Source organism: Coffea arabica, chromosome 6c, assembly GCF_036785885.1.
Source record: "Coffea arabica cultivar ET-39 chromosome 6c, Coffea Arabica ET-39 HiFi, whole genome shotgun sequence".
Taxonomy (NCBI): Eukaryota; Viridiplantae; Streptophyta; class Magnoliopsida; order Gentianales; family Rubiaceae; genus Coffea; species Coffea arabica.
In genome coordinates, this window is record NC_092320.1 from 963,656 (window position 1) to 1,090,439 (window position 126,784).

At 38.2% G+C, this 126,784-nt stretch overlaps 17 protein-coding genes and 2 long non-coding RNA genes across 49 annotated transcripts; 9 read left to right on the top strand and 10 right to left on the bottom strand.

The window, feature by feature from the left end:
• The first annotated feature begins 3,102 nt into the window (after positions 1 to 3,102).
• Positions 3,103 to 8,016, top strand: LOC113692801 (uncharacterized). The gene is made up of 5 exons (XM_027211370.2): positions 3,103 to 3,802; positions 4,191 to 4,302; positions 5,070 to 5,193; positions 5,766 to 6,677; positions 7,431 to 8,016. Exons 1-5 carry the CDS (start codon positions 3,619 to 3,621, stop codon positions 7,830 to 7,832), a joined length of 1,734 nt encoding a protein of 577 aa, XP_027067171.1. The 5' UTR covers positions 3,103 to 3,618; the 3' UTR covers positions 7,833 to 8,016.
• Positions 8,017 to 9,079: 1,063 nt separating this feature from the next.
• On the top strand, positions 9,080 to 11,923 carry LOC113693663 (probable inactive receptor kinase At3g08680). The gene is made up of 2 exons (XM_027212256.2): positions 9,080 to 10,883; positions 11,102 to 11,923. The coding sequence occupies exons 1-2, from the start codon at positions 9,395 to 9,397 to the stop codon at positions 11,704 to 11,706; spliced, it is 2,094 nt and encodes a 697-aa protein (XP_027068057.2). The 5' UTR covers positions 9,080 to 9,394; the 3' UTR covers positions 11,707 to 11,923.
• Positions 11,916 to 17,717, bottom strand: LOC113693664 (uncharacterized). Of its 3 annotated transcripts, none has more exons than XM_072051786.1 (13): positions 17,430 to 17,717; positions 17,199 to 17,287; positions 16,667 to 16,915; positions 16,199 to 16,261; positions 15,967 to 16,029; positions 15,772 to 15,834; positions 15,567 to 15,629; positions 15,361 to 15,423; positions 15,068 to 15,130; positions 14,843 to 14,905; positions 14,292 to 14,351; positions 13,106 to 13,246; positions 11,916 to 12,780 (listed from the first exon to the last, which is right to left on the bottom strand). In XM_072051786.1, the coding sequence occupies exons 3-13, from the start codon at positions 16,889 to 16,891 to the stop codon at positions 12,277 to 12,279; spliced, it is 1,371 nt and encodes a 456-aa protein (XP_071907887.1). In that variant the 5' UTR covers positions 16,892 to 16,915; positions 17,199 to 17,287; positions 17,430 to 17,717; the 3' UTR covers positions 11,916 to 12,276. The 3 variants fall into 3 exon arrangements, with proteins under 3 accessions (XP_071907887.1, XP_071907886.1, XP_027068058.2); XM_072051785.1 differs by having other exon boundaries at positions 17,199 to 17,295; XM_027212257.2 differs by lacking the exon at positions 17,199 to 17,287.
• A 1,082-nt stretch (positions 17,718 to 18,799) lies between these two features.
• On the top strand, positions 18,800 to 22,257 carry LOC113693788 (thioredoxin H9). 3 transcript variants are annotated; one of them, XM_072051794.1, is made up of 4 exons: positions 18,818 to 19,356; positions 19,867 to 19,989; positions 21,482 to 21,724; positions 21,846 to 22,257. In XM_072051794.1, the coding sequence occupies exons 1-4, from the start codon at positions 19,336 to 19,338 to the stop codon at positions 21,996 to 21,998; spliced, it is 540 nt and encodes a 179-aa protein (XP_071907895.1). In that variant the 5' UTR covers positions 18,818 to 19,335; the 3' UTR covers positions 21,999 to 22,257. The 3 variants fall into 3 exon arrangements, with proteins under 3 accessions (XP_071907896.1, XP_071907895.1, XP_027068279.1); XM_027212478.2 differs by having other exon boundaries at positions 18,832 to 19,356; positions 21,482 to 21,604; XM_072051795.1 differs by lacking the exon at positions 19,867 to 19,989 and having other exon boundaries at positions 18,800 to 19,356.
• A 2,592-nt stretch (positions 22,258 to 24,849) lies between these two features.
• Positions 24,850 to 29,087, bottom strand: LOC113691744 (receptor-like protein kinase FERONIA). Its single transcript, XM_072051784.1, has 2 exons — positions 28,801 to 29,087; positions 24,850 to 27,835 (listed from the first exon to the last, which is right to left on the bottom strand). Exon 2 carries the CDS (start codon positions 27,793 to 27,795, stop codon positions 25,120 to 25,122), a length of 2,676 nt encoding a protein of 891 aa, XP_071907885.1. The 5' UTR covers positions 27,796 to 27,835; positions 28,801 to 29,087; the 3' UTR covers positions 24,850 to 25,119.
• A 2,271-nt stretch (positions 29,088 to 31,358) lies between these two features.
• Positions 31,359 to 35,405, bottom strand: LOC113693834 (uncharacterized). Of its 9 annotated transcripts, XM_027212566.2 has the most exons (9): positions 35,247 to 35,405; positions 34,678 to 35,168; positions 34,172 to 34,252; positions 33,719 to 33,793; positions 32,919 to 32,963; positions 32,737 to 32,826; positions 32,472 to 32,573; positions 32,049 to 32,102; positions 31,359 to 31,965 (listed from the first exon to the last, which is right to left on the bottom strand). In XM_027212566.2, the coding sequence occupies exons 1-9, from the start codon at positions 35,362 to 35,364 to the stop codon at positions 31,786 to 31,788; spliced, it is 1,236 nt and encodes a 411-aa protein (XP_027068367.1). In that variant the 5' UTR covers positions 35,365 to 35,405; the 3' UTR covers positions 31,359 to 31,785. The 9 variants fall into 9 exon arrangements, 6 of the variants coding, with proteins under 6 accessions (XP_027068367.1, XP_071907889.1, XP_071907891.1 ...); XM_072051788.1 differs by having other exon boundaries at positions 34,678 to 35,395; XR_011815595.1 differs by lacking the exon at positions 32,049 to 32,102 and having other exon boundaries at positions 32,472 to 32,595; positions 34,678 to 35,395.
• Positions 35,252 to 39,086, top strand: LOC140008216 (uncharacterized). The gene is made up of 5 exons (XR_011815597.1): positions 35,252 to 35,381; positions 35,720 to 35,809; positions 36,613 to 37,775; positions 37,952 to 38,112; positions 38,508 to 39,086. It is a non-coding gene; the product is annotated as an uncharacterized lncRNA (long non-coding RNA).
• An 835-nt stretch (positions 39,087 to 39,921) lies between these two features.
• Positions 39,922 to 41,446, bottom strand: LOC140007940 (uncharacterized). The gene is made up of 2 exons (XR_011815371.1): positions 40,530 to 41,446; positions 39,922 to 40,353 (listed from the first exon to the last, which is right to left on the bottom strand). It is a non-coding gene; the product is annotated as an uncharacterized lncRNA (long non-coding RNA).
• A 2,994-nt stretch (positions 41,447 to 44,440) lies between these two features.
• LOC113693929 (serine/threonine-protein kinase STN8, chloroplastic) lies at positions 44,441 to 48,323 on the top strand. Of its 2 annotated transcripts, none has more exons than XM_027212719.2 (5): positions 44,441 to 45,225; positions 45,506 to 45,679; positions 46,277 to 46,681; positions 46,990 to 47,350; positions 47,936 to 48,323. In XM_027212719.2, the coding sequence occupies exons 1-4, from the start codon at positions 44,593 to 44,595 to the stop codon at positions 47,332 to 47,334; spliced, it is 1,557 nt and encodes a 518-aa protein (XP_027068520.1). In that variant the 5' UTR covers positions 44,441 to 44,592; the 3' UTR covers positions 47,335 to 47,350; positions 47,936 to 48,323. The 2 variants fall into 2 exon arrangements, with proteins under 2 accessions (XP_027068520.1, XP_027068521.1); XM_027212720.2 differs by having other exon boundaries at positions 47,627 to 48,023.
• An 84-nt stretch (positions 48,324 to 48,407) lies between these two features.
• LOC113691524 (mannan endo-1,4-beta-mannosidase 6-like) lies at positions 48,408 to 53,163 on the bottom strand. 4 transcript variants are annotated; one of them, XM_027209691.2, is made up of 7 exons: positions 52,810 to 53,163; positions 52,622 to 52,689; positions 50,865 to 51,144; positions 50,423 to 50,617; positions 50,105 to 50,227; positions 49,657 to 49,868; positions 48,408 to 49,398 (listed from the first exon to the last, which is right to left on the bottom strand). In XM_027209691.2, the coding sequence occupies exons 2-7, from the start codon at positions 52,639 to 52,641 to the stop codon at positions 48,951 to 48,953; spliced, it is 1,278 nt and encodes a 425-aa protein (XP_027065492.1). In that variant the 5' UTR covers positions 52,642 to 52,689; positions 52,810 to 53,163; the 3' UTR covers positions 48,408 to 48,950. The 4 variants fall into 4 exon arrangements, with proteins under 4 accessions (XP_027065492.1, XP_027065493.1, XP_071907897.1 ...); XM_027209692.2 differs by lacking the exon at positions 52,622 to 52,689 and having other exon boundaries at positions 52,810 to 53,162; XM_072051796.1 differs by lacking the exons at positions 52,622 to 52,689; positions 52,810 to 53,163 and adding an exon at positions 51,633 to 51,655.
• A 4,748-nt stretch (positions 53,164 to 57,911) lies between these two features.
• LOC113692030 (uncharacterized) lies at positions 57,912 to 58,472 on the bottom strand. Its single transcript, XM_027210366.1, has one exon. It carries the CDS (start codon positions 58,470 to 58,472, stop codon positions 57,912 to 57,914), a length of 561 nt encoding a protein of 186 aa, XP_027066167.1.
• A 6,260-nt stretch (positions 58,473 to 64,732) lies between these two features.
• LOC113691364 (phospholipid-transporting ATPase 1) lies at positions 64,733 to 76,225 on the top strand. 2 transcript variants are annotated; one of them, XR_003448689.2, is made up of 9 exons: positions 64,733 to 65,252; positions 65,379 to 67,903; positions 68,805 to 69,159; positions 70,939 to 71,725; positions 71,919 to 72,042; positions 72,370 to 72,589; positions 73,230 to 73,688; positions 73,787 to 74,082; positions 75,559 to 76,225. XR_003448689.2 is itself a non-coding variant. In XM_027209470.2 (8 exons), the coding sequence occupies exons 2-8, from the start codon at positions 66,061 to 66,063 to the stop codon at positions 73,986 to 73,988; spliced, it is 3,990 nt and encodes a 1,329-aa protein (XP_027065271.1). In that variant the 5' UTR covers positions 64,733 to 65,252; positions 65,379 to 66,060; the 3' UTR covers positions 73,989 to 74,605. The 2 variants fall into 2 exon arrangements, 1 of the variants encoding a protein (XP_027065271.1); XM_027209470.2 differs by lacking the exon at positions 75,559 to 76,225 and having other exon boundaries at positions 73,787 to 74,605.
• A 661-nt stretch (positions 76,226 to 76,886) lies between these two features.
• Positions 76,887 to 78,399, bottom strand: LOC113691374 (uncharacterized). 2 transcript variants are annotated; one of them, XM_072051806.1, is made up of 2 exons: positions 78,049 to 78,399; positions 76,887 to 77,778 (listed from the first exon to the last, which is right to left on the bottom strand). In XM_072051806.1, the coding sequence occupies exons 1-2, from the start codon at positions 78,367 to 78,369 to the stop codon at positions 77,185 to 77,187; spliced, it is 915 nt and encodes a 304-aa protein (XP_071907907.1). In that variant the 5' UTR covers positions 78,370 to 78,399; the 3' UTR covers positions 76,887 to 77,184. The 2 variants fall into 2 exon arrangements, with proteins under 2 accessions (XP_071907907.1, XP_027065290.1); XM_027209489.2 differs by having other exon boundaries at positions 76,887 to 77,772; positions 78,049 to 78,398.
• A 4,788-nt stretch (positions 78,400 to 83,187) lies between these two features.
• LOC113691367 (vacuolar-sorting receptor 1-like) lies at positions 83,188 to 89,612 on the top strand. Its single transcript, XM_027209475.2, has 12 exons — positions 83,188 to 84,077; positions 84,751 to 85,443; positions 86,219 to 86,307; positions 86,409 to 86,478; positions 86,581 to 86,664; positions 87,134 to 87,210; positions 87,300 to 87,381; positions 87,509 to 87,591; positions 87,774 to 87,840; positions 88,730 to 88,858; positions 89,059 to 89,165; positions 89,302 to 89,612. Exons 1-12 carry the CDS (start codon positions 83,768 to 83,770, stop codon positions 89,398 to 89,400), a joined length of 1,890 nt encoding a protein of 629 aa, XP_027065276.2. The 5' UTR covers positions 83,188 to 83,767; the 3' UTR covers positions 89,401 to 89,612.
• Positions 89,613 to 90,405: 793 nt separating this feature from the next.
• LOC113691372 (protein FATTY ACID EXPORT 3, chloroplastic) lies at positions 90,406 to 94,554 on the bottom strand. 4 transcript variants are annotated; one of them, XM_072051805.1, is made up of 7 exons: positions 94,286 to 94,554; positions 92,729 to 93,122; positions 92,375 to 92,542; positions 91,661 to 91,707; positions 91,512 to 91,549; positions 91,036 to 91,138; positions 90,406 to 90,814 (listed from the first exon to the last, which is right to left on the bottom strand). In XM_072051805.1, the coding sequence occupies exons 2-6, from the start codon at positions 93,006 to 93,008 to the stop codon at positions 91,048 to 91,050; spliced, it is 624 nt and encodes a 207-aa protein (XP_071907906.1). In that variant the 5' UTR covers positions 93,009 to 93,122; positions 94,286 to 94,554; the 3' UTR covers positions 90,406 to 90,814; positions 91,036 to 91,047. The 4 variants fall into 4 exon arrangements, with proteins under 4 accessions (XP_071907906.1, XP_027065289.1, XP_027065288.1 ...); XM_027209488.2 differs by lacking the exon at positions 94,286 to 94,554 and adding an exon at positions 93,859 to 94,271 and having other exon boundaries at positions 92,729 to 93,119; XM_027209487.2 differs by lacking the exon at positions 94,286 to 94,554 and adding an exon at positions 93,859 to 94,271.
• A 908-nt stretch (positions 94,555 to 95,462) lies between these two features.
• Positions 95,463 to 97,167, top strand: LOC113691376 (uncharacterized). Its single transcript, XM_027209493.2, has 2 exons — positions 95,463 to 95,967; positions 96,296 to 97,167. Exon 2 carries the CDS (start codon positions 96,382 to 96,384, stop codon positions 96,841 to 96,843), a length of 462 nt encoding a protein of 153 aa, XP_027065294.2. The 5' UTR covers positions 95,463 to 95,967; positions 96,296 to 96,381; the 3' UTR covers positions 96,844 to 97,167.
• Positions 97,168 to 97,633: 466 nt separating this feature from the next.
• On the bottom strand, positions 97,634 to 102,260 carry LOC113691377 (uncharacterized). Of its 2 annotated transcripts, none has more exons than XM_072051807.1 (7): positions 101,929 to 102,260; positions 101,729 to 101,806; positions 100,770 to 100,876; positions 99,728 to 99,805; positions 99,515 to 99,616; positions 99,331 to 99,412; positions 97,634 to 98,065 (listed from the first exon to the last, which is right to left on the bottom strand). In XM_072051807.1, exons 1-7 carry the CDS (start codon positions 102,068 to 102,070, stop codon positions 97,947 to 97,949), a joined length of 708 nt encoding a protein of 235 aa, XP_071907908.1. In that variant the 5' UTR covers positions 102,071 to 102,260; the 3' UTR covers positions 97,634 to 97,946. The 2 variants fall into 2 exon arrangements, with proteins under 2 accessions (XP_071907908.1, XP_027065295.2); XM_027209494.2 differs by having other exon boundaries at positions 101,938 to 102,258.
• A 1,463-nt stretch (positions 102,261 to 103,723) lies between these two features.
• LOC113691365 (B3 domain-containing transcription repressor VAL2-like) lies at positions 103,724 to 111,819 on the top strand. Of its 8 annotated transcripts, none has more exons than XM_027209472.2 (13): positions 103,724 to 103,873; positions 104,454 to 104,731; positions 105,624 to 105,705; positions 105,853 to 105,954; positions 106,643 to 107,304; positions 107,448 to 107,544; positions 107,713 to 107,887; positions 108,336 to 108,403; positions 108,527 to 108,973; positions 109,080 to 109,129; positions 110,238 to 110,351; positions 110,523 to 110,590; positions 110,680 to 111,819. In XM_027209472.2, the coding sequence occupies exons 2-13, from the start codon at positions 104,610 to 104,612 to the stop codon at positions 111,468 to 111,470; spliced, it is 2,778 nt and encodes a 925-aa protein (XP_027065273.1). In that variant the 5' UTR covers positions 103,724 to 103,873; positions 104,454 to 104,609; the 3' UTR covers positions 111,471 to 111,819. The 8 variants fall into 8 exon arrangements, with proteins under 8 accessions (XP_027065273.1, XP_027065272.1, XP_071907898.1 ...); XM_027209471.2 differs by having other exon boundaries at positions 103,745 to 104,302; XM_072051797.1 differs by having other exon boundaries at positions 103,747 to 104,731; positions 106,643 to 106,735; positions 107,114 to 107,304.
• Positions 111,820 to 112,212: 393 nt separating this feature from the next.
• Positions 112,213 to 116,515, bottom strand: LOC113691369 (probable serine/threonine-protein kinase PBL11). Of its 2 annotated transcripts, none has more exons than XM_072051803.1 (5): positions 116,246 to 116,515; positions 114,717 to 115,401; positions 114,099 to 114,356; positions 113,586 to 113,669; positions 112,213 to 113,025 (listed from the first exon to the last, which is right to left on the bottom strand). In XM_072051803.1, exons 2-5 carry the CDS (start codon positions 115,368 to 115,370, stop codon positions 112,396 to 112,398), a joined length of 1,626 nt encoding a protein of 541 aa, XP_071907904.1. In that variant the 5' UTR covers positions 115,371 to 115,401; positions 116,246 to 116,515; the 3' UTR covers positions 112,213 to 112,395. The 2 variants fall into 2 exon arrangements, with proteins under 2 accessions (XP_071907904.1, XP_027065279.1); XM_027209478.2 differs by having other exon boundaries at positions 113,586 to 113,705; positions 116,246 to 116,512.
• Positions 116,516 to 126,784: the final 10,269 nt, after the last annotated feature.

Below are 126,784 nucleotides of genomic sequence, written 5' to 3' on the forward strand. Positions count from 1 at the left end.
TTTTTAATTTTTAATTTTTAAAAAGCTGTTATACAAAGTTTTCAACTCTTTTCTTCTTTTAGGCATCGTTTGGATTGAAAGAAATTGAAAGGAAAAGAAAGGACTCCAATGAAAAAAGAAAAGAAAGGAAAGTGGGGGAAATCAGGTCCATCCATTTTGTGTGGATTATGGAAGGAAAAAAAAAACTATCACATTTTGATTTCGTTTTTGTCCATAATTTAAAGTATAATTGTAAATACATAATAGGGTTTTTAGAATTTTTTAAAATTTTCAACAATTTTGATATCATTTCTCTTCGTTTTTGTTTTCCACTACCCACTTTTGCATGGAAAGTATACTGATAAAAAATATATATAACTAAACCTTATATCTCCCTTTTTCTCCCATTCATTTTATTTCTCTCTTTAAAAACCAATTTAAATATCAAAAACCTTATCCATCCATTTTCTTTCCTTTCCCTCCTATTCCCTTAAAACAAGCAGCGCCTTAGCTTTTGACTTTTTTTTTAAGCATGAAAAAATGTCATATTGAAAATGTGTTTTTTGTTTTTAAGATTAATTCCTACGAGAGAATAAACTCTTACTAAAAAATCCTAGAAGATACTTTATTACAAACACACACTGCAAAAAAAAAAAAAAAAAAAAAGGAGGGAGGGAGACCACTGGAGAAGAAGATGTTTTTGTTTTCAAGAGATGGAAAAGGTTAGGAAGAAGGAGAAGAATTTAGCTAGTTTAGAAATTGATGGTTTAATTGTTTATAGAAATGTGGATTAATTGTTTATAGAAATGTGGATCAATTGTTTTTTGGAAGTATTTTTTAAAAATTTTACTTTAACAGAGTTTTTATAGTATCCTTTTCTTATACTATATAAGATTGAGTTTTGGTCAAAGAATAAGTTGAATTTCAACCGCATAGGTGGGGGCTTTCTAGAAATGTGAAATGTTGTGTATTAGTTTAAAATCTTTAGGCACAAGTTAAGGAAGCATGTATTTAGATATGTTTACTTAAATGACCCTATTTTAATACATTTAAAATTGTCATTGATGAACCATCTGGGTATTGATGGAATGTGTAATTAATGTGCAACCGTTTTTGTATTTTGTACAACCTATATATGCTTGTATGTTAGTGTAATTACCGGAATATCCCTTAATTACCAATAATTCCCTTTTTCAGCCGCAAATAACCGTTTGAGATGTCGCTTTGTCTGAAACATTTGAATGGCAATCGAATTTAGGATATGAGCCAACGATTTTTCTATCCATGGTACGAACCCATTTCTCTATCATTTATAACCTGCATGTATGAGCCACAAACGTTGGTCATTTTATCCAATTTCAGCTTCAGGAGTTAAGCTTTCCCTTTTTGCCTTTGTCTACAACGATTTGCCTCATCGTTTTCTCTTTCATCCGAGTTCAACTCTAAAATTACCTATTATTTCATCATTAATTACATCCATTTTAATTGCCGAACCGTTGGTATTTTAATGCCTAAATGGTTGATTACCAGTTTCTCCTTGTTTGTATTCTAGAATTGGGATAATTCTACTTGGTTTCATACTAATCAGCTCAGAATGCTCTTTAGTCCTAGCTACTCTTGGTGGTTCAGCGTGAGGTTAGATTTCACTCCCCTCAATTTTTCAGTTCCTCCCTTAATTTTGTCGGTGTATTCTTAGTATCTACAATTAGTGACTCTTATCACGTTGCCTAACTGCAAGATAGTATTTTTTGCGTTGCTTAACCCCAATTGGTCTGGATAGGTTATAATTTTATAGGTTCGAGGAAACAGCAAGAAAGAGCTCTCGGTGGGAATTATAGAATAATGTTAGCTTTCTGCGTTGCTCTGGCTTTCTGCATTATCAACGACCTTCAATTTGATACGGTTTTATTGTAACACTGTGTGAATTGATTAATTATATCGTTTATCTTTTCATACTAAATTTTATATTTTCTCACAATGTACTATTATTTGTTCAACAAAAAAACCTCTTTCCCCATAGATACCAAATACCCGCGCGATGCGCAGGCACTCCCCCCTAGTATTTTAGAAAATATTTTGGAATATTTAAGAGTTGAAGAGTTTTTAGAATATATTTTGGAATATTTTTTAAACATTTAAAAAAAATTTAAGCTACATTTTTAGAGTACTTTTTAAAAATTTTAATGGTATTTGAAAAACTAATTTTTGAAAATCTCTTGAATCCAAATAGAGATTGTGTTAACACGAAAAATTTGGTTATTGTTTTGAAAACCGTCAAATTAATTCAAATAGGGGTGTGTATCCGATATTTTTGAATTGGATTTATGAAGTAGCTAATCATCCAGGTAGCCAGATGGTGATGATTTGGAAATAATTTTGCCCTTTTCCTAATTATATATATAATTATATAATTCGATCCAAGTAGCTAATCTCTCTCTCTCTCTATATATATATATACACACACACACACACACATATATAGTCTTGTTTTCCTTTTTCGTCTGTCCCAAATTGTAGTCAACTTTCCCATTAAGAAATGTAGTAATCTTTCAAATTGTCTAAAATACCCTTATTAAATATCTTGTTATTAATACATTGTTATTAAATACTAACCCACTACATTGAATACATTGAGCTTTTTCAATACTAACCCATTAGTTGTAGCTGATATTAATTGGCACTCTTCGTGATTAGCATAAGGGTATTTTAGAAAATTATTAATCTAAATTTATGTTTCCAATTAAATTAATTACACTTTCTTAATCTGTGTGAAAAAAAATCAAAACTAACAAACGGGACGGAGGGAGTAATATAAATATATAGAAATAGGGATAGAAATAAGCAATCGCATTGAATTAGTAGTGCTACTTACAACTCAGCCAAAACCCCCATAGGGTCGATCCCACTTCCCACATGCGGCTGCCGCTGCTGAGTGGTACAGTAGCATATTAGTAGTGTTTGTAGTATAGCATATTAGTAGTACTTTTGTTGTTGTGTTGTGTACAATAACGGTCGCAGTCCAGTCTGTCGTGTGCATATTTATTACTCCTACTTATATGCAGAAGATATAGATATAGATACATAGATAGAGATGTAAAGCGAGCCATCACATCCACACCGGACTCGCAGGACCTTTTCATTTTTTTTTTTTTTTTTTTTTTTTTTTTTGGGGTTTGGTCGGGGGAGGGAGGTGGGAGCGGTGTCTCTCTCTGAAAAATAATACTAATCTGTTTCCAATGATCCAAATAGGTTGGGGAGCGGTAGTGTAGCGCTGAGTCGTTGAGTTAGGAGTTTGGGGAGTTGAATCATGAATGGAGATCGAGAGAGCGGGATTGCGATGATGGACGTACATTTCACAATAAAGAAATTTTTAATTTTTTAATTTTTTTTTTACAGGATCTCTCTCTCACACACACACACACACACACACTCTCTCTCTCTCTAGCGGAGCTCCAGATGGTAATGACATGCATCTTTCATTTGCTTCCATTCATTTAGTTATTTTGTTCTGTTTTTCTCTGTATTTCGTCCTCGGGGAGATGCCCGATACATTTGGCATTCCGCCACCACCATTGCCCCTCCATTCTTCTTCTTCTCCCATCACCCATTGCCACCACCGCTATTAGTATTAGTACTACCATGAATCGGAGCTTGAAGGACTCCCTCATCTGCGGCCGCCGCAGCCTCTCCTCTCACCACCACCGCCGTGGCCTCAGCCTCAGCCTCAACGCCAACGACTCCCCTGACGACCACAACCACCTCGATCTCTTCTCTAAATCTCGCCGCAGCATTTCCCTTGCCTCTTCCGATGACTCGTCCGACGGTACGGTACCCTACTACCACCTCATTCCGCTTTCTTCTTCTTCTTCTTCTTCTTAGTTTCTAGCTGTCTATGCTATCGAAGGACTCTTTTTTTTTCTTCATATATGTTATCATTATTGATGGCTGATGTATGATTGGTGCGCTTTATTTAACCCCTGTTTTAATTTATTAGTTCACGCTACTACTCACATTTCCCCAATCACGACGCCTCACTTTCCTCCCATCCGCCTCCCAGATCGATCAGATCTCCGCCCCTCCACTTTCCATCTTTCCTATTTAGTCTACTCTAAACCCCTTGCATGTTTCTCAATTTTGATTAAAGCTAATCTGAATGCCTTCTTTTATTCGCATATGAATTACCACACATATACATATATATACTTGTGCAGTTTCTGTTAGACTGGGAAGACTCTCCCTTGGATCCCCTGCCAAACCCACCCCGAAGCCTGGATTGGACGATCTACTCTCATCTACCGATGGAGGCAAGCACGATTACGATTGGTGATAAACCAAACCCCGCTTTTTCTTTCCTGTTTAGTGCTAATGCCAGTATTAATTAAATTCGTCTTATTGCTGTTGTTAACTCTGCGCTACTTGCTACTAAAAGCTACTCACTCAATCTGAGAAATTTTATTTTTGTTGGTTCGACCAATGTGGTATTGCCAATTGGACAAATAAGGAACCACAAGTTTATTTGGATTGTATTTAATGTGGAAGATGTTCTTATTTATATAGAAAAAAAAAAAAAAAAAACTAAGCTTGCCAAGCAGTTGGCCTTGACTGACATAAAATTTCTCTACTTAATCTTATCTAATTCAATTTTTATTAAATCCCCTCTCCAACATTTTATCCTCTGTTACTATTTGTTCCTTTTTTTTGCCTATTCATAGGTTTTGAAAATTGTATTGCATTACCCTAGGATTTTTCTTCTTCCCATTTCGCGCCCCCTTCACCTTTCAAATTCTTCTGTTTTTTTTTATTACATTTTACTCCATACATATTTGCCTGTACAATTGTTCTTTAGACCGCTTGTCTGCATTTTGGTGCCACCTATTTCTGGTTTACAACATGAACATTTCATGCTTAATGCATCAAGCTAGCCAGAGGTCCTTGTTACTTGGTAACATTATATCAACATCATAAACTGTCAAGGCATTTCCCTCCATTGTGGACTCGTCACTATAGGTGGCCTAATGCAGAGTGGATTTTACTGAAGAACCTGATTATACATTTTCTGACTGCATTGACCTTCCCTTCCTTCTTCATAGGCTTCTTACTCCTCCTGGAACTCCTCTCTTTCCTACATCAGATGGAAATGAATCTCAAACTGTCCCCATGGCTTCAAGAACCACCTTGTTATCCAGATCTAGCTCCACGACCAAGGCTTCAAGGGTAACCTCTCTTCGTTTCACATAGGTTTCATCTTTCCATTGCTCTCTAGTTGTTGAATGTAATATTTTGGTGTATGTGAATGCTTCATGACTGAACTTGCTCCATGGTGGTATGAACAGTCGGTCTCCATGGCTTACTGAAAGATTTTGTGCTACTGTCTGGAGAAATTAAGCTAGTTTACCTAGTGCATATTGTCCATACTGATCAACAGTTGCATGGTCTGCCATATCAATCAATTGGTAAAAATGCATTCTCACATGATATGTATTGTATCATTGGCTTAAAATGATAAAGCCTTTTTGTCCGTATGTCTGGTAAAAATATTAAACAGTTGAAATTGCTTGTGGGTGCGGTTCACTCTCCCTTGCACATTTGTTTCATTGTTTTGCGTTGCAAGAGTAGGCTTACTGCTTTAAGCCTCTTAAGAGGTTTAGGTCCTCTCTTATTAAACTTGTCACTCGTCTTGCCAATCTCCTTGTTACTCCCGGAAGTCCTTTTCCTCAGGGTGAAGGTTTCAATTTTAATAGTGCATCTTGTTGAATTTAAATGGATGAAAAATTCGTTGGTTTCAGCTTTCAGTTTCTCAATCATCAGAGAAAGACAATCGTTCAAGACCCGCAAGAAGTAGCTCTGTGACTCGTTCGTCCATTTGTACCTCCCAATACAGCACATACTCAAATAAATCGAGCTCTATTCTCAACACAAGCTCTGCGTCAGTCTCGTCCTATATTAGACCTTCAACTCCTAGTAGCCGATCATCATCTACAGCAAGACCCTCGACCCCATCTTCCCGCCCGACACTGTCAAGATCGTCAACTCCTTCTAAAGCCCATCCAGCACCCACTGTTGCTTCTGCAGACAAAGTGAGGCCATCCCAGAATTCTAGACCTTCGACTCCAACTTCTAGGCCACAAATACCTGTGAATTTGAGCTCTCCTGCTGCTCGTTCTACATCTCGGCCATCCACACCTACTCGCCGGAATCCTGCACCTTCTTTGTCAGCTGCATCTGGATCTTCAAATTTGGTTGGACGTTCTCTTCAGAGTGGCCGGACTGTATCTTCCACATCACGCCCTAGTTCCCCGAATCCCCGTGTTCGGCCCACGCAACAGCCAATAGTTATCCCAGATTTTCCACTTGAAACACCTCCAAACCTACGAACAACTTTGCCAGATAGGCCACTCTCTGCTGGTAGGTCTAGGCCAGGTTTTACCGTCACCTTGAAAGGAAATGTAGAGAATTCGGGTGCTGCAAATTTGCCTAGGAGACAGTCATCACCCGTTGTTACCAGGGGAAGAGTCCCAGAACCTTTGTCAAGGGGCAGAATGCTTGCCAATGGGCAAGCAAATCATACCACAGAGTCTCACAGAGCTCCACATGTATCTGAGTTGCCAACCCGGAAGCCTGCAAAGACATCCACAGAGAGCACTGGGTTTGGGCGGACAATCTCAAAAAAATCTCTGGATATGGCTATTAGACATATGGTAAGTATGGCATTTTCTCGTGTGAAAACAACATATAGTTCTTTATGTCTTCCTCAACTAAATGGACATGGACTTGCCTTATAAACAATCTTGTTTCGTGAGCAGCTTTTTTTTTTTTTGGATGATTATGGCGTCTGGAAACTCTGGCTTTCATCTAAATCATAAATACAGTTTATTATTATTAGGACTGCTTCTCGCTTCCTCTGTTATTCACTACAGTGTTGCTTTGATTAACGACTATCTTTCACTGAAGAATCCATCCCCATGTTTTCCTAGATGTGCCTGTTCATGTATCATCTTTATTGAGGAATACATAGGGGAACTTGCATGTAGACCTCGAATGCATATCTCCTTACATGTAGGTTTAAGTTCTCCTGCTATTTGCTGTTATTGAACGGTGAAAAAGCTAAAAGAGTGAATATTGTCCAACCCTCTAGACACCCATACCTACCAGGAAAATAACAAAGAAAGTGACACATCCATAGAAGTGTGGAGGGATAAAAATCATTATGGATAAAAAGAAAGTAACATCATAACAAAGAGGTTTCTAAAAATAATTTCCGTGAAGAGAAAACTAAGCATGCTAGAGTGACACTACTGGTTCATTGATGCGGAGGGATCCTTGTTCAGCCTTCTGGGTGGCGCTAAGAAAAGGTCGGTGGGACCTAGCATAAACAATTTATTTTTCAGAATGTGGTTAGAAAGAATAAATTTATGGTTTGTTAATGGTTATTTGTTTATACTCTCTTTCAGGACATACGAAACGGGACCAGTGGAAATCGTGCTCTCTCAGGTTCGACCCTCTTCCCACAAAGTATACGATCCAGCAGTACCAAAGGCCAACTCGGTCCGACTGTGATTAAACAAGCTTCAGGCAATGGAGATGCCCCGATCTTCCATAATGGGGATAGTACAGAACATGGGAATTATCATGCCGGTAGGTATTTAGAAAACGGAAATGAGGAAGACAAGTCTCAATATCCGGCAAAACTGACAGTTGTTGACATGTATGAGAGTTCCCGGTATGACACCCTCCTACTTAAAGAGGATTTAAAGAACACTAATTGGTTGCATAGTTTAGACGATAAATCCGAGCAAGGAGCCATTTTTGACAGTGGATTTGAACCTCTACCGGAGCCGTTTGACCCCTTGTAACCTTACCTGCATGAAGTGCATTTCCGTGTGGCAGTGATTTTTTTTTTTTCCCCCTTGCATTATTTGGTAATATAAAGGTTGAGAGAGAGAAGAAAATGTGTTGAATAAACTGCTGCTTAGAAGTGCCAATTTATCATTCTATTGGTTGGTTGTTTGCCAACAAATATATTCTCCTTCATGCGCATTTGGCTGGCTGGCTTGCTTCAGCGATTGACGCCACCTGCGGATTTCACGAGTTCCTTGCGACACTTAAAACCTAAAAGTGGTTGAGAATTTTATTCTTTTTTTGGTTTGTTTGTTTGGGAGGAGAGGAGAGGAGAAGTTTATTCTCGGAGCGCGTAGTGCAATATTTGCTTCAGTCGGTGGTTGTCAGAATGCAGGTCTGGTTGGCTACTTGTTTGTGGACTCATTCCAGGGTAGTCAACCTTGTAAGAAGCTGGCCGAGGAACGATAATAGATAGAGTAGTAGCGGTAACGTATGAATTGCAACTTGTCGGGAGGAGCCCAAATCGGCCTCAGCAGCACAATGTTGTGGTCAAAGCAATGCGTATCTTTCACAACTTGACAAAGAAAAAAAGGGCAATTTGTGTTTCGACCCATGCGCCGATGGAAGCTTCTTCTTTTTTTTTTTTTTTTTTAATGAATATATATGTGTGTGTAGGAGCAGGTGTACTTACCAATGGAATACCTTAGCGAATGCATGCGTAGGAAGGGAGTAAAAGGAGTAGGATTACTTGAACAGAAATCCAACTGCCAAATAAGATTACTTGTGTTGGGTGATAAACATTTATAATTCACGTAGCAGTAGACTAGTAGCAGTAGTAGTAGTGTACCAGAAAAAGCCGTAGTGATGCCATGGTGATAAGAGCGATCTCTCGTAAACAAACTCCTTGACCGAAAAAAAGACAGCTGCCGTTTGTTTGCTTGACGGAGAAGCTGAACAATTAATTACTCCTCCTCCTCCTCCTCTAAATAGTAGTAGACTTAGGTTACCAATAGCAGTTAAATGTGAGCGGGCCCAAGAAGAAGAAGAAGAAGAATGAAAGAGTAAAATAGAAAAAGACAAGCAGGAGGGAGGGTGTGTTAGAGAGGAAAACGATGGCAAAATGATTGGGAGAAGATAAGAGTAGTCAACTCAAGACAGAAAAGGGTACAAGGAAAGGTCACCAAAAGTGTTTTAAGTATTTTTTACATCCACATCCACTGTTCCACATCTATACATTCAAGATGGAGACAACGTACATATATACATTCGACTTCAACCCCCCCAGAAATGAAACCTTCTTGTCATTATTATTCCTTTCATGCATCAAACAAAAACAAAAACAAAAAAAAGGTGCTAGCAACCTATATGATATCAACCTCTGCATAAGAGACCTCCATGCACTCGTGCATGCATCTTTTCCCAAACCAAAGAAAAGGTACACACATATCCACTCACGTCACTTCTGCTGCTACTATTGATCAAATGAATCAAGAAATTAGCTACTGTCCTGCGCAGTGATGCATGGCCGAGTGGTGTTGTGGGGAGCTTCAATTCACTCACTGTAGTAGCTAGTAGCATGTTGAGGCCGCGATATCAATATGGGGGGATCATATTGGCGCAGCTGCTGCTTCATGTGCTATTCCCAAAACATACTACTGTCGTCGCTGCCGCTGATCTAAGTTCAGACAAACAAGCCCTTCTCGACTTCGCTTCTGCAGTTCCTCATCCCCGTGCCAGGAAACTCGACTGGAATGCTCAACCTTCATCATCATCAGCCTGCAGGTCTTGGGCTGGCGTCACCTGCACCGCCAACGCCACTCGTGTCCTTGAGCTTCGGCTTCCGGGCTTCGGGTTTGATGGTCCTATCCCCCGCAATACCTTAGGGAGGCTCGATGCCCTGGCCTCCCTCAGCCTTAGATCCAATCGCCTCTCCGGGGCTCTTCCCTATGATATCCTCTCTCTTCCTTCCCTCCGCTACCTCTACCTCCAACGCAACAACTTCTCTGGCTGGGATCTTCCAACCCCATCCTCCTCCATCTCTCTCTCTCCTCAACTCACCTTTCTCGATCTCTCCTTCAATTCCTTCCCCGGCAACATCCCCGATCAACTCTTCACCAATTTGACCTTTCTCGCTGGATTGAATCTCCAAAACAACTTGCTCACAGGACCTATACCTGATCAACTCGGCCAGCTACCGGCCCTCGTCCACTTAAACCTCAGCTTCAACAACTTGACCGGTTCCATCCCACCTTCTCTGCAGCGCTTCCCCGCTTCCTCATTCCTGGGAAACTCCTTACTCTGCGGAAGGCCCCTCAACCAGCAGTGTCGTGCTCCAGTTTCACCATCGATACCTCCTTCTTCCGCCGTACCATCACCTTCTCCTTCTCTTGCTCCTCCTCCTCCTCATTCTTCTTTCGCACAGTCTCCTTTGCCATCCTCACCGCCCCCACCACCACCAGCTTCTTCTCAAAAGCATAATAAGTCAAAGTTAAGTACTGGTGCAATTGTTCCCATTGCACTCGGAGCTTGTGCATTCCTGATTCTCCTGGTCCTAGTAATAGTGTTCCAATGCTGCATGAATAACAAGAAAAGAGATTCAGAAACAAGTGCTAGTGCAGTACTGGTGAGAGTTAATCCCTTCCGCGGAGGAGGAGGAGGAGGAGGAAAAATCCATGAGGCGAAGCAGCTTAAGGAGGAGGGGGAAGGCTACTTGTCTAGGAGCGGCGAGGCCGAAAAGAACAAATTGGTTTTCTTGCAAGGAGAAGGCAATTTTGATCTGGAAGACCTCTTGAGAGCGTCAGCTGAAGTACTGGGAAAGGGAGCTTCCGGGAAAACCTATAAGGCGACCTTGGAGGATGGAACTACCGTTGCCGTGAAGCGGCTCAAAGAAGTGGCGGCGGTGGTGGGAAGAAGGGAATTTGAACAACACATGGACAATGTTTGGAGGGTCAATCACCATCACCACCCCAATGTTGTCTCCCTTCGTGCTTATTACTATTCCAAAGATGAGAAACTCCTCGTCTACGATTTCGTCCCCTCGGGCAGCCTGTCCACATTATTGCATGGTAATCGTTCGTATATAGCCAATGATATATATATATACTGTAACCTCACCCCCCCCCCCTTTTTTTTTTGGCAGCTGTTATCATCATCTATTAGTGTCTATATAACAACTGATGGTATATAACGAGGCTTTTGTTTATGCTTTCGAGTCGAGAGTCCCATCTATTTGTGAAATAAATTCATTCTCGTTTTTTTAATGTGCGTGGACATATGTATGCAGGAAATAGGGAGCCCGATGGAAGGAGAAGGCTGGATTGGAAATCCAGAGTAAAGATTTCGCTTGGAGCCGCCAGGGGCATTGCCCACATCCATTGTGTTGCCGGTCGGAAATTGAGTCACGGAAATATCAAGTCCTCCAATGTCCTGCTCACCCAAGACCTGAGTGGGTGCGCCTCTGATTTCGGTGTTACCCCAATCGTGGGTTTACCTCGTAGAAGTTCCGGATACAGAGCACCTGAAGTGAGCGAGACGAGGAAATACACTCAGATGTCCGACGTTTACAGCTTCGGTGTGGTCCTGCTCGAATTGCTAACGGGGAAAGCACCCGTTGTCCAACCAGCAGGGCAGGGGCAGGGGCAGGATGGGGTAGTAGACCTACCGAGGTGGGTGCAATCTGTTGCTAGAGAAGAATGGACGGCGGAGGTGTTTGACGCTCAGCTTGTCAAGAATCCGGATATTGAAGACGAAATGGTGCAGATGCTGCAGATCGCAATGGCCTGTGTAGCCAGGACACCCGACATGAGACCCAATATGGAGCAAGTTGTGAGAATGATCCAGGAAATACGGCAACCCGATCCCGGGAACAGGCCTACATCCGCCGATTGACGAGGAGACCTGGAGAACCTGCTGTGGCACTTACTACTAATAAGAATGTTCCCATTCTAAGTAACTATTAAGTTGTCTGCGAAGACCCCCATTCTTCTTTCTGTTTGATCTCTGATGGGGGATTATTTTTCCTTCCGCTTCTTGAATTGGTTCGACAGCCGCGCAAGCAATCAGAAATGTGTACATCTTTCTCATGAAACATGTTACTATTGTCAAACTCTGATTTCAAAATGTTCTTCAATAACATCCCAACGGAAGGGAAGAACCCTGGTTACATCAAAGTATGTCCATCACTACTATCTATAACCAAACAAGGTGTTCTGAATTCGAGAATACAATCTAGAAAATTTCCCCTCAAGATATCTCTTCCTATCTTCTTTTCAGAGGTTGGAAAGGAAAAAAAAAAAACACAATCAATTTGCTCTCAAGAAATGATTGAGCACTTTTCCATCCCAACCAATGAGTGACCAATTTGTTACTCGCGACAACTACGGTTAGTCCCCCCCGCCCCCTCCGCCCTTAATAACTTCCCTCGTATTTCTACTTCCCATCAAGTGACGCTTACAAAATCTAATTTACAGAGTTCTTCTCCACCAGATCAGCACCACTAACATATCTAGCGACAAAAGAAATTAAACGGAATGGAGCACCGATCAGTGGAGCATCTGAGAGCGGTACTACAGTCTTTTCAGCATTACTGGTAGCCTCCACATCTGTCTTTTTGTTTTCATTCTCATCCAATGGAATTTGCACAATTTCATCTGAATTGGTCATTTCAGAGGATTCCGTAACTAGCATATCTTTTTTGTCATCCAAATACTCTCCTTCGCCCCTCGCATCATTGTTGACGTTATTTTCTGGCGACTGCACTTCATTATCAGGCACGAGCATCTTGGCATTGGCTTCGTCCATTGAATCGTTAGCAGGACAACTTTCTTGTGCTTCAATAGCTCCAACCATCAGATGCGGCCCAACAGCTGTACTATCAGCAAGATGAACTGTTGTTGGCATTTCAGCTGAAGGTACTTCTTGTTGCAGACCATTGCGATCAATTTCAACGTACAACTCATTCATCTGAGACAGTATATCAAAACCACAAACCCAAATGTTATGAACACCACAAAGATGGTTAAACACTGTTTAACTTTTACTGCCACACAACAGTTCCATTCATTAATCTGACCAAAATTTTAATAAAGAGACACGAGAAACAAGAATTACTCTGGCAATGGAAAATCATCATTAAAAGGAGTGAGGCAAGAAAATCTCACTAATCTGATCACATAAGACAATAGCTACATTCACTTGACCCATATCCCTGTAATTCTTTCTTGCACATTGTAATAACAAGTCATCCATGATAATAACCATCCATGTAACCAGATTATAGGAAACTAACCATTTTGCTATCACTAGATGACTGAGAAACAATGGCAGTTCGGTCTAAACTCAGAATCTGTGACTGCAGACCGGATATATTTTCCGTCAACAGATGGTTTTCTTGTAACAGACCATTCCTTAATTCTTCCAACTCCATCACCTGTCAAGCTTTGATTTTAATATCTATATCAGAATAAATACAAACATTCTCCCCTATACAGGATCATGCAACATGAAAATATGTGCACAACATTGTGTCATTCACATCTCAAGGGCAATAACAGGAAAGATAAACGAAAAAGGAAATCTCAGAATTATGCCTCTTTAAGTGAGAAAGTTGGATGGCGGGATAACTGACAACAGGGTATTTTAAGCGAGAGAGAGCAAGCCTTGAGAGAAGACTTCCATTGACGTTGTCACTCATAGCTCACCTACTCTAGCCATCTAAATGCAAGATCTTAATATCCGTGCTTTACAGCACCAAACACCTCCATGCTATTTCAACATTTGTTCAGCATTGAGGCACCAACCATCCACCGGAGAAAAATAAGTATATCATCTACAACTTGATTTGCTTTTACTTGGAAAAATATCCTCAAGCTCAAGTGAAATATGTAGTCAATATCAAAATAACAGTCATCTTAAGAAACGTGACTAACTATTATGGTGTAGTATTCAACGTAATAAATAATTTGGACAGTCCAAAAGAGGAAACTGACGAATCTAGGAACAGAATTATATTCTAATACATCATCTGCACAAATGGCATGCTACATATACTATCGTGCAGTTACACTACCATAAAGAACACAAGGAAATTTAATGTATTACTGAAAATTTTAGAAAGAGAAATAAACATGATCTGTCTCCTGCAACTGCCACTAAAGTTAAATATAAAAGGTCCAGGTTTTTTTCCCTTTTTTTTTTTTTGCTTCTCTAGATTGATTTTAATCTTAACAGAAACCATTCTCTAACTTATGAATAAACCATGCTACGGTCCATAAAAGAGGTCTAACAGGAAAAAGAAATTTTGCATGGGCAGACATTGGTTGGCAATTAGGGATAGGAAGTTAGGAAAAGGAGAGGAATAGAAATTAGTACACTCCCTCCATGCTTTCACCTGCACTCTTTCAGTATGATGAAGGAAAGAGGAACTGGAGAGGAAACAAAAACATCAACTAAAGCAATGTTATGGAACACTATACCTGAGATTTTAGTCGCGTGTTATCACCATTTAGCTTGGCAATTACTTCCTTGGATGAATTCTGTTAAGGGAAAAACAAAAATTAGATCCAAAGCTAAGCAAACTACCCACATCCCTCCCCACTCCGAGGCATTAGACAATCAGGAAAACGAATATGGAACAGGAAACAAAAATAAGAAAATCAATTGGATTAAAAAACAATGATTTCATTGTGACATTTGGAACCAACACTGCAGAAGTGAGAATAAAAATGAGTTCTCATGTTCTTATTTGACAACTATACCAAATAAAGAAATAACAAGTTGTATAATAAGAGTTTTTACCACCACTAGAGCCAAATGCAAGTCAAATACATGAATTTAGGATCTAAGAACATCAAAGCAAAGAGGAAAGGCTTAACTATTATAGCAAAAAACAAAAGAGAATGAAAAGAAAGGCAAATCAGAAATAGCAATGCAAAATTAAAGTGGAAAGGGAAGGAAGAGCAGAGAATTCTAAAAGTGTACCATTAATATATACAAGCCCACGCATGCAGATGCAAGTATCTATTACCTCCTGCAATATCCATGAATCTCGCTCTTCCTCCATTTGTTTTACAAATTCCTCTAGGCTTACCTGTCATTGATTACAAATTTATCTATTATAATAAACGACAGAAGTACTTTTGAAGTAACAAGAAGCAACATAAGCTTTTTAAAAAAATTCAAATACAGCCTAGCAAAAGACTATTTTGGACAAGCAATGAGGAGGGTAAGTGTGAATTGCAAAGCCAATTACCTTTTTTGAGCTCAATGTTGCAGCTTCAACCATAAGGTGGTTAATTTTCTCTTCAAAGTGAGCCTGAGAGAAACTAGGAATGACATCACAACCATAGTTTTAAGGTAAAACAGAGAAATCCTGATTCCCAAAAATAATTTTATTCTTGAGAATGCTATGACTAGTTATACTGTCAACCTGCCTGAATGCTGAGAACTAGACTCACCTAACCAATATGTAAAATACAGAGAACACAGAAGACAAGAAAAGTAGCATTGGAGTCCAAATGTTCAAAGATTATAACCCTTCTTTACCTCTTTGTGATACCAAGATTCCTTCTCACTTGTCAGGTGTCCTACTTCAGCCTCCAAAGCACTCTGAGGAACATCAAGTGGATACACTATTAGATAAGAGTATATCTCTTTAGCCATATGAAAAAACAAAATATGCTTATACAATGAGCACTGGCATATGAGAAAAACACGCATCCACAAAACTCAATCTTAAAGTCTTCAATTACCTCTTTCTGCATGTGAGCATCCTTTTCCATCTGCATTTGTTGAATTTTTTGTCCTAAAGCATCCTGTGATAGATTTGTCAACCAATAACCAGAGAGTCAGCAATTAGCTAGACGAAATGCGGTATACTAAAAAATATTCTTTAAAATAAATTAGCTCCAGTATTGCAATAACCATGAATCACCCAACTCTACCAGCTTTTCTTACCACTTTTAGCATGAAAGCATCTTTTTCTTTTTGTAACTGTAAAATTTGCTCTTCAAGACTAGCCTGCAAAGAATCAAATCGTTATCATACATTAATACATGTAAGAAAAGAAAAAAATCCAAAAAAAAAGGAACAATAAGAGACTTAAATACCAACACTAAGTTTCCATTCCTCAATAAGAATAGCTTGCATTACCTCTCTCTGCACGTGTACAGCCTTCTCGTTTTGCAATTCTTCAATTTTCTCCAGCAGGGTAGCCTGCATAACCCACAGACACCAGTAGATTACATTTGGAAAAGATAAATGAATATCCAATCTAACACCCAAGAAGAAACATAACTCCATCCGTTTAATTGTAGATTACACACATATAAACAGATTTGGCATTGAAATACCTCTCTGTGTCTAATGAATTATTTATGTTTACCTCTTTTTGTAAGATTGCATTTTTTTCTTGTAGTAATATTTGAATTTTCTCTTCAAAGATAACCTGTAAAAGACCAGATATTACTGAGTTATCAAATGTAGCAAAACACAACACTATCATCATAACATATTCAATTCGGAAAAGCTACACGAGTTTGCTCCACTGACAACGACCAGTTTGCAATGTCACACCCAAAGGACAAGCAAAATAAGTAATGAATTGCAAAATAATTTAAAAGCCGAATCCTAGATTAGAGTGAGTAGTAAAATTGCACAGTGCAATGAGATACAGCAGCCAGCATTCAGAAATGAAAAATAACAGAATCGAAAAAGGGCAAGTCAAAAGAAGAAGTTGACAGCATTAACAAGCAAATAAGACTTGATTATTATGAAAATACAACACATGAAAATGTAACTTCTACAGAGAAAGCAGCAAGCGGAGTACGAGGGTGATTGAAATGAGACATACACCATGTGGGTTCAAAGTCATTCCAGATGCAGTATCATCTTCTTGAGCATCTGGGTTGTCAACCAGAGCTGAACTAATCTTGGCAGATTCAGTAACAGGAATGTGTTGAGCAGAAGGAGAAACGGAAAATGCTCCAGGAGCATCACCTGGAGCGGAATCTGCCGTTGTTTTATTCTGCTTATTCTTTCTTTTCTTGTTCTTCTTTTTCTTCTTGTCGTCTTCCATCGAGGACAACAAGATCAAAGATGTCTAAAAATTCCAAAAAAAAAAAGGCAGCTTTTTAGTTGCTTCAAGCTGATCTGGAAAGCAGGCTACAGAGTCTAAACAGCTAAGTCTATATAAGCAGTAGTCTATAATTTTTTTCCCTGGAGAATGCAGAGAGGTGGCTATAAAATTATGAAGATAGAGAAAGAAGGTCCTCGTCCTTTAAGTTTCTGGATGCACTGCTTGGGTTAACTTGATTAAACAGTTAAAATCCAATTCAAGAAATTGAAGAGTCAAAATTCAAGGAAATGAATTTCTGAAAGGCGACCTCTTTCTTTGTTATTGTCGCTTTGATGCAGAGAAGTAGTAGAGTCTGTTGATTGTTTCAATCGTAGCATAACACGGATGATGGATCCCCTATACGCCTTATATTCATTGGAATAGGAAAAGCAAAGCCAAAAAAAAAAGAAAAAAGAAAAAAAGATCAAGGAGTTCGAAAAAGTTTCAAGGATTGATTTAAAGAAATAGAGAGGTAAAAAGCGGTGATGTAGATACGTACCGAAAAGGAAAGTGGTGGGGAATGCGGAGGAAAATGTGGTGGTGGTAGTGTTCCCGGAATTCTTGAAAATACGATACCAGCAATAGCCTTTTGCCCAAACAAGAGTAACAGCTGTCCTCCTTCCCTTGCAAGAATTCGAAAGAAGAACGGCCCCTTGGAAAATGGGAAAATGGGAAAAGCTTCGGAGATTTACCGGAAGAGAACAACCCCCTTTTAATGCCACCAGTGGTAGAAAGACGTAGATGCCGAGCGTGGCGGGTAAAAAGACGTAGATGCCCAGTTTAGTAGAATTATTTGCGTGGGAAAATCGCCAATTTAGTCCATAAACTTTTTTTTCCTATCAATTTAGTCCCTATACATTATTTATAGCCAATTTAATTCTTAAACTTATATTTCGGTTCCAATCAAGGAGTTTAGCGCGGCGGCACCACCACATAATTTCCATCGGCTTCCCAATCGAGCAACCCATAAGGGTATAATATGTAACTTATGATTTTTCTGTTTAATATCATATATTAAAATTGTCATACTTCAATTCTTATACTACAAAATACCAAATAATAATTATTAATCATCTTTAATTATAGGCACTAAACCCTCGCGCGTCGTGCGGGCTTTTCTCCCTAGTAAAGTGTTAATAAGCAGATTACAATAATCTATGTTCTTGAGCTCCCTTATGCCCAATCTTCTTCTGAACTCCAATCATGTGTTCACTTGAGTGGTGATGCCTATTTTCTCATAGCATATAATTCTTCAGACAAATTTCCTTTAATTTTCTCAGAATTCTCAATTGAATATCAGATTGAACTTAAAAACAGGAAAAACAAAAGAGATACGCTAAATCAAAACATCAGACATTTTCAGACAAAAACCAACCAAACCAGAACGAAACCAAACACGGTAGTCAAATCAAAGCCTTCAAGTCACACGGTAAGCACAACATAAAAGATGAGGGCAAAACTTTACAAGAAAACCACACATTCTCAAATCATAACCACAAGAAGAATGAAAAATATATTAATATTACTAATAATAATAAGAGTCAAAGCAAGCCTAACTTTTTTTTGACTTTCTTGAGTTGACGACTGCTAGGAATGTGCCACAAGTTGGAAGATGTTTTTGTTGCTTTGTTGTCATCATCATCAATCATCATCATGCATTTTAGTTTCAGCCCACTCCATTGGGGGGTAAGGATTGGCTTACCCACTACTACTACTACTACTTTACTAATAGTGGTGTAGTATTAAAAATAAATAATTTTTTTTTTAATTTTTAAATGTGGGAGTTTTTTTTGGGAATTCCGTAATCTGGCCGCATCTGATCTGATCTGAGCTACTACTATTTGCTAACAATAATGATGATGCATTTAATTGTATAGTATACGACGGACTAATAATCATCGGTAAATTTTGGGGATTGGTAGCTAATGCCTGATAATGGGACAACGTTGTAACAGTACTGGCTGGGATTTCAGTCGCAGAAAGATCATTTTGGTTTTCGCCAAAATGAGGGATTGGATTAAATAAACTCTCTCTCTCTCTCTCTCTCTCTGTATTTGAGTATTTCCAATTTCTGCAGTTATCCTAAAATCGCTTTACCAAATACTCCTTCACTCAACCCTTTCAGATCATCACTCTCTTCTGCTTCCTTCGTCGTCGCCTGCTGCTTTTACAATCCAACCGTAAAATCTTGTACACGCAGCAAACGGCGGAAACAAAAACAAAATTTTGGGGATCCGTCTAATAATTAATAACAACAACAACAACAATCCCTAATCCCAGCTCATTTCGATTCCCATTGCCGTAGCAGATTTGTTTCAGATTTCTGGGGTGGACTGGATTCTCTTCATTTCATTTGCTCCGCTCCCCTTCACGAGAATTATCCCCACTTGGCTGTCGAGTATCAAATGGGCTGTTGCTTGCCTAAGGTATATTTCCGTTTCTTCCTCAGCTCTCCTCTCTGCCCGGGTCCACAAGAAAAAAAAAAAAAAAAAAAAGAACGACACCCATCCTCTGGTGATCGGCCCGAGTCTTCCACTGGGATGTTGATAATTTTATTGATTATGGCATGCTTTGCTAGTCGCACCGATAAATAGTTCTCTGGTTTACAGCATATGGTTGGGCTATGGTCTGTGCCTAAAACACGTCTAATCTCCCCCTATTGACGAATCACTTTAGGATAATTGTCAACATACTCAAATATGTTGACTTGTTCTAGAGTAGGTAGAAATCAAGGATTTAAGCTCTCAAACTGATATAGACGTACCTGACCACAGTGTAGGATGTTAGTATACAGTTTTGATCTTGGAGCCACGCTAGGAAAAGGTAAGTGAGAGATAGAAGAGGAAGGTGAAATTACACAGTTTTTGGTCTTTGTTGTCTTCTGGATACCATTTGTTTGCTTTTGACAAATTGTTTCTCTGGTTTGACACTTAAAGCCAAAGAATGATGGAGATGAATCTGTCCACAATGCTGAATTCGTGGGTGGAAATGTGCACCTGATTACTACAAAAGAAAGCTGGGATCAGAAACTAACAGAAGCAAAGAGGGATGGCAAAATCGTGAGTTCTATTGACACTCACCACTTCCTTGTTTAGCCTTCATCCAAATTATGTAGTTATGTCCGCATGTTCTGCTTGTTTATCTTTTAGACGAATTTACCTTGGCATACACATGATTTTCATTTAGTCATCGTTTTATAAGTCTATATGGAGAGGTTCTGCAAAGTTTCTGGGCTTTACTTGTTCACTTTCTGAGAAGCAAGCAGCACAAGATGTGAGACACTTCATCAAAGGCAAAGGATGTTGCAAATTCTTATTGTTGCCTTTTAGATTTGGGAACCTTGGATAGCTAGTGATCAGCTTTGTGTCAAGGTACCGTCGAGTGCTGACTGTTCTTTGTGTTGGTAAAACTGTTGTAACCTAACCTCTGTCAATGGTATTCTGTGTTTGGAGAAAATGAGGGAGTACTGACCTCATTTAGCTAGTACTGGTCATAGATTTTGTGTAGTATTTGTATCTCGAGTTGGACAGTAACCTGGTATTTCTTTCCACATACGAGTCTATCAGATGGTGAGTATTATCGTTATTTTACCCAATTGGGTTCATGATCATAACTTCAGTGAGAGGTTTTCTAGCGTACTAAGTCTTATGGCTGCTTTGTTAGAGGGCATGTAATTGTGAATGGCAGTAGTTTAGAGGGCATGTAACTGCCTAGCATAACTAGATAATCCTTGGGGGGACGAATTTTGATTAGTGTCATGAACTTATAAACTACTGGAAGCGAGGCACAAAGCTAGAGTAGAGCAGCTTTCATCTTGCAGGTGGATATCTTGGGAAAATCGGTTGTCACAGGAGTAAGCATCATTTCACTGGGTAGAGTATTCGTCTTGCCTATGCTGGAAATTTGTAGTTCAAGTACTCAGTTTTTCGACTGCATTGCTATGGAAAAGAGGTACCTTTGTGGTCATAATCATGCGAGGCTTGCATTTAGATGTTTCTTTTTTCCCTGTGCACACGTTGTAGTGCTCAAAGATATGCAGAAGGGGCCCGATATTGAACTGCTAGGAGGAAAAAAGATTTGTCTGCGTCAGTAGGTTTGTGATGGAATTGGGATCTAGCAGCACTCCATACTCGGTTCTCCATGAGAATGTTACCGTGTTTCTCTGCACTTTTAATTAATTTCAGATTTCTTTATGGTTGGGAATTGGTTTCTTTAAATTGACAAGACTTTGTTTGTATCATAAGTGCCTGTCTTACTGTAGCTTTCAAGTGCATCAGTGACATGGACATCCCGGGGGATTAAGGTGGACAGTTTGGACTTGTTAAAAAAGCCATGTGGGTTACAAATGAAAGAGAAATATTGACAAGCAGCTTGCACACACTTTGAACTGGATGTAGAGACGTAGGAAATGAAGCTAATGCCCTTGTAGTGGAACTACTAGGTGCCATTCTTAAAGGGGCTCTGCAACTGCAGTCTAATTTGGTGTTTATTGATTTATTCTGCTTGCGCTTGCTTTACGTGCGTTCCTAATGTGGTTCAAATGCTGGGCAGGTTATTGCAAATTTTAGTGCTTCCTGGTGCGGCCCTTGTAGAATGGTTGCACCATTCTACTGTGAGCTATCGGAGAAACATCCAACTTTGATGTTCCTGACGATTGATGTTGACGAACTAACGGTAAGCGATGATGCAACTGTAATTTGGTCAGATGCGACGGGAAATCATGCTATGAGAATATTTGCCGCTGGCAGTTTTGGATGGATTACCTGCGATTATGCTGTTATGTCAATACAAGAAGTATTTTTTTAAATTTTGTTTGTAATTAATCTGATGAATGTAGGATTTATATTTTTACAGAATAGCAGCTTTTTCTTGGGGCTGCATAATTCATCTTATATAGTAGTGTACTTGGTTTCAGGAATTCAGCGCATCGTGGGATATCAAAGCAACACCAACCTTCTTCTTTCTAAAAGACGGACAGCAGATTGACAAACTTGTGGGTGCCAACAAGCCAGAGCTGCAGAAGAAGATAACCTCCATAGTAGATTCAGAGAGTACGCTGCAGAAGTAGTTATTGCACTGGCTGGCACACGTATAATATAACAAGACTTTGTCAATATGCAAGTACTAGTTGATATGGTTGTGAGTTGTGAAACTCGGGCCCTGTGATTTTGTCGATTCGATTATCTTTTTAATTTCTTTTTTTTTTTGTGTGTTTTGTTTCCCATCCATCTCATCTCGTTGAAAGTGTTACTGTATGTTTTTTATTTTTATTTTGAGATCTTTTAAAACATTTGTCATATTGAAATGGTATGATGAAATTATTATTATTCTTAAAAGTTAAAAATTTTTCAACCAAATAATTGGGCGAGAAAGAGAGAGTAGTAATAAAAAGAGTGACTACTAGTACTAGAATCAGGGAGTGGTAATAAGAACCAGAAGTGACTGACAACATGATTTAAGAGAGCCAGCTGTGTTGTGGGACCTTGTCAGTCAGTTTAATACTGTAGTAGCGTAAGTAGTACACTATTTACTACTACTCCGGACCCAGATACCCACAGCCCCTTTCCCTTCCCGGAGTTGAGACTTGAGAGAGAGAGCGGCAATCACGTTGGCCCAATTCTAATCTATATTAGCTGGTCAAACACATAGTATTAGCTTAGCTGCCAAATCAAACGATCAAACAATAATCTCTCTCTCTCTCTCTCTCTCTCTCTCGGCTGCCAATAAGTTCCACACGCATTCTCACAAAAACAAGAAGCATCTATTAAGTTCCACCCCCACCTCACCGCACTTTTTAAAAAACTAGGAGGGGATCACCGCGCATCTAGTTTCATGCTGCCCAAAAAATGCCCAGGTTTTCAAGTGGAAATAGCATAAAGCATATGAGTTGCGTCTGAGCAACTTAGCTATAAAATGATTAAGTTTTTAAATAAGTAATGGTATAAGAAAACGTGAGTATATAAAAGTTTGCATCCAACATGGTGTTGAGAAAAAAGGTTATAAAGGAAAAATCGAGGTGAGTAAAATTGTAATTAATTTGTATGGTTTTGTTTCGTGTAGAGATGGGACGAAGTGTTGGCAAGCTATTCATTATGCTATTTTACTGCAGAAGATTGATCATTTTTGTTGATTTTAAATTTACAATAAGAATTGATTTTGATGTTGTTCAATTGTCTTGTAATCGAAGTTTATTGTTTCTTCATAGCGAATGGAAATGTCTGCTAAAGGAAGTTTATTCTTGGGAGAATGGGTTAAGTAGGCGATGATTAGAAAGGTGGAATTGTTAGCGTACATGGTTTTCATGTTAGAGTAAATAAAATTGATCACTGATTATGCGAGAAGAAAATTAGTGGGAATAATAACTGTTAGGTATCTGTAATGTATTTGTTGCATGCATAATTTCATATGACTGCCAGTTAAATGTAATCAGGTGAAAGGGATAGCGTGCACTTTTGTTTTTCAGGTGCACGTGCATATGACTGCCATTATAAAGCTATTTTTGGGCAGACATAATCAGCACGAAGGAGGAAAACGTTCAAGAAAACCTTGTAACATTATAGAAGGGTGTAACAACATGGACCAAATGTTCATTGGCAAGGAACAAGGCAACAGGGAAAGCAAAAAAGGCAAGCTTATGCAGAAGGGAGAATAAGTGACGGCACCTTAGCCTTAGATAGGCAGAACAATCCTTTGGCAGCCAACAATAGAGCAGGAGGGAAAAGGGCAGAACCGCCTTCTGTATTAAACAAAACAACGAGAAAAAGAAAGATTAAGAGGATACAATGATAAAAGAGCTAATGAGCTATAGCATGCAAGAGAGAATGAAAGGGGAAAAGCATCAGGGAATCAAGGGGAAAGGGGTAAAAAGCATAAAACAGAACGCGTGAGAAGCTTACCCGCACGAGCTAAGAAGCGCAGAGCAGAAGCTAGAACAAAAAAAAAAAAAAAAAGGATTGTAAGCACAACTTACAAGAGAGAAATGGAAAACAAAGTTAAAAAGATGCGTACAGGAAATCAAAGCTAAATAAAGCAACAGAAGCAGCAAAAATGGAGCGTAATGCAAAGGAAATAGCCAAGGCAACAGTAAGAGTTCAACGGGGCATAAAAATTTAGGGGGGAAAATCAAATAAGCATGACAATTCCAGACAACAAACTCACCAGGAGGAAAAATGTAACAGTAACAGGGCAAGTAAATTCGAAACAAGAACGCAGGAAAACAGCAACTCCCACAGAGAGAATAAGGGAAAGGAAAGAAATGAGCTAACAAGACAGTGGATAGGAGCAAACAGATGGAAAGAAAGAAAAGACCACCGAAAAACAAGGCACAGTTACCGTGGAGCATAATGGCGGTAGCTGGAGGAGGCGGTCTCAGAAACACAGGAGCCTCTGCATACATGGGAGAAACAAAGTTTCTCAGTCCTTTCAATCAGAAGAAAGAGAAAAAGTCCGTTTCTGGTAGCTCTCCAAACCAGAGCTAAAACTTCTTCTCAACAAAGGACAGAGGCAAGCAGTAAGTTCAGCAACAAACAACGTTGCATTTGTTTTTTAAAATGAAGGGCAAAATGGTAAACCCACGCAAACCCACATTGAGCCCATCACCCAATACTTCGCATCAATCAAACCAGCACCAACCGCCATAAGCTTACTCAGCAGGTTAGCCGGTCCTCATTCTCGTCTATCGGACAAAGAGCAGGAATTGTAGTGCTCCTCCCAACGGACAAAAGCAGGAATCCGAAGCCCCTCCCAGTGAAAGCACGCGAGCACCACGTGATGGAGGACGACCCTCCAGCGAATAAAATGCAACCACATCAGCACAGCCACCACAACCCTTAACGAATCCTTTCGCGCTTTTACTATATAGGTAGATAAAAAAATAAAAAATTAAATTCCCATATACCCTTCGTGGAACGTCATGATCATTGATACAATAATATATTTTTTAAAATAAAACGATTTTCTCGGTAAACTTGACAGGAGCTCGAATAGTGAAAGAATTATACAACAGCAAAGACAATAATAATAACCCAAAATTCCCCCAAAAAACAAAAAAGAAAAAAGTAAACTCTCTTTGAGTTTGAGTTTACAGGTGAAACGAAACCCATCTGCACACTACAGCCCCCCCCCCCCCCTTTTTTTTTTCTTTCTTTTCTAAAAAAAAAAAGAAAAAAAAAATTCTGCAGTTGGAGATCTCAACGTCCTTTGGGGTTCATGATCTGTGAGAATACAGCACTGGGCGTTAACCCATCCGAGTCCTCGCTCGCAAGGCTCCTCCCCCCAATGCTCATTGTCATCCCAGAGCTTCTGGAGTCCTCAAAGCCACCACCACCACCACCATTCGGATCCTTCCTCCCTTTACCCGTCACCTCCTCCCCATCGAATGTCCCCTCTTGCAAATCCACTCCTCCAACAAGACCCACACCCTCCGTTCCGCTCTCCTCCGCGCTCTCCTGAAGTTGCAGCGCGAACTCCAGGTTCCAAAGCACGTCTCCCATGGATGGCCTGTCCGTTCCCACGTCCGCCACACACTTCACCGCTGTCTCCGCTATCTTCTTAAAGCATTCCGCTGCTATCTTCCCCTTCAGATAAGGATCCATAACCTGGTCCAGGATCCCCTTCTTGTAGCAGTGCAATGCCCACTCCGCTAAGCTCACCTGTTCCTTTGGAAGCGCTGGGTTCAGAGCTGGGCGAGCGCACAAGATCTCAAACAATACCACCCCGAAAGAGTACACATCCGATTTTTCTGTCAGTTGCTGCCGCCTGAAGTATTCCGGATCCAGATACCCGAAGCTCCCCTTCACCACTGTGCTCACGTGCGTGTGATCCAGCGTAGGACCCGTTTTCGACAGCCCAAAGTCCGAAACTTTTGCAACCCACTTCTCGTCCAACAGGATGTTGGTCGTCTTCACATCGCGGTGGATAATTGTGTGCTTGGCACCCGTGTGCAGGTAGTGCAGGCCGCGAGCAGCACCGATGCAGATCTCCAGCCTCTGCTTCCACGGCAGCGGAGGCTTCTGCGTCTTGTAAAGATGCTCCCGCAGGGTTCCGTATGCCATGTAGTCGTAAACAAGGATCATCTCGCAGTTCTCTTCGCAGTAGCCAATCAGCGAAACCAGGTGACGGTGCCGAAGCTTCGACAGCATTTCAATCTCAGTTTGGAACTCGTGCACGCCTTGCTCAGAAAGTGGATTCCCGCGCTTAATTGCGACTTTTGTGCCGCCATCAATTTCACCCCTGTATACTTTGCCGAAACCTCCCACGCCGAGAAGAGCAGCCTCGTCGAAGTTATTGGTCGCAGCCTTGATCTCGGCAAATGAAAAGTGGCGACAAAGGTTCGAAGGGAGGGAGGACGCATAGCTTCCAGTCGTGTTTGTCTTTGCAGAACCCGAGGAATGTGAATTTCCATATAATGAAAGAGGGAGCCAGCCATCACTTGCAGTAGAGTCCTTTTGGTGCCTGCGGCGGCGACGAGAAATAGCACAAACAAGCAACCCAATGAGGAGGACGGCAGCAATTCCACCTCCAACCCCTCCGCCAATGACTGCTTTCCCCTTTTTCGAGCGACCAGATGATGTTGTAGAAGAGACTGCCAGTTCATTTGGAAGTGGCGTTGGGTTGAGACCCCCAAGATTTCCATCAGTATTGTTTACTTTGAATATCTCCACGCCATTTAAGATCGCATCATAATAAGAGGGTTTAGTGCCAGGGTTGGGATGCAGGGCAAGCCAGATATCTTGCTGCGGGGTCCCGACATTAGGGACGAAAACCATATAATCTCTGTGCAGCGCAACTCCATTCGTGTTTCCCCAAGCAATAACATCTGCTGCTTTCTGGACAGTCTGATTATTAAGAAAGATGTCGAAAACCCTCTGATTAATTAAGCTAATATTCTCAAATCCCTCACAAAAATGGAGCCTAACTAGGTAGTAGAATCCTGTATCCACAGAGAAAAGCCAAGTCAAATTGTATTGGAGATTCACGTTTGCATTCGGGCCCATTGTTCTAAAAGTCCTGTAGACATCCAGCGGAGCAACATAAGATGGCGTCCCCGGGGGATAGTTGATGGTAACATTTGGATCAGCTACGTTTGTAACCCCAAAACCAGCGCCTAAGATGTAATTCGAATCGGCAATCCACGACCTGAAAAGGCCTGTGTCGTTGGAGGGCGAGATGTCATTTCCACCTACATTTAGCCGATAAACATTCTCGAGTGCAGTAGTATTGTCGATGGAGAAGGGTGCATTTTGGCCAGCAAGTAGGCTGGGACCTTCAGCACTGTAGATATCAGGATGGGAGACAACCTCAATGCCGTTAACAAACGCGTAGGAATTGCCTGGGTCTGAGGCTGGTGAGAAAGTTAAGTTCAACACGCCGGACGGCACGTTGACAGAAAATTCCTTGGTGATAAAATCGTAGTTTAGAGCCTCAGCCGTCTGTGCAGCACTGAAGTTCTTCATAAGCATGAAGCGTCCAGCGGTGACGGAGAAGATGGCATTAGAGGCATTGAGGCCACCGTAAGACGTGGGATAGAAGTACAAACGGATGAACTTCCTACCAGGGGCGACGGGGAAACGATAGGTGTAATTGGACTGGAAAATGCGAGCATTCATATAAGGGACCTGGGGGACAGAGGGCTTTTGAACAGCAGCAGGGAAAACCGAAGAATTGGAGGAGGCCAAAGCAAACTTGGAGCCGATATCAGAATACCATTTGCGACCATCAATATCAGTAGATTGGGAAGGACCTCCGCAGCTGAGCAGAATCTTGTCAGTCGGGACATAATTGTCGGCCAGAACTCGACGGGCCACAAACACGAGGAATAGACAATTGAGAAGGGAAAAGAGGAGAGGATGGCGTGGCTCGCTCATAATCTTGATGCGGACCAAGAAACTTACACCACAATAGTATCTGCAAATGAACAGGACACATATATGCATATATATGATCACCATCGAAGGAAAAAGCTTCGAAATTGAAGTCGGTTATAATTTGTACTGGCTAGATAGGTAGCATAGCACCATCAGATTCTAGAGAGAGAGAGGATAAACAAAAACAAAAACAAAAACAAAAAAAGAGGATGACATCGTCTTAATAAAAGTTATAATCTTTTTGGGGGCAAAGAACGGAGAAGGGATATGAACGAATGAGCGTCATGAGCCATGAGTGGATATTACAACTAATAATCAAACTCGCAGACCCAAACAAAGGAAAAAATTTATCGAAATCGACTCCGAAGTCCAAGTTGAAAAAGATGGACTGTTAAAAGACTCTCTATTTTCTGAAACTCGATTTCCAAAAAAAAAAAAAAAAAAAAGAGAGAGAGAGAGAGATAGAGAGGCTTTTTTCTGAATTTTTTTTTAAAAAAACCTCAACTCGACCGTAAAGTCGAAAAGCGATTAGCATTGAGTATGGACTATGTATAAAAATATATATTGTCAAAAAGAAGAAGGAAAAAAAAAAGCACAGTACTTGGAAATTCTTTAAATTTGATAATAAATATTATGGGCAAAAATAAACAGTGGGGTTTGGACGGACGGATCGAGGGCTTAAAATGGAGTGAATATTTGGTGAAAATCGAAGGGGAAAAAAAGTGAGATAAGAGAAGTGGAATTGAGTGAAAGCAGATGAAGATGAAAAAAAAAAAAAAAAAAAAGCTCCAGAAAAAGAAGACAAATAAGCAATGAAGCAGCAGTTGAAAAACAAATGTATGTGCTGGGACCAAAAAAAAAAAAAAAGAGAGAGAGAAGAAAAAAATCAGCAAAAAGGCTTCTGGATCGACAGATCGAAGCAGGTCATGAATACCCACCAAAAAAAAAAAAAGGATGGGAAAAAAAAGCAGGAAAAGTCAAATTGGCAAAGAGAAAGAAACATACCAGCAGGTGGATGGGTGATGATGAGGAAGAAGAAGAGATCCAAAACTTCTAAGACATTTTGTGGAACAAAAACTTCCGAGTGAGGAGTCTGTCTGCAAGTTGTTGGATTGCTTTGATGCGCTGCCCCTTCTTTCTCTTGCTCGTTCTCGTTCTCTCTCTCTTTCTTCTTCCTCTTGCCTCTTCTTCTTCTTCTTCTTCTTCTAATGCTAATGCTAGTGCTCGCGACAGAGGAGAGAGAGAGAGAAATAGTCCTACTGAAACGAAAGCAAGGCAAGTTGGCAGGCTTTCAATAGGTTTTTTTTTTTTTTTTTAAAAAAATATATATTTTTGTATTATTGTTTTCGGTGTTTCGGTCAGTCATTATTATTTATTCATTTCAAGTAAAAAACTACTACTCGGCTAGTACTAGTGGCAGTAGACAGTAGTAGTATATTATTATTATTCATTTATGGTAACAACTACCGCTACCAGTAGCGCGTGGAGGAGGATTGCCTATTTTTTCCTTTTGTTTACACATAGGACGCGCTTCGCGGGGCCCCACCACCCCACGCGGCACTAGTAGCTGGATTGGATTGGTTTGGTTCTTACTTTTAGGCTCTTCTTCTTTCTTTCCTTTCCGTTCATTATCGCGTCCCTTTTTCCTTTCTGTCATCTTTCTTCTTGCAGCCGGTGCGCAACTCGCGGTAGCAACAGCTTGCACAACATGGTGGGATCCACGGCACTATGATTCACGTTGTGGGTCCCAACTTTGTATTCGGTGGCCATGTTATACCGCAACACAAAATATTTTTTACTTTATTGAAATCAATTACTCCTTTCATCCCATTATAGTTTTAGTTTTTTTTTAAAAACATAAATTTTAAAAAATAATTAACTTTGTTAAAAAAATAAATTTATATTATTATTTTTCTAAACTATCTTATATTAAATAGAATATAAATTTATATTAATTATTCATGAAATTTTGAATTAATAGATTATGAAAACTTGAATCGATAGTTACGAAAGAATCAATCCTCATTCATACATCATATATTTTGAAAAATCTAAATATTTTAAATGAGATATGTTATATCCAATAACAATCTATATTAAATAAGTTAATTTATGCTAACATCAACCTATATTGAATGAAAATATTTTTAAATAATTAAAAAATAATTATATTTTTCAATTAGAACAATGGACTACAATAAAATGGCGAAGCCAAGCAAGAAGTTTCTTCAGCAAGAGCACTTTACATTTATTATCGTAAAAGCGATTCACATGGCATCATCAAATGATACAAGTCTTGGATAAGAATCTACAACGCACTAGAACGCTCTTGCTGACGATCCTTTACTCCGACAGCATCTAGGGTTCCTCGAACAATGTGATATCTCACACCGGGGAAATTCTGAACCCTTCCCCCTCTTACTAAGACTACAGAATGTTCTTGTAAATTATGGCCAATACCGGGTAAATTATGGCCCTGTTTGGAAGCTTGATTTTTTACCAAGTTTGTATAAAACTAGTTTTTTAACAACTTTTGCTACAGGAACCCAAAAAACTTATCAAAGTTTTTAACCTACACACTTTAAAAATATACAAAAAATTTTCCCTTCAACTTTTCTTCTTTTTCCTCCCCCACCCAACCCACCACATCCTCCGGCACCGGCGACCATCTCCACCACCACTTCCGGCGCCGGTCACTATTCCGGCAACCAGTTCCGGCGGTCCTCTTTTTTTTTTTTTTTTTTTTCTCACCCTCCTCCCTCCTCTCTTCGACTCTGCCTCCTCCGCCACCCTCCCCCTCCCCGTTTCCCTTTGCCCAAACTGGTCTCTGATGCTCTTTTCCTTTTTTTTTTTTCTGTCTCTCTCCCCCCTCCCCTCTTTCCCTCTGCCTCCCCCGCCACCATCCCCCTCCCCCTTTGACGGATCTGGTCGCGTGACCAGATCGCAAAGGAAGAGAGGGAGGGGGGCTGCGATCTGGTCGCAAGACCAGATCGCAGCTAAAGGAGGGGGAGGGTGGCGAGGGAGGGGAGGAGAGGGGGAGGAGAGGGTGGCGGGGGTGGCTGGGGAGGGAAGGGGAAGGGAAGGGATGGCGGGGGAAGGAAGGGATGGCAGGGAAGGGTGGTGGGGGAAGGAGAGGAGAGGAGAAAAAAAGCAAAAAAAAAAAAAAATTTGATTCTCACCTGTTGGTTGCTGCCATGGAGGTACCGGGAGAGGGATCAGGGGAGTGAGAAGGGGAAGAAAGGGAGGAAGGAAAAGAAAAAAAAAAGAAAGAAAAAAAAAAGAGGGGGAGGGGAGGGTGGCAGGGGTGGCTGGGGAGGGAAGGGGAAGGGAAGGGGTGGCGGGGGAAGGAAGGGATGGCAGGGAAGGGTGGTGGGGGAAGAAGAGGAGAGGAGAAAAAAAGCAAAAAAAAAAAAAAAAATTTGATTCTCACCTGTTGGTTGCTGCCATGGAGGTACCGGGAGAGGGATCAGGGGAGGGAAGGGGGAGGGAGAAGGGGAAGAAAGGGAGGAAGGAAAAGAAAAAAAAAAGAAAAAAAAAAGAAAAAGAAAGAAAGAAAATGAAAATGAAAAAAATTTTCATCTTACAAACACCCAAATTTTTACAAAAGTTTTTTCTACAACTTCTACAGTGATCTACAGTAAAGTTTTATACTAACTCCCAAAAAACTCACCTTCCAAACAGGCCCTATGTTCTTGTAAAATACTCTTTCCTAAAATGTTTACACACATACAGAACCAAGGCATAACTGCGGTGGTGGTCGGTGGTGGTTTGCTCCATTGCTAGTCTGGAGAAAATGGACGACATAACAATTAATCTCAGCCAATACTGAAAAGAAAAAAATGACCACCGGGAAACTGCAACAACCAGTGCAATCCTATCTATGGAGGCGTATGTGGGTGGGCAATACCCTGCCCTGCATATGACTGTAGCAGTAACTGGTAGGGTGACAGAAGGAGAAAGTCTCAGCATGAGTGTGTGATGGATGATCGATCACAAGTAATCCATGGGAAGCTCCCATTCATCAGCCCGCTCCACCGCTTCTCCAGGGAACTTCCCCCTGGCCCTGGACAACTTTCTCTTCCCGCTTCCCCCGTATCCACAACATTCTTCAAACTCATCATCATCATCATCAACTGACCCGCCCATCTTCTGACCGCCGCCCCAAAACCCCTGTGCCAGCAGCACCCGTCCATCAATCGTCAATCGTATAATTCCACATCTCAAATTTAGTAACCGCTACTAAATAGTAGTACCAAAACTTGAGCAAAAACGGGTGTACTCATTTTGAGCCGAATCCTCTTCTTCGGCTTCAGATAATAATGAAGGAGATGTGATATCAGCAGCTTGCCTCATCAATTTCTATGCTTTTGTTTCCTTTTGCATGCAAATGCATCATGCACAAGTGAAACGGAATATACTACACTACTTTTACCCCAAAGAAAGAGACAGAATATGTGGTGCTGTGCTCAACCCTGATTCGTTTCTCCATCGCAACAAGTGTATAGGTGCTTTGTTATGATCCTCTTTTGCTTCTATGCTTTAAAAGCCCATCCGAGATTTAACATTTGCTAAAACAAACTTTCACCACAAATGGATACCAAGGAACAAGCTTAAAGAAACCATCTTAGTCGCAACTGAAACCATCTGAGTATCAAGCAAAGACAACATTGATTTACCTTAGTAAGCCTGTGGATGCGTGATGCTGCAGCTTCATGTACTACAACTGTGTCTGGTAAAACTTCCAGCACATCCTCAACCAATAATGCATAGGTGCTCACCTGTAATACAGCAGCAAAGCATCTGAAATCACATCCAAAATCCTCAATTCAGCATGTACCATATCACGGAATCTTGCTTCAGTTAAACACAGTGAAAACACCAATAAAGGAAAGAATAATTTTCAGAATCTAGTAATAGTAGTGTAAAGCACGATTCACCGACCAAACTTGACGGGATGATGGATATCCCAAATGAATCAATCTCAAGAGACTCCACTACCCCAGAGTTAATGTCAAAATTGTATCCACGCACCTGAGAAGCAAATAATTGCCATATGATCCCAGAAGTACTCGAAATTAAAGGCCTCAAAAGCATGAGACGACGTTGGAAGAGTGGTGACTTACTTTTCCAATATTTCGCCGACCTGGAGTTGCAACAGTATATCCTACCTAACAGACAGCATCAGTTACCATACAGATTTGGCAAACAAAAGGGCACATTGGCATATTATTGACTGGAAAGGGCAAGAGTACTTTAGAGTTTCGACATGGAACATCATGAGAACTAATCAATGTTTGTATCAACAATTTCATTTTCTATACATTTCTTTGGAAATTTTGCCCAGTGGTCTGGGGTCAAAGAAATGAAGCACTTCACCATCAATTGTTATGTGAAGAGCAATTTAAGAATTTTGAGTAGCAAGAGCATAAAAGAGTAGATTTGTTAGATTTATCTTCACAAAGGATCACAAAACGATTACGCATATGTACTTGGCTTGGAGAGAAAATAACGGCTCTATGAGTACTGACAGCCACTAAACAGTGGATCCTTTTCCTACCCGTACAGTTCCTTGTTGGATGCCAGGTATTTTAATTACGTTTATTGAATTGCTTGAAACATTTCTAAAAGAGCATGAAATGGCTCCTCTCTTATCAGTCAATAATAGATGAAATGTAAAGCTTCAGGAGAAACAATTGTTCTTACAGGCATAAAAGGATGCACTTAGAGTGCAAATGACAGAGATTATTAGTATATATGATGAACAGGAGGGAAAACTAGACCTCCAGTGGTTGAGCTATCTCAGTGATCTAATTTGATGGAGTAAACACCCTCCGGAATCTTTGTGCAACATGTGAAGCCATATGCCTACCCCTTTCCACATATTAGCATAAACTGAAGCAAATAAAAAGCTAGTAGAAAGTACCAGCGTCTCGAGTCCAACTAATTTGAAGTCATTTTCCATCACACTCTCATCCTCAACGAGCACCACATCCCCAACCTGGGATTAATGTCATACAATTATGTTAATAGGGTATCAAAATCACTGTAATAGCCGCATTACCGTTGGAATAAATATAAATGCACAAGGTTAAGCTTTAAGTTGAAGAACGGCAAATATCCACAATTTCATAAATGTTGAGCACGCGGACTTAATGACATTTACTATTTGAAGAAACTCAGTAGGAGAACTGAAGAACATGATCGACATGATGGTGACAATAGACAGGGCATCAAGCCAATCTTGAAACTAAAAAATTATTCTGGGGTGTAATAGTAGCAAAATATCAAATTTACTGGCAAATAGAAAGGAAAAATAATCAATTCTGTAAAGAGCAGAGGAGGTAGCGCACGGCTCTGAGTGTAATGAAACAAAAACCTTCGCAAGGTCGTCCAAGGAAAACCTTTCTAGCTCACTGGAAAGTAAGTTTGGCTTCACTTCTACAAATAACACCGCCCACTGCCATGGTGAAAAGAACAAAAAAAAAAATCAGCTCCGTGTCATGCTACTACTACTGAATGCCAGAGGAATGACTATGTCCTGCTGGTTACTGTATGAGCTCTTAAACTATCCAGCAAGCTAGAAGATTAAAAAGGCTACCAGGCAGCTTTAGGAGGAAAGAATTCCCACAAATCGAAGTCTGCCAAGTAGTTGTATTATTGCGGCAGCGGCACAAAAGATAGTTCCATGTGCATATTGTAAGCATCAACCGGAGGCAAATTGCAGTGAGAATGAATGACGAAAATCAAAGAGGTAGAGACTCAACTTGTGGGATTCAGAAGAAAATTTGAGAGAAAATACTAGGCAGTATATATTGAAGGAGGAAAGAAAGAAATAAAGAAATTAGTTGGTTGTAGTGTACGGTAGAAAATATAACCACTCACAGCATTTGTATCGACGCAGAGCTGGGAAACAAAACCCAGGGAGAGGGCGGATTGAATGCTGATAACTTGCTTGGCGATCATAGTGGACCTCTTCATGATTTGCCTCCTACTAGTCCCTTTTGCTATCCCCTTGCAGACAACAGGACCACCGCTATCTTCTTCTTCTTCGTCTTCTGGCTTAGGCCTTCCCACATCCAATCCCTCCTCGTCCTCTCCTGTTGGTTTGCGCTCTCCCTCCTTTCCGCCCTTGTCGCCACTTCTTCTAGTACTAAAATGGGAGACGAAATCGAGGGACTGGGATTCGTCGCAAACTTTTCCATCTCGTACTTCTTCTCTTTTATATTGGGTATGCGTTGGAGCATTCTTGTACGGACGATGACTTTCCAGAATGCTATTGTGATTCTCCTTCTTCTTCTTCTTCTTCTGCTTCTTGAACCCTAATTCTTCATGTTCTTGGTACAAGTTGTTGAATTGGGAGTGGCGAGGAGAAGCTGAAATATGAGTCGGTTTTGATTCTTGAAATAATAGGAACCGTCTGCAATTGAAAAAAGCACTACAAGCAGTAATACCAGTGAAGCTTGAAAAATGCCATGTGGGAACACTGCTACTCTTTTGATGCAGTGGTGGCGGTGGTGGTGGTGGTGGTGGCAGCGGCGCGCAGGCGAAGAGGGCCTGGGCGAATCCCATAATATCCTCTTTAAGTGGTCCGTTATTATTACTAATCTATATCTATATGTATTCAGGAAGGGGTTTTTAGCAGAAACCTTCTCAATGATTTTTAAACTTCTCATTTTTTTTCTAAATTTTTATATTTATTTTAATACATAAAATGTAGTGGGTTATAACCCACCTTATCACCCATCAATATTCCCACTATTTCACTCCCACTATCCCATTATCTTAACTCATCCTACAACCGCTCCTACAAATTCTCTATTCCCACTATTCCACTATCTCACTCTTACTCTCTCTCAGATTCTTATTTGTGTTTGGTTTTCTATTCATTTTGTAAATGTATTGATTTTGTTTCTTTTATGAGCAGTAGTTGAAGATATTATGTGCAGAGACTTCAGCAGAAATCAACCTTCTTGCGGAGAATTGGAAGTATATTTTTGCCAGTTTAATTTTTCAGGTCGGTCCCCTCTGCCTTTTAAGTATGTTTTGCTTTTGCTTTGCTTTTTGTCATGAATGATATTGCATTGATTTTCTGATCATCTATTATTTCTGAAAATTTTTTACAAAATCCTATGAACGGTTGTTTGCTTATTGTTGCACTGTAAAGCAAAGATTCTCAATAGCGGGATAAAGTATAAACACAAAATCACAATCACATTTCTAACATAAGGTATTGCTTGCTTATATAATTGCGGATGGTATAGGTTCATTATTGAGGGTTTTACTATTTCTAACATAAATTGTATATTACAAAAATTTATTTGTTTGTATTATTGAAGTTTTTTTTAATTATTTTTTATTACACATTTATCACATAGAAAAGGTGTTACGATAGCAGAGGGAATGAAGCAGTTAGCGACATGTGAAAAAATCGAAAAAGACAAAAGCAATTAGAGGGATAATTTCGCACAAAATTCGTGGGTTAAAATGCAATTTGAGGTATAGATGGGAGGCATTTTAGTGCATTTATTGATTTGTTTTCAATAAGTGGTGGTTGGTTTTGCAGGGTTTGGGGGGTCTACATGTACCAAAATATATTTATATAGGGATTACTTCATTAACTATGGGTGCTAATAACAATTCTATTGGTGCGTAATTTTCATTTGATTACAACACAATTGTATTAAATTCTATTGATGCTACTTCTATATTAACTATTGTATTTTTTTGTTAACAATTCTCATACAATGTATCACTTACTACACATAAAATAAATACAAAAATTATTTATTTTTGATTTAATATATATTTTTTTTCTAGATCAAAGAAATGAAAATATTGTCTCTCTTCAAGTTCGACAGACATCCGCATCACCAATACTTTTGCGTGATCATGGTAAATATGCAGTTTTTTATATCGTCAAAGATCGTGCATTTTTATCTGTAGTACGCATTCCACAAAATTCAACATAGTTAATTAAATCATCAATTTTGACTTTCATACTAAAACTGGATTGGTGTGTAGAGTATTCGCACCTTCAAGAAAGATTATCAAATCGAATGCTTAGTATTTGTAAGTATTTCATTTTAACAACATTCAATTATATTCATTTGTAGAAATATATCATTTCCTTTTTTAATATAAATTTTAATTTTTTTTTTCAGAATCCATCTTCCGAAAAAAGACAGTTCTTGAATGATATACACATTCTATTATATTTTAAACTATTGTTAAATAGATATTACATTTAAATTTTGTTGGTTCAATTTTTTCACCTTTGTTTGTTCACCATTTTATTTTTTTTAATAATGTCAGCATCGTGCGTAGCACGGGTATTTACACTAGTAGTAGTAGTATTAGTGCTTCTAAATCCACGGAATGTGTGAGTTCCACAACAAAAAAGTTACAGACATCCCCAGCATTCGTCATCCACATCCTCGGACTGTGATTTGATTTGGGATCAGGACCGCATCTGATCATCATCGATTTATGGACTGTTCGGCTCAGCTCACGTTATCCCAATCCAAACTGTTGTGTTTCTTGCAAAATACTCCCTCCGTCCGCAACGGATCTTCTGTACCACACCCTGTCTCACATCCTGTCCCACTCCTTAAAATCTCGCCAAGTGTCCCTTAATAAACCAGTGTCCCTTAATAAACCAAACCCTCAAACAACCCAACTCGAATCATATTAAGTTAATTAATCGATTAACCAGGCAAAGAAACTTAATCTCTTTAACCAATACAACCAAAACCAAGAAAAATAAAAACTCTTTAACCAAAACCATAAAGCATCAACGGAAAAAACCCTAAAACCCAAACAACCTCTGTCCCCTTCGTCATCTTCACCATTCAACTTTGACGAAATATTCACGGATATGGTCCGAGATGCCGAAAAGGGTTTGCACGAAGATGCATTGGCATTGCACATAAGAGACAACTTTTTTACGAGGATGAGATAAAGCGTCGAAGCTCTTCCCAAAGGTGAGAAACAACTTATTTCTTAAAAACCTTGGTGGGTTTCTTCGAAACTCTTTCTTATGGTAGAAATATATTTAGTTTTAGTGTAAATTTGTACTGGGTAATGGGTACTTCCGCTTCCAAAAAAAGTTTTGTTTTTGGATGCAAAGTTAATTTAGCTTTTGTTGTTTGCATCAAAGGTTATCAGATTGTGTGCTCTCAATGGGCAATTGGACGAAACTCACCACCTGTTCGATCAAATGCCTAAGAGGAAGATGAATCAAACTGTAAGGTAAAAACAGCACATTTACCTTTCGTGGGATTTCATGACCACAAGACAAACATTGCTTGAGATATGGAGGTATAACTTGCAGGTTCTGTTTCTTCTAAGGCTTGCATATTCGGATGATATGTATAAATGGTTAAACACAAAAATTTGGTAAAATGATTAAAGAAGGTTCAGACTGGGATTGAGCTTTGTAGGAAATGAGTTCTGTTTTTTGATTGTTTTCTTAGTTATACTGGTCCATAATGCCAACTAAGTGTCTCCAGGCCTGAATTTGTAAAATCTCATGTCTAAGAATTTGTTTCTACAGGCTTTATTTTTGTTCTCAGCAACCGAATTTAAGAATGAGAAACTAGCATTGCTATCTTATCTAAATTTTTTGGTGTATATGCTTCAAATATTTTTGATCAATATAATCCTTGGTTCTTGTCCTTTTTGGCCTATTCTAACTCATCGTGACTTTGTAACAGGGATGGAGGGATAAAGGGACTTTTTACAGGAGTTGGTCCTCGAGTGGCCCGGGCAGGCCCTTCAGTGGGGATTGTTGTTTCATTTTATGAAGTTGTCAAATACGCTTTGCAGCAGAGACATTTGACACAGTGAAAGAGAAGTTTCAGCATCTTACTCGATTTCTGACTCTTACCATATCTTTTGAAGATCCTTTTCATCTAATGGGTTGGTGAACAAGTTGGCGGCATTGACTTAATTGGCAAGGATCCAGGGCATAGTCGGGCAACAAACAGTGTCCGGGAAGGTGCATCTTTGATGGAAAACAATTAAACTGCATGTTTTCCGCTCTGTTTTGGCATGGGAAGATTGTTGCTTCTCATTGTTTGAGGGACGTAGTGGTTATACTGCAACACTGGAATTTAGCAAACTGCACTTGCATCTCTAGCTTTGAGATCATTTCTAGTTATGCATTATTCTTTCCACTAGTGAAGAAAATAAAATTCTGCAGTATATCTCAGCAAGATGCCCACTTTCCATCTCTAGCTTTGAGATGATTTGAATCAAGCGACATGCTGGGAATAAATGACCATTTTCTGGTATACTATTTGTCGAGTGGCCAAGTTGAACACTTTCACGGTTCACATAGAAAAAAAAACACTAGAGAGCGAAAGGAATTAATTGAATTTATTGCATTAATTGAACTTATTTGATCTACTTGTAGCATAGGTTAGTAAATATTAATTCCGAATAGAGACCATTAATTGAATTTATTGTATTATTTTACAACGTGGTCAAAGACATACGTGTCCATCAGCCGAGGAATTTCAAGCAAATCAAGCAAAGTACAATGGTTTGCCAGAAGAGTTTGGCTCATCTTCCTCTTCTCCAATATTTGTTCTACAAAATCAACGAACCCAGAGCAACCAGAAGTTAACTTTGAGATTTCAGATATTTGCCAAACAAGAGAAACATATGACCTAATATAACTTTATCATCAACACAACTCAGAGACTATATTTGTGGTTTTTTATCAATCTTTATTGCCTCTTCAAAGAATACTCTGTTAGCAAATGAGCCATTTCTGCTTTGCATACTTTATTAACAAATGAACAATCCTGTCTTGTATAGAATGACTGTCAAAACCACCTGTAACAAAGAATGGAGTACAAAATAGTGCAACGGGCAAATGATGGAAATGTCCATTCACGTGCATAAGTTCTATTAGTTTTCATAGCATACCTTAGCATAAAGGGTAATATGAATCATTTTAAGAGTTCGATGGGCTATTTGATAAAAAAAAAATAGTTGAATGGGTGAACGAGGCTTTTGAAAAGTTTGATGATGACCTGCACTTTATCCAAAATACTATTGTCATATAGAAGTTGATAAAATGTAATAACAAGACTACCATAAAGCTTGCAATTATACCAACAAGAGAAGCAACCAGAAGTTAACTTTGGGATTTCAGATATCTGCCAAACAAGAGAAACATAAGAACTGATATAACTTCATTATCAACACAACTCAGCAAGGAGAATGTTCTCCAAATGCTGTCTACAACTGAGTTTTGGCATAACCTTCGTGCAAACCCTTTTCGGCATAGGGGGCTATCAGTGAATTCCACAGAAAAGCTGATTCATGACATTTAGGCATTTGATCGAACAGGTGGTGAGCTTCGTCCAATTGCCCATTGAGAGCACATAATCTGATGAGTTTTGAATCAAACAGCCCATATTTTCACCGTACAAATAGCCTGTTTTGGTTCATCTTTTACCTTACAGTTTGATTCATTTTCCTCTTAGGCATTTGATCGAACAGGTGGTGAGCTTCGTCCAATTGCCCATTGAGAGCACACAATCTGATAACCTTTGACGCAAACAACAAAAGCTAAATTAACTTTGCATCCAAAAACAAACCTTTTTTTGGAAGCGGAAGTATCCATTACCCAGTACAAATTTACACTAAAACTAAATATATTTCTACCATAAGAAAGAGTTTCGAAGAAACCCACCAAGGTTTTTAAGAAATAAGTTGTTTCTCACCTTTGGGAAGAGCTTCGACGCTTTATCTCATCCTCGTAAAAAAGTTGTCTTTTATATGCAATGCCAATGCATCTTCGTGCAAACCCTTTTCGGCATCTCGGACCATATCCGTGAATATTTTGTCAAAGCTGAATGGTGAAGATGATGAAGGGGACAGAGGTTGTTTGGGTTTTAGGGTTTTTTCCGTTGATAAATTGTGGTTTTGGTTAAAGAGTTTTTATTTTTCTTGGTTTTGGTTGTATTGGTTAAAGAGATTAAGTTTCTTTGCCTGGTTAATCGATTAATTAACTTAATATGGTTCGAGTTGGGTTGTTTGAGGGTTTGGTTTATTAAGGGACACTGGTTTATTAAGGGACACTTGGCGAGATTTTAAGGAGTGGGACAGGATGTGAGACAGGGTGTGGTACAGAAGATCCGTTGCGCCCTCCGTCCCACTTTGATAGTCTTGTTTTCCTTTTTTGTCTGTCCCAAATTGCAGTCCACTTTCCAATTGAAGAATGTAGTTGTATTTTCATTTTTCTAAAATACCCTTATTTAATACAAGTTGTTGTTGCTATAAACCTACCCCATTTAATGAGAGTTGATTCTTTTTTTACCATCAATTCAAGTTCCCATAAAGTTATACTCTATTTAATGTGAGGGTATTTTAGGAAAATAGCAATCTAAATTTATTTTTCCAACAAAATTAACTACTTTTTCTTAAACTGTGTGAAAAAAGAAACATGACTATCAAAGTGGGACGGAGGGAGTAGTTCATAACACCGAATTTTATCCTTCTTTAAACTTCCGTCCCTCTTCTCAATTCAAGTTGATAAAATTTGGCCTCAACCAAAACTTCTTTTTTTGTTCTTGTAAGAAAAAGATTGAAATTAACCTAAACTTCTAATCACTGTTTAGTTTAAAATTACCATGTGATTCATATACAGTCATTTAGAAAAAAAAAAAAAGACTATGAATATTGTTCAGGTCAAATTCCGTATTTTTAGGGACAAAAATGAATATGAATCACGTAATTTTTGTTTAACTACAAATGGTATCTAATCTTTTTATCTCTAGAAAAAATGACCATATGTAGTCATGCGATGGATTCAAAATAATAAATGGTTAAACATTGTTTCGATTCCCTCAAAAAAAAATTTCTTCTCCATGAATACATATTTTTTTTATTTTACATATATCAAATTGTTACAGTATATTTTTTTACAAAAATTTTTAAAAAAAATAGCAATTCAAATGGATTTAATGGAATCAAATTTTTCGGATTTTATTTTAGAAAAAATTGTTCAAAACGTCCCTCACATTTTGTAAAATAACTTTTTTCGTCGCCTACTTTTAAAAGTGTAATTTTATATCTCTTACATATTCATATCGATCAAATTTAGTCCCTAACTAGGTTTCCGATCATTTTTTGGCCGGAATCCATCATGTGCAAGGCACCGGATCATTTTTAAAGGTGAATTTGTCAAATTATATTTTATATAATCTGATTTATAGTCCTCCATATTTTATAAAATAAATTTTTTTCATTCCTCACATTTCACAAAATAAATTTCTCCATCCCTCACATTTCAAAAAATGAATTTTTCATTTCTCACTAAAACGTCGCCATGTGATAGCCATAACGATGGTAAGGTCTAGGTTTCTCGCTTAGTTTTAACAGATAATTAACCATTACCATTGCATTTTCAACTCTATTAATGTAACTTATACACCTTATTTCTATATTTACTGTTCATGATATAATGTTTATGAATTATTAAAATTATGCAAACTCATCTGAAGAATTTGTTCCTGCTAGGGCTGCAAACGAATCAAACTGCTCGCGAGCGAGTGCTCGAGCTCAAAATATTAAGCTCGTTAGCTCGCGAGCCGGCTCGCAAGCTTGAGTATATATATATTTTTTTATTTTTATTTTTATTTAATAATAAAATTACGTATATTATATTTTTTTTTTAAATTTTTTATTTTCATAGTGAAATTACGTATATATCCTTAATATTTTATTATTTATTCAGAAAAAATATTATTTTATTTATTTTTTAAAAAAATAAAATAATTTTTTTATTTTTTTCGAGCTCGAGCTCGAGCTTGGTAAAATTTAGTCGAGACTCGGCTCAATTAGCTCAAAGCTCGACTCGTTTGCAGCCCTAGTTCCTGCTACGCAAGACGTTGTGCCTGTTAACATAGTTTCACTTGTAGTATGTACTACACAAAATTCAAAAGAATTAATTAAATCACCAATTTTGACTTTCGTGCTAAAAGTTGATTTGTGTGAAGAGTGTTCACATCTTCATGCAAGATTATCAAATCAAATGCATAATATTTGTAAGTATTTTATTTTAACAACATTCAATTACATTCATTTTCTAATATAAATTTCTATTTTTTTAGAATCTATCTTCCGAAAAAATGCAGTTCTTGAATGATATATACATTCTATCATATTTCAAACTATTGTTAGACAGATATTATATATTAATTGTGTTGGTACAATTTTTTAACCTTTTATAATTCACCCTTTTATTTTCATTTTTTCAATAATGTCAGCACTGTGCGTAGTACGGGTATTCACACTAGTTCTATGTGTACACCAAAACAAGCACCAGATTATTCATTATTCAAAAGAAGGTGGTAATTTCAACTAGATGTGGCAATTTGGATTGAGATCCATTTATCCATCCATATAATCCATAATTAAATGGATTTAGATTATCCATTTATAATATTAGTTTTAAATGATTGATCAAAGCAAAACCATTAAATTAAATGAATTTATATGGATTATCCACAAAAACCACATATACCATTTACTTAAAAACCAAATAAAAGAATCGGAAAGGAAATGCCCCCTTGGCCTTGGTGGCCTCTCTCTCTCTATCTCTCTCTCTTTGTGCCGTGCATACATGTGCCTGCTAGACTGGACACCATAAAATATGCCAGTTTGAATTTTATTCTTTTCTTTAATTCCTTATAGTGTTCGTTATTATTAACTACGTCTTCCCTTGTGAACTGGGGATTGCAAGCACCTTCAGTCGCGTGATAAGTTTCTGCATCAGTTAATGTTTGATAGCTTAATTGTAGTTCTTTTGCTATCCAAAGTCCTTTTACGACCATGAGAGAATGGCGTATTTTGTCCTCTTTCTTATCCAAGTACACCTAAAATTTACAAGTACATAAAAAAGTATTTTCATATTACAAGAAATGATAATACAAAAATAAAGTAATCAAAATATTTAAATGAATTATAAATGGATAATTAATTTTTATTTAATTCATTTAGATCCATCCATTTAGATCCATTTATTATAAATGAATAATTAATTTTTATTTAATTCATTTAGATCCATCCATTTAGATCCATTTATTAAATGGATCCATTTATTAAATGAATCTAAATGGATTGGATAAAACTATTTATTCATATTGACACCTCTAATTTCAACCACCTCAAATGAATTTCAAGGGGAAAAAAAAACTCTTCATAGAATCGTAAATTCCACTACCTTAATACTAATGCTTTATATGACTTGTAGCAACCAAACATCTTATTTGTTATCAACTTCAACTGTCACTTATTGCTTCATTCCCTGCAATCCATTGTGCCATCAAACCTAAAAGCAATTATTTGGAATAATTTTTTTCAAAAACACTCTAGCATATATATATATATATATATATATATATATATATATATATATATGATATACATAAGATAAAAAAAATAATTTAAAAAAATAAGAAAAAATTAGTTGAAAAATGTGTCTATGATGCACTTGTGCAGATAAAAACATATCCAAACAAGGCATAGAGAAAATTGATTTTCAAATAGTAATTGTTATTAGCATTTCTTTTGTTTGCCTCCACTCCACTGAATCTGAAAGTCAGAAGCTAAACCACAACAAGAGGATAAACCTGGGAGGGCCACGTGGTCAAGGTGCTGCCTCTGCTGCCCTTCTTTCATTGCCGCAGGAGTGGGATTTGTATTACTGCAAAGCAAAGCTCTGTCTGTCCGCTGTGACCGACGGGGTAAGCAGTTTACATTTTACGGTAGTGCGGTGATGAGATGATGGCTTCTCTGCTCTCCCAGACTGCTCCAACAGCACTACTTTCCCAGCAGGATCCCAAATTCATTTGCTTTTCTCCATCAAATCCAACCTCCCAGACCGCCTCTCTCTGCAGCTCGTTAACGAGAAATACTAGTTTGAGGTGCAGTGCATTCTTGGATGGCATTTCCGATGCTACTTCTAGTTCTAGTTTGCCACTACCGCTACCGTTAGACTACCTTGACCTCGACCAGTCCTCGTCACTTCAATTCCCTGCTCTTCAACCTGTTCTGCCCCTGCTCCAGAGTTTGATCGCCGAGCTGCCCCAGGGCCACCAATCGGGAGTCTTGCTCTTCGCTGGCTTTGCTTGGCTATATTTGACGGCCAGGCCGGGCGTTCTCCTTGGTGCCTTCGATTCCTACCTTCTAGCTCCTCTGCAGTTGGGCTTTGATACCCTGACTGGGAGAAGGAGACTGAAGCGGACCGATTTCTTGATTGGGGAAAGGCTCGGAGAAGGTTCCTTCGGTGTTGTTTACTGTGGTCTCGTTGTTCCTAAGAACGTGTCAGTGGATGCTGACAGGGTTTTGACGAGAGCAACTCTGAGGGCTCTCGAGAACGATCAAAGGTTCAAAGACAAGGTCATTCTCAAAAAGGTGATTTAAAAAAAAAAAAAAAAAAATTTCCCCTGACTTTGGCATTGCTTTTCTCAGGTTCTGAATTGTGTATTTTATTGTATTGTCACGCACTAACTTGCCACACTACATTCTGTTCCTTCCATTTTTTTATTTTTTTTCCCATCACCATTTCTTTTTCTTCTTTTTTGTCAGTCTATTTTGGTTTCACGATGTGCTTGGACTTGGAGAAGAAGTCCAGCCTCCTCTATGGCTGGTTTTCTATTTGGCTTTCGCCTGTGAACTTTTTATGTCATAACAGGTAAAACTTGGAGTTCAAGGTGCTGCAGAATGTGGTGATTTTGAAGAGTGGTTTAATTACAGGTTGTCAAGAGCAGCTCCTGAGACGTGTGCAGAATTTCTCGGAAGTTTTATTTCTGACAAAACTAATTCTCAATTTACCAAGGGTGAGAAATGGCTCGTATGGAAGTTTGAGGTACCTGAGCTTTTTCCTCAAGTTATTTTTCAGGAGATCTAAGGATAATTCTCAGTTTTTGATGTTATTCGCCTATGCCTGAGATCAACATCGTTTCTCTTTTCTCGGTTTTTGTGGGGAGTCTTCTTTTGTTTTTCACAACCTCTTATTCTCTTTTCTGTTTTTTTCTTAATTGTTTTTCATTTTTTCCTTTTTTGTTTAGGCGAACAATCTTTCTTTTTTACATTTTTCCTTGCGATTTCTTGAATTTGAGTCTGCAAAAATAAATGTATAAATAAATAAAGGACGACTAATAAAGTAGTTGTACAGGCTATGATGACCAGCTTGGACATCATCATAATCTTATGACTTAAATAAGAAAGATAGGATGCATTGAATTTTTGAAACTCTTGCTAATCACAGTGAATTAACAAGACGAAGCTTGAAAATCGTCATTTTCCATGTATTATTCTTAATTATTTACAATATGCCATTGATGGTCTTATTGGAAGTCATATTAAACAGCTAGTTTGTATGCTGTGCCTTGCATTGTTAACTGAGCTGCATTCTGATATCTAATGATATACGTTGTGATCCTATGGGAATGTCATGCAATAGGGTGATCTTGACCTTGCTGATTACATGCAAGATCGTGGCTTCCCTTTGAACCTGGAATCTGTTATGTTTGGCCGTGCCTTGCAAGGATTAGAGCCTGTTGAACGCAATGCACTGATCATCAAACAGATAATGCGCCAAATCATTACTTCCCTCAAGAAGATCCATGACACTGGTATAGTACACCGGGATGTAAAGCCCTCCAACTTAGTAGTTACAAAAAAGGGGAAAATCAAACTCATAGACTTTGGAGCGGCAACAGACCTTCGAATTGGAAAAAATTACATGCCCGATCGCGGACTACTTGATCCTGATTATTGCCCTCCTGAGCTATATGTAATGCCAGAGGAAACTCCAAATCCACCACCGGAGCCAATTGCTGCCTTTCTTTCTCCAGTTCTGTGGCAGGTGTCTCTTCTATTCTTTCCTTCAAGTGGAAGATCAACCAATTTTTGTTGAAAAGAAAGTACTCATGCTATTATTAATAAATTTAAGCCATTCATTTCCAGTAATTAATCGCATTTGACGCATTGAGTTATAGATTGCATTTTAGTAGTTTTATTATGGTCAAGCATACTAAATTGGAATTTAGAGTTGGTATAACATCATTAACTGGAATGTGTGACCAAGTTATGCAGATCGTACACAATGAGCTAACTTCAGCTTGGTTCTTAATAAAGACACACTGAAGTGGTTTTTTACTACTCTTGCTGCAGTTAAACAGTCCTGATCTTTTTGACATGTACTCTGCTGGAATTGTATTCTTACAAATGGCAATACCGTCCTTAAGGTCCACATTAGGTTTAAAAAATTTTAATCTAGAATTGAAGACCGTGGGATATGACCTGAGAAAGTGGAGGGAGAGAACAAGGATGAGGCCTGACCTTAGTATTCTCGAGCTTGATTCTGGTAGAGGTTGGGACTTGGCCACAAAGCTTATTTCAGAGAGAGGTTTCCTGAGAAGGGGTCGATTATCTGCTGGAGCAGCCCTGAGGCATCCATATTTTTTGCTAGGCGGTGATCAAGCTGCCGCAGTTCTTTCGAAATTGGCTTTCAAGTAGGAAACCTTTGATCATGGTAAGCTTTGCATATTCTCAATCACCCACTTCTTGATTTCTTCTGTTTTATCTAAGTATTAATTAGAAGGGCTCTAATTTGGCTTTGTAGTGTTATTTTCTGTACCAGGTTTTGAACCTGTTTTTAAAGTTTACTGTCATTATTCATCTTCCTGTGTTAGGCTATTTTCTTAATACTAATTCATACGTTGATTTTGCTTAAGAGGAACTGGAATTTTGATATGCACTTAATTGGGATTTTACGAGTTATATATAGTTCTAATCTGTCTCTACGCAGTGGGAGGAAAGAAAAATTCACGAGGAGCTTCCATGCATGTAAGGTTTATTGTTCTCCAATTTGTTAGCATACCAGCAGTTCCTCCTTGCAGCTAAAAATGTCTTGCTCGCCAGAAAATTGCAGAAGTCAGCGTGTTAAATTCGAATGAGTAGTCTTGACTTTCTAACAGGGCAGAAAATTCGTCTGTCTGCTGCTAAATCCTTTTGTTTGTGCCTAAAACTAAAAGAAAGAGAGGAGCAAAAACTTGGAAAATATATTGCCGAAAGATATATCCTCTGGCAAATAACCATTCTTTATGTACTATTGCAGTGGATATATTTCCTGAATCCCGCATAGTTGCCTTTGTTGGCTGAAGACAATCCAGAGATCAATACAGAAACTTTACTTTTCACTTCAATGCGATCATCAGCAATTACCATTTTAGTATTTTACTATTTCATCAAGAAAATGTTGTAATAAAGAAACCGAAAGTCAACACTTGCCATGTCCATGATTCTGTATGTAGCGTGTAGCGAATCCATGCGGTCATTTGGTTGGAGGGAAGTGGAAGGTGAATATTAGAAGTTCACCACCGTAGATGAGAATCAAAGACGGTTTTGTTTTGAGCAAACAAACTGTCAAATTGTTTGGACATGGACATGGTCGTACGGTGTTATGGTACTCCATATAACAGCAGTTCAAGGGCTACTACGTACAATATTCTCATGCAAGAACAGTCATATGCTAGTATGGCTAGAACAATATTGATTATTAGTAGTAGTACTAATTTCTCAAACATAAATTTTCAGGGAATGGGATAAAATCAAAATGTGGTGGTTTACCATATACAGTACAAAATAGAGTAGTACCACCTTAATTTTTTATTTTTATTTTTTTTAATGTAGTACTCCCTCCCTTTTTTTATAACTGACGTTTAATGTTTTGCACATCAATTAAGAAAAGTTTTTCATTGTTTAAATCTATACACTACTTTCCTTTTGTACCCTCATTAATTGTCCAATTCACTCATGTTTTTTCTCACTAGAATATTAAATGGTGCTGTTTTACTAGGTCAAAAGCAAAGAGAGAAGTAATAATTACTAGGAGTAGTAATTAAGAGCCCTGTATTGGTAAAGAGAGATAAAAGGGTAAAATTGTGAAAAAATAATTAATGTTGCATGGGAATGATACAACGACAGATAAAAGTACTTAAGAGCAAATTTCTTACTTAAGAGCAAATTTCTTAAACGTCAGTTATAAAAAAAGGGAGGGGTAGTAATTTGGAAGAGAACAGAACACGAAGGCAGGAGTAGGTGGGTAGGTGGTACTAGTAGCTAAAGCTTAATTAAAGCTCATCATGATACAGGAGGGTAGTCCCCGTCCCCGGGTGGCGGTGGTGGTGCTTCTTGCAACCCCAGTGGCATCTCCAAGAACACAAGGAGTTGAAGGTCTTTAGCCTTCTTGACTGAAGAGATACGATATCCGACGTTGATGGAGACTTTGAAAGCACCACCGCGTATCCGTCATCCATGTAATCTGTCCCTTCGGGAAACAATTGCCAGAGTAGGCTCCCGCCGCCGCCTCCCCCCATTTTTGTCGAGTTCAAGAGGGTCTTGTACACAGTATTGAGGAAGGTGTCCCGGTATGTAGAATTGTAGCCGGGATCTTTTGCTGATACACCAAATTCCGCAAACACAACAGGCATACCAAGGAAGTTCTCAGCATCATCAATGTGAGATTGCATCCATGCTTTGGTGAAGTCTATGTGGGCATCAGAGATCGATTGCGAAATCCTTCATACAGTGTCGATATCATTTAGTACGTTCTTAATAGGAGCTCTCATGACAACCATAGAGCGGCAGAAAAACGAAAAGAACACCCTAGTGTGTAATCTATGCATCCACAACTTGAACATACATAAGCCAGATGTCTTTTAGACGTAATTGTGTCATAAAAAGCTTTCTCACCAAAAAGAAAAAAACCACTCGAATGAATATAAGAGGAGGAGTGACAAAATATTAAAGCAGTTTCCCATGAATGAATATACTAACCAAGAGTCTGGATATATGTGAACAGAAGCAAAATCAACCCCGAGAATTTGATGATTCCTTATAAAGTCAGTTCCAACTTGTTGAGCATAGGTATTTGGGTTGAACTGAACCCTGTTGAGCGTCGAGGGACCATAGAAACCTTCCACTCCAATCTCCAACAAGTGCTTTGGATCAATGCTCTTCACATAGACCGCCATTTCTTCTAACCAGGCCTACATGTACGTTGCCACCTGAATAACTCGGGATAACTTGTATAACAGATATCATTCATCACATTATGCTGCGTACAAGGTTCAGTAAGATGCTATGAAAAGATAAGAGGTAGAGCTAGCTACCCTTGTACGGTGAGATGTTTTAGGTTTACATACCATGCGCATTTAATTTAGTTTCAGGTATACATAGCATGGTGACAAGTTTCTCATGAATTTAGCTGTTCAGAGACACAAACCTGCAGCTTGTTGCCAGAGGGATCTGATTCACATCTCGGCTCATTCATGAGTTCCCAAGCAAATATCGTTGGATCATCCTTGTAGGTTACGTTGTTGACAGTGTTGACTCTATCAAGAACCATCTCCAGGCGCCCAAGTATCCAGAGAAAGATTTAGGAGTGAGGGAAAAGGGGAAAATGTTAGACTTGGTACAATAACAGCAATTGTTCGAAGACTGTGTTGCAGTGCATGTCAACGATGAATGAACGCGAAACTAGTCATTAAAATTCAAGCTTAGTGAACGAAATGCAAGAAAGCTATCAAAGCAAAGTACAAACCTTGACATGAGCCTTATAGTAGCCTTTGAGAGTTGGATGGGAGAAGAAGTCATCATCAGAAGTCAAGTTTAGGCCAGCAGCTTTACCCCATTTGACATACTGGGATTTGCCTCCGTAAGCTTCCCAATTGTTTACCAACGACAATATAAGCCTGATTTTGAACTTTTTTGCCTCACTTATGACGAAATCCAAAGCCTGTAAATCAAGGAATAGCTTAACGTATCTGTTGTATTGATCTTGGTTATCCATATCATCATGTTAGTCAACCGTTACAATCTTTAAATGTAATGTGGTTTACTTGCGCACCATGCACGTACAGAGACCGACGCAGCAATGCAGATAATTCTTTCAGATGGAAATCACGGTCAGGGGACTCTTTTCCTTTGTCAACTCAAAAAAGCTAACTCACGAGACACTGTGAAATTGAGATAGAGGGACGTACCTGGAACACTTGCTCGTCATAAACAGCCGGCGATTTCTGAAGAGCTCGCCACTGGCCGTCGTTGAAAGCCCAAGTCCTGCACACCGTAAGACCCACAGAGGATGCCTGTTGAAAAACCTCAGTAACCTTAGCTCTCGTAGATTGATCCGCAGCAAAGACCATTAGCCAGTAAGTGTTGAACCCATTGACATAAAATGGTTGGCCATTGACCATGAATTGGTTTCCATGTTTTTGCACCATTGTCCATCCTTCGTCTTCCATGACTCCAAAATTACGTAATCTGTAAACATGTCATTAGTAAGCAATATAGAAAAACAGCAGCGTAAGCTGCATTTGAGGAGTTGCTACTCAAGATGAAACCGAATTATGCTTACTGGACGCACCCATCGTCGTTGTCGGGATACTTACCCGAAATAAAAATCATTATTGTTGCTAGAATGTAGCCAAGGAATATTCATTTCGTCTTCCATTTTGGGTGAATCGGCATTTGAGGTATCAAGATACATAAAGAGGATAAAAAGCAATTGTAATAATAATGTTCCGCAAGTAATGTCAATCTGGCTGTAGTCCATGATATGAAGAGTCAAGACTGATAGGCGATAGCTTTATTAATCTTTATGGGAGATGCTTTAGCATTGACAGGAAAGACATCTATATATGTGTGTGTGTGTGTGTGTGTGTGGCACCGTATGTCTTAGGATACTTGTCCAGTAGGCCGCGAACTAATCTTGTAGTGAAAACAGAGAGAAGTATGAAAGAGGGAATCACCTGGGCTACCTTCAAAGCAAAGATACACCAGTGTTTCCTTACATGGTCAGTAAGTAAAGACAAATTAAATAAAAAAAAATTTCTAAAAAAAAAAAAAAAAATGGTAATGCTGGTAGTGATGGGCGTCATTTCATTTCATGCCAAAAAAAAATGGTAATGGTGGTAGTGATGGTATCAACTGGGACTTGGGGTACTTAGCTTTAAAGCTTTAACTTTTAAGGGGGATGCTTGTTTTTGGTGGGTGTAGAAAATGAACCTTTAGACTGAACTGAACATAATAGAGACACGTGGCATGCACCAACATATGACTCTCCAAAACAAAAATAAAATAAAATAAAATAAAATAAAATGGGCAATGCAAATGCCACCCACAATCAAACCAGAAGCCGTAACGACGCCACCTACCCCTAATTTGAAATCTAAATCAATTACTAAATTATTGAATTGTTAGGTACTAAATTTAATACATTTAGGTGTATATCATATCATGTGATAAGCGAATAAATTAAATCTTATTTTTTTAGAACAAGTTTTGTCTAAAAAATTCGATGCCACTGGATTAATTCAAGTGCCACTTGAGGAGGAGCATTTGAACATATTAAGATCTGAACCCAATAAATTTAAGTACTAAATTGAGTTATTAAACAGGATCCAAATCCAATTGTTTGTTTTACTTCCACCTAGTGTATTGTAATAAAAGGAAATTCTATCGCCTTTTTAAGAAATCATTTCCTCAATTTAATTTGCATCAATAAATGATGATATATATATATCCCCCTAAATAAAAGGATAATACGTTGAGCAATTGACAGTAATACTACTTACTAGTTTTTACCTAATTCAAAAAGGAAATTAAAAGATAGTAAATCTAACACATCAATTTTCAGTTTCACGCAAGAGGTCAGGAAAAAAAAAAAAGAAAAACCTTTGTTACACCAAAATTCTGACCGTTTAACATGATGACACTGCCGGAATGCAAGGACACAAACCTTTTGGGAAGTAGATACATTGCATGCTCTACTCGCAAGTACGTAGGAGTAACGGCTACGCCCCAGTGCTAGTAGTTTTTTTGAAGGAAGTGCCAAGTAGTTGGTCAGCCGAAAATAAAATAATAATAAAACACTAGGAGGAATAGAGTACTGGTAAAAGCTATCATGGCAGTTAATTGTTTCCTTACTTGGATTCCGATGGCGGTGCAATTTAGCGGTGTTGAAGATGCGTGAGTATCCAGTACTATTCAGTAGCTTTAAAACACCAGCACCCGAGAGTGTCAGTCACTCATTTTCCTCCTCCTCAGGATTCATTCAGGTGCTAGGCGGCGGCTAGACGACGGTGATTTCTTCTTCTCCTCCCTCCCTCCTCCTATTGGATTAGCCAGCCTCGTAGAGAGGGATGCCAGCCAGGGAAGGTGAGGCAAAGGGGTTATTTGATTTTTAGTCCCATCGGCAATTCGGCATCCGTCCATCATGCTACCAGACTAGTACGTAGTACCTACTGCAGCAAACAAAATCAACCGCCCGACCGCCTGCTCACTGCCCGAGTTTAGGGTTTTTTTTTTTTTTTTTTTGATAATAGGGTTTTTGTTTTAAAGGAAAAAAAGTTATATCGTAGCAATATGATATATGTTTGATAAAAAATTAATTGAGAAATGCGTCCAAAGAATTTTTCTTCAAAACTCGCAAGAATTACATTTATTTTTGTTCAAATAAAGCAATTTTGGGATGCTTGGGCCTAGATGAATCTATTCTATCAGGATAAAATTCGTTATATGTATTAAACTGCGGTTCATTTATTAGGTATCATTTATGTCGAATCTCTTAATAGTGTGTACATATATATAGATACCGGCCTTGTTCTCAACTAATCTTTATTACCTGGTTTTAAATTTTTAATTTTGAAAAAGTTATTTCGTTGTGCTGTCAATTGCTTTCTGCATGCTTTATTTTTGACTATGCACCTAAAAAAGTACTTTTTATATTCATTTTCTAAAATAAAAAAGTACTTTATACAATCAAAAATAGTTGTAGACAAGGCTATTTTATTTTGCCTTTTGTGCTATACAATCTTTATACGTTGAAAGCAAAAAAAAAATAAAAATTATTGATGTGGTGCGACTATGTTGTTAGAAAAAATGAAAATGCGAACAAATAAAATATTAAGCCAGCATTTGGATTGAGAGAGTGTGAGGGTAAGGAAAAAAAGGAGTTGGAGGGATTTGATTTTTTTTTTTTATTGATTTTTGAGGAGTAAAATGAAACGATATGAACAAAGAGAGAGGCAAAGAATCTAATCATTTTGTTGAATTGGCATTTCTATCTAAAAGTAGGCAAAATGAAGGAAAAGAAAACCGAATTCAATGGAATAATATAAATTTGTTTGAAAGATTGTTCTTTCGTATCTTTTCCAGTTAAATAACACTTCATCATTTCCTTCCGTTTTTTTTCCCCTTCCGTAGCCCAAACAAAATTTCAATATTTCTTTTCATTCTTCTTCCATATTTAATCCAAGTACAATGGATAAGAACTATTTTCCTCTACCACCTGTTCTTTTCCTTTTTTTTTTTGGTTTGGTAGGAGGGCTTTAGACCAATTACACGGCAACTAACCTAGGCGTTGCAATGCTTAGGATTGCAAACGAGTCGAGTTTTGGTCTAATCGAGCCGAACTTTGACATAATTTTAGTGAACTCGAACTCGACTTGATTCGAACGAGCTCGAGCTCGAGTTGGAAAAAAATAAAAAAATAATTATTTTTATTTTTTAAAAAATAAATAAAATAATACTTTTTCATAATAAATAATAAAATATTAAAAATATATATGTAATTTTACTATTAAAATAAAAAAAATAAAAAATATATATATACTTAAAATAAAAAATATATATACTCGAACTCGCGAGCCGGCTCACGAGCTAACGAGTTTAATATCTTGAGCTCAAGTTTGAACTCGATTTCGACTCGAGCCAACTCGAGTTCGACTCGAGTTAGATATTGATCGAGCTCTACTCGAACTTGATTCGAGCCGCTCGTGAGCAGTTTGCTTCGTTTGCAGCCCTAGTAACGTCTATTACATCATATGCCAACCACTTCCTCACCTCATCTGGTGGAGATGCCATATCTTGGACCCCCTCCTCCAGTTTCAAGCCACTCTTAGCTAACCAATCCTCACTCGCGTTGTCTTCCCTCCATTGATGTATTAACTCACATTGCCACTGCTTGTCCTTTAAACTTCGGATTTGGCTAATCTGCACCATAAGTGGGCTCTCCGTTGGGGCTTTATCAATGAGCTCTAAACTCACTTTAGAATCAGTTTCAATGATCACTTTCTTGTACCCCTTCTCCCATGCTATATGCATTCCAAACCAGATCGTCCAAAGTTCAGCTTCAGTAATAGTCCGCTGTCCTAAGTTCGCCCAAAATCTGCTGATCCACTCCTTATTTTCATCGCGTAATAGCCTTCCAGCCCCTGCAATACCACTCCTGGTGCTAAGCGCCCCATCTACATTAACCTTTATCCATCTAATGTTCATATTTTGCCTTTTCTTACTCCTCAGTTCCTTCTCTAGTACTCTTTGATTAGCTTCTAACACTGCAGCGATAGTCTTCGCTAGACTGTCGACTGTACTGCTGTCCTCATTGACGTAAAAACGATTCCTGCCTCCCCATATTGAGTATACCACCTGTTGGAACACTACCTGCCAGGCCAAATGATCCCACCTGCCAATATTCCTCTTCTTAAGATTCCAGTCTATCCAATCCTCTGCACTCTTGTTGTTAAACTTCTCCCAGTATCTTGAGTGAACTAGGCTGAACCATATCTTTCTAGCCCAAGGATAGTCTCGTAAAGCATGTAATTGCGTTTCCGGATCCTGCCCACATAATTTAGAATAACTAACCTCTGGAGGTGCCTTCGTTTCTTTTCTGTATTGGTTAAAAGTTGTTGGTGCCTGGCTAACCACAAATTAAACTGCCATCTGCCCGGTCCTCTTTGCCTCCAAATGCGAGCCCAACCATGTGGATCAGCAATTACTGCTCCATTGCATTCTAGCTGATATGCAGTCCTTGTTGAAAACACTCTCCTGGGATCCAGAGTCCACACTGGCATATCCGTGACAGAGTCTTCCTCTGCTAAATGGACTTGTAACAGTTTACTTAATATTTAGATAGGTAGTAAAGATTCCAAAGTATCCATATTCCATCCCTCCCCAAAACCCTAGTAGTCCCTAACTTTCTTATGCAGCTCTCCTTTCGGAACTTCCCTTCCACTCAAGTCTACCAGCGGCTTTTCTAATAACCAAACGTCCTTCCAAAAACTAACATCCACTCTATTACCCACTCTCCACCTCACTCCTTTCCTCACCACCTTCTGTCCTTCTTCTATACTCCTCCAGATGAAGGATTTTCTTCCAATGCCCCCTAATTCCTTATATTTGTTGCTAAGAATCCGTACCCACAGTGACTCCCTCTGGTGCAGAGCTCTCCAGCTCAACTTGGCAAGTATTGCTCTATTAGTCTCCCTCATTTTCCATATCCCAAGCCCTCCTTTCGTTATATTCCTTGTTACAGTGTCCCAGTTTACATGATGAATTTTCCTGCGCTCTGCTAAATGCCCCTATAAAAACGCCCTTGCACACCTCTCTATTTCATCTAGCACTGAGCAAGGTAACATAGCCATCTACATTGTATACAATGGAATTGCGGTAAGCACTGACTGTACTAGCGTTGCCCTTCCCGCAAATGATAGCATCTTCTTTTGCCAACCTACTAGTCTTTTCTTGACTTGTTCTACCACTGGTTGAAATATACTCTTTGTCACTCTCCCATGCAAAAGAGGTACACCCAGATATTTTCCTAAATCATCTGTGACCTCTATTCCAAATTTCCCTTTTATCAACATTCGCTTGCTCCAAGATACATTCCTTAAGTAAACCATCTTTGTTTTGCTTACATTTACTTTTTGCCCCGATAATTTGCAGAAATTTCCTAAAGTATTCCCCACCACCTTTGCTTGTTCCATACTTACCTCTGCAAATAACATTAAATCATCTACAAAATTTAAGTACGCTACACCTGGGCCATTCCGAGTGACTTTAATTGGTCTCCAGTCCTTCAATGCCACTGCCCCTTTAATCATATGACCCAACCTCTCTATACACAAAACAAACAAATACGGTGACAGCGGGTCCCCTTGCCGAATACCTCTAATTGGTTTAAAAGGTTCTAATTTTTCTCCATTCCATAGGACTTGCATGGCACTTGCCTGTACACAGTTCATGATGAGCTCATTGAGTTTTTCCGGAAAGCCTATTAACTTGAGAGTCTGATGTATAAACCTCCATCTGAATCTATCATAGGCCTTTTTCAAGTTTACTTTTATCACCATTCCTCCCTTCTTTCCCCTCCACTTATTCATAGTGTGCAAAATCTCCTGAGCTATAATTATATTATCTGCTGCTTGTTTACCTGGAATAAAGCTGCACTGATTCTACTCGACTAACTCAGAAATCAGCGGTCGAATCCTGTCCACTATAATCTTCATTATTACCTTATAAGGAACATTACACAACGAGATGGGTTTGAATTACGATACCATTTCCGGAAAATCCACATTTGGTATTAAGGCGATGAGCGTGGTGTTAACATGATCCGGCATTACCCTCTCCTCAAACACCCCCTTTACAAAGTTCACCATTTGGGTTTTCACTAACGCCCAGTGCTTTTGATAAAACCCCACATTCACTCCATCCGCTCCTGGTGCCTTATTAGGGTTCATGTTAAAAATCACTTGCTCGATCTCATACTCACACACCTATCTCCCCAGCGCTTCCAGTCTCCTATTCTCCAATTTTGAAAAATACCAATTGTGGGATAACCTCCAGTTTCTCCCACCCCCTCCTCACGATATAGATTGCCAAAAAAAATCTTGTACCATACCCCTTAGAACCTCTGGATCATCATACCATTGATCATTATCACCGCGTAAGCTCGTAATTTGGTTCTTTCTCCGTCGAACTATGGTCGACATATGGAAGAATTTTGTATTCCTGTCGCCCTCCTGCAGCCATTCTATCCTAGACCTTTGTCGCCAGTACATCTCCTCATGCTCTAGTATTTGATTATACTCATCCAACAGCTTCACCTATAGTTTTTCCAACTTACGCGAATACCGGTTGCCCAATATCCGTTAAACACCTTCCAACCTCACTTTATATCTCATTTTCCGTTGGAAAACATTCCCAAAGACTAATAAATTCCATTCTTTAAGCCTCATATTTAACGCCTACAGTTTCCCTTCTAACGTCTTCTCAGTGCCGTTCCAAGCCTCTGTAACTACCTTTTCACATTCCGGATGCGTGGACCAAGCTTGCTCCAATCTGAATGGTTTCTCCCCATTACTTTTTTGTGGAATCCCCTCCAGACAGACCTGTAACGGGTGATGATCTGAGTGAGTACGAACCATATGTTTGACTACTGCTCCTTGAAATTGTGCACGCCACAGACTATTAGATAACGTCCTGTCCAGTCGCTTCCTGATACTCCTAATCCTTTTCCTACGGTTCCTCCAAGTAAGCGGAGGACCACCACAATTCATATCCATTAACCCACCCTGCAAGAGTAACTTTGCAAGACTTGATTGGCTTGCTCTTCCTAGCAGTCGACCTCTCTTTTTCTCTTCTGAATTAATCACCTCATTCAGATCCCCCACTACCAGCCATGGAAAATTAATAGATTTATCTATAATGGAGAAATATTCCCATAAATATCTCCTTGTAGATGCATCTGGTGATGCATACACTGTTGATAACATCCACTGCTCTCCCCTCACTCCTTTGACTATCATATTAATAACTTGTCGATTTGTTGTTATTGGTTCCACTTTTCATTTGTGCTTGTTCCATAACACCCAAATACCTCCTGAAAATCCACAGGCCTCAACACAAATTTTATCTGTAAGTTGTGTGCTCTGGACAATTCAATATGCTTTCCCATTATCTGTTCTCTTTTTCACTAGTAGAAGAATCCCTGGGTCATATTCCCTTAGAATTTCCTTTAAATTCCTTCTAAAATTTGCATTCGTCGCACCGCGATAGTTCCAACTGATAATGTTCATAAAATTAGTGAAATTTGGGATTCAATCCCTCCTGCTCCTTATGCATATCCCGCTCCTGTATTTCCATGACATCTAATACTTCACTCGTATACCCAAGCCCCTTCCCTTCATTATGCTGGACCTGCGCAGGGTCCTCCGGGTCATCAATCATAACATCTCCCTTACCTTCCAACTCGTGTTCCTATCCCCATTTAGTAATCCGTACACCCTTGTCCTGTCCTTCCACTATTCTTCCCAAGAAGGTAACGTCTTTCTCATTTGTACTCTTAAAAGAGAAATCTCCTAACCTCCATTCCTTAAGATGCTCTTGGCTTGATGGCCACACACTGTCCTCCACCTTGTCCAAACTCTCCCCTTCCCGAATCCTCGAGCATTCACCCTGATTCCTTCCCCCAGTCATCTTCAAACCTCCTCTTTGCATTTTAACTACAGCCCCAGTCTTTTTCTTTGCGACGTCAATTCCATTCTTTGGTTGTCCATGCCTCTTTTTACCATTAAGCTCAACCCCAACCTGGGGGGGACCAGGAATCGAGCTAATATTCTCCTTTAGCACGGCACATGTATCTCTCTCCACTGGGGGTTGGTCGTCATCCTCCTCCCTGAGAATATCAAATCTTGAACCTGAAACTTCCTCCATCAGTCCCTTGCTTCCAAATCTGAAAATGTTTTCCTGAGACTTGGCGTTCTGACTCTCTCTCCTATCGCTGGCCTGATTCCATTGATGAGTTACCTGATCATCTTTCTGTCCAGTACCCGCCATATCTACCCCCTAGATCCCCCATGTTGTTCTACTCTATAACTCTTCCCTTTCCCCTTCGACGCTGCCTCCTAACCTCTTGATCTCTCCACTGGACCCGATAATTGCCTTCTAGCATTCCGTGAATCCGCAATCATCCATGGACCAAAGGGGTTAGTTTTTACTTCTTTAAACTCCTTCCCCTTGTTGACAGGTGGCGAACCTGTGCAATAATAATTACTAAAAAGTCCTAATTACCACCACAATTAATTATAGAACAAATCCAAGTACTGGAGTAGGGACCCTAGGTGTGAAATGGGTTACTTGATTCACCCTGTTTTCGAAAAGTTTGCTTGATCCGATATACCAGATTTGTCTATAAAAAATATTAATTTTGCGTACAATGGCAAGTAGGGTCGATTCCACAGGGAGCGGGTAAAAAATTATTTCTTTCCAAATTAGTAGAACGAAATTGTGGAATTTTCAATGGGAGACAAATAAAAATAAAAATAAAACAAACAAAATTCAAAACCAACTCACAAAGCACAAATTACTAAAAATAGCAATTACTAAAAGTTCTACCCAAAAGATCAACTGCTCAGACACGGTCAAATTAAATGATCATCAATGCAAAGATATTTCATCCATTCGTCACTAGATTGATTATAGTTATCAATAAGCTCTGATAACCAGTTCTTCCTTACTTTTTCGACAGTCAAGGTACGACCATTGACTGCTTCCCTAATCAGATAACAACTCTAGGTACGACTGTAAGAATTTAATTATCCAATTGCATTAAAGTTAGAAGAACCCAACCCTAACCAATAAACACGAATAACCAATTATGATGGTAACTATTAGGTATCAACTAAACGAACAATTACGGATTCAATTTAGTAAATATGATAGTAGGCTATTAAATTAAATCAAATACCCAACCGTTGATATTCAATTAATAAAATACCCATGAACAATTAATCCAGAAAACGCACGAATAGCAATAAATTGGAAAAAATAATGAAGATTCGATTAGATCTCATAGATATTATGGACCGCGCTCTCGTGTCAACCTTTGGGTAGAGGAGAAAATTAACCGCTCCTCATCGTGTCAATCCAGCGTGATTTAATTGAATTCATTCAATTAATTGCCGAAGAATTGGAAAGGGGAAACAACGAAGGAACAGTTTTTCTTATTTTGCGTCTACGCTGGAGTCGCGAGCACAAGAGAAATCTCACGAAATATTATCTGTAGCAAAAGTAGAAGCAAAAACATCTCAGTCGTACCAGGCCAAAAGCCAACAAGAAAAGTCTCCAATGTCTGACCGCTAGGAAAAAGGGAGACGAAAAGCTAATCTAATTGCGGCCGAAGAAAACAAAAGCAAAGAAAAAACATCTGACCAAAAAAATAGAAAGAGAAAACTAAAGCTAAGGTCTTGATGATGTTCTGAATCTCGCTTCCTTTCTTCTCTTTATAGCCGTCGCCCAAGAAAAGTAAAAGAGACGTCTGAGGCAAAGCTTTGTCTCAAGAGTTCTGATCCCATGCTTCGGGTTCACGTGGACCGGGGTCCGTCTTTCGGTAGCGTCTACCTTTTCTGGCATGGCCACGCCCTAAGATGAAGGGTCTTCTGAAAATTTACCTCGAGAGATCATCTTTAATGCCGACCACCTATAATTCACACAAATATCGAATATGAGTGAAATTCCAATTCTTAGCACCGTGAATAGCCAAAATTAGGACGAAATAACAGTGAAAAATGTGCTAAATAACTACTCTATCACTTGTCTGACTTTTATTCCCCCCTTCTGCATCACCCTGTTGATGAGTAGGGCAATCATTCACCCCATGCCTGTACCTTCCACAGTGAAAACAAATGAGATGGAGCCCTTCATACTATATTACTTGGAGTTCATCATTAATCCAGACAAATGGAACCAACGGTTTGCCCAAATCAGCCTCTATACAAACTCTTGCGTATTTTCCTCTTGTTGCCTTCGCAGTCTGCTGGTCAATTTTCACTGCTTACCCCAGTAAAATCCCCAGTTTCATAAGAAACTCCTCCGTGTAATACTCAACTGGCAGTCCTGGCACTCAAAACCATACCAATGTAGAAATTATGTTGTGCCTGGACGCCCGAAACTCTGGTCTCCATTTACTGATAGTCACATAATGACCCTAAATTATCCAAGGCCCCCCTTTGAGTACTTTGTTATAGTCCTCTTTATATCGAAATCTTGCGATAAAATATCCCTCCTCCAGATCTGTGAGTTCAAAGTCCTATTGCAGTTTCCAGAGATCTCCCACTTTTTGCTCTAGAGTCTTAAACTCCACCGTATTTCCTAACACTTTCAGTATCAGACTTCTTCTCCATGGCTTCCAGCTCTCCCTCCTCTCCGTTTCTCCTGAGTATAGCCTTGGGAAAACCGAATTTTCATTGCTTTCTCTAGGCTTCAGATTCATCTCCATGTCCGTCAGATCATCCAGCACATCCCTTTCTTCATCGAATCCCTCATAAAATTTCCCCTTACTTTCCCTAAATCGTAATGTATCCGCAAAGGATCGACAATTCCAAGCCCCCGCACTCAGATTATGCGCTTCCTCTTCCCCTGTGAGAGGGCCAGGGACTGGAATCTGCTCACCAGCTGATCTTTTTTTAAATTTCTTGACTGTCCGACGCCAGATCTCATCGTCCTCCTTCAGTGCGCCTTCTGGACTCGGCTCCCCATTCTCGCTCTCTACCTCCATCGTATCGAATTAGCTAAACTTTATAGTATTTGAGCAACGGCTCAATCATTTCTTTTCCTTTTCACTATCGTCATTTGTTTTCCTTTCCCTTCATTTCTTTTAATCTAAACAGTGCCTTATGATAATTTTATTCTTTAACATAAATTAGGAGATAAATTGAGAATAAGATATTTATACTTTAAACATGAATTAGGAGATAAACTGAGAATAAGATTTTTTTTTTTGTTCAGAATAAGATTATTTACCAATAGAGTTACAGGAAGTAAATTGAGTATAAAATTCTTTAGTGGTAGGATTGTAGGAAGTAAATTAAATATAAAATTCTACAATGGTATAGTTATAGGATGTGTTTGGATTGCAGATTTTCAAAAAAAAATTACTACATTTTCCATAGACACATTTTTCAATCACTTTTTTATCTTATATATAACAAATTATTACAGTAATTTTTCTACACAAAGTCAAAAAAAAAAATGCAATCCAAACAAAGCCATAGTTTTTATGATAATCTATAATTGCCAACTGATGATAATTATGTATTTTCACAAACTATTAATCCCTGAGAGATAGTGGTTAAAAATAATAATGTTAAGGATCAACGTACAAGTCGCTCCAAAATTTAAAAAGTGTTTAATCTGTTAACCCTTTAATTTATATTATATCTGGAAATTTTAAAAGAGTTTAGTGCTATTAATCCTTCGAAGTATAACTGGCCATAAAATTTAAAAGTGGGTGATGCAATGACCTATAGTTTAATTTAATTTATTGAACAAAACATTTGTTTTATCGTCCAATGATAACTTTGAATTTGTCCTTTTTTTGTCAATTTTTTAAAACTTGATCTTATAATATATACGTGAATGATGCTACTAGTTATTTGTAGCAACAATTATTCAAAATGTTTATCACATTTCATCAGATGAAATTTTTTATAATTTATTTTTAAAATATTAATTTTATATCTCTTACAAAATTAAATTAGCAAAATTTGGTTTCAGTACAAGTTCTCGATAACTTTTGAATTTGAAATCACCACGTAACCCATATGTAGTCATTTTTTAATGCAAAAATACTAGATCTCGTTGTTTTAGTGGAAAAAATGAGAATGAGTTGGATTCGATCCCAAATCAAGGTGATCTTGTATAATTTTTAGGGGTAAAGATGAATGTGGATCGAGTCATTTGTTTAATTACAAATATAATATAATCTTTTTACTCCTAACGAACTATAACTATGCGTGGGTGACATGATGAATTCAAGATGAAAAATGATTGAAAATTTAGGTTGGAATTAAATTTTACCAACTTAATTTTATAAGGGATCTAAAGTTATCATTTTAAAAAAATGAAGGACAAAAAAATTTATTTGACAAAATATAAGGCATATTTTGAACGATTTTCTCTTACTAGTACTACTACGCAATTGTTTGTAATTCTTACTGGAAACTTTTTTTTTTGAATTATTATTACATTACCCCTTTTGACTATATCACTACTATCAATTTATCCCATAACATTATCTTTTAGTCACTTTACTTTCATAGATAATTTAACTCAACATGTTAACAAATTTTAAATAACAATATACTTTTATTTTATAGCATTACTATCTTGATATTATCGTTTGATCCTTTTAAATTAGAGTGATACAACCACTTTACTCTATAACATTATTTTTAAGTGTTTTATCATCATTAAACTAACTAGTATGATCAAAATTTTTTAAGTGGATTTACCTTCTTTTTTTTTATATATAATTAAAAGTAAAAATGTTAGAATGGTTATTCTTCATTTTTCTTTCACTCTAAGAGTTCAAAAAATATAAAAAATAAAAGAATTTTCTCTAATTTCTTTTTTCACACTTATTAATATTATGAAAAGAAAATGAGATAGAAAGTTAGATTTTGCAAAGAAAAAAAATAACGAAAAATCAAGTATTAGTGTATTACTTTATTGTCATCGAAATCAGAATTGGAATTAGGAGGTAAACAAAAAAATAAAAATATTGAATTCTTTCTTATTTATATTTTTTTAAAAAGAATTGAGATCTCTTTCTCTCTCTTTATCTCTCTCCTATCTTTTTATTTTTTTAATATTAATAAGATTGTCAAGAAGAAAAAAATTAATATTTTAACTTTTTTCCTTAATAATAAAAATGCAAAAAATTGCTCTAAATTTTTATATTATTTTTATTATACAAAGAGGAGTGTACTTTATTTTAAAATTTGCTAAATTAGTTTAATGGTAGGATAAATTATCTAAAAAATAACTCTAAGGGGTAAACTGATAATACGTTTATGAGGATAAATTGATAATAATCTAAGAATTAAATATGTCTTTTCAATTGAATTGATAAATTTTATTAAGTTTGATCATTAGTCTTGAGTGATTAAAAATTGATATTCAAGGGAAAATTAGCACCAAATAATAAGGGAATAAAATGATAATAACTCTTTTCGGTTAAAATGAAAACTGAAAATGGGAAAATGGACTCGTGGGAGGCATCGGGGTGGGGGAGTCGGTGGCAGTGCACCATCAAAGTAACAAAACAAGCTCCAAGGTGGGACGGAGGGAGGGAGAGAAAATCATCCTGAGTCTTTGATACGGAGCGGTGGGTTGTCTTTCTAATTTTTTGGGATCGATCGGACGGCCAGATCTGACCTTTTTGTTTGCTTGGCCTTCCCCTTCTGCTTCTTCTTCTTCTTGTTGTTCCTCCTCCTCTGCTGCTGCACCAATTTATGGTTTACCCAACCCAAACACCCTCTTTCTCTCCATCTCTTATTCAATCTCCACCATTACACCTACATTAATTCCTATCATCCGACCTACGCCGTTAACGCTTCATCCAGATCCACAATTCCCAGATTCCGCCTTTCTCTGCTCTCTCCCAACCCAACAAAACCCTCCATCTTTTCACGTCCCAAAGTTTGCCCCCCCACCCTTCCCTCTCTCTTTGTTTTTCTCCTTTTTTTTGTCCGATTAGATGTTTTGGCAGGGCTCTCATGATTCGCATTCTCCATAATTCATATTTGGTATCATCATCTTCTTCTTCTCAATTCTCATTCATCTGTATTGTTGGGGTTATTCCTTATTTGTACAACGGTTATATACTCTCTTCTTTTTCATTTAATTTCTTCTGTCTCTTTCTTGTTTTGCAGTTTTGGTATTTGCAGTTTAGAAAAGCGCCAAGCAGGAGGAGGTTTGTTTTTCGCTTGTGGACTTTCAGCTTCTGTTTGATCTCCCATTTTTCTCGACTTTCGAGTTTTTTCTGTCTTTCCCTGCCTCTGCCTTTGCTGCTAAACACCCACCTCCCTTTTGCCAGAATACCAACCACCACACTCTAAGGAATACCACAACAGCCGAGAGGTCAGCTCATTGTATTTCTTCCCCTTGTAACCTACCTCCTTTTCCGGGGTGCTTCAGTATCTGCTGCTTGTCCACAACAAACCTCATTTCTTTTATTGAAATTTTAGGAATAAAACAAGATTTTTTTTTTCGATTTCCTTGACTTTTTGTGCGAGCAAGTTTATATATGTGATTTGAAAACCGGGGGAAAAATAAAAGCAATGGTTCATTGAGCATGAATATGTTGGTTTCTCCCTTGCGTACTTTTTGTCCTTGCTTCTTTAAGTCAAATGTGGACAGTATCTTGGACGGAAAGTCCATCCCCAATAATGGGTGTCCTCCGGGATTTTTGTACCAAATGGCGGGGTAGTGTGTAGAACACACGTATTGGGCAGTCAATTTTGTAGCTAATCTCTGCTCTAAATCTTCTGCTATATTAATGTGTTGTTTTAGTTTTATCATATCCGATGTGTCTCTGTTGGATGACTATTATTTATGACTTCGGGCAAACCATTGCTATCTTCATCTGAGCCACCTGACCTTTATTCTCATCCTCACCTCCTTAAACGTCATACTACCTCATCACCACCTTCCTCAGCAGCAGCAGCTTTTGACGACCCACCTCAACATACCAGTAGTATTACCACTCTGTACACTTTGAAGGAGGACGAGTTGGACTCCAATTTTTCCCCACTTAGACAGATAGGTTTTCCTGACGAATCTGTTCGACATCCTGCTGCCACAAAGGGGAAGGGGTTCCGTTCCGCTGAGCTTCGGTTCCACAGGGAATTTCAACTGGAATGTCCTTGGAGAGAGAGGAAACGCCTGGTTTCGTGGGGTGGAGCCATGGATGCTCACCATGATATCGCTTCCTTTGAAGTTTCTTCAGTGCAATCCCAGGTGGCTTCATCTCAGTCAACTTCTACCAGAGCCACCCAACTTGACTTGTCTAGGGCTTCATCTCGGGTTCAGGATAAGTTGAATAAATCTCAGAGGAGTAGACACAAGAGCATGCCGTTGGAAGATAACTTAATGCACCACGATAACCCTAGATTGATCCACATTAATGATCCAAAGAAGACTAACCATAAATTTGAGTTCTCTGGGAATGAGATTCGAACCAGCAAGTATACAATTTTAAACTTTCTGCCTAAGAATCTCTTTATTCAGTTTCACCGTGTTGCCTATTTATACTTCCTTGCCATTGCCGCACTGAACCAGCTTCCGCCTCTTGCTGTTTTTGGGAGAACAGTCTCTCTTTTTCCTCTGCTTTTTGTGCTTTCTGTAACAGCTATAAAAGATGGTTATGAGGATTGGCGAAGGCATAGGTCAGACAGGAATGAAAATAACCGGGAGGCTCTAGTGCTTCAAGCGAGTGAATTCCAACGTAAGAGATGGAAAAATATGCAGGCTGGTGAGGTTGTGAAGATCTGTGCTGATGAGAGCATTCCTTGTGATGTGGTGCTGCTTGGGACCAGTGATCCAAGTGGAATTGCTTATATACAGACAATGAACTTGGACGGGGAGTCAAACCTGAAGACCCGGTATGCTAGGCAAGAAACAAGTAAGTTAGTTCTTGAAGGGACTACCATTTCTGGGGTTATTAGATGCGAACAACCTAACAGGAATATATATGAGTTCACAGCCAACATGGAGATAAAGGGCCAAAGGTTCCCACTAACCCAATCAAACATCATTTTGCGTGGCTGTCAGCTGAAGAACACAGAATGGGCAATTGGCGTGGTGGTTTATGCCGGACAGGAGACTAAAGCTATGCTAAACAGTGCTTCATCTCCATCTAAAAGGAGTAGATTGGAGACCTACATGAATCGAGAAACTTTTTGGTTGTCTGTTTTCCTCTTAACCATGTGCCTGGTTGTTGGAATAGGGATGGGTCTGTGGCTTAAACGCCATAAGAATCAGCTTGATACATTACCTTATTACAGGAGGACTTACTTTCCAAATGGAAAATCTCCTGGCAGGCCATACAAATTTTATGGGATTCCGATGGAGGCCTTCTTCTCCTTTTTGAGTTCTATAATAGTTTTCCAGATAATGATACCCATATCTCTCTACATCACCATGGAGCTGGTTCGGTTAGGACAGTCATATTTCATGATTGGAGACAGGCATATGTATGATAATAGCTCCGGTTCAAGGTTCCAGTGCAGATCCTTAAATATTAATGAGGATTTAGGTCAAATCCGCTATGTATTTTCTGATAAGACAGGAACACTTACTGAAAACAGGATGGAATTCAGAAGAGCGAGTGTTTGCGGGAAAAGTTATGGCAGGTCCCTTTCGATGACTGGGACATTGGAGGACACCGATATAGGAGGTATAACTAATACATGTGATTTATGTTCTGAATACATACTCAAGTTTGTTGAACTTTTTCTAATTGTTATGTCATTCTCCTTTTTTTTTTGGCCAAGATAGTATGTGAATACATGTTTTGAATTCATAGAAATTTAATTATTCATAGTGCTTTATGATCAATATGTTAATTTTTCTGTGAAAAGGGTACTTTCAATATGAATTTGACCTGAACGATTGAGTCCTGGAGCAATCGGATTAGGAGGTAGCATGCCTGATAATGATAAGTGGCGTAATGAATACTAGACTTGCACTTATAGGAGCTATTGCCTTCGTTTGGACCTTTTTGAATATTCTTTAAACTTGATTTGTGAAATCTTCTGTGTATGACTTAATGAAATTTACACCTCTATGTTTTTTCCCTGATTGCTATAGTAATGCTTTGTGGAAATTTATGTGCTGTGTGGAGCTTCTCTTTTGCTTGGAGAAGCCATATATGCTTAGTTTTTGCTATTTGCTAAATGACAACTAATATTCAGTATTACGCAGGGGAATAAGGGTCTAGCTTACATGCCATGGTAAATGGATATCATAGTTTAACCTTATAATTTACCTTGTTCAGTTGTCTTCATTTAATTGCTTGTAATGGGGCTTGCTAAAATCTCTATGTCATATGGAACTTTGCAACCTTCTTGATGTATAACTTATAAAATTTGCTTGGGATCCTTTCTCTATCATCTTTGGGCTGACCAGTAGTTTTGCTGCTACGGAAAGGAGGCTCACCTGACTTGCAGCTTATTCTGTGGTTCTTTCGGGGATCAGAAAAATTTAATCATTATGTTTGAACAGAATTTTATTTCAGTAGTGTGTGCTTAATGCTGTCTCTAAATGATTGTATATTTTATTTCAATGAACTTGTGCAGGGGAACGAAAGTCAGCCCTCCTGGGCCGAAGAAGATGGAAGCTTAAATCAGAAATTACTGCTGATTTTGAACTACTGGAATTGTTGCATAAAGAACTGTCAAGTGAGGAAAGAGCATTTGCGCATGAGTTTTTTCTGACACTGTCAGCATGTAACACTGTGATTCCTATTCTTGCTCGTAGTCCATCTTCAAGTGAAGCAGAAAGTGACTGTTGTGACAATGTTGTGACCATTGATTATCAGGGTGAGTCACCTGATGAACAAGCCTTGGTTGCTGCTGCTTCTGCTTATGGTTATACTCTTTTCGAGAGGACATCTGGGCATATTGTGATTGATGTGAATGGTGAGAAACTAAGGTAGAGGACTTGCTCAAATCAGGTTTCTTCTTTTACCTGTTTTTATAATGGTGACCATTTCTGCCCCAGAAAATTATTTGTTAATATGTTTGGTCTTATGTTGCCTTTTAAAAGAATGTTGAAGATTAAAAGAACGAGGGTCTTTGCTCTGAACATGCCATACACTGTCTTAAAACTCTAATTTGATTGGTGTTTGTGGTGTTGCCAAATACTCTCACCCCCTTGCTACTTTGCGTATTCATTTATGCTGTATTTTCAGAGCTAATTAATTTTTTTGATCATTTGTAGTCTCTGCCATATTTTAGGTATTTGAATTACGCCTGTCTGATATAGTTTCATTTGTTAATGATGGTCTGCATTCTTCAAGGGTTCTAAATTCATAAGATGAAAAGTAGATGGTGAGATGTAAAATGGAGGAAATGGTTAATCTCTATGCATATTGAGGGTAAATTGGATTGGATGACTGGGAAAACATGAATGGTCTTAGGTTTTGTTGACAATATGAATTAAGATGCAATATTGAACCCTCCTAAATTGTGTGGCAGGCAAAAAAAAAAATTTGTTGTTTTCTCTCTGCCTTGCTTATTTTTCTAGTTGATTGTTCCCTTGCTCTGAGCTGCAGATTTAATTGCACTGAAGTGATGCTTCTTTCACTTAGCAAGGTGGAGAAAATTTGAACTTGTTACACTTTCAAACTTTCAAGTTAAGCTCAACATGGTGTGTTGTGAATTTGACTTTCGTAACATAGATTTGTGACTCCTGGTCAGAAGTTCATCATAATTGCCGTTTCTCTGGCTCGGTGTTGCTATCTTCAAACTGGACCTCTAATTCTATTAAGCCATCTTCAGCTGGGCATAAAATTTTTCCCATCTGAAGAAGGATTTCGTTGTGGTGACATGTCACTCATACCTAAGAAGAATGACCTCACACTCATCAATAGGGCCTATTATCAGTTGCTTTTAGCTTTTTTATGCTGATTATGAATTATTTGATTTCTGACATGTGTGTATTTGTCTTTGGTAACGTAGATGTGTGATTTGCAGTCAGAATTTTATCATAATTACCTTTCTCTGTCTAGGTGTTGCTACCTTCTAACTGGACCTCCAATGCTAATAAATCATTTTTGAGTTGGGTTTAAATTCATTTCCATGACCTCGCATTTGCAAATATGGCCTGTTGTTGGTTGCTTTCAGCATTTTACGCTGATTATGAATTATTGATTGCTGAAAATGTGTTGAAAAAAAATTGAAAGCATTTTTTTCCTTCTAGGTGTTTTTAAAAAGCTAAAAGCTGTGATTAAACCTCAAGGCCTGCTTTGCATAATCGGCTTATAATAAATGAGAAGTCAAAAGTAAAGAAGACCATCTCAAAAAGCTTCTAGCTTTAAAGAAAATTACAATGAGCTGATTATAAGCACCCCAGTATAGGCAGATGGCAAATTAGCCCTGCCAAGTACCAATCTCTTTCTGAAAAGTGGGGTTATTTGGGCTCTCTAGATGCCACCTTCGATGTTAAACTGTCATTGACTGTTGGTATTAAGAACATAAATAGATGGAATGCGCTATTGCACTTGGGTTACCAAGATTAAGTCTCTATTACCCAAACCTTGTCCAATTATAGATGTCAACTACCCCTGGCTTCTTTTCTATTTATGCGTATTGTGGTCTTTTTCTACAACTACTGTGTTTCTTTTTTGCCTTTTTATTTTTTGGCCTTTACATTTAGGTTAATCTTGTTTTTGTAGCTTAGCCTATCTTATAATGTCCATGGATAGTGCAGGTTGGATGTTCTGGGTTTGCATGAGTTTGACAGTGTGCGTAAAAGAATGTCTGTGGTTATCAGATTTCCAAATAATGATGTCAAGGTATTGGTGAAAGGGGCTGATACGTCGATGTTCAGCATCTTAAGGAAAGATGCTGCAACAGATGATCATAGAAGACATGCAACTCAGAGTCATTTGACTGAATATTCATCTGAAGGTTTACGTACCCTCGTAGTTGCTTCCAGGAATCTTACAAGCGAAGAGCTTAAGGAGTGGCAATGCATGTACCAAGATGCTAGCACATCGTTGACTGACAGAACTATAAAGCTGCGTCAGACAGCATCACTTATTGAATGCCACTTAACTCTTCTTGGTGCCACAGCTATTGAGGACAAGCTACAAGAAGGTGTTCCGGAAGCTATCGAGTCTCTGCGACAGGCTGGAATAAAAGTGTGGGTACTTACTGGAGATAAGCAAGAGACTGCAATTTCGATCGGTCTTTCTTGTAAGCTATTGACGGCAGAAATGCAACAGATTATAATAAATGGAAATTCTGAAAATGAATGCAGAAAACTCTTGTTTGATGCAAAGGCCAAATATGTTTTGAAGTATCGCAATAACCAGGATTTGAAATGGACAAGAGATGCAGAAAGAGACTACCTTGAGATTCCTGTTGATATAAAGTTTCCGAACTCTCCCCAGCAGCACGGTGGACTGGAAGAAGGATCTTTACACGCATCTTTAGCTCTCATAATTGATGGGAGTAGCCTGGTATACATATTGGAGAAGGATCTGGAATCTGAGGTATGAATTCTTCTTGATCTTTTTAAAGATTTAATGTGATATTTTCAGTTCTGTGCAAAGTTTTGACCATGTTGTATTTTTAGTGTTTATTTTCAGATTTCCTTGAGTTCTATGGACAGTTTCATGAGTCGGAGATTTGCTTACTACTCTCATAATGCTATCTTACTTGGTATTGTTGCTAATGTTTCTACAGTTATTCGACATTGCAACTGCATGTAGGGTTGTGCTATGCTGTCGTGTTGCACCTCTGCAAAAGGCTGGGATAGTTGACCTAATTAAGAGTCGGACTGATGATATGACTCTTGCAATAGGTGATGGTGAGTTGATTATTTAAGATAATTTCTTTTTTGGTTTTATTTTTGTGCCGTGGAACCGAATTATCAGTCACAGGAGATGGTGTGTTTAGTTTTTTGTTTCTACATGGGAACTGATAATTTTGCTTTGCAAGACTGAATTTAGCGATCAAGGTATTCTTAACTGCTTTTCCTGTGTGCTGTTTTAATTTAGGTTGGATAGGATAGGTTTTGTAGGAGGATAGAAAAAGGCAAGTAAAAGCTCCAAAGTCCTAGCAAGGCCTTCCAGAATAATTAAACCATTTAGGTTAATTTGCTTGTGCCTGGATCCAATTTTTCCCTTTTTGGCAGGGGCAAATGATGTTTCCATGATCCAAATGGCGGATGTTGGTGTTGGAATATGCGGTCAGGAAGGGCGTCAAGCAGTGATGGCATCAGATTTTGCTATGGGACAGTTTCGCTTTCTGCAGCGCTTGCTTTTGGTGCATGGGCATTGGAATTATCAACGGATTGGTTATTTGGTTCTCTACAACTTCTACCGAAATGCTGTTTTTGTACTCATGCTTTTCTGGTGTGTCAAGTTTCTCTTGGTTGTGTGTTGTGTTGTTCTTGTCCTTTCCATCAATATATTGAAGTCCCTGTTCAGCAATAATTTTTTTTCTTCAAAATTTTGACTATCTTAATAACTTCTGTGAAAATTGGTTACAAGCTTAAAGAGTATTTGACAGAACAAGCTTGTGAAAGCTGACCTGCTGCATATGCTTACTTTTTCCTAATTGTGGGAAAGTTTTAATTGATTTTCTGTGATGTTTTTTTACTTTTCCATTGCCAATTATTACTCACATCAATGGTGTGGATCAATCGGCTACTGTTTCTTTCCAAATAACTAATCTTTAGATTTGTTAAATGCTTTCTTATTCATTTGACTAATCTTTTCCATATGCTTTCTGATAAAAAAGGAGGAAAGGGGGCTGTGGTAGTTCGGACTAGGGTTTGGAAAATGCTAATGGAGTAGCATTATCATGATTTGTTAAATCGCTTGCTATCAGGTGTTCCCCGCACTGTGTTGACTATTTTACCGTGCGTTATGTTCTTGAGTTTCATGGTTGGAATGACTGCCATCATTTTGATTTTTCTTGATTCTTGTCTGGATGATTACTCTTGCTATACAGGACATCCTTTAGTTACCTTCATTTTACTACAATTTCCAGGTATATATTGTGCACAGCGTTTTCGACTACCTCTGCCTTGACAGACTGGAGTAGTGTGTTTTATTCTGTTATCTATACTTCTGTGCCTACAATTGTTGTTGGTATTCTTGACAAGGATCTAAGTTGTAAGACACTACTCCAGTATCCTAAACTCTACGCTGCAGGCCACAGACAGGAGAGTTACAATATGCGCCTCTTCTGGCTCACAATGATTGACACACTATGGCAGAGCCTTGTTCTTTTTTATGTGCCTTTGTTCACCTACAAGGACAGCAGTATTGACATTTGGAGTATGGGTAGCTTGTGGACTGTTGCTGTTGTTATCCTTGTTAATATTCACTTGGCAATGGATGTTCAGCGATGGGTAATATACACTCACCTTTCCGTATGGGGTTCAATACTCATCACTTATGGCTGTGTTTTGGTATTGGATTCTATACCTACATTTGCCAATTACGGGTTAGTTTATCTGCAATCTCATAGTTGCCAATTACACAACAGATAATTACATCTCTGGCATTCTATAGTCTCAGACCTTTTTGCTTGTATGTTTGCAGCACAATATACCATCTGGCAAAGTCGCCTATGTATTGGCTCTCCATTTTGCTTATAACAGTTCTCGGATTGCTTCCTCGCTTTGTTCTTAAAGTTATATATCAAACTTTCTGGCCTTCAGATATCCAGATTGCTAGAGAAGCAGAGATACTGGGAAAGAGACCTTGTTATCTTGGATCAAGGCCAGATCAAGGCTCAAGCTGACTTGTCATCTCTTGGGTCAATTAACCTTGTTTTGATAGAGCTTCTCTTCCATTTGTTGCATATGTGGCTTTACCCATGAAATTCCAGAGAAAAGGTGATGCAAGAGCAAATATCTAGTTTTGTTATAACCCTTTCTCATGGAGAACAGTATTTATGCAATTATGTCATCACTTACACGGCAAAACCTAACACTGATTAAACAACTAGTTAACTAACACAGCATTAAACATGGTGATTCCCATCTAAACTGGTCTATTATTTATGTTTTTTTAGAACTGCAGCTAGTTTGAAACCTATATATATTTATAGGATAACTTTTCTATATTGACATGAAACATGTTTCTTTTAGTTTATTATCCCTAAACCAGTGTTTAAGGTAGGCAGAGTGTGTTTGGCCATTCTTAGGCAAAGTGGTAGTACTGTTTGTAGGATTTTCCCCATTATGGGTCTGCATATGTATTTTGGGTACCCATGTATTTATTTTCATATGCTAAGACAAGCATATTTCTTTGTATTATATTATTTTCCACAACCTCAGTGATCTACTTCTTTTATTATTTAGTTTGATTTCATAGGTCCAAGATTGTATTGAATGAACAGGAATTTGGGTTTTCTCATTGCAAGTGTTTAATCAAGCATTTATATGATGGTTGGTCTATATTACTATTGCTTCCTCAGACGTTGGTGAGTGCACACCTAAGGGAGGCAGTCGTAGTCAATCATTGCCAATAAGTTCTTGGCGGATTGAAATGTTGTTATTAATTTCATTAGATTCCTCAGTTGTTTAAGATCTGAACTTTGGATGACTAGGAGTGATGCATGAAAGTATAGTTCGCTTGCATTTATTGAATCATCATGACTGGGGAAAAGGTTTCACAAAAGCAAATGTGCGCAGAATATATTTCCCTCTGGGTCCAAGTAATGGAAATGTGAACTGAAGTGGGAACTCTGCAGTCTCGTAGCAGTTGATATTGACCTTTCCCTGTTCTATCTGCATGATAAGGGTGACATTGCAAGTGATGGGAGCTCAAAAATTCCATCCACTGAGAAGGTTCCTTGGCCAAGCACAACTGAACCTATAGGACTCTTTTTGGTGATTCTGATACGCACCCCTTAGATCAATTGAATGGATTTGTTAGTGTCATTGTCGAGACAGTAGTTAGTACCTCTTTCGTCATGAATTTTTAGGAGACTCCTATTAGAAACAGCATTACTAAGCATGGAAATGTGGTGGACCAGGTCATTTAGACAAGTACTACCTTTTTATGCTAACCAACATGTGTTGTGTGTGTGTGTATATATATATATATATATATTTTTGTGTGTGTATGACTGTGCGCGTGTATGTACACGTCTGTCTTCCCTCTCTTCCCTCTTTTCAACGTTTGGAATTAGTTTACTATGTCTTATTTTTGGCACTTGTTCTGAACTTTGATGCCTGATATTAGGGATAAGTAGAGGAAATTGACCTATAGACTCTACAGAAATTGTTGCTTCCATTGCATAAGATTTGATGGGCTATCTTTTCCTACAGGAAAATCCTGATGATTTTGACTTTTGAATGTTTCAGATGAGTTGTTGGACCTGTTGCCACTTGCCAGCTCACGTAAAACCACTGCTCACATAATATGGTTATGAAAATTATAGGCTTGTTTCACACCAAAGGGATGTGCGATCGTCCAGATGAGGGCTGGGACTGGATTGGGGAGAACGCAGTTGAAAACCATGCTAATGCCTAGTTGGTGGGGCTGTTGGCTCAAGTGCGATGCAAAGCTGATTATGAGGGATCAAAATTTAGGTAATTTTCTTAAGTTGGGGCAAAGGGAAATTTACCCGGGAGGGGAGAGAGAGAGAGAGAGAGAGGTGTAGTGTACAGTAGTGTAATGTAAAATCAAAGGTTGTGTTAAATGAGCTTAGATAAACTGTTTGGGTACACTAAAGGCCGACGTTTCAATCTTAAAACAACCTAGTATAAAGAAAGAGTGCCTCTCCTAGTCAGGAGAGAATGAAGTGGGTATGTAATTGTTTGGGACTTGATGGTAAATGGTACTCTGTGGACGAGTAAGTCTAAAAGGAGATAATGAGGTGCTGACGGATCCCTTTTGCTCGAGGAGCTTACGGGTTCCAGCTCATTAAAAAAAAAATAAGCATTAGCCGATCCATTCTCCCAACAAAGCACACTGGTCAAGAAGGTTTTGGAGTTAATCTTTATCATTCGGCGATTGAAAAGGTTTTTATTGACTCTCTTTCCTTCTTCTTCTTCTTTGAAGAGGGTGCTTTTGTGTGTGTGGGGTATTTTTTTTTTTTTTTTTTTTTGGTGTGTTTTGTGGTGGGGGTGTCTTCCTATACGTTAGAAGTGGAATATTGTCGAGTTAGCAAGGGAAATGTAGCATTTGTAGGAGTAAAGCTCTACGGATACTTGTAGATGTGTAACCTGACGCTGTTATGTGTTTGTGAACTTTGTCCTCCTTTGCACATCACATGCAATCTTAAAAAGAGTCTCTGCCGAAGAAGAATCTGAAAAGGAATTTTCATAGTTTAGTTATCGTAAATGAATCTAGCGGGAAATGGGTTAAAAAAGTATGTAGTCAGGATGATTTGGGAAAAGAGGGAAAAAAAAAGCATGTGATTCCGCCAATGACTTCAATAGGAGGTGTATACCAGTGCTACATCCCCTGCCATATAATGCACATACATACGTATGGACGCACGCCCATATGGTCTCGAAAGGAAAGCGCTATTTCATTTTAGTTCAGCGAGACGTAAAAATCGGGTTCCGATCGTTTTACATCGATTTCGACGCAGCAGCGATCACAATTTCAGCGAAACGTAAATTTTGAAATATTTAATATTCTAAAAATTAAGAATAATATTCAAAAATATGTTAAACAAAAATAATAAAAAAATCAATCATATGCCTTTCCCATCCTTTCAACGATTCCGAAAATCATTCCTCGACTCTTGAATCCCTGCTTCGATGTATCTCATCTTTCAACGATCAACAGATGAGTAAATTTGAGTTTTTTGATACCTAGACTAGATAGATATTCTCCTTAATTTGGATTGACATGAAACTTTAAATCTGTATGGTTACTGCTAGTGATTATTGATACTGTAAAGAAGGCGGCTTCGCATGGATACAATACGAATACAGTCACTCAGCTGTCAGCACTAGTAGTGACTGAGTAGAGAAGTACTAGTTGTTGTTGAGTTTGGAGGATAACGATGTGGCGGGAAAGTCATGCTCGTAGAGTGCCCCAACAAGAGCCAGAGAGGAGAGCGCCAAAGGGATAGGGCCGAACATCACCCACAGGAGTAGGGGGAAGGTGATGCACAGGACCCGGTTCCCCACCACTGCCAACCTGAACCCTCTCTCCATGATGCTCCGGGTGTACTGCGGGTCCGGGGAGGAGGACAACTCCCTGTCCATCCCCAAGGCGTTCACCAAGAAGTTGGCATCGATCAAGCACCCAAGCCCCATCGCGCTGCACAAGAAGCTAGCCAACAGCAAGATGGACGCCGACCCACACTTGAGTGCAACGATCTTCCCCGATTGTAGCCCCCCCAAAAGTATACTACTACTGCTGGTGCTGGAATATTGCGGTGGCTGCGGTCCCTCGTGAAACCTCGGGCTCGGGAGGAGGTGATTTGCTCCGTCGAAGGAGTTATTGGCGAGAGCCGCCAGGCACAGGCTTATTGTAATGGTCACAATAGCCGTCAGTATAGTCGCCATTAATGTGTTTCTCAGACTTTGCACGGCCAGCATCCCCTTCTTCTCATCTCCCTGCACCTTGGAAAAGAACCCAACCCAAAAAAATAACAAAAATGAGTCCTGGCTATATATAGTACACAAGTACTACAACTTCACTCGCTAGCCAGCATTAGATAGAGCAGTAAAAAAAAAATTATGGTACTACCTCACGTAATGGTTAAATGAGCGAGTGACAAAAAAATAACTAGCAAGCACGGGATGATATGATAACTCTCTAATAATAATCCTGATGGTAGCAGTAGCAGTAGAAGTTGTTTTGGGACCATATACTAAATAGGTTTTGCTTGCCTGGTTGAGGTGTTGCAACCAAGATCTTCTTTTGATCGAGTTGAGGCCTATGGTGGCAAGACAGGGTTTACGCCTCAATCTGTGCCAGAGATAAGCGTGGTAGCCGATTGTAATGAAGAGGCTTGTGGGTACTAATATGACATCCAACAACAGTATCACTCCGGCGGCTCCCATGTGGATGTAGATGTAGATATAGATGTATTTATGTTTCTTGCAGAGGCTGACTGCAGAGGCAGCGGCCCGTCCGTGAAATGGAGAGAACGGACAGCAGAAACGTTGATTAGCCAGCCGCTTCCAGTTTCCACCACATAACACATTCATTCATTCATGGATTGATAGTTTAGTTGAATTGCTAATGCCACTTTATATGGACACCTCAAAGTCTCCAAGTGTTAGGTCACTTTCTCCTTATTATTATTATTCTTCTTTTTTAATTTCGAATCGTGGTGGTAGTTTCAAGTTTGGTTTGGTGGACATTGATTAATGGACACTCTCTACACATCGTGGAATCTGATTAAATCTGGAATTTGCTTTTTCTGATGATACGTACGTACGAGCGGACCCGCACTGCCCTCCCTGGTGCTGTGACCACTTTCCAACAGAAGAAGAAGAAGAAGGAAAAAAAACGTACCAACCCCGACCGAGTGCCAGTGTCGTGTCGTGTCATTATATATGCACTAGCCATCAGATCACACAGCACTATTGACTATTCTATGCTATCCCATGCACTGCTGCTGTTTATTTCTCAATGTGTACTGCTACTGTAACTTCACAAATTGTCCTATTACCATTTGCTACTGCTTCGTAGTATTAATTAATTACTAGTAATACTTATCACTAGCTCCTTGAGCACCACTTGGGATCCTCGGTGATATATTTTCGATGTCAATCCAATATCACTAATAGTATTGTGTCAAGTGTTATGTTATTATTTAAACTTGTGTTAAATCAAGCTAAGTTGAATTATTAGAAAATTAAAGTGTAAATAATAACAAAACACTTGGCGCAATACTATTGATGACATTGAATTGACATATAAAACATGTCATCGAGGCTTGAATACTGCAGTTGTCGTATTTCTACTGCCACCACCGCCAACCAAACGTTAGAATTGGGCAAATGGCGTGGATCCACCCTTGACTTGACTGGTATTATAAACACAAATTTTAATTATTTTTCTATATCTCACGTGCATCGCATCACAACAAACAAATATTGCGATATTATTCTAAATAATTCTCTTTCCAATAATCTCGTATCTAAACACACTCTAAGGGCAGGCACTAAAAAACCATCCTGTGACTGAATGTGGACTGTTGCTTATGTGTTATAACCCTTCAGTACGTGCCTCTGTCCAGTCAATTATTAGTCATTTGGCCCATTCAACATCAAGAATACAGATTTCTTCAAAGTTAAACGAGAACCACTAAAAAACCCCCCCAAAAAAAAAACCAAATCAAAGAAGAAAAGCACAAGTTGCGCTGGTGTGACGTTGACGTCGTTCCACGTGCACCCAAAATGGTTGCTGCACGTTTTTCATGGCTAAGTGATGCGCCGGGCCAAATATCTCGCTGGTAGCCTGCCATCATTTCATATGTTTTAATCATTAATCATTGATGATTAGGGTGGTCCTGAACACTACTGTGTTCCTTCCTTCTCTTCTGCGAGCGGTTAACCGTCAAGATTGGCCAAAATGAATGAAAAAATAAGGCTTAGATTATTACACGTGAACCAACTCCCGACAGAGGAGTTGGCCATCACTGTATATAATCACTATATATAGTGGAGTGGGAGGTTAAGGGTTCAAATTTTGTCTCCCATCAATGTGCCTCAATATAAGGAGTGTTCTAAATTCATGCAAGTGAGTGATGCACCCGTCTAGTCAGATGGTGATTAAGTCTCCGTCAGGTTCCACCAATTCAATTGACCCACTCCTTAGAGTCGTTTTCCTTAAAAAAGTAAGTCCTCCCCCCTTAGGAGTAGGAGTAGGCTAGGTTAGGTTAGATTAGAAGTTGCCGCTAGTATATCATAAGTAGTATACTGGACTGGCTAGGTCTCCGCTCAAGTATATATCATCGTGATATAGCATTAATACTTACATCGTACTAGTACACTAATTTTACAAATGGCAACTATTTAGAAATTATCAGCCTCACTTTCGATTTTCAACCTTGGCGCATGCTTTACCTGAAAAAAAAATGATGATGATAGAAGTCAATAACTTTTGTACTTGTATTTCTTAAAGTTTAATATACTCTCTGATCTATTGCTTGGATACTTAGTATAAAAATGAGATACTTTTTAGAAACCTCCCTTGAGATTTCTGAAAGTCTCACTCCCCTCCCCCTCAAGTTTCTGAAAATATCAAAAACCTCTCCTGATAGAATACTGGATTCCATTTCTTACATCATCATGGATGAAAAGATTTAAATACCTGCACAAGGTACCAGATATTTTGTAATTATCTTGACAAATTTAGTCAAGTTAGTTATAAATATGGTTATAATTTAGATTCCTTTAATTAATATCTAAAATGTCGTGAAGAGAATGGTACCAAATTCAGGAGCCACTTGGTGATTGATACATGGCTTAGAAAGCTCCAGGTACAACAAGTCACTTCAATTAGTCTCTGTAAGTAATTGTTGATATATGGCAAAGAAAACTTCATACATGGTATAAAAGGCCTTGGATTCTCACATTTGTTGAAGAGCTGATGAGCTCTTTCAACCTTAACCAATTTAGATCCCGTTTGGCAAGTGAGTTTTTTTGGTATTTATCTAAAACTTTATTGTTGTTTACTGTATAAATTTTAAAAATATTTTTTTGAAGTATGTAAATTTTTGAATATTTTGAAATATATAGTTTAAAAATTGTGAGAAATTTTTTGAAATTACTGTAATTAAAGTTTTTTAAAAACATGTAGCATACAAACTTAGCAAAAAACTCAAGTGCCAAATAAGGCCATAGTCTTTAAGAATTTTGGAATTTTTCAACATTCTTTGGCAGCCTATGTTGATATAGTTGTTGTTTGTGTATGGTAGATTATGTTTAGCTAATTTTCTGTTTCTCATATGACTTGGTTTGCTAAGTCTCTACCAAATTATGCTTAGTTGACTCTATGTTTCTTTGTGTAACTTGGGTTGCTTCATATGGTAAGATGCCAAGTCAATGTGCTTGGCTCATTCATGCGTGCTCTATAAACGTGTGAGAGGTTACAAATATGCTGATTTGTGATTGAAAATTATTACTTGTCTTTTACCTGTAACTTCACTAATGCAAGACAATGGAGGCATTTGTAGTATCAAATTGTTTTCTTTCTCTAGCTTCCAATTTTTTTTTATTTTTGAATCGGGCTGGATTTTAGACTGTTTATTTAGTTTTAGGGGAAGTTTTTGATATTTCGAAAACCTCAGGGGAGGGGAAAGAGATTGTTAGAAACCTTAGGGGAGGTTTCTGAAATTATCCCGAAAAAAATTTAGGGAAGTATAGTGCAAATGGGCAATCAGAATCTCCAGTGCCCGGCGGTAATTGATTCGATTTAGTTGGATTACAAAATCGATGGATTTTAACTCCATACCTTTCAACGAAAAAATCAGAATTAAATTACTAATCCTGAATCCCAAGTGTTTACCTCAAAAGCCGGCAACTCTTGAGGCCACCCAGGGAACTAATAACCTAACCCTTAACCCCACCGAGGATCGATGTGGGATTTAGTGTGGAAAGACCAGGGAGGGTCTCTGCTATCAAAGGTGTACTAACCTCAAAGATTCTCGGAAACCTCTCCGCTCATTTCTTTTTCTTTCAATGAAGAAATTAGAATTAAATTATTAACCCTGAATTCTAAGTGTTTATCTAAAAAGTCGACAACTCTTGAGGCCACATAGGGAACTAATAACCTAACCCTTAACCCCCTCGAGGATCGATGTGGGATTTGGTGTGGAAAGGCCAGGGAGAGCCTCTGCTACCAAAGTTGTACTAACCCCCAAATCTCTCGGAAACCTCTCCACTGATTTTTTTTTTTTTTATTTCAACAAAGAAATCAGAATTAAATCACTAATCCTGAATCCCAAGTGTTTACCAGAATTAAATTACTAACCCTGAATCCCAAGTGTTTACCTCAAAAGCCGGCAACTCTTGAGACCACCCAGGGAACTAATAACCTAACCCTTAACCCCACCGAGAATCGATGTGGGATTTGGTGTGAAAAGGCCAGGGAGGGCCTCTGCTACCAAAGGTGTACTAACCTCAAAGACTCTTGGAAACCTTTCCGCTCATTTCTTTTTCTTTCAATGAAGAAATTAGAATTAAATTTTAACCCTGAATCCTAAGTGTTTATCTAAAAAGTAGACAACTCTTGAGGCCACCTAAGGAACTAATAACCTAACCCTTAACCCCCTCGAGGATCGATGTGGGATTTGGTGTGGAAAGGCCAGGGAGAGCCTCTGCTACCAAAGGTGTACTAATCCCCAAACCTCTCGAAAACCTCTCCACTGATTTTTTTTTATTTCAACAAAGAAATCAGAATTAAATTACTAATCCTGAATCCCAGGTGTTTATCAGAATTAAATTACCAATCTTAAATCCTAGGTGTTTACCTCAAAAATCGACAACTCTTGAGGTCACCCAGGGATCTAATAACCTAACCCTTAACCCCCCGAGGATCGATGTGGGATTTGATGTGGAAAGGCCAGAGAGGACCTCTACTACAAAAAGTGTACTAACCCCAAGCCTCTCAGAAACCTCTTCACTCATTTCTTTTTCTTTCAACGAAGAAATTAGAATTAAATTACTAACTTTGAATCTCAAGTATTTATCTCAAAAGCCGACAATTCTTGAGGCCACCCATAAAATTAATAATCTAACCTTTAACCCCGCGAGGATCGATGTGGGATTTGGTTGTGAAAAGACCAAGGGAGCCGCTGCTACCAAAAGTGTCCTAACCCCCTTAGGAGGGCAGGGAGGCAAGGAGGCAAGTGATTTGGTGGGATTTTAACTCCATACCCAGTACCACTAGTAATGATTTGTTTTTATTTTATTTATTTATTTATTTTTTGGGTGTCCAGACAAGAAATAATTCCTTAGCAAAGAAGAAGCGAGACTAGACTTTTCATTTTAGTATATATATATTTTTTATTTTTGTTTTTGCCGTGCGAATGGCGACAAGTGGCCAAGTGATAGATTATCCTCTTCCTCATCATCGAAGGGGTTGCTCGTCTCCTGCGTAGTACTGACTTGTATCCATCGACTGTTCGGAATAAGCAACTTAAGGAGTAGTCCCAACTTCCTCTGCCCCTCTACAATTCAACTCCCCCCTGTCCCTTCTCTTTTCATTTTATTCCTTCCTCCCCTCGTTCGTTTGCTTTTCTGGTCGCAATCTCTTCAAAAGGACCGCTTAACCTTTTTTTTTTTTTTTTTTTCTTCTCTCTTTTTTATTTCCCCCACTTCTTCCCTTTTTTAAGCCTCAGAAAATTCAGCGCAAAATTATACTTCTCAACTGGGTTGAGTCATCAAGGATTTGATCCTTATACTGAATCGCCGACATTTCTGATCTGGGTTCGCATCAAATTGGCATAAAGTTCGATACTTTGGTTTGTAATTTATTAGGTTATCGACCTTCTTGATATTTTGGGTACTGCGAGAAATACTAACAAAGAAAGCATCGGATTTGATCCGGGGTTTTCGTGTTTTTAACTTTGGCGTCTTTTTTCTGGAATCGACGATGATGAGGGAAATGCTAGGACGGTCTCTTGTTGTGTACTTGTTATGGTTTCTATTTTTATTGGGGTCTTGTTCGGGGAGATTTGTCGTGGAGAAGAACAGCTTAAAAATCACCTCCCCCGACTCCCTGAAACGAGTTTACGAATGTGCAATTGGGAATTTTGGGGTCCCTCAGTATGGAGGAACCATGATTGGTACTGTGGTCTACCCTAAAGCTGATCAAAAGGCTTGCAAGAGTTTTGATGATGTGGATATCTCCTTCAAATCCAAGCCTGGAGGCAGGCCCACTTTCCTTCTCGCTGATCGAGGGGGTGAGCCTGCTCTTTTTTTTCTTGTTTCAGTTTTACCCTTTTTTTTTTGGAAGGGGGGGGGGGGGGTGGGGGTCGCCTGTCAACTTCAATTTTCTTCTTTTCGGATGAATAACTCCATTATGTCTGATATGTTTGTGGGAATTAAATTGTTTTGTTGGTGCGCTTTTGGTCATTGTTTTTGAATGATTTATTTCTATTTTACTTTTTGAGTAAACGGCCTCGCTTGCCGTGCTGCATAGAGCAATTGCAAAAATCAAACAAACTTAGTGAGTGCATGCGATGTTCAGAGAGTACTAAGAATGAAAGATTATGATTCAGCTTCCAGCCGGATAATTTAGTCATCAAATGCCACTAATTTCCTGTCACTTTGTAGCTTACTTATCTCATATGCACATGTTGATGAATGAATTGGGAACGGAGCGCTGATTGCACAAACGGATGTAAATAATGCGCGTCCCCTTATTTGTCTGTTTCATTTTCTGTTTTGTGTGTTTTGGTACAGATCTGTTATTACAGTGTAAATGTGCTTAGGTTGTTCTTAAATGGCCTATCTTTTGCCATGACAAATGCTTCAAACAAAAATTTACGATGTAAGAAATAATACTTATTATTTCTAGTATTTACCTTAGAATTCTCCTTATGTTTTCCCTTTTTTTGGTGTTGGGTTTCGAAGATTGTTATTTTACTCTGAAGGCTTGGAATGCTCAGAAGGCTGGAGCAGCAGCTATTCTGGTTGCAGACGACAGAGATGAGCCCCTAATTACTATGGACAACCCAGAGGAGGAGGATGCACAAGCGGATTATCTTCAGAGCATAACCATTCCGTCAGCTCTTATTAGCAAATCTCTTGGGGACAAAATCAAGAACGAACTGTCAAAAGGGGAGATGGTTAGCATAAATCTTGACTGGAGGGAGGCTCTTCCACATCCTGATGATCGAGTTGAGTATGAATTCTGGACAAACAGTAATGATGAGTGTGGGCCCAAGTGTGAAAGCCAGATTGATGTTGTTAAAAATTTCAAAGGAGCTGCCCAGATACTTGAGCAAAAAGGATACACTCAATTTACTCCGCATTACATAACTTGGTATTGCCCTGAGGCGTTTATTTTAAGCAAACAATGCAAGTCCCAATGCATCAACCATGGGAGGTATTGTGCACCAGATCCTGAGCAGGACTTTAGTCGGGGATATGATGGGAAGGATGTTGTTTTGCAGAATTTACGCCAAGTCTGCTTTTTTAAGGTCGCTAATGAAAGTAGAAAACCATGGCTTTGGTGGGACTACGTAACGGACTTTTCCATCCGCTGTCCAATGAAAGAGAAGAAGTACACCAAAGAGTGTGCTGATCAAGTTATCCAGTCACTTGGTAGGTTCCATCAGTGATCATTATTAAGCTACATGTGCTGCTTTTGGATGTGCTTTGATTGCAAAAATCACATATTTTCTGACTTTTGAAGTAGATTTCAAGTGATTCATGTTACGTCATTCAAGTTTCTCTACTGCTTGTGGATTATTGATTCCATTTGCAGTTCTTTTTCGACGACATTTCTGGATCTACTTGAGCCAGGACCATGTTACTTGAAATTGGACACTTGCTTTTACCTCTAGTAATCTCCGTGCATGCGATGATGGTGCTAAGCATCTTTTACAACTATATTTCATTTGTCTGTTTGTGATATGTATCTATGCATTTTTTAGTAGTAGATTTGTTCGGTTTCTCAGTTTTCTTATTTCATCAGTATCAATTACTTTTGGAAGCTGTTAATTCTTTTTAGGCACTATATTTTTATAGTCCAGTGCAATGAGGAATTAGTAAGCCTTTCAAATTCTAGCTGCTTATTGTGGCTTGGACATGTTTTTTTATCTTTTGTGCTTGCTTATATTCTGGACCTGTGTACAATTTTGATAAACTAGGTTCAAAGCCATCCATTGTTTTGTTTGCACTTACATAGAAGTTTGATTTAGCACATTGCTATGCTTTTCTGTTTATTCTAGGTTCCCAAAGAGAGTGTAATTAGAATTTTGGAGTTACAGAGACCTGAATTAAGTCATCAAATACTGACGACTTATAGTGGTCATTTAAGTCCATTTTTAATAAAGCTGATACTGATTTTTACTTGTGCGCTTGTTCTTGGCTGCAGGCATTGATGTTAAGCAGGTAGAGAAATGTGTTGGAGATCCTGATGCAGATATAGACAACCCTATCCTAAAGGGCGAACAAGAGTCACAGGTTCATACTTTTGAGATTTATTCTATCATTTTATCTCAGTTATGTCTGTGGAAAATAATGAATTACCTTGGATTTTTTTTTTTTCGAATTCCTGCTTCCAGATAGGCAAAGGCTCCCGTGGAGATGTGACTATCTTGCCTACCCTTGTCATAAACAACCGGCAGTATAGAGGTATGAATCCTAGAATGACGTCATTACTAAGTTAAGCAGCCGTTTCATAACCTGTTGAGGTATCCGTATAAAACAATCTAACCCTTTAACTTTAACCTGTAGGTAAGCTAGACAAAGGAGCTGTTCTTAAAGCCATATGTGCAGGATTCCAGGAGACCACAGAGCCAGCCATTTGTCTGACTGAAGGTGATCTCCTTTAGCATTTAACTTTTGGGTGCCATTCATTCTTGATTTTGCTTTTAAAGGCAATGGAGTTTTTCATTTTATTTGCATTTTTTCGGTCAAGTTTGATCCTCGTACTGATGATGATAATCACTGTTAAAATTTGGTTTGCACCTGTTTTGTTTAATATTGATGCTTATTGTAATTCATCTGTAAGAGGACCATTAGCATTTGAGGACACCTTCTCTGATGCTGCTTTGATGGGGAGTAGCTTCTTTTATTTGTTTTTTCTCCTCTTATATATTGTTGTAAGTCTTGTTCTTTTTGAAGTTACTGAGTTCAAATTTTGGTTTGATGTCTGATCAAAGGACTAAATGGTTGGACAATAATGGCGTAAAATATGAGATCACCCAATGATTGAGGATGTTTACAGGATCAGTGGTCTCCTTGACTGGAACTTACTCAAGTATCTTTTTTGCTTCTTACCTTGCAGAGATAGAGACAAATGAGTGCTTGGAGAATAATGGTGGATGCTGGCAGGATAAGGCAGCTAATATTACTGCTTGCAAGGTAAGATGCTGTTTGTGGATCCATTGATCGAAGGACTTGTCTTTGTGGACGTTGTAGGTCCTCTAATTTTTATGACCTATATTTTGTAGGATACTTTTCGTGGGAGGGTATGTGAGTGCCCAATTGTGCAAGGAGTAAAATTTGTTGGTGATGGTTACACTCATTGTGAGGGTAAGACCTATAAAAGTTTTGATATCGTTACATCTAAATACGCATCTTAAGGGACTCATGGCTTAAGCGTTGCATGATTTGTGGGTGCAATCACCATAGAATTGTGTTGTTTGTGTTAATTTAACAGCTTCTGGAGCACTGCGTTGCGAACTAAATAATGGGGGCTGTTGGAAGGGAACAAAGGATGGGAAAACATATTCCGCTTGCATTGTAAGTGGTTCTACCTTTGTTAGCACATGTTCATTACATGATCAGTCAATTGGACTTTGAATTTGTTGTTTTCCCCCTTGCTGTCAATTAAGAAGCAATTTCTAACTTCTATAAAGATATTGGTATTTCATAGAAGTAGAATGTCAAATTTACTATTGCATGTTGTTTTGTCTTTTGTTTAGGATGGACAGACTAAGGGTTGCACTTGTCCACCTGGATTCAGGGGTGACGGAGTTAAAAGTTGTGAAGGTAGGGCTTTATGTTCATTTTTTGTACATTGACAGGTTGGGGATGACTCCTGGAAAGGACATGTTGTAACCATTGTTTCGTTCTTGTCTGTGTTGTCATCAACGTAGTGCATTAAAGGCACTTGGAAGTAGTTTAACCCTTTTTGCTTGATGTTTTTAACTGCTCCGCATGCGGGGCAGTTGGGGGTAAATAGACCTGGAGCAGAATTATCCTTGTTGTAATGCTTGTGCAAAGCCTCCCTACAAGTCATGTGCAATCTGAATTCCCTTGCATTACTTTGTTGTGGTTTATGGATAGTCCTCCATCCCTCTCTTGGTAAGTTTGCTGCGCTAGTTCAGAATAACAAGAAAATACTTCAGTGTTGAATCTTCATCAATGGATTTGTAGGTTTGCATGCTAAGATAATAATTGAATTGGTGTCCTTATTTGGCAAAAGGTTGATTTTTATTTTTATTTTTAAATATTTTTTGCATCTAAAAGCTTAATCGTTATAAACGAGAAGCAATTTATGCCTTGTTGAATAACCAGAGTAAACCATTACAGTGGGGCCTGCCAAAGTATATTGGAAAACAAGGATGTTATGGCTATTTGATAATCTAGCTAATTAGCTGAGAGCAATTGGAAAACAATCTATCTTGTATTTTGAGGATTTGCAAGTTTTTTGATATTAAAAGATCAATGTTGCAGTGACAAATACTAATAAGAATGGATGTTTTTGTTAAACTAGTATTTGAAGTGAGGAGCTTATCCATGTGATCCTGTATGGTACTCCTCTTGAGTGTTGATATTTTATGCAACACATATGCCTTTAATCAGGATTTCAAGCTGATTGACTGACTTTGTGAAATGACATCAGCTTTATTGCCGTTAAATATTTCATGTGCTACAGATATTGATGAGTGCAAGGAAAGGGCGGCGTGCCAATGTCCAGAGTGCAGATGCAAAAACACCTGGGGTAGTTATGACTGCAGTTGTAGGGGCAACTTATTGTACATGCATGAACATGACACATGTATAAGTGAGTTCTATATATATATATATATCTTTCTTTCTTTTAGTTTGGGAAGCTTTTGGCTATCTCAGGTGGTTATGTTTGAAACTGTATGGAAAGGCTTTTAAAATATTTATACTGCTCTGTTGTTGACTCTTGATTGTTTTGTGTTTTGTGGAACCTGATCATCGCTGCATTGCCCGCTTTGATGGACAACTTACTTGCAGGTAAAGATGTGAAAACGGATTTCAGCTGGAGCTTTATTTGGGTTATTATCCTTGCCGTGGCTGCTGTAGGAGCAGGTGGATATGCTATGTACAAGTACAGGATCCGGGTATGTGCGAATAACAAATTGTGTTCTCTGACGGCGGATCAAATTTTTTTTTTTTTTTTTTTGTTCTCTCTTCTTGGGTCGCTACTTGTTCTTTTGACCGTGGTGAAAAGAAATATGTGATATGATGGTTTTGCAGAGATACATGGATTCTGAGATCCGGGCAATCATGGCACAGTACATGCCGTTGGATAACCAAGGAGAGGTGCCTCTTCATAATCCTCATGGAAATGTGTGATGATGAGGAGAAATCAGCATTTATTTCTTGAAGGGCCTACCTACCACTCTCGCTTCTTTCTCCAGTCCTACTTATTGCAAGTATGTATGGTCATATTTTATGTACATGTAAATCCTCACTTTGGGCATAAAATCCCAGTGAATCGGGAGATTTTCTTTAGTCTCTGTATGCTTATACATTACTTACATATATTAGATGTTGTGATGACTTAATCGAGATTTCAAACCCCCCCTTTTTCCCCAAACAAGTTTTCAGTACCTTCTGTGTCTGTTTTCTGTAATCCGATACAAAACTGGTGAAAAATAGAGAAGAAGAAGAAAGATGACGACTTGAGGACTGGGTCCGTCGTCTCTTCTAAGCTTCAATGGGCTAGAAAATTCTTTTAGGATTGGGGGGGATATTTGATTTGGTTTAATGAATCTGGTAAAATGAAAGCTGTAGATCATATCATCCCCCCACACGTTAGGAGCCTAATCGAATGGTACTAGTAATTTTGTTTGTACCTTAAAAGAGCAGTGGAATACTCCTGTGACGGACGGAGATTTATGGTGCATTTTAAAGGTTCTTTTCTTCTTCTGGGATGGGGATGATGAGGGCCATCCATCCCTTGCAAAAATAAAATAAAATAAAATGAACAAAACCACCGCAATTTGATAGATTTTTCTTCTCCGAGAAGAAGAAGAGTCCTCCGGTCGGTCTAAATTGTTTTGAAAAGACGCCCATTTCTTGCCTGCGGCTCGGCACACTGCTTCAGATGGTTCTGCTTCGATTTCTCACTCCCAACATTTTAGAAAGAATAAAACTACAGCACTATTATTATTTATAATTTGATGCATGTAAAATAGAAGCATGATTAAATTTTTCCAAATAACACGTGAAAAAACCATTCACCAAGGTTCTTATTTTTTTTTATTTTTTAAAAAAGCATGGTCAAATCCATCATTGTCACTCCGATTTATTCACTTTCTGAGAATCGCGGGAAAAAAAGGAAAAAATCTTTCTAGCTTCAGAAAACTTCTTTGTATTATAGCAATCCATAGCAAATAAACCAAGCTTGAAGTAGATTACAGCTCGAGGACATTAGTTTCTGGACATCCTGATTTACACGCAAAAAGGTTACAAGCCGCTTAGCCGTCAGTGTAAGAAAAGAGCATCCTCCATTTTATTTGGGGGGTCAGAGTCGTATTCTCAAGAGCTAAACAAGGCACATGATACGATCACTTCACCAAAGAACCACTCTGTTACTCTGCAAACTCTGTCCACCTTAAAATTATATTCAAGGACGCTGGAACAAGCCACAGTTTATACAGCAGCAATGTTTGGTGTACTATCAGAGCATTATCCAGCAACTTTTGACTGAGAACTCAGTTCCAATTTCCGCTTCGCTTCCTCAACCACATGAAACTGAAGCATCCTGAATGAAAAAGAAAACAAACGATAGCATGCATGTCATTACAATTCCCAAGAAAAGATGCAGCAATCATCAATAATCAACCTCCTTGCTCCATACCTTCAGCTATTTTTTTTTTTTTTTTTTTTTTTAAGGTTACTTTTTGGATAGGTCATCTACAACAACATCCAAATGAACCACCTCACATGTATCATATCAAAGTTTGAAATGCTATCTGCACTTACCTTGTGAGAAAATTAACTTTCTGTCCCTCTTTCCAAGTTTGATGCTTGTGCTTGCCCGCGATCCATTATAATCCTATAAGCATAGAATGCAACTGCCACACCACTGCATATATAAACTGGTTGGAAAATGTACCTTCTAAAGATAGCAAGACACTACTGACAGAAGTTATTTGTTAAAACTATTTGCAAAATTTGCGAAGATCCCATCAACTCAATTTTCTTCATTCCACCCACCTTGTTTTTTTACCTAAATATCATGTCTGTAAAACGGAATATTAATTTTTATAAAGTTGATTCAATCATGCGTATCAGTTCAATCATGTGTATCATCCTTCACCTTTCGTAAAACTTAAGGTTGAAGATGACATGAAAGAGCACTAATAAAACCACAATCAAGGAACAGGACACAAGACCTGCTTCACAGAAAATTAGAAGTTCCTCCATTATGCTTTAAGAAAAAAGAGAGGATACGAAACCTGACAAATGCTGTGATGAAGTTGGCAATAAATGGTCTCTGCAAGGAACATGAGCATCCATTCAGACATTATACGGGGAAATATGCATTCTCAGAACTTTTAGTCATTTAAGCAATAAGAAGATGCATCAGCAGTGAGTGAGATCTTACACAAAACAGCAAGCGTACTTCCCGTAGAAATAATATTGTACAAATTGCTGCAATCAAATTGAAAAAAAAAAAAAAAAAAACACAAGTCAATGCAGCAAATGACGTACTAATAAGTACACACAGTAGAACAACGATCTAAACATTTCTAATGATATTGCCAAAAATACATATCAAATACTTAAAATTTAGCCTAACTTCCCTAGATTCATACACATTGTATGTTTAGAAGAAACAAAAACAGTGCCAACTCCTGCTTAAAATTACATCAAGGAAGATTAGGGAAATGATTTTTCAAAGTGTCATAACCAGAAAATAAAACAGGATTTTTGGGATAGTTCAGCTAAAGAAGATAAAAACATAACAATAGGGAAAAAAGGAGGGAAAAAAAAAAAAAGAGAAGTCATTATGCAACACACGATCATCTTTATCAAGACTAAGATACATTTAACTGCCAATATTTAGGCAGATGGATGAATTATGTAGAGTCACATTGAAGATCCAAAAGTAGCTAATCTCAGCGAATATACTCTTCCGAATCATTGGGCAAAATTAATTTACTCAAGTCATCCCAGTCGCATGATTAAACTTGGCTCAAAGCAATGCAAAGAGACATCTGACAATATCTAAGCAGTAGTTAAACGTCTTTCAAGTCAAGCCCACAGCAATTGTCTGCTCGGTGACAGATAGATTGAGTTAAAGAAACAATAAACCAACCTGCCTGCCCTTTTAAGGCCAGAGAAGATGATTCTCCTTTCTTCCACGATCTTAAACTTGAGATACTTAGGGCCAAAAGAGCACCGCCAAGTATAACACCAAACCTTACAGCAGAGACACTTCCGGTGAACATGAAAGAAAGAAAGCCGCCAGCAGAAAGAAGCGCACCTGGAAAGAGGAAGCGATTTGATCAAGCAGTCAGACGGTTCTGCAATATATCAGCTTAATCCGAGTTTGAAGACCAAGAATAATTTATACTTGAGCATAGAAAATGAGGGGAAATGATACTGCAACTATGGGGACAGATGACATCTGCAGAATAAGCTTTCTGGCAATAGAGATGTAGACGCATACCATATGGTATTCCTAGGTAAAAGTCACGCATTTTAGAAACTTCCTTCAAATCATCAGTGGAGGCAGCAAACGTTTCGACGATGTCCTTTACGGGCTCGGGATAATTGTCAGCAGCATTAGACAGGTATTCCTTACCCTCCTGGCTGATTTCCGAGGCAATCACGCTCAACTCTTGTCTTGCCTTCTCGGCTTGAACTTTTAATTTCTCAGAAGTTTCTTTTAAAATGACCCTAGCTCTGTCAGAGTACACTTGATAAGCTTCTTGCGATACGGTCTGCATCTTGAGGGCTTGTTCTTTGAAAGAAGATAGAGTTTCTTTCCAGGCATCCTGTGGTTCGTCAGCTTCCTTTTCAAGATCATTGGTTTCCTTCTCCACCTCAATGCTTGTAGGCTTCTGGAAAGGAAGATGATCGAAATAAGAAGGACGAAGAGATATAACAGAGACTAGACCGAGTATAGAGAACGAGACAAATATACAAATATATCAAGAACAAAGACGGACGAGTAGTCAAAGCAGCTAGAGGAATGGAGCACAAGACAAAGCATTGAACATTTCTGGAACGGAAAGAATAAATGTGGTTTTTTTTTTTTTTTGGGATAAAGAGGAGAGAAGGGGGGGGGGGGGGGGTGTTGTCTAGATGCTATTGACTCCTGGGAAGGGGAAGACACCACCTCATCAAATGCGGTTTTCGTGAGAAAAAGTTTTTTCACAATTAAATGCTTCAGCGTCGAGACTCAAACTTTTAGTGAGTGTTTTGCGAGAACGCCGCCCACAAAACCCCCATCCCTACCACATCCCCACAACAACCCCCCCCCCCCCCCCCTGCCGCCCGGGGGCACAAAAAAAAAAACAAACACACAAACACCGCAAACCCAAAAAAAAAAAAAAAAATAGAGAGAAGTGTTTTGTGGGGGTGTTTTGGGGGGAGGGGGTGGGGGTGGGGGGTATGCAAAACAGTGATATGTTTCCTGGCGGTAGAATAGGATAAATTCAAGCATGAAACAGAAACCAGGGCAAAGATCGAATGATGGTGAGAAAAAAACTTGTGTGGATGGACAAGCTTTTTTTTTTTTTTTTTTGGTTTCGTTTCTGGGGGTGGGGAGAGGGAAAGGAGAGAGTATAGACTGACCGAGGAATCGTCGTGAGAGGCGGTGAAAGAGAAAAGCAAAGCGGGGGGGCGGCGCAACGGAGGAAGTCGGAGGCCGAGCGGAGGCGGCGTAAAGGAGAGGAGCCGCGGAGGATGACGGAAGGCAGGTGAAAGGGAGGGAGAGGGGTGAATAGTGAAGGAAGGCATTGGCGGAGTTGGAGCTGGAGTATAGAAAGGGTTAGGTGAAAGGTTAGATATAGGGTGAAGAATCCCTAATACTACTGATTTCATATGCTTTACTATTATTATTATTTTAAGTTTGGGGGAGGCCAAAAAAAAAATAAAAGAAAAAATCGTGCTGTTGGCTCCGTCTCTCAGAATAATCAATCTTAATCTTCTGTAGATGATGATAACGAGGGTGGGGGTGGGCAGGGAAGGCAGTGGAAGGGAGGGAGGGCACAGCGGTTACTGCAGAGCTGTCGGGGAGGAAGGATCCGTTCGCGGCGGCTAGTTGGCGGTGGTGGGCTCTCGTGTAGTACAACTCCTCCTCCTAGTAGGCTAGTACTAGTAGTAGCGGTAGTGGCAGCAATGGTACTGTAGTATTTTAATAGCGGTGGTGGAAATGGTACATGCTGCTGCATAGTCAGTCTACCAGTTCCCTAAAACTCATTCTTCTTTTTTTTTTCAAAAAAAAAAAAAAAAAAAAAGGTTGTTTGTTGGGGGCACCGGTCCGGCCCAATGCCAAAGGGCCGATTCTGATTCTGGAGTTCTCTGAACACAACGACGCTTCACTGTGTAGTAGTACTATACTTTTATATATAAATTAAATAAATAAAAAAATCAAATCAGAGCATATGTATCATCGCTTTGGTGACACGTAACGTAATGAAACCCTTTTTTTTTTTTGGTCTCGACTCTCTGGCCGCTTAAATTTTGCCCTTTTCGTCCTTTATTAGTGTATTATTACTACTGCTAACACAGAGTACTTTGCTTGCAGCAGATCTTTTATTAGCAGATTATTATGGTTTTCCCCTCGAGTGATGATTAATTGGAGTTGGTTACGTATACAATTACCAAGGCAGAGAGCAAAACACCAACATAAATAGAAAATGAAATTCAAAAAAAGAGGGCTAAATAGTTGTATGAATTTTTTGACCTGACGATAATTACATCATCGCCATGCATGCACATGCAGTAATTGATCTCAACCACCATAAAAAAATAAGGGCAGGCTTGCCCTCCTCTTTTTGCTACGCTGGTAAAAATTAATTAGTACTGTACTGCTAACCTCGGATCCTCCGACGTCTCGAGTCCATGCATAAAGATTTGCAAATTTTTGTAGTGTGTATGGGAATGAGATCATCCGGAGCATCAAATGTTTAAATGAATTTCAGATCAATGACTGAAATTTGCTTGGGCTCAACTCGACTGATCCCCACCGTTAATTGTTCCCCTGCAGCCGTAAACAAAAATCTATTTCCGTAGAAATGATGAGTACTACTGCTAGCCAGTAATACATTTGGAAAATAATTCATTTCATAACCACATCTATTTCTCAGATATACTACTATTTTGTATCCTTTTCCCTCCCAAAAATCAATCCCCCCCCCCCCCTCTGCAATCATCATCAGCCCTTTTCTTGAAGGGTGAAGCCGGGCCGGGTTAAAAGGGTCTTCTTTTCTGTAGATGGGGGGTGTTAATTTTTTTTTTTTATTATGGCCAGTCTCTTCTCTTTTGGTCCGTTTCTCCTTCACCTGTGTCGTCCTTTCTTTCCTTTCTTTTAGAGAGGAGAGGAAAAGGAAAGAAAGAAAAATCACGTGGAAGGAACTAGTATATATAATAGTTTCAGTCGAGCAAGAAAAGCATGAAGTGTCCCTCATAAAACTCAATGCACAAGCAAACAAAAAAGGAAAAAGGAGAAGAGGAAGAGGAGAGGAAAGCATAAGTGGTGGTTTGGGATCTGGGAACCTAGAATCTCTGTGTAAGGAGTAAACCGGCTGCAATTGGTGTATACAGCCGAATGGTGAACTTAGACACAACAATTAAAGAAGCCGTCGGAATTAATTAGCAGACAGCGGCGAGAAGAGAAGACCCGTATCAAGACTACAACAGGGTTTATGACTGACCAAGTGCTTTTCTTGACAAAGAAGGGTAAGAGTGTATATTATAGCGATTTCATCACGTGTATAAAATAAAAAAATATATATTTATAAAAAACTTTACAAATTTTTTTAAGGAAAGTTAAGTAATTTCATATAACTTAAATAACATGTAGTTCAACTTTTCGTAGTATTATCTAACCGATGTCACGTAGTGGATTACTACTGGATCATGTAAGTGACGGTCAGATGATATTTACTACTTGTATAGTAAGTAGACAACAATAAATGATATGCTTCTGCTTCTCGGGCGGGTTTCCACTTTCCACTTTGCACCAAAGAAAGATCATAAAAAGCTGAATAATGGGTTGTGTTTTCAGGGAGGGTGCTCTTTAAAGCTGTACTGTTATAGGTGAAAGAATGTACGAGTGGGTGGTGGTGCATAATAATTTGGGGAGACGGAGAGATGAGCGAGCGAAGCCGTACTAGGAGTAGAATGTTTGATGATCAAATGGCAGTGGTGCTCGGGAAGCTTGGAGACGACGATCCTTGTGATCAGGAGGAGGAGGAGGAGGGCCAAAGCACGTTGTTGGACCGGTACGAGAGGCTCTCCTTCGAGGTTCATTTGAAACAGGCCATGCTGGGGAGGAGTCTGTCTGAGCCATCATCATCTGCTGTGGCCAGGACAAGGGCAGCTGGCAGTGGCGCGGCCCAAAAGGGCAAACAAGGTGGTGCAGCGGCCGGACACCGTAAGTCTGCAATTCACAGAGTTGTCAGGATGCTGATCAAGCCATTAGTTGTGGGCACGAGCAGGGTGTTTGCGAGAAAGGATGGTGTTCGGTCGTCGTCAACTCCGGTCGTACAAGGGAAAGACCACCGCAGGTACCTGTGGAAGGCGGCATTCAGTAGATCTATGCGGGGGGTTTGATCTTGGATGAACCCATCATTCATTCATGCGTATCTGCTTCTCACCCATTCGCCTCCTTCACTCAACAATCTCTCTACTCTCTACTCTCTACCTACCTAAAAAGGGCAAAGCAGAGCCCAACAAAATATTTTTACTACCATACAAATGAACAAGTGATCTACTAAATGGACCGCTTTTTTGGTTATTTTCTTCTCTTTTTTTTCCAGTATGAAATTCATGTGAAAATCTATCTATTATGGGAAATTACTTTAGAACATGAGTATCGTCATTATAAATATGAAAACTATTAACAACAAAACCTGAGCTGATTACTCTGCCTTGTTAAAGTAGCAAAGGTAAAAATGACATATATAGTCTGAATCTCTCTTTTTCCGACAAAAAAGAAAATGAAATATATATACACAAAATAACACAAAATAACATGTGTATTCCCATTTTGTCTTCTACATACATGTTTTATTTGACACTCTGATTGATTGCTGAGTTGAAATGTTAGTTGGTGCTTGCAAATGTGTATGGATCAGCGCTTAAACAGAGGGGTGGTGCCACCGAGAAAGCTGCTTCTGTAATTCGAGTGGAACCGAGCCACAGGCCTGGCGCTTCTCATCCACATAAACAAATTTCCATAAAAATGTCAGCAGCCAGCGCTTGGTCGTCTTAACTCGTCGATTCAGAATGAAAATCAGAGGTCACCTCTTTTTGTTGGGGGGGGGGGGGGGGGGGGGGGTTGCCATGTTCTGTGATCAACCTTTTCTTTCTTTCTTTTTCTTTTTTTTTTTTCTTTTGAGGATTTTGTATCAAAGAAATTGCACTGAATATGGCCAAGTTCTGAGTTACAAACAGTTTTGCAGTAACACATCTCATGATTTAATGCCAGAAAGAAAAACTACTACCAGCGTCTTATCCTTTAGGAGGCTTCGCAACATCAAGCGCTTGTTGCATCAGAGACAGCTTACCAACCATAGAAAAATCACAGTACTGCTTTCACAGAGGAAGCCCAAGCGGGCATGTTCGCTCTCCTCAAATCCAAAAGGGCAAGTCAAAGCCGCAGAAGAAACATAAACCAAAATTCTAGCCTATTACGAGAATGATCTCATAACAACCTACGCACGACTCATGTACTGCCCGGTTCTCGTATCCACCAAAATTTCCTCGCCCCTCTCAATGAACAAGGGAACGCTGACGACAGCACCAGTGTCAAGAGTTGCTGGTTTTGACCCACCTGCCAGACCGCTCCAGATTACAATTGCACAAACAAGAACAAGAAATGAATGAAAAAAGTAATCCACCTCCGAATACAAACGCAAGTGAAACTAATCACTCCCACGGATTAAGCATGCATCTTCTAACTACAAAATCTTAACTTGTGCTTATTCATTAACTCTTGACATTTGACAATCTAACAAATTCACTAGAGACCATATAACCCGAGAACCAGGATATCTCTGTATTTACAATCTATTTTAGAAGCTTACAGTGCCTGAGTGGGGAAAGGTTTGTTCTCCCTATTGGATGGGAAGCTCTGTAACATCAAATGGCGACTGAAAATTAATTTTCCACCCTTTCATATGCCGTTTCTGAACCAACCAGGGGGAATTGGTTCTGAATCAGTAAATGGCAGGTTCTGCCTCAATCAAGCCAACCTCAAAGTTGAGTTCTGTTTTTATTATCTCTCACTGAGGATGTACAAAATTAGACAACCACTCCCTCAAATGCTGATTCAGCCTCACCACAAAATTTTACATTCAGAGGAGGCAATAAATTTTGTCTAGAGTTGTTTCGATCGAGCTCATCAGCACTTTGCACTTCAACATTAGGTTTTTGGATGGAGCATGTTATCTTAAAAGCCAGTATCCGGTGCATTAAGTCTTGGGATAGAATGCAATAAAAATAAGAAATAAAAAATAAATCCATGTATGTATAATGCAAAGCATTTCTACTCTTCATCCACTTGTTGCTTCCACTGCTGAAAACCACCCTCTCCCAGTCTCCTACAATGCCCATGAATACCAGAGCAGGTACTGTGTTGGATGTTAAAGGGGAGGAATGAAAGTAAAAACAAAAGGAAGAAGGGAGAGAATGGTCATGGATGAAGCAGGAAAGGGTTATGAATAAGTGGTTAAACCTTTACAAAGAACATTCCTTAAATGTCCCCAATAGTAAGACATGCAAATGACAAAATCATCCGCCCAAACACTTTGAGGCTGTGTGCAACATGATTAGCAATTCCAGAAATGTCAAATCTTTCATCTCTTGAGAAAAAAAAAATCTAAGGCCTGAAATTAGATTTAATCCAAATGTGAGGGATCGGCCAAGTAATTTCTTAAATCTAATTTTTCTATCCTTCTGCCCACCTGATCACCAAACACTAACAATATTTGTATGTTATCACCCTAGGGATCAATTATGCCTTTTCTACTATCATCAGCTTATTTATTACTTCGATAAAGGAACAAATTAACCAAGAAAAGAAGTAACTACCATTACCTTGAGCCGTGTCACCTCTCACACCAGGATCAACATCAACCACAGTCAACTTCACTGTGATGGGAAGTTCAAAATCAATGACCTAATTAAAAAGAGCAACATTAACCAGCTGGCTAGCAATGATGACAAGAATTTCCATTTCACAAATAAGATAGTAACTTGTGATATCAAGTGTCCAAATTACTTTTCCCTTCCAAAATAGCAGATTACAGTCCATGCCTTCTTTCAGCCATTTCATTTTATCTCCAACATCAGCCTCATTGAGACGAAATTCTTCATATGTGGTCTGCAATATAGTTGAACAAAACTTCATTCCTTAGTTGTAGTAGAGGAATATGAATCTTATGCTTATGACAACTATCTGTTGAACAAACTAGGAAAACAAGTAAAACAGTACCAGGTCCATGAACACAAATTGAGAACCATCCTTGTAAGTGAATTGCTTCGTTTCCTTAAATATGTCTGCCTCTTCTATCTGTCGTAACAGTTTTGTGTTAAGGAATACAAACAAATCAAGAAGAAATATGTTAGAAGAAACTTGTGAAATTTGTCAGTGTCAACATTAAAACCAAAACCAAAAAGTGTTCAGAATTGGCACTTTATGAATGAAGTAGCTAGTGCAGTCAATAACATGGGCAATCTATACTTGTTTAGATATTACTTGCCATTACTAAGTGAAGTAAGAACCCTACTTGCCTAAACAAACTTAAAGCTTTACCAAAGTTGACCTTCTCAAAGAAGACGCATTTGGTCATCATCTTGATATAACTTATGCTAATTTTCAAAAAATGTAATGCACACAGCCTTGTAACATCATAAGGAATCCTGTTCTAAATTTCCAAGAGGATAACAAAATCTTAGGGTCTGTTTGTTTGGAAGGAAAATATTTTCCTGATTTTCTATTGTTTGGTTGGGTTATCGCTTTGGAAAATTTTTTCCTACCGAAAATAGTTTACATCAGATGGTGTAAAATGACTTCCCATATAAATGAACTGAAGTTATTTTCCATGTCCGCCTCGTAAGTCGTAAGACTATCCATTCAAGCTCCCCCACCAGCCTTAAGATTCAGAACAAAACCCACCATTTGTGCAATAGCTCACTAAAGATTTGTAGTCTCCATCTCCTCCCAAACACCAGAAAAAAACATGGAGAAGGTAATTATTTTCCTCGATAAAATTTTTCATGGAAGACATTTTCCATTGAAAATATTTTACATTGAATCAAACGGACCATTAAAGTAAGATATTTTCTTCCAACTGTCTTACAAGGCCAAATCAACCCAGTTGTGGTAAACTAAGATGGAAATATCTACAGGAGAGAGTTAAATAACGTGGATCAGCAACCATGCCAGCGATGAACCAAAAGCTTCACTCCTTTATTGGTACAATGTAACACACCATATTAGAGGCACAAAAACAAGCCCGTTATCAAAATACTACCTTGCTACCAGCTCGAAAAGTTTTCTCTACCGTGTTTCCTGTTACATAATTCCGCAGTGTGGTCCTTACATATGCAGCTCCTTTTCCAGGTTTCACGTGGAGGAACTCTAAAGAAGGGAGAAAATTAAGAAAATGTTAAAATTAACATGGGAAAGTGAAATGGAAGGATGATGAGCTATGTATATGGAAATGATCATTTTTAAGAATTTCAAGTTGTTTACACTAAAACCACATGAGACCAAAGCTACGAGTCAAAATCCCAATGATGTCCCAGTCTTTAGCTAGTAAAACAATTTCCATCTGTAACTGAGGATGCCGTACAATTTGAAAGATATTCCAAGTGACAAAGGCGGATTTTAAAAAACTTGCATTGGAACTGAAAGTGAGAATTTCCCCTACAAGTACCATTGCATTAGCATTAGCAATTATGTCCTACATAACGCTCCACAAAATGAGTTGACCGATCCAATCTTCTGACAACCATGCACCCTAACATCACCATCTAATGCTTATAGGTCCATGGAAGTGCCATGAAGAAAAGTGCCACTTTCCTAGTCTTCTACTAAATGCTGGATGACTACTCCTTTTTTTTTTTTTTGCACTCCAGTAAACAAAAATGATAGATAAATTTGAATGTGTCGATTGTTCACGTATCTACTAAAAAAGAAAAAGTTGACAGAGTTTCCAGTGGCAAAATCAGTAAAATAAAATACGTTCGCATGAATAGCAAGCAACATGTTAGTCCTAAGCACAGCCTAAGTATCTGAAGCAGCATACACACAGATCACAGGTGCTGTAAGACATTAGCCCAGGCAAATAAAGAAAGCACTCAATTTTAGGTTTTACAATCACAACTACGCTCATTGGGAATGGCGACTGCAAGAACAAGCAGCGAAGAACAAGAAAAAATGAAAACAAAAAAAGACAAGGAGTAAGAGAAAGAAAGGCTACTGAGTTACCTATGACTCTCCAAGGCGAGCCATCTACCTCAATATTGGAGCCCACTTTGATATCATTGCTAGAAAATGCAAAGATTTCTGCGGAGAAGAAAGAAGGGGGGGAAAATAATTCTCTCCGGTTTTCTCTATAGAAAGGAAAACAAGCCTGGCATATGTAGCGAATAACGGAGAAAAAAGAATGGTAATGGAAAAAGAGTTACTAGTAGTACTTGGGAACCTTGGCCGACGGGAGGAGAGCAGAAAAGGCCGCATTGAGAAAAGGAATGGGTTTGATGGGGATGAGGACGGAGATGGACGGAGACAAGGGCACGAAGTGAGCTTGAAATTGGTGACTCCCGCCATGGGTTCAGCTTGAAATTGTGCTTTTCTTGATCTTCCCCCCGCCAAATTTATGAGTTAGGGGAGCAGACCAGACCAGACCAGTCTCAGCAGCGTCTCTCGCCAGAGATAAAAGGATTAAAGAGCAGCCAAATGTGCCGACAACCAACCCCCGCTACTAAGTACCCAATACTCCCTCTTCTTTTCTTCTTTTTGACTCAATTTGTGTGGGGGGGGGGGGGGGGGGGGGTTGGGGGGATACTATATCCAAACATAGGCACTCCGACCCGGACTCTTCTTTCCACCCCGTTTTGTGTGTTGTTTGCAAAAAGACGAAAAAGCCGCATTTAGCAAATACTACAACTCATTCCGGTGTTGATTGATTTGCGCTTTTGCCTCGTCAACATATTTTAAAATTTTTTATTTTTATTTTATATATATCATATAAAAAAGGTGTTGTGTTATTTTTTTTTAAAAAAAAATAATCCAAATAATCTCCTATCCGAATGCACAATGCATTTGCTGAGCATATATTTCACCTTTTGAGAAGAAGTTTGAAAACCATTCACCTTTTGGGAATCCTTTTTAAAAGATGGCACTTACTATTTGGGAATTTGCTTTTCTATTGTTGAACTTAGCACCATTTGGATGAAGATGTATTTTGTCAATTTATGGAATTTAACGGTAAACTTTAGATGCCGTTACTAACAATAGGGCCTAACCTCTAGTGTTGATTGATTGTTTAGTTGAACCCATAGTTATTAAATTCGGCCCAATTCGACGGTTCAATCAATCAATCTGACTAACCGTTCATAAAATCAGGTCGATTTTGCAATTGGATCGTTTGTGTAAGAAAATCGTTGACTTTTCAATGGACTAGCGGTTCAATCTGCCAACTCGGTTGAACCGAACGATTTTTTAAGGAGCCCGATTTTAAGTAAAAAAATGTTTACCAAATGTTGGTAAAAAATTTTTCGAACCTCGGATGTCAAATATAAGGACTAAGCGTGCTTATCACTAGCCCATTAGCTCATTTGGTGCTTTTTGCCCCTTCTATATTATATATTAAAGTTTTATTCTTATTTTGTTTGAAATCTTTTAATAAAATTTTATTATTCCCTAAATTCTATAAATTATGAAATGGATTTAAAAAAATAACATATTACACAATTCATTTTAAAGACAAATATTATTCTTAATAACCTTTTGCACTTAAAATTCGTAAATAAACTAGATAATTACACTTCGATAAAATTTTATACTTGAAGTTTGGTGGATTACTAATTAAATTTAGATTTTGTTAATTCTTATAAGAATTAATGATTCTATAATAAATTGGACTAATTGAGTATCTACTTGTTTATTATAGATTTAACCATATAAAAAATTATAAAATTATCGATTGGACCATTCATCCCACCGGTTAAACCAGTAATCCGTTGACCCACCTCTTTCATCGGATTCTTCTCCGGGTTAGGTTTAATAACTATGTTTGAACCTCAACAAAGGTAAACGTCATTCTAAGGACTCTTCATCATCCTAATTTACCACAATAAAAACCCCAAACATTAACTGCCGGTAATAATTTATAGTAGCGATCTAGATTTTTCTCCTTGTAATATTATGCATCCTCTCCTCCCCGCTCCTGGGTCCTGGCCATCCGACCAAAGCCCAGGAAGATACATATGGAGTTAGATACAGACGATAGTGGCCCAGTGGCAGTACGTAAAAGTGGTTTGCAAGCTAAGGCTCTCGGGAAGGAATGAAATGGAAGATGTCATGATTAAGAAAAAGAAAGAAAATACCGAACACTGCTGAAAAAGAAAGGTGGGCGACCTGTATCCTTCCCCCGTCCACTGGCGGATTCTTGAAGCAACACTCCTCCTCTCTCTCTCTCTCTCTCTCTCTCTCTGCTTTTGCTTTAGTGCCATGCGAGATCATTGCACTAGCTTTGTTTCAAGAAATTGTTACAGTTGACATATTTTAGACTAAAATAAATAGATAAATACCTTCTCTCATCCAATTCCCTGCTAAACCCAAAGGGTACCGGGTAGTGGGCAGTGTGGAGTTCTCTACCTCTCGTAAATCAGCAGCCCCCCCTGCTCTGCTCTGCTCAGCTCCTAAGCTGCTCCGCGCCTTAGAAAAGTCTTTGGAGCAGACGCTACTACTAGACTACTGACTTACTGAGCCAAGAATCCCCAGTTCCCCATCCCCAAGGGGCCGCTGTTTGAGGAGTCTGCATATCTTTAGTTTGACGTATCTCCCTTTTATTTTTATTTTTATTTTTCCGTTTTCATTACTACTTAGTACTGGCAGTAATTAAATTCAAGATTTTGGCTTTGTTATGATTCATTGGGTTTGAGGGGATCGGGGTATTACTCATACATACTACCTTGCCTACCAACAGAACATATACGGTTGTTTCCTCTGCTCAACTACTGCTGCTGCTATTAGATGGTTTCAATCGTTTGTGTTGTTTTGGGACAAGCCTATATGTATTACCCCCAGTAGTAGTAGTAGTAGTAGTATTGAGGAGGTGGTGTGAAGGAAGACTCGTGGAGCAATGGATTCCAAGGTATGCATGAACCAGCAGTGCACTTCGTCCTCATCCTCGTCTTCAATTGATCTCAAAAGGGGTTGGCCTTTACGATCCGGTGGCTTCGCCACTCTCTGTCACCATTGCGGGTAGGTAATCCTTTTCCTTACAACTTTTGTTCTAAACACTCTTCTGCAATTCTCTCTTGTGCCAGCCAAACTGCAGCCGTATTTTAGGCACGAGTAAAGATGTGCAAATTGTGTTTCCTTTACTAAAAGACAGTCCAGAACCCCCTTATGTACAGTTGTATACAATGAATACTAATCTCATCTACTGTGGGTAGTTGGCTTTTCTGCAGTTGATTTTGGACACTTTGAATAACCGGCTCTTCCTTTGTGATTGGTTGAATTTCGACCTTGTAGATTTCAGTGGTTTGTTCTATAAGGCTACCATCCTTTTGGCAGAAGAATAATTTCTGGGTGAGGTTGAGGACTATGGGTTTAGAAGTCCTGGGTTCAAATCTCCCCTTCCCCTTCCCAGCTTCTTCAATCTCACCTTTCCCCTGCTGAAAAAAATTTTAAAAATTAATTTGTGGCTGTCCCCAAATTTTGATGATTCACTTTCTGAGTCTATTACACAAACACTACTACCGGGTTCAACCTTGGACCTGAGTCTGTGCGGTTTGTCTATGTGTCCTTTATTTTTGTTGCTTTGATAACCCAACTAACTTTGCCCAAAAGGAGTTTTGGGTTCCTGAGAAAAGAAGATATTAGTTTACAAAACTTGTAATCCATGTGCCCAGACCAGACCAGACCCAAGTTCCAGTTTTTTAGTCAACCATATCTTGCATTTTGACCAGTCAAAAGTTTTTTCTACCTCTTATATAGAATTCAAATGTCTTTGACATTTAACACAATGGGTATCTTTATCTTAGGATGATGTTTTAGTTTACACATTATAGTTTTCTTTGACTTTCCTACATTTTGGGCTGATAAGTATACACTAGAAAAGACATGACCTAAGCATCTGGATTGACTGCAGCATTGCTTATGAACAATTAGTCTTCTGCGACAAGTTCCACTCAAACGACTCTGGTTGGAGGGAATGCACAACGTGTGGTAAGGTGAGCTGGTTGAATATATTCTTTTTAGCCTGCATGTTGTAACATTATGCTGCAAAAAGTAGTTGGTTGATTAACTCTGCCTCCCCTAGAACAATGTTTTCTCTGTAAAACTATGCCACAAAAAGTAACTGGTTTCAACAATGGCAGCGTCTTCATTGTGGATGCGTTGCGTCTAGCTCTTGGCTCGAGCTACTTGACAGTGGTGGTGTAAATTGTATTAGCTGCTCGGAAAGTCATGGAATTTGCTCTGTAAGATCAACCGATGCACATTCATAGTTGAACTCAGATGTTACACCAAATAGGGGCTTTAGGATTTTGGGTTTTCCATACCTGCATTTCCCCCCTGTTTTTTCTATATTTTGATTTCTGCACACCTGTGCTTCCTTCCCCACTTTTCTACGTTATAATTCTTGTACTTGAATTGGAAATACATCCTGGTGGATGGGATCATCGAGTATAGCAAGATGCCAACCATTGCAGAGATTCAGGATAATCAAGGGTAGGGGGAGCACCCAACTTTGTTGAGAATCTCTAATTCAGATGGTCAAGCTTTTCAAGGCGAATTCCATGTAATTGGAATAATAGTTGGTGTCTGTCTCCATCTCTAAAATCTCTAGTCTTGATTCAAGGGCTTAGAGGATCTAATAAAATGACTTTAGGGCCAGGACGAAATTTGGGTGTTTTACGCTGAAAACCCATCGCATGACTCTTGGTTATGGTTATGGGCAAGATTCGATTATTTCAGAAGCATTACTTCTAAAACAGTCAATTTCTAATGGCACAACTTTTTCTATCGGTTACATTATTGAAATTGTCAAGGGATTTTGAGCTTAGTCAGCTACTTTCCTTCTTTTCATTCATTATTATCCTTTAAGTTGGAGTCTGTGATGCTTTCTTCAGAATTGAAGTGATAAGTTGACTCTGAATGTTAATGCAGACTTTGACTGGTGAAAAAAATAAAGATTGCAGAGTATTCTCAGCAGATGATGGCGGGGGAAAGCAATTCACTACTGTGGGCAGTCAGTCAAATGTTGGTATTACTGACAAGATGAAGCTTGTTCAGTTCGGTGATGATGCAGGCAGTAGTGACCAATCACAGTTGTTTCTGTCTCAGACAGATGATAGGATTGAGTCTCTTGGGCAGAGGAAAATGAAAGAAAATTTTCTTACATCAGGAGAATTTGGAAGCCCCTTTTTGTCAGTTTTAAATCAGACATCAGTTGAAGCAGCTCAAAATGCCCAATTAAATGAATATAAGGAATATATGCCGATTAAAGATACTCACGGTTCATCAGTTCAAACAAATTTAACTATATCACCTCCTGCTACATCAGGAGATAAAAATTTTTTACCTGCAGTGGTTGCTGAAGAAAGGCCACTAAACAAGAAGAGTTCTTCCTTTTCGCAGGGGTCTAGATCTCGCCATCTCTTGCCCAAACCTGTAAAATCTATTATGGCTGCAGGCTTGGAGGCAAATGTTAGCTCACTTACCCAGTTAAGGGTGGCAAGACCACCTGTTGAAGGAAGAATTAAGAACCAGTTGCTTCCTCGTTATTGGCCCAGGATAACAGACCAGGAGCTGCGGCAAATATCTGGAGAGTATCCATGATTAGATTATTCCTTTTTCTTGGTTGTAGCTTAGATTCCATTAAGAGATGGTGACAAGTAAATTCTATGTTGACTGCTAAGAATAATCTTCACCCTGTCCTAGGGCAATATTTCCTTGACAGGGTATATGTCAGCTCGAATTCCACTGTCGTTCCTTTGTTTGAAAAGGTTTTGAGCGCCAGCGATGCTGGTCGAATTGGTCGATTGGTTCTTCCAAAAGCATGTGCTGAAGTACGAATGCCGTTGCTGTCCTTATTCTGAATCTTGTACCTGTTTTGCACACTGATGAACATCAGAATTTAGTTTAGTTTCTAATGTTGTCTACTTTTCTATTTGCCTCTGGCATCATGGTTATATGTGTTTTATCTGTCTCATGAGTAAAAAGAATTTCACTTTTAGGCATATTTTCCACCAATCTCTCAACCAGAAGGCCTTCCTTTGAGGATTCAGGATGTTCAAGGCAAAGAATGGGTGTTTCAATTCAGATTTTGGCCAAATAATAACAGCAGAATGTATGTCTTAGAAGGTGTAACCCCTTGCATACAGTCAATGCAATTACAAGCTGGAGATACTGGTATTTTAACTGCACCTTTTCCTCTGTAGGTGTTAAACAAGCCTGTTGCAGAAATTTTAGTGTTACAAGACCTCTGTATCATTTTTAAGTCCTGCAGATAATGCACTGAGATTCCAGTTATTTCTCATAGCATAGGATGCATGCTTATCATTTCTAGTCACCCACAAGCATATGATTGCTGAGCTTGATTTAATGTTTAAAAAAAACTTCTATGACTTTCTAAGTGAATGAAAATTTGAGCTTATTCCAGTTATTTGCTTGTTAGAACAATTTAATTTTTGATATAGTTATTTGGTACATCTGTATCAGATCAGAAAGTTTGCAAGATGTTTTTAAAGAATCTCTATTCTTAATATGAATTTTAGAGTGTTATTCTGAGAAAAAGATCAACTTTAAGCAAGTTTTTGTGCTCCATTCTTCTCATCTCTTTGGATTATCTTCCTTTCAGTGACCTTCAGTCGCATGGATCCTGAAGGAAAACTTTTAATGGGTTTCAGGAAGGCTTCACTTATGCAGGTATTAAGTTCTTTGAATAGATAAGCCAATTCCATGCAGATACATACATACATACATATTATATATATATATATATATATATATAGACATATATATAACAAGCTTTAATTGGTTAGGTAACAGACATGTTCGGATTTCCCTTCACAGGATAATAAACATCTGTCTAGCATCCCGAAGGGCTCTTTTTCAAGTGAACCATTCTTTTTGCCTGGTGCTGATAATCTACATTCAGCTAACAGTCAGTCTGCCCTTCTTGACTCGGTTAAAGGAAGCGGGGTTTTTCCTCTGAGTGCATTGTCAAAACATTTCAGTGCTGTGGAGTTTGGCTGGCACATAGCTGAGATGAATGGTGAAAAGACTCTGGATGGCATATTTCCATCACCCATGCTAGTTCCAGAGCGCAAAAGAAGTCGGAATATTGGGTCAAAAAGCAAGAGATTGCTCATTGATAGCCAAGATGCTTTTGAGCTGAAACTTTCATGGGAAGAGTTACAGGACATGCTCTGCCCTCCACCGTGTGTTAAGCCAAGCACTGTTGCAATTGAGGATCATGAATTTGAAGAATATGATGTAAGAACTCTTTGAGAATGCCTATTGTGTTCTGCTCTTAGTTCTGGTCTTAAAAATGACCTGTTGGTGATCTTTTTTTTTTTTTTTCCTGTTTCTTGCGTGACAGCAACCACCAGTTTTTGGGAAGAAGAGCATTTTCACCATGCGCCAATCAGGGTATGAAAATTTTTTTGTACTTGAATTTTAACTTCTTTAGTGAGGAAATAGGGCAATTTAGAAACAATATTTTATATCACACCGTTAGCTTATTAAGTTTTGAGTTCACCTACCAAAAACGACTGAAAATCACAACATGTCTAAGCGATAGATACAAACGTGGAAATCCCTAAGTCAAGGAGATGGGCTATCATTTAGTTTGTCTCTGTCTTATAAGTCATATGTCACTTTTAGAGTAGGATTTTTCTTAAGTTTTATACAGGGTAAGAAAATTATATTTCTTGTGTGCTTTTTTACACAAATAGACTTGCATATATATACACATATATAATATCGTTTTAAAAAAGTTTGGAATGACAAAATTGATATTATATCGGTAGCTTGTTAGGATTATACACATTAAGATCATGATCTTCTTGTGTGTGTGTGTGTGTCTCTGTATATCAACAGATTTATAGATGTATACACACATGTACACTCATATATGCATGGACACGTACACACAGATACACGCATACTTTTGAGATAGGGCAATTTGGAAAGACGATATTACAACTGTAGCTTGTTAAGATTGTATACACCAGATCATTTTCTCTTCTTGTGTGTGTCTTTCTATATATACACAAAAATAGATGTAGACTTGCGTGCATGTGCATAAATATGTGGACGAACGCAAATGGTGCATATTTAAGGCACAGACAAGCAACCATATACATGTGCATCCATTTTTCTTCTTCAGCTCTTGCTCGTGCAACCATCTGATAGAAGTATAACATCGCTTGTAAATTATCTTAGTAGTAAAAATAGGCAAAAAGGAGTGGTAGCTGGTGTTGATCTTATGCTTTACTGGCAATTTTTTCAGACACAAAATACCAGAGATAAGTTTAGTGCTGGACCATGGTGTTAATTGCATCTGCTATCATGCTTTGCCATGCAGAAGTGATAAAGGAGTCACTTCTTCATTATCTTTTTCATAAAAAAAAATATGCAGGTGTGCCTGTGAGCTTGCACTACCAATTAGTTCTCTCGATGTCATATTCAATAGAAGTTGCATCCATGGCTTTATTAGATAGGAATGCTGATCCTCTGGGTTATTGTATCAATCTAGGGAGCAGGAGCAATGGGCTCAATGTGATAGTTGCTTAAAATGGAGAAGGCTGCCAGTTAATGTTCTTCTCCCTCCTAAGTGGACATGTCAGGAGCACACCTGGGCTCTAAGCAGGTTTTTGTTTTTCGAATACAATTCCTTTCTCTCTCTCTCTCTCTCTCTCCCCCTGCGGGGGGGGGGGTGTGGTGGGTTGTTGAAGGGGGACTTCAAGCCTTATGAGTGGGAAGGGGAGGTTCTCATAAGCTTTTTTTTGAGTAAACATTAATCTTCTCTTCAATTTAACAGGCCATCATGTTCTGGACCAGAGGACCTGAGTCCCCATGAGCTTGAGAGTCTTCTGAAAATGAGCAAGGGTGAATTCTCTCTCTGAGATGTAGTCTACTTAAATGTATTATGTATAAGATTGTTGAGAGACTTATTGTGCTCATCTCCTATTTTATAGAACTCAAAAAGCAGAAAATTGCGTCAGGCCTTAAGTCAGCCCATGAGCATGAATCCTCTGATCCAGATGGTCTGGGAAATTCCAAGGCTGTTCGTGGTGATACAAGTGGGACGTCTGCTGCATCAATTGCAACAACTACAAAGCACCCCAGGCATCGTCCTGGCTGCTCTTGCATTGTCTGCATTCAGCCTCCTAGTGGCAAGGGTAAACACAAGCCCACATGTACATGCAATGTCTGCATGACTGTAAAGCGACGCTTTAAGACCCTAATGATGCGCAAAAAGAAGCGTCAATCAGAACGAGAAGCAGAAATCGCACAAAGGAACAAGTTTGATTGGGTTTCCAAGGAAGAAGCAGAAGTTGAGAGCTACCAACAACTGGTTATACCACATGATTCTCTGGAGAATCACAAGAGACTAGGGAGCGAATCTGAATTTCTAAGCCAAAGCAACAAGCAGTCAGAAAAACTCGAGGAAATTGGAAAAGAGCAGTTAGACTTGAATTGTCATCCAGACCGTGAAAATTTGCAGCAGAGTTCATCCCGTGTCAGCATGGTGAGTCTTCTCCAAGAAGCCAGTCTACCTTTGCAAACCTATCTAAAGCAGAATGGTCTTACAAGCTTGGTTTCTGATCAACGAGTGAGTTCAGGGTCTAATGTGCTCCTCCCACAAGTTACTAGAGAGAGTGAGCTACAATTTGATGAGGACCAGTGTCTTTCTCACGAGATACAAGAGCAAGAAGTAAAAGAGGAACTTTCAGAAACAGATCAAGCTGGAAATGATCCTTCATGATATTTTTCATATTTGTAGCTTTTGACCCATCGCCTAAGCTGTCTGGCTTCTGAAAGGTTCTGAAACAGAAAAAAAAAAATCAAAAAAGAAGAAAGAAACAAATGAGAAAAAGATATCCTCAAAGTTTGTACCTAGCAACTAGTTGATGGTAGCATAGTTTGTTTTATGTTTGAGCATTTTAGCTGAAGATGCTTTAATTATGGTGCTTGTTTCTGTATATAATAGATGTGCATTTTAGATTCGCATCAACTCATGAAAGAAATCATGAAGAGTGCTGGATGCAGGATATAAAACTTTGAACAATTTGTGCTTTTATTTATTGAAAAATAAATAATTCATCGAGCCAAAAGTGAGAACGCTGAGCTGATGACATCTACAGTCGTACATTGTTCTGTCAGTGTGGACTGCCGTTGTTTCAGTTTTCCTAGTTACCACCAAATTCTGATTGGTTATATTGCTGTAGCTCTTATAATGTGAAACACAAACATTGAATCAAGCTCGTCGTTATACAGTATACGTGTATCTCCATGCTTGGGTGCACATACAGAGTGTGGGCTGGAAAAAGTCCTGCAAGTAGAAATCTTGAAGCCTGTAGTTTGTATTATATTTTCACTAGGTATCATTTTCCTGTAACATTCACCTGAAAATTTTCAACTAAGCTAATGGGGCAGTCTTGAGTCACCGCAAAGGAAATGGAATGAAGCAATGTGGGATAAGTCATTTGCATCTTGGTCACAACAAATACCGCAAAGGAAGAGAATGCCATTATAACAAGACATTTTTTTATCTACAAAAAATCATCCCCCCACCTCATGTTCTGGAGGAACGGGAAGAAGAGCAGACACATCTTTTATCTTCTATATATCTTGTAAACTACTACTCATATACCTAAAAAATGAAAAAAAAAAATGCTCTCTATTAACATTCAAAATCCTTCCACGCTGGACCTTGGAACAGTTGAGGATGATGATTTCTGGCTTTCCTGCTGATCAACTTCATCCAAGGAGAGAGCGGAGGAACAAGTTCGCGGAAGAAGAGATGAAGGCAACACAATTGGCGTAGTCAGCGAAATTGATGGCCTGGTTGCTGGGGGAGATGGATAAGAAGTTGACCTGGGCACCGGCATAACGATTCCATTAAGGCTAGGTGATCTAGATATGTGTTTTCCACTAACTGCCCCAGGCTCTTGCAATGGAAACCTAGAAGTATGTTTCATATCTTGAATAGTCTTGAGATGCTCCACAACAATCCTCATGGTGGGCCTCACTGATGGATCCTTCTGAAGACATTTTTGAGCAATATCAGCCACAGTCCTTACAGCTTTGGATGGGAACCGACCTTTGAGATGAGGGTCCATGATCAGTGAGAGTCTGCAATCATCAGCTAGGAAAGGCCTACTCCATTTTACTAAATTTCTTTCCTCCTTTGGACGACGACTGTCGAGGTTTTTTCTTCCTGTAAGCAATTCAAGCAGCAAAATCCCAAAACTCCAAACGTTGCTCTTAGGAGTCAGCAGCCCCCTCTCTAGTGTCTCCAGTGAAAGATTTGCCAGTGCCTGAGTGGATGGATAATGAGGCCAAAATTAACAGTCTAGAATTGGTAAAGACCACAAGCAAGGAGTTCCAAACAAATGAAACCAAAAATGAATCAAATATGTTCACCGCTGAGTTAGAATTCTGGATAATATAACCTTGCAAAAGCATAAATCAATTTAACAAAACATTCACCTTTTGAGGTCAATATCATAAAGTTAAAAGTATTCTTTAGTAACTCACCATGTCATGCCCACCAAACTTTGGGAGTTTTCCCTGAATTTTGATTTGATTTTTCTATCTTCAGTAGCAATTTATTTTCCTTACTACTAGTTTCAAAAAACTATACCCAAACCAATATGGGAACAACTAGAACTTGAATATTCAATACAGCTTGTCTATCTTTAATAAGATGACTTAAATCAAACTCGTCCAATTTAACCATTCGAACAAAACAAAAATTGGAAAGTTCAATATTTATTTAAAAAAAAAAAAGTAAAAAGTAAAAAGTGGACAGGGAGAAGATGAACAGGGTAAGAAATGACAAAAAGAAACCATTAGCATGTAGAATAGCATTGCTTACTGAATTACTACTTGAGATGTCTGTCTCAGGAATGTGGCTAATGCACCCATATCCCGACAACTTTGCACTAAAATCCTTGTCAATCTGTACATTGGCAGTTGAAAATTCATGGAACATAGCCTGCCAATTAAAGGAAGGCATGAAGTAAACAGAATTAATTACTGCATATCATGACAGGGATAAATATTTAAGAGTTAATCTTATATACACTGACAGTGTATACACTATCATGTTTGGATGCACGACACATATGCAAAATTTGAGTTTCAAATTCAAATTTAGATTACGTGTCATGCATCCAATAATGAAAGTGTATACACTGTTAGTGTATAGTAGATTAATCCAATATTTAAACTTAAATTAGGATACTTCTAAGACCGATAGAAGGATATAGTATGACACTTAAAACTGAAGTTATATACTTATATTAACACCAGAAGCTTAAGAAAAAAGTTCCTTTTAGCGCCAAATTTCCTGGTTCCTATTTCTTCTTCTGACATAAATTTTCGGTACCTGGAAAGGCCCTTCTTCATGCAAGAATGTGAGACCTTGTGCAGCACATAAAGCAACTTTCATCCTGGCATTCCAGTCAATCGGAGGACCATCTGATCTCCCATGTAAAAGCCGGTCCAAGCTTCCATGGAAAAGTCTTTCATAAACCAACATCCTGTGTTCTGATCCTTCACGCGCATGATAACCAAGCAGCTTACAAAGATAGGGGTGTTGTAAAGAGGTAAGAGTATTCACCTCATTGACAAATTCCTTTAAGCCCTGGAAAACCAATTTTGATATTGAAGTTATGCAAAAGCTGACAGTGAAGGTGTATTGAAATTCATAATATCCCCCCTCCAACAACCCCCCCCCCCCAACCAAACAAAAAAAGAAGCTAAAAGAGCTGTTTTGCCAAACTAAATGTCACACGTCAAGTGTACATGCATACACTTGACGATCACTTGGTTAGGTATTCACTGGACTTACGACTGTGGAGCAGCCCTCCAATAAAAGCATGTCAACAAACTTAAGTGGGGAACCAAAGAACTGATTTTGAACCAGAAGCATAATGTAAAGTAAAAATCAGCTATGACCATGGAAAAGGAAAAAACAAAGAAGAGATGAACAACCATGTACTACCTGATTAGATGCGTGAAGGCGGGTGATTGTGGCTTCAAGCTTTTTGGAGGCAGTAGCCTCTTCCCCAAAAGAGGCTCTGTAGATCACTGAAGAAAGCCCTTCTGACATGCATAACTCAGGAGAGAAATTATGGCAAGCAACAGCTATTTCTTCGTACGAAAAATTTCTTAGGGGTCCAGAAGGGGACATTGTTGGAGGTGGAGTTGGGGGCAAAGGCAAGGGTCCAGAGGCATTTAGAGGACCACTGGCATTTCCCCCTTTAAAGCTTGCCATAGTTTTCAAAGCTACAACAATCTGAGGTGACGGCAGAGGAAGAGGTTGAGGACTTGCTGGCTGGTATTCTTTCTTAGATCCAACGCGACTCTTGGATTCATCTACTTCTTCACATTCATTTGATATCAGGGTATCTTCAGCCACAACAAGGCTTGAAGGGGCAGATAAAGCTCGCATCCTACTGTTGGTTTGCTTGGTATTGGATTGGACAGGTTTTACTCTAGTTCTGAAACTTGGAGGTGCAGATTGCAATGACCTCGTATGCTTTTGCGGTTCAGGCAAAGTCGTAGGTGAATGTTCCTGAGAATGGATGGATTTGATGGAGTAATTGATCTGCTCCATCTTTTTCTTTTTGCTCTTCAGAACTGTGAAACAACCCATGTTGCGGAGAAAGAACTAATCCAGGTTTTATCTGTTTCCAGCCAAATGAACCGATAGATACAATTAAGGCACAATACTATGCCACATGGCTCTGTATGTCTGTTACCATCATATCAATCAAAGTACTAAGAGAATGGATATGCACAGCTGAATGGCACTTGCATGGGGACAAAATGCAAAGAATAATTAGGCAAACAAAGATGGTGTTCAGATTAGGAATTCACCATGTCCTTCCCATAAAAAGGGATAAGGAAGTGAAGAAAAAAGAAGAATGTGATAAACCAGAGAGGACTACCATGTGTTTAAGCAAATGGAACAGTGAGTGTTTCCCGCTTAAAAAATGTCACCACTGGTTTTCAGATGCGTGATCGTCCTAAAATTCAGTTCAACATAATTTGTACAAATAGGCATACACGAAGGTAACGGGATGTACTCGTTCGGTAGGCTACTACCAGTTATAAACCGATGATCCCCAGATTCAGATGGCAACATATACAAATAAAAGAGAGACAGAGAGAGAACCCCCGGATTCAGAAAGTCCAAGAAACAACTTTGGCAGGGAAAGAGTAATAGTATTCCAACAAACAAGCAGGCAGTTAAACAATATAGTAGCATTTCAATGACTAAAATTTCAATCTAGGAAAGCGAAAAGATGGGTGGATAATAGAGAAAAAGAACAGAGTCATGGTATTACTGCTATTTGTGTTATCTCCTGGGTGAAAGTTGCGGCTTTCCTAAGGGGCTAGCATAGCGAGAGCAGACATGAATCCAAAAATTCAAGAGAACCCAAAAAAAAAAGAAAGACGAGAAAGAATCCAAACAAATGAGGGAAGAAATAGATACAAGTAGTAGTAGATAGCATATCCAAAGCAAACCTTGGGGTGGAGACAAATGATCCCTTCCTCCAAAAATTGAGCTGATCTTTGAGGACAGTTTGAACCGAAGTAGACTAGATCTCCATTTTCTAATCTCAAACCTCCCGATTTGTGAAAGAAAGGAGAAAAAATCCAATCTTGATGATGAATTTCGAGGGCCTTGATTTTGGAATTTTTTGGGTGGGGAGCAAAATTTCTCTATCTCAATGAAATACTAACTAGACTAGTCTGCTAGTGCTGGCGTAGGATGAGGAAAGGAACAAAGCGATTTTTCTTTTTCTTTTTTCTTTTTTTTTTTTTTTGCTGATAAAGCAAAAGGTTGGCGAAGTTATGAGAGAGAGAGAGTCGTAGGAATTGTGGGCAAAGCGGCAGTGGTCAAACCAACCAAGCCCCCAGGGTGGGACCACCCGCCCCAGCACAGTGACACACTACCCCTATGATCCCCTCAATTCACCATTTTTGGCATCTCTTTCAACAACATCTTTCTTTCGAATTTTTTTTATATTTATAAAAAAAAATGAATTAGTTATTTCATAAAAAAAATAATTATAACGTTGTAAAACTAAGTAAAAATATTGGTGCCTACGAGACCGTATTATGCTGCTAATATAAGTAAGATATTTATCTGAAGCTTCGTCACTCTCCCCCCCCCCCACCCCCCCGGGGCCGCGGGGTGGGGGGGCCTCCCACTCAATCAAAACAATTGTCACTTCATTCAATTAGAAATATTTCATTTGGAATTTTATCAGAGATAAAAATAAAAAAAAAAAAGACGTAACAAATACTTTCGTTTGTTAACTAGTCTACCCTTTCTGCCATTGAACAAAGGATCAACAATATCACAACAGGTTTCATTCAAAAAAAAAAAAAACAATGGCAAACAAAAAATAGCAGAACAGTCGGGTCAGGTGCCCGACCCCCGCACCAAAATTGTGAGAACTGATTCGATTCTCGTAGTTGGACACAAAATCACGATGCCCACATGGTCAAATAGTCAGAGTATATTCTCTAAAAAATAATTTTAATAATGCATAATTAAAAACTAACTAAAAATCTTTGGTCATCATTAAAACTAATAATTATCGCATAACCATCATCTTATATATTCATCTAAATAAATTTTGCTCCGTGGGCCGAGTGCCGGACTTATGAACATTTCTGACTGTTCAACTTCTTTTATTTATTTATTTATTTATTTGTGATATTGTTGATCTTTTGTTCTGAAAAAAAAAAAAAAAAAAAAAGTGTATGTTCCTTTATACTTGGGAAATAAATGACGTTGGTTGTCAATGACAAAAAAGGTAGACTTGTCGACAAACATGATTCAGTCATTTTGCTTCTTTTTCTTTTTTATTTTTTTTTCAGACAAAACCTCGTCACGTCATTTTTCTCTTTGATAAAACACCAAACAAAATATTCCTAGTTGGATAAAGTACTTATCTTTTGTTATTGAGAAGGGCAAAGTGTCATTATTCCTATTTTTTACATCGAATATCAATAAATGCATACCAGGAATTAAATTTCTTATAATAATTAAATTTTTCCATAAGAAATTTTTTAGCACATTGTTATTAAAATCAGAACCTTATAGTAGGAATTGAGAAAGAATAAACGGAAATTTAAACAATAAGAAAGAAAACAAGAAGAAGAAAAAGAAAATTTTGAATGATCATTTGACGTTATTCTAACAATAAAGACATAATTATCATTTATTATCCAAATACATTACACTATTATCATCAAATAGTAATTTGTAGATTTTATGAATATAGAGGGAATTTACTACTAACATTTAATTACAAGGGAACAATACGTGATTAAGCCTTTCTAATGTCCTCTCATTTTCACCGGTACTTACAAATTTAGTTCCCATCTTCCAGTCTCACTTTTGCTGTATTTTCCTAAACCCTAAACCAAGTGAGGTTTTTAACAAGTCTTCATTTGAGTTTAATAACAAATTAGCAAATTACCTCATTTTCTTCCTCCACTTGATTATACATTTAAGAAATTCAATTCATTGACTGTGTTCAAACTTCTTATTTTTACATAAAACGAGTTACAAAAGTTTTTTTAAATGATTTAAAATTATATACTAAGCTACAAAGTTGATTTACATCATTTCTATTTGGACAATTATCATCAAAATCTTTACAAATTACCTTGGTTGTTATCTTTCATTATTTACACTTTCAAACCACGAAAAAATTTGATTTACATCATTTCCGCATTTGGACAATTATCATCAAAATCTTTGCAAATTACCTTGGTTGTTATATTTCATTATTCACATTTTCAAACCACAAAAAATAAAGGCTTCCCCTACAAAAAAAAAAAAGATGTGGAAAATATTTGTCATACAACAAGTTTTAGTAATTTTTTGAGGGCTTTTTTTTTTAAAAAAAAAAAAAGAAATAATTAAGGGTCCGTTTGGATGTAGTAGCTTTTCTATTAGCTCTTTCTATATTGTTTCCTAATGTGTTATATTATGCCTTTTACTTAATACATATAAAATTATAAATAAATCATTAGATGTGGTGTTTTAGGAGTATTGTGAAAATAGTAACTTTGTTTGGACTAACTGTTTTTGAAATATTTTACTGTAACAGCGTGTACGAAAAACTTTTACTGTGACTGTTTTTTATACTATTTTTTGAGGAATTTTTGGAATATATTTTTGGCCTTTTTTAAAATTTAAAACATTTTTAGAGTCTTTTTTACAAATTAACATACCACTCACAAACTACCACCACAGCCACTACCCCTTCCCCCCCCCCCTCTCTTCCCTGCCACCTTCTACCCATCCCTCTCCTCCTCCCCCAATCTGGCTCCTTTCCTACCCTCTTCCCTATCACCATCTAGTTGAAGCCAAATCAGGGAAGGGAGAAAGGGAGGGACGGGGGTGGCATGGAAGAGAAAGGGGAGGGGAATAGAAGAGGATGAATAAGAGAGAGGAGAAAGGGAGAAGGAGGGGGTTGTAGCAGTGGTGGGTGGAATTGGCGGTAAATGGTGATAATAGGTGAAAGATGTTATAGAATTTATTTTCTTTAATTTTTTTGTATATTTGTGAGTTGTTTTTTTATATATTGTATGAATGAGGTGTTTTGGAGTTGTTTTATTCATGTTTTGAATAACAAGTGAATCCAAACGGACTTCTAATACCTTGCCATCTCTCTTTTCCCTTGATTGTTCCATTCTCGCCCTTCCATCCCTTCCCTTGTTTTCCCACCTCTTCTCCTACCCCTTTATTTTTACTTCACCCATTGCTCTTATCCTTCACAATCGGGTTGCATGGCCAAGTCAATAATGATCTATTCTCATAGCAAACTAGGATAAAAGAGGATAAGAGGAGATAGAGAAGAATGAGGAAAGAAGTGGTGATGGAAAAAAGAAGAAGAAGAGAGAAAATGGGCAATGGAAAAGGAAATTTCAAGGGAAAAGAGAAGGGGAGGGGGAGCAGAAGATAGGGTATGGAGTACAGAAAGGGAGATTGAGGTCGATTGAGAAAATAGCTAATTTACTTGCATTATAAATGGACTTTCTAATACACATTTTTACCTTTTCAATTTTTTTGTTTCACATATATCATATTGTAAAAAATATTACAATAATGATTTCAAATAGTTTCTTGTCCAGAACACACATAATGTAAGAGTTTTAAATATTTTGGGATTTTTGTCCCATGTGTGTATTTTTGGGTAAATTTTTAGGAATATTTTGAGTATTTTTAGGGCATCGGCTATCTTGTACGAATGATAACAGTAATTTTTATTTTTTTTTTTAAATTTGTGGTCAATAAAATGATAACAATAATATTAGATTTGCCATAAAGTAGGGCAAACCAGCCAGAGAGGGCAAAGATGAGAAACGGCGAGAGGTATTTTAGTAAATTCGGAAGGGCAAAAAACAAAAGATTCAATTCAACGAAAAGGGCCTGAGATTCATTCAAGTGACAACCGCAGTCAAAGTAGGAAAATCATTGGAAGAAGTACTAGTTGGTTAATGGTTACGCAACCCAAAAAAAAAAAAAGGAAAAAAAGGGTATGGACGGCTTTGACTCTCAGCCTGGTCCGTCCGATTGTCCACCGCGCGCTTCCACTACCACAATCCACGCTTGGGCTTGGCTCGCTTTTCCCTTGAGCAGGGGCCCCACTCGGGTCCCCCACCCCGCTACAACTCCTGGGCTTTCAAGGAGCCTCCACTCCATGTTAACGAGCCTCGCCGCTTTCTTTAGGCCAATCACGACACTACGGACCTCTCTTTCGGGCCCCCCAACTGCCATGTATTTACAATAATAATAAAGTCTATGTAAATAGTTAACTTGATATTAAATTTGTGTGTTTTCAAATTTATGCTTACTAATATTTTGACCCGTGCTATGCACGGAATTATATTTCAAATCAAAATAATATTGTATATATTTATATATTATGGTACAAAATAATAAATACATATATAGACTAAAAATTTTAAGGAAGTGTATGCTGAAAAAAATTTAATCTATAATAATTTACATGATAAAAAAATTATTAACACATTTAATGAGAGAGTTAGGTTGGGTGGTAAGGTGAGAAGAGTTTTCTAAAAAAAGTCAATTTATCAATATCTGACAAAACATATTATGTTATACCCATATATCACAACTTATAATATAAAAAAAATAAATTATAACCAGTTTATTTTCTTCCATTTTTAGAAAAAAAATGTTCTCCTATCTTGTGCCCTAAAATTGTTGACTACATTTAGATTAGCATATCATAAACTTTAACATATATATATATATATATATATATATATATATTTTTTTTTTTTAAATCTCAATAATATATTTTTTACAGTTGTCAAAATTATTAAAAATCACCATCATTTTCCTATTCTCTTATACGCCAGTTAGTCGTTAGATACCTCCTACGACTTTCTTATCTTCTATCATGGTACCACTCTCTCTATTATTTTTTTTTATTGTCATTTTTGTCATATCCCTGCAATCTCCTTTTTTCTTCTCTTCCTTATCCGCCCATCCTTGTAACCCATATTTATTCGTCAACTTTTCCTGTTACTTTTTAACTCCTCACCATTTTTCTTCCCTCTCTCCTCCCCCTATACCTAACCTCTAAATTCATATCCCCACGACCCAATATATTTAACTTTACCTATCATAATGAAAATATAAAATTGAAAATTAATTACAATGGTTGCAATTATTAGTATCTAAAAATGGAAATGAAAAACTGATAATATCTATAATATCATAAAGTACTACAATCAATATATATATATATATATATACATATTTAATATATCAAATACATATTTACATAAGAAGACAGCAATAAGAAATACATAAAATAATTAATGATACTAAAAGTTATCCTTAGTGTTTGGGTTTTGCACTCTTATTCAAACCTAATGTCAAATTTGGGCAGGATATATACAAATTAAGTAGTATTTTAGGGTTGAATGTTCTATATCTTTCTCTTAAATTATAATGTTACGTTTTTTAAAAAATTTTAGGTAGAATTGGTGTTGTTATTATCATTATTTTTTTTTATCAAAAATGAATATTTCAAAAAAAAATTTCCACGTTAAAAGGCTAGTAATATTTTGTTTTTTATTTAGTGATTTCATAATTTGGATTTTATGAATGGTACCATTCTTGATTTTTTAAATCCATGACATTATTTCCTTTTTGTTTTCTATTTAATTTTGCCCTTTACTTAGGATTACCAAGTTAAAAGATAAAATATTATCATTTACTTTTTTAATTTTACTAAGTTTGGCAATGTTTTCTTTTTATTTACCCTCCCACTAATAAACTTCAAACCAAATTCCTATATAAGCGGAGTCACTATTTTTTTAAATTAGAAAGGCATGGAAGCCACTCATTATTTAAGAAAATGTTATTTGCACTCCATTTTTTATTATTTGCAATTCCACCATTTTTTATCATATATCTAATTAATGAAAATTATATGATCAAAATGATTATTGAAGTGTGAATAACAAAAATGGAGTGTAAATAATCTTACTTATTTAAATTAATAAGAAAGCATGAAAGGATGTTATATTTGTTATCTCTTGTTATGGTCTTATAGAAGTTTGAATTGGAGTAGAATCAATGCAAGGCAATTGGAAACGTGATGGGTTAAAGTTCAAATAGGACAACATGCACGTTAAGGAACAATTTGAAATGAAATGATTTTAAAAAGTAACCAATAATTTCAAATGTGAATAGTAGATGTGGAAATTGAGAGGAATATATTTTATAAATTAAATTAAATGTGAAATGATAGAAAAATGGAATTGGTAGTGGGAAGATACGTGGAGGCTTGTTCCTAAAAATCCCTTCTCAAATTTATATAGATACAGACTAGTGTGAATACCAGTGCTACGCACGATGCTTACGTTATTGAAAGAAATTAAAAAATTATACCAATATAATTTGAAAAAAGTTAAAAAAATTATACCAACATAATTAAAATTTAAAAATTGTCTAACAATAGTTCAAAGTATGACAAAATCTATAGATCATTCAAGAATTGCGTTTTTGTGGAAGATGGATCTTAAAATAATAACAAAAATTTGTATTAAAAAATGAATGATATATGGATAGAAATAAATGTAATTGCATGTTTTATTTGGTTTCAAAATGAAATACTTACAAACATTATGCATTGGATTCGATAATCTTGTACAAAAGTGCGAACATTTTTTACACCAATCAATTTTTAGTATGAAAATTAATATTGGTGGTTTAATTAATTCTATTGAATCATGTAGAGTTCGTATTATAAAAAAATGTTCAGTGAGACATGTATTTCTTGGAAGTGAACTTGCTGAACCTTTTTAAAATATTTCATTGGGATCATAGATATATAGATTCTTTTCCAATCAATTAACTTTTTATCCCAAATAACACATATTGGTATTAACTCATCTAAATTATTTAATGCATATTGGTGTAAATTTTCTCCATTACGCATCAAGTGTGCCTCGATCGCTAGTATATATAAAACGCTACTTGAATCAATTCGTTATTAAACCATATAATAATTTTAAATACTCATATAGTATGTAGATTAATATCATAATCGAGAAATACATACTGGGAAAATGTCATAGAATCTTTTTTAATATTATAATCTGTAACAATAATACTCTCTCACTTTCCCTCATCGTATGCGCATATTTCTTTAAATTTCATCTTCTTACCGACACCCCAACGACAAGAAAGTGTCCAGTAGAGGTGCAATCGGGTCGGGTTCGGGTTGGCGGGTCGGGTTGGGCTTAAGTATAGCAAAGAACCTGCTGAATCGAATCCGACCCGCCAATCCGAAACGGGTTAGGGTACCTGACACGAACCCGAAAATTTCGGGTTGGCGAGTCGATCCGAAATGACCCGAAACTTAATTTTAATTTATTAATTTATCACTGTAATTTCTAATAAAATCATTTTCACAAAATTAATTACATCATCAAGTAATAAAAATTTAAATAAATAATTTCAAACCAAATCTAAAATAAATTAAACACCGTAAAAGTGTTTTATCCCAAACCAAATATAAAATAAATTAAAACAGCATAAAAGTAAAAAATAACATAATATATTATTTGTCCAACTATATTAATTTTAACTTCACACAAGTTAAATAAATTCATTTAGGATTAAGTAATTAATGCCTTTGGAAAAAAAGAATGATTTAGTTTAGTTAGATAAAATAATTTTTATATTTATTAAATTAGTTTTAATTCGTAAACGGGTCACATCGGGTCATATCAGGTCACCATGGGTTGATCCGAAATTGACCTGTTTTCTTTTCGGATTCATCGGGTTCGACCCGATTTTGACCTGGACTCCCGAAATCTCAATCCAAACTCATTAATTTCGTGTTAGGTTCGTGTCGTGTCAGGAATTGCCACCCCTAGTGTCCAGTATTGTAGAGTCGAGCACTAAATTAAATAGGGATAATTTCAGAAACCTCCCCTGAGGTTTCTGACACTTTCACTGACATCCCCTGAGGTTCTCAAAATTTCACTTACCTCCCTTGATAAAAAATTGGGCCCCTTTTCTGACGTCATCAGGGCCAAAATTACAGATATATCCCAAGTAGTTGGGGTTATTTACTACCGTTTAGTTACATAATGGCATCTGATATGATTAATTAAGCTTAACAACAATAATAGAAACTTGATTTATATAATATTTTTAAAACCCTAATACATTTAAATTTGATTTTATTTTTCAAATTTATAAGATTTTTATTTAAAAAAATGGGATACGGATAAGATATCCGGTTGGTTCGATTTGCATAGGTGCATATGAGAATATCCGAATACTCCTGAAACCCGCAAGCGGGATTATGTGTTTTTTCTATTTCAAGGTTAGCTCGCATGCGGGTTAATGTTATATTTGAGCGCGAGAAGAAAAAATTGGTAATTAGGCTATTTGGGCATTATAAGTAAATATTTAAATTAATGGCAGTTTTATTACACCAATATTATTGTATTATCATTATTATGATTATTGTATTATTTCTTATGCAAATATAACATTTAATTATCCAAGCAGTTTGATTTTATTTTTACAATTTATAAAATTTTTATCACTTATATAATATTTTTAAAACCCTAATACATCTAAATTTGAATCTAATTTTCTACAAGTCATACTTATAAATGCGAAATCTAACAAAAAAGTTAAATACAATTTTTGCAGGTCAAATTTAACAAATGCGAGCTATTTGCAAAATTTTAAATATTTGCAACATTTTTTAAAACAAAAATTAGAAGCTTTCTGCAAATAATTCCCTACCTCTCAAAAAATACCAAAATAAAAAAGATAAGAGCTCGCATTTGCTTCCTAGAAATAATTCCCTAGCTCTTAAAAAAGGAAAAAAAAAATTGAGAAGAGCTCGCATTCCACGAATGCGAGCTCTTGTAAGCTCGCATTTGTGAAATTCACAAATGCGAAGACCCCCCTGACGGAAATTAAACCCAAAATCACCCCTTTTGTAGAATTTTTTTAAAATTCATCACAAAGTTGGAAATTTCTCAATAGAAATACAACTTGTCTGGATTTCTTTCACTCTCTGATATCATTACGGTTGCTTTGCGATTACAGCGGCAAAACCTGTTTTTAATGGAGAAAGATGTAGGTGAATTCCATGATTCTCCCCTATGGCTTGAAGAGGTCATGGTTGCAGCTAAAACTTTTTACTCAGAGTTCTAATTGTAGCACAGCAAATGCACTTGTTATCACTCCAAATTAGTAGCAAAAAATGTTAATAGCTTGAAACCTCAGAGGTAGTTAAGTTGCTTTGCTTTATATGCTATTGCTACTGAAACAGCAAACCTTCTGGCCGTTGCAATTTGCAGCTAGCCGTTGCAAAATCTGCCAAATAACTGTTGCATGGCACATCTGGTGCATGCAATTTTTTGTATTGCACTTACCCCCCCTCAACTTTACTAATTAGTCCAAATCATTTATTCTTCTTTGAATCTTCTACTAATACAACTTCTGCAAAGGGTAGCTATGGAATAAAAATAGGGATAATTTCAGAAACCTCCCCTGAGGTTTCTGACACTTTCACTGACATCCCCTGAGGTTCTCAAAATTTCACTTACCTCCCTTGCTTTTGATTTTGTGGTAACAATCCAGTCCAAATCAGATTAAAATATTATTTTCATGTGTGAGAAGGTATTTTTATTCCATAGCTACCCTTTGCAGAAGTTGTATTAGTAGAAGATTCAAAGAAGAATAAATGATTTGGACTAATTAGTAAAGTTGAGGGGGGGTAAGTGCAATACAAAAAATTGCATGCACCAAATGTGCCATGCAACAGTTATTTGGCAGATTTTGCAACGGCTAGCTGCAAATTGCAACGGCCAGAAGGTTTGCTGTTTCAGTAGCAATAGCATATAAAGCAAAGCAACTTAACTACCTCTGAGGTTTCAAGCTATTAACATTCTTTGCTACTAATTTGGAGTGATAACAAGTGCATTTGCTGTGCTACAATTAGAGCTCTGAGTAAAAAGTTTTAGCTGCAACCATGACCTCTTCAAGCCATAGGGGAGAATCATGGAATTCACCTACATCTTTCTCCATTAAAAACAGGTTTTGCCGCTGTAATCGCAAAGCAACCGTAATGATATCAGAGAGTGAAAGGAATCCAGACAAGTTGTATTTCTATTGAGAAATTTTCAACTTTGTGATGAATTTTAAAAAAATTCTACAAAAGGGGTGATTTTGGATTTAATTTCCGTCAGGGGGGTCTTCGCATTTGTGAATTTCACAAATGCGAGCTTACAAGAGCTCACATTCGTGGAATGCGAGCTCTTCTCAATTTTTTTTTTCCTTTTTTAAGAGCTAGGGAATTATTTCTAGGAAGCAAATGCGAGCTCTTATCTTTTTTATTTTGGTATTTTTTGAGAGGTAGGGAATTATTTGCAGAAAGCTTCTAATTTTTGTTTTAAAAAATGTTGCAAATATTTAAAATTTTGCAAATAGCTCGCATTTGTTAAATTTGACCTGTAAAAATTGTA

What these genes read in the sequence shown, in the direction of transcription:
- LOC113692801 (XM_027211370.2), top strand. Translation starts at nt 3,619, where the DNA reads ATGAATCGGAGCTTGAAGGACTCCCTCATCTGCGGCCGCCGCAGCCTC. An exon ending in GGCAAGCACGATTACGATTG is followed by an intron (nt 4,303 to 5,069) that starts GTGATAAACCAA and finishes CCTTCTTCATAG; the next exon opens with GCTTCTTACTCCTCCTGGAA. An exon ending in ATATGGCTATTAGACATATG is followed by an intron (nt 6,678 to 7,430) that starts GTAAGTATGGCA and finishes ACTCTCTTTCAG; the next exon opens with GACATACGAAACGGGACCAG.
- LOC113693663 (XM_027212256.2), top strand. Translation starts at nt 9,395, where the DNA reads ATGTTGAGGCCGCGATATCAATATGGGGGGATCATATTGGCGCAGCTG. An exon ending in CCTGTCCACATTATTGCATG is followed by an intron (nt 10,884 to 11,101) that starts GTAATCGTTCGT and finishes ATATGTATGCAG; the next exon opens with GAAATAGGGAGCCCGATGGA.
- LOC113693664 (XM_027212257.2), bottom strand. Translation starts at nt 16,891, where the DNA reads ATGGAAGACGACAAGAAGAAAAAGAAGAACAAGAAAAGAAAGAATAAG. An exon ending in ATGCAATCTTACAAAAAGAG is followed by an intron (nt 16,030 to 16,198) that starts GTAAACATAAAT and finishes TGGGTTATGCAG; the next exon opens with GCTACCCTGCTGGAGAAAAT. An exon ending in CTGTACACGTGCAGAGAGAG is followed by an intron (nt 15,835 to 15,966) that starts GTAATGCAAGCT and finishes GATTCTTTGCAG; the next exon opens with GCTAGTCTTGAAGAGCAAAT.
- LOC113693788 (XM_072051794.1), top strand. Translation starts at nt 19,336, where the DNA reads ATGGGCTGTTGCTTGCCTAAG. An exon ending in CAAAGAGGGATGGCAAAATC is followed by an intron (nt 19,990 to 21,481) that starts GTGAGTTCTATT and finishes AATGCTGGGCAG; the next exon opens with GTTATTGCAAATTTTAGTGC. An exon ending in CTGTTATGTCAATACAAGAA is followed by an intron (nt 21,725 to 21,845) that starts GTATTTTTTTAA and finishes ACTTGGTTTCAG; the next exon opens with GAATTCAGCGCATCGTGGGA.
- LOC113691744 (XM_072051784.1), bottom strand. Translation starts at nt 27,795, where the DNA reads ATGAGCGAGCCACGCCATCCTCTCCTCTTTTCCCTTCTCAATTGTCTA.
- LOC113693834 (XM_072051788.1), bottom strand. Translation starts at nt 35,364, where the DNA reads ATGGGATTCGCCCAGGCCCTCTTCGCCTGCGCGCCGCTGCCACCACCA. An exon ending in GTCGGCGAAATATTGGAAAA is followed by an intron (nt 32,827 to 32,918) that starts GTAAGTCACCAC and finishes TTTGCTTCTCAG; the next exon opens with GTGCGTGGATACAATTTTGA. An exon ending in CCGTTTTTGCTCAAGTTTTG is followed by an intron (nt 31,966 to 32,048) that starts GTACTACTATTT and finishes CTGCTGGCACAG; the next exon opens with GGGTTTTGGGGCGGCGGTCA.
- LOC113693929 (XM_027212719.2), top strand. Translation starts at nt 44,593, where the DNA reads ATGATGGCTTCTCTGCTCTCCCAGACTGCTCCAACAGCACTACTTTCC. An exon ending in GGCTCGTATGGAAGTTTGAG is followed by an intron (nt 45,680 to 46,276) that starts GTACCTGAGCTT and finishes GTCATGCAATAG; the next exon opens with GGTGATCTTGACCTTGCTGA. An exon ending in TTTCTCCAGTTCTGTGGCAG is followed by an intron (nt 46,682 to 46,989) that starts GTGTCTCTTCTA and finishes CTCTTGCTGCAG; the next exon opens with TTAAACAGTCCTGATCTTTT.
- LOC113691524 (XM_027209689.2), bottom strand. Translation starts at nt 51,436, where the DNA reads ATGGACTACAGCCAGATTGACATTACTTGCGGAACATTATTATTACAA. An exon ending in ATGACGAGCAAGTGTTCCAG is followed by an intron (nt 50,618 to 50,864) that starts GTACGTCCCTCT and finishes CTTGATTTACAG; the next exon opens with GCTTTGGATTTCGTCATAAG. An exon ending in CACATATATCCAGACTCTTG is followed by an intron (nt 49,399 to 49,656) that starts GTTAGTATATTC and finishes CACTGTATGAAG; the next exon opens with GATTTCGCAATCGATCTCTG.
- LOC113692030 (XM_027210366.1), bottom strand. Translation starts at nt 58,472, where the DNA reads ATGATAGTCAAAGGAGTGAGGGGAGAGCAGTGGATGTTATCAACAGTG.
- LOC113691364 (XM_027209470.2), top strand. Translation starts at nt 66,061, where the DNA reads ATGACTTCGGGCAAACCATTGCTATCTTCATCTGAGCCACCTGACCTT. An exon ending in GGAGGACACCGATATAGGAG is followed by an intron (nt 67,904 to 68,804) that starts GTATAACTAATA and finishes GAACTTGTGCAG; the next exon opens with GGGAACGAAAGTCAGCCCTC. An exon ending in AGAAGGATCTGGAATCTGAG is followed by an intron (nt 71,726 to 71,918) that starts GTATGAATTCTT and finishes ATGTTTCTACAG; the next exon opens with TTATTCGACATTGCAACTGC.
- LOC113691374 (XM_072051806.1), bottom strand. Translation starts at nt 78,369, where the DNA reads ATGAATGTGTTATGTGGTGGAAACTGGAAGCGGCTGGCTAATCAACGT. An exon ending in GGTTGCAACACCTCAACCAG is followed by an intron (nt 77,779 to 78,048) that starts GCAAGCAAAACC and finishes TTCTTTTCCAAG; the next exon opens with GTGCAGGGAGATGAGAAGAA.
- LOC113691367 (XM_027209475.2), top strand. Translation starts at nt 83,768, where the DNA reads ATGATGAGGGAAATGCTAGGACGGTCTCTTGTTGTGTACTTGTTATGG. An exon ending in AAACAACCGGCAGTATAGAG is followed by an intron (nt 86,479 to 86,580) that starts GTATGAATCCTA and finishes TTTAACCTGTAG; the next exon opens with GTAAGCTAGACAAAGGAGCT. An exon ending in AGCCATTTGTCTGACTGAAG is followed by an intron (nt 86,665 to 87,133) that starts GTGATCTCCTTT and finishes CTTACCTTGCAG; the next exon opens with AGATAGAGACAAATGAGTGC.
- LOC113691372 (XM_027209487.2), bottom strand. Translation starts at nt 94,107, where the DNA reads ATGAAATCAGTAGTATTAGGGATTCTTCACCCTATATCTAACCTTTCA. An exon ending in CCTCTCACGACGATTCCTCG is followed by an intron (nt 93,123 to 93,858) that starts GTCAGTCTATAC and finishes CTTCCTTTCCAG; the next exon opens with AAGCCTACAAGCATTGAGGT. An exon ending in GGCCTTAAAAGGGCAGGCAG is followed by an intron (nt 91,708 to 92,374) that starts GTTGGTTTATTG and finishes ATTTGATTGCAG; the next exon opens with CAATTTGTACAATATTATTT.
- LOC113691376 (XM_027209493.2), top strand. Translation starts at nt 96,382, where the DNA reads ATGAGCGAGCGAAGCCGTACTAGGAGTAGAATGTTTGATGATCAAATG.
- LOC113691377 (XM_072051807.1), bottom strand. Translation starts at nt 102,070, where the DNA reads ATGGCGGGAGTCACCAATTTCAAGCTCACTTCGTGCCCTTGTCTCCGT. An exon ending in AAGGTTCCCAAGTACTACTA is followed by an intron (nt 101,807 to 101,928) that starts GTAACTCTTTTT and finishes TCTTCTCCGCAG; the next exon opens with AAATCTTTGCATTTTCTAGC. An exon ending in AATTTGTGTTCATGGACCTG is followed by an intron (nt 99,617 to 99,727) that starts GTACTGTTTTAC and finishes ACTATATTGCAG; the next exon opens with ACCACATATGAAGAATTTCG.
- LOC113691365 (XM_027209472.2), top strand. Translation starts at nt 104,610, where the DNA reads ATGGATTCCAAGGTATGCATGAACCAGCAGTGCACTTCGTCCTCATCC. An exon ending in CTGCGGCAAATATCTGGAGA is followed by an intron (nt 107,305 to 107,447) that starts GTATCCATGATT and finishes GGTATATGTCAG; the next exon opens with CTCGAATTCCACTGTCGTTC. An exon ending in ATGAATTTGAAGAATATGAT is followed by an intron (nt 108,974 to 109,079) that starts GTAAGAACTCTT and finishes CTTGCGTGACAG; the next exon opens with CAACCACCAGTTTTTGGGAA.
- LOC113691369 (XM_027209478.2), bottom strand. Translation starts at nt 115,370, where the DNA reads ATGGGTTGTTTCACAGTTCTGAAGAGCAAAAAGAAAAAGATGGAGCAG. An exon ending in GCCTTCACGCATCTAATCAG is followed by an intron (nt 114,357 to 114,716) that starts GTAGTACATGGT and finishes TTGGTTTTCCAG; the next exon opens with GGCTTAAAGGAATTTGTCAA. An exon ending in ACATCTCAAGTAGTAATTCA is followed by an intron (nt 113,026 to 113,585) that starts GTAAGCAATGCT and finishes CCATCCACTCAG; the next exon opens with GCACTGGCAAATCTTTCACT.